We start from the raw sequence: 144,179 nt of genomic DNA on the forward strand, positions 1-144,179 counted from the left end.
GTAACTATGTAATTGTTGCTCTACATAAAGATGGCCTATTCTATAAGAAGATTGCCAAGACCCTGAAACTGAGCTGCAGCATGGTGGCCAAGACCGTACAGCGGTTTAACAGGACAGGTTCCACTCAGAACAGGCCTTGCCATGATAGACCAAAGAAGTTGAGTGCATGTGCTTAGCATCATATCCAGAGGTTGTCTTTGGGAAACAGACGTATGAGTGCTGCCAGTATTGCTGCAGAGGTTGAAGGGGTGGGTGGTCATCCTGTCAGTGCTCAGAAAATACGCTGCACACTACATCAAATTGGTCTGCATGGCTGTTGTCCCAGAAGGAAGCATCTTCTAAAGATGATGCACAAGAAAGCCCACAAACCGTTTGCTGAAAACAAGCAGACTAAGAACATGGATTACTGGAACCATGTACTGTGGTCTGATGAGACAAAGATAAACTTATTTGGTTCAGATGGTGTCAAGCGTGTGTGGCGGCAACCAGGTGAGGAGTACAAAGACAAGTGTGTCTTTCCTACAGTCAAGCATGATGGAGGGAGTGTCATGGTCTGAGGTTGCATGAGTGCTACTGGCACTGGGGAGCTACAGTTCATTGAGGGAACCATGAATGCCAACATGTACTGTGACATACTAAAGCAGAGCATGATCCTGTCCCATCGGAGACTGGGCCTGCAGGGCAGTATTCCAACATGATAACGACCCCAAACACACCTCCAAGATGACTACGGCCTTGCTAAAGAAGCTGAGGGTAAAGGTGATGGACTGGCCAAGCATGTCTCCAGACCTAAACCCTGTGGGGCATCCTCACACTGAAGGTGGAGGAGCGCAAGGTCTCTAACATCCACCAGCCCCGTGATGTCATCAAGGAGGAGTGGAAGAGGACTCCAGTGGCAACCTGTGAGGCTCTGGTGAACCCCATGCCCAAGAGGGTTAAGACAGTGCTAGAAAATAATGGTGGCCACACAAAATATTGACACTTTGGGCCTAATTTGGACATTTTCAGTTAGGGGTTTACTGACTTTTGTTGCCAGCAGTTTAGACATTAATGGTGTGTTGAGTTATTTTGAGGGGACAGTACATTTACACTGTTATACAAGCTGTGCACTTACTACTTTACATTGTAGCAAAGTGTAATTTCTTTAGTGTTGTCACATACAAAGATATTATAAAATATATACAAAAATGTGAGTGGTGTACTCACATGTGTGAGATACTGTATACAGTATGTTGCAATATATGGCTTTTTTGATTTTATCTATTTATGTGCTGTATGTATGTAACTGTATGTGTACTATATACTTTTTAAACCTGTTGTAATAAACATCTATGTTTTTCTTAACTGAATCAATGTTGTAGATCTTTATTGGAGTGCCAGGATAATCCCAACTTTTGTATTTGAATAAAAAAACCTGAAAATTGTTATCAAATACTTACCGTAATTTATCTTTCCTGATGGACTCCATGGCAGCATACGTTTTTGGTTTAGCCCCACCTATATTCCTACCCCATAGGACCCCACTCCCATAAATCTTTGCTCCTGTTCAGCATCCGTATTCTGTAACTAGCCTACTCAGGAACTGTGAGGGGACTCCTACTACCATGGAGTCCATCGGGAAAGGAAAATTACGGTATTTGATAACAATTTTCCGTTTTCCTGACAGACTCCATGGCAGCATAATTTTTGGGAAATAACTCGCTGTACACACCTGGGTGGGCAGATACTGAAAAAAAAGGAATCTGATCCTGGACACTGAGTAAAATCACAAGAGGAAACCAGTGCCTGTTGGGCCAGAATGGAATTATCACCACTATCTCTGCTGCTTACATCCTGAGTCTCTGCAAGAACTGGAGAATCACCGAAACCAGAGGGAAAGTATAGGCTCTGTGGAACTTCCATTGGTCTGTAAGGGCGTCCAACCCAAAAGCTTGGGGATCTCGGAATCTCAAATAATACTTTGGCAGTTTGTTGTTGCAAGGGAACACAAAGAGGTTGACCTCTGGTGAGATCCCCAGGGTCAGAACCCTCTTGAAGACTTTCTTAGTGGAGGGCCCACTCGTTGTTGTCTAGCTGGACTTGAGAAGCCCATCTGTACATTCTGGACTCCAGGAACATAGATAGAGGACAGGTTGGAGAATCACCGAAACCAGAGGGAAAGTATAGGCTCTGTGGAACTTCCATTGGTCTGTAAGGGCGTCCAACCCAAAAGCTTGGGGATCTCGGAATCTCAAATAATACTTTGGCAGTTTGTTGTTGCAAGGGAACACAAAGAGGTTGACCTCTGGTGAGATCCCCAGGGTCAGAACCCTCTTGAAGACTTTCTTAGTGGAGGGCCCACTCGTTGTTGTCTAGCTGGACTTGAGAAGCCCATCTGTACATTCTGGACTCCAGGAACATAGATAGAGGACAGGTTGGACAGGTTCCTCTGCGTCAAGGTCATAATGGGCTCTACTTCTTGCAGCAGATAGAGACTTCAGGTTTCCCCTTGTTTCCTTATGTAGGACACCACCATCATGTTGTCCAACCTGAGCATCACTCAGCGTTGTTAGATGGCGGAAGGCTTTTAGCAACGAAATGCTTCCCTGAGTTCCAGAATGTTCGAGACTATCCCACAAGGGGAAAAGTCCCGCCTGCCCTGTGCTGTTTCTGAAAGACATTGGGCGCCCCAACCTTAAATTGCTGGCATCTGAGGTCATGACGACCTATGCGACAGGGGCTATGGAGTAGCAGTTGAGAAGATTCTCCCGTCAGAGCCACCAGGGAAGACTCCCCTCATGGATGGGGTTAGGAAGATGCATTGGTCCCCATCTTCTCTATTTCACTGCTGAGGAAACCCCTCTGGAAGGGCGGCATTCTCCACAAAGCCCATTTCACCATGGGGGCGGTGGCGACCATGGTCCCGATGACCTTTAGACACTGCAGGGCACAGAGATGAGAGGAAGAGAGAGTGAGAAGTATTCTGTCTCGGATCACCGGAATTTTCTTTTTGGGCAGAGAAATGGTGCCTTTCCCCATTTTGAATTGGGCCCCGAGAAATAGTAGGGACTATGTCGGATCCATGTTTAAGAGCCACCCGAACTCCCGGAGAGTGGTAATGACTTGACCCAGATGTTCCACAAGTTGACCCTTGTCTTGAGACATGAGGAGAAGGTCATCCAAGTAATTATGGAGCCGAATACCTCTGAACAGGGCTACAACTGCCAACAAGACCTTTGAAAATGTCTGAGGCGATGTGGAAAGCCCAAAGGGGAGACAGGTGAAATGTAGGCGAGACTGACCAATGGCAAACTGGAGTTACTGTTGAAAGTTCCTTGCAACAGGAACATGGAATTAGATCTATCGACGCTAGCCAATCACCAGGCTGGACCGCCTGCTGGATCGATAGCAGTGTCTCCATCTTGAATCCCTCCCTCTTAATGAACTGGTTTAAAGGAGTAGGACCTATGAAGGGCCACCAGGAACCTTTCCTTTTCTGTACCATGAAGAGAGGAGAATAGATTCCTTGCCCCCGTTTGTGAATGGCAGCCTTCTGAGATACCAGGGATTCCACGTAGGACAGGAGCATCTTCCCTTTTCCTGCTGAAAGGTGTAGGGAAGTGGGGATGAACCTGAGCCTGGGAATGCTGCTGAAAGCCCAGGAGTGTCCAGGAGAGACTGTTCTGATGGTCCAGGAGTCCCAGATTGAGGTAGCTCAGACATGTTGAAAGCGTAGCAAACGTGCCCCCACCTAACATGTCTGAGCAGGCCCAATCTCAAAAGGTCTTAGGGGGCCTTTCGGCCCCCAGTAGAACCATTTTTAGAGGGTTTCCAAAAAGCAGGCTGTCTTCACTTCCAGCTTCTCCTGAACTCCCTGCCAGGCTTTTAGCTATGTGCCTCCTTAGCACGATTTGGGACCTGCTTCCTTGGTTGAGCCTGTTTCTGATTCAGAAGGCATTGGTCTTGGGGAAGGAACCCCAACCTGCCTTCTGTGGCCTGACTTATGACGCTATCTAACTTATTCCCAAAGAATGAGGAACCCTCAATAGGGATACGACACCACACCTGCTTGGATGCAGGGTCAGCTACCCAAGACCAGGGCCAAAGGGCACATTTGGTGGTGACCGAGGAGATCATAAACCCAGGCCACAAGGTGGATGACGTTGATGGATGCCTCTCCCAAAAAGGTTGAGGCCATCTTCAGGCCCTGAATAGGAGAGCTTCTGGCCATCTCTTCTGAGACGCTCCTAAGGGTCTCATCCACGTTGTCTGCCTATATCTCCATCGCTTTGGACATTGCTGCTAGGGCTAAGGCTGGTTTGCAATCCATGCCGGCTAATAAATATACTCACTTGAGATTGGAGTCAATCTGTCTATCCAGAGGATCTTTGACCGTAACAGTATCCTTCAACAAAAGGGTCATATGCTTGACAAGCCTCATTACAGCCACGTCCATGAGAGACAGAGACTCCAGGTGTTTCACCTCTTCCTCCTTAAAGGGATACAATTTCGCCATCTGCAAGAGCATGGAGTTTTTCCTTTCCACTTTACTCCACTCATCCGAGATGACTTCTCCTAGCTCTCCCAGGAACTGAAAATTAAATTGCTCCTTGTTTAGCTGCTTAAATAATTTTCTTTGTTTAGGGGGAGAGACCACTCGATCCTACCAGTTTAAGGCTTCTCTCACTGCTTTAATCAGGGGAGGCAACCAAGCCAAAATCAAAACCTTCTGCCTCCGAATCGTTGTCGGAGAACATGGCCCAAGGGCGGCTTGGTTGTGAAGATTCCAAGGTGTCTTCGGCCCTGTGCCTCTCTCAACGGAGAGTGTGGAGGATCCAAGGATGGGCGCTGGACATGGCTAACCCCCAACTCGCTTAGAGAATCCTTAAGGACCCGTTTCACCATGGATTCTAGCCTTTGGTCCGAGCTACCTCTTTTGTCCGTCACCTGGGAAAAACAGCGATCAAAAAGAGATACACCATCAGGGACCCGAGAGCTGAATCCCCAGCATCCCCTCCTGTTAAGATGACCAGAGGATCGGGGTAAGGAGGCTGGGTCCCTATTGTGGCACCTGGAGCCAGAAGGAGACCTGCGTCTGGACCTTGAGGAGGAGTGCCGGTGTTGTGATTTTGAATGACCATCTTCTTTGCGTGCGGTGCATTGGGGATCTGACATAGAAGGGCTGAAAAAAAGAAGGAAGAAGAAAAGACACACAGGAAGCAAGGGACACCATACACCAAGCCTCCAGCACCGACTGCAGCGTACCCCGACACACAACCCCACCAGATACCTGCTGCGAGAGGGCTGGCCACAGGAAGGCAGTGAGGCCTTCATCTCTGGACGCTGACCTGCAAGAACTGAGACGGACAACCATATCAGAGAGGAGGGGGGGCAGCCCACACACACATAAGAAAGCAAGTCCAACCTTGCTGCCACCTTCCTGGAGCCTGGGGAAGTCGTCGCCAGGCTCACGATTATTCCTACAGGCTGCCAGAACTGTATCACCTTTTGAATTTTGCGCCCGACTGACTTCATCAAAAGGCGCTGCTTGGCGGTGAACTGTGCATGCACGGCCACGCATCTTGCCATTATCGCATATGTGCAACCGAACCTCATTCCCAAGATGCCGCACATGCGCAGATGGGACACACAGCGGCTGCCCTGGACCGTGGAAGTGGACCAGCTGCCAGAAATACTGAGGAAAGAGGAGAGGAGGGAGAACCAAAAATAAAAAAGCATACACATAAGCTGCTGCCTTGGAAGGTATGGCTTATTATTCCTGCGCTTGAAATCCAGGGTCAGGGCAAATATGGCCACCCTCAGCAGCTGTGCTATTTGGCCAATAGTTAGCCTGCCTGTCCGGACTGTGACCAGGCATCTGGCACTTCTTGCATTGCCCACTCCATACTCTGCTAATAGCAAGAGCCTATCGGAGCAGCTCATCTTCTTCGGCCGCTGGTTGCCTGGCCTTACTCCAATCTTCAGTACTGGGAGGAACTGAGCACCACACAGGTGCTTCCTGAGAGAACAACATGGATGCTGAACAGGAGTAAAGATTTATGGGAGTGGGGTCCTATAGGGTAGGAATGGAGGTGGGGCCAAACCCAAAACGTATGCTGCCATGAAGTCTGTCAGGAATTGAGTGTTTTTTTTTTTTCAGTTTTCAGGGTGCAATGGACTTAAAAGAGTACCATGGAAGCTCCTTTTAGCTATCCTGCACCTGTTCTTGAGACAAAAGCACATTTAAAAAAAATAAATAATAATAATAATAATAATATATACACACACACTAAATGGTATAAACTACACTAAATACACTCTTCCCAGATCCCACACCCTCTAATTGAGAAAAAAAAAAAATGTATATTGTTTTGCAAGCAATTTTTGCTTAAAAGAGAAGTATGGGTTTAGAAAAAATAATTATACTTAGCTAGATGGCTGCAGCACAGATCCTAGCTGCAGCTGCCCCTTGCCTGCTCTAAAACGGAGATGGAAGCAACCAAATATCGCTGATTGCTAAGCTCTCAGCCTTCAGACGGTCGGTGTATGTCAATCGACGGCTTTCTGCTCTGTCCCTTCAGTGCTCACTGGAGCGCTGGGCTGTGTAGGGTACGGAGTGGCTGGCCCAGGCTCTAAGCAGCTTAATGACAGGCTGAGCCATCTGCAGGTCCAGGCTTCTGGGTGGATCCTGACCAAATGGATGGGATCTTTTAAGAACCTGGACCGGGTCTGTGATGTCAGCTGTTAGCTGGGCTGACAAATGGGTCACAGCGGTGCAGAGCTCATTGCACTCCTGTGATCCATTGAAGAAGTATAGCTAAAAAAGTTTTGCCATACTTCTCCTATAAAGCGGAACCAAACCCATCGATTTAACAGTTTCAAACAACAGTTACATTCCTGGCATATGCCATGAAGGCTAACTGTCACATTTGCTTGTGCTCTCAACCTCAAATGGCTGGTTTCATAACTGATCACATGTGAAGCATCATGGCTGTTGAAGATCAAGCAGAGGCTAACATGGCAACTTCCTTGGCTGAAAAGCATAGGAGGGTTTAGTTCCGCTTTAAAGAACAAAGTTTCTTAATCTTAGCAAAATCAGTAAATTCACAGCAAAATCTATTTTGCCAAAAAAAAAAAAAAACTCGGCTTATGCCCAATTACTACTTACCGTTTATATGCGAGTATAAGCCAAGTTTTTCAGCATGTTTTTTTGGGCTGAAAAAGCCCCCCTCGGCTTCAGTGGCGTCACTAGGGGGGGGCCAGAGGGGGCCATGGCCCCACCAAAATTAGTCTGTGCCCCCCCATTTATGTGCACAACAAAAGTCATGGATTCTCATTCTGCGTCTCTGCGGATTGATGGGAAGCCAGGCAGCTGCAAGGAGAGAGAGTAGAGCTGTCAAAATGTAGCTCTGATGTCGGGGATGGGCGGAACTGATATGCTGGACCCGCCCTCTTTGTCAGACAGCCCATGCACAGAGACAAACAGCGGAGGTTACATTGCTGGGGAGGAAGGAGATGGGGAGGGACTGATTGTAACTGCTGTATGTGGACAAAGCAGTGTATAATTCAGGTTTATTATACATGCTGTGGGTACACATACAGTAGTTATAATCAGTCCCTCCCCGTCTCCTTCCTCCCCAGCCAGCAGGGATGGGAGGAGAGGTGGGCAGTGAAGACACCTTGGACGCAGTGGCGTACCAACGGGAGCGGGCCGGGTGCACTAGGCGGTGTCAGCCGGTGTCCTGCCCAGCCAGCAGACAGGCATCGGCGGTAATAAGGGGGCGGGGCCTCGGCGGGAAGAAGGGGGCGGAGTCTCGGCGAGAAGAAGGGGGCAGAGCCTCGGCGGGAAGAAGGGGGCGGAGTCTCGGCGGCACGGAGCCTCGCCTGGGAGAAGGTGAGTGCCCAAGTACAAGTGTAAAGTGAATAGGGAGGTAATTGGCGCTGCCAGATGTAATTACACAGTTAAGTAAAGTGTAGGTGTCAGTGTGGGGGTGTCAGTGTAGGAGGGGTCAGTGTGGGGGTGTCAGTGTAGGAGGGGTCAGTGTGGGGGTGTCAGTGTAGGAGGGGTCAGTGGGGTCAGTGTAGGTGTCAGTGTGGGGGTGTCAGTGTAGGAGGGGTCAGTGTGGGGGTGTCAGTGTAGGAGGGGTCAGTGTAGGTGTCAGTGTGGGGGTGTCAGTGTAGGAGGTGTCAGTGTGGGGGTGTCAGTGTAGGAGGGGTCAGTGTGGGGGTGTCAGTGTAGGAGGGGTCAGTGTGGGGGTGTCAGTGTAGGAGGGGTCAGTGTAGGAGGGGTCAGTGTAGGTGTCAGTGTGGGGGTGTCAGTGTAGGAGGGGTCAGTGTGGGGGTGTCAGTGTAGGAGGGGTCAGTGTAGGTGTCAGTGTGGGGGTGTCAGTGTAGGAGGGGGGTCAGTGTAGAAGTCAGTGTAGGGGGCTCAGTGTAGGTGTCAGTGTGGAGGGGTCAGAGTACGTGTCAGTGTGGGGGTGTCAGTGTGGCGGGGGTCAGTGTAGGAGGGGTCAGTGTAGGTGTCAGTCAAGGGGGGTCAGTGTAGGTGTCAGTGTAGGAGGGGGGTCAGTGTAGGAGTCAATGAAGGGGGTCAGTGTAGGTGTCAGTGAAGGGGTCAGTGAAGGGGTCAGTGTAGGTGTCAGTGAAGGGGTCAATGAAGGGGGTCAGTGTAGGTGTCAACGAAGGGGGGTCAGTGTAGGTGTCAGTGTAGGTGTCAATGAAGGGGGTCAGTGTAGGTGTCAGTGTAGGTGTCAATGAAGGGGGTCAGTGTAGGTGTCAATGAAGGGGGTCAGTGTAGGTGTCAATGAAGGGGGTCAGTGTAGGTGTCAGTGTAGGAGGGGGGTCAGTGTAGGAGTCAATGAAGGGGGTCAGTGTAGGTGTCAGTGAAGGGGTCAGTGAAGGGGTCAGTGAAGGGGTCAGTGTAGGTGTCAATGAAGGGGGTCAGTGTAGGAGTCAGTGTAGGAGGGGGGTCAGTGTAGGAGTCAATGAAGGGGGTCAGTGTAGGTGTCAGTGAAGGGGTCAGTGAAGGGGTCAGTGTAGGTGTCAATGAAGGGGGTCAGTGTAGGAGTCAGTGTAGGAGGGGGGTCAGTGTAGGAGTCAATGAAGGGGGTCAGTGTAGGTGTCAGTGAAGGGGTCAGTGAAGGGGTCAGTGAAGGGGTCAGTGTAGGTGTCAATGAAGGGGGTCAGTGTAGGAGTCAGTGTAGGAGGGGGGTCAGTGTAGGTGTCAATGAAGGGGGTCAGTGAAGGGGTCAGTGAAGGGGTCAGTGAAGGGGTCAGTGTAGGTGTCAATGAAGGGGGTCAGTGTAGGTGTCAATGAAGGGGGGTCAGTGTAGGTGTCAGTGAAGGGGGTCAGTGTAGGTGTCAATGAAGGGGGGTCAGTGTAGGTGTCAATGAAGGGGGTCAGTGTAGGTGTCAATGAAGGGGGTCAGTGTAGGTGTCAGTGAAGGGGTCAGTGTAGGTGTCAATGAAGGGGGACAGTGTAGGTGTCAATGAAGGGGGGTCAGTGTAGGTGTCAATGAAGGGGGGTCAGTGTAGGTGTCAATGAAGGGGGTCAGTGTAGGTGTCAATGAAGGGGGTCAGTGTAGGTGTCAGTGTAGGTGTCAATGAAGGGGGTCAGTGTAGGTGTCAATGAAGGGGGTCAGTGTAGGAGTCAGTGTAGGAGGGGGGTCAGTGTAGGTGTCAATGAAGGGGGTCAGTGAAGGGGTCAGTGAAGGGGTCAGTGTAGGTGTCAATGAAGGGGGTCAGTTTAGGAGTCAGTGTAGGAGGGGGGTCAGTGTAGGTGTCAATGAAGGGGGTCAGTGAAGGGGTCAGTGTAGGTGTCAGTGAAGGGGTCAGTGTAGGTGTCAATGAAGGGGGTCAGTGTAGGTGTCAATGAAGGGGGGTCAGTGTAGGTGTCAATGAAGGGGGTCAGTGTAGGTGTCAATGAAGGGGGGTCAGTGTAGGTGTCAGTGAAGGGGTCAGTGTAGGTGTCAATGAAGGGGGACAGTGTAGGTGTCAATGAAGGGGGGTCAGTGTAGGTGTCAGTGAAGGGGTCAATGAAGGGGGTCAGTGTAGGTGTCAATGAAGGGGGGTCAGTGTAGGTGTCAATGAAGGGGGGTCAGTGTAGGTGTCAGTGAAGGGGTCAGTGTAGGTGTCAATGAAGGGGGTCAGTGTAGGTGTCAGTGTAGGGTAGGGAGGTTAGTGTAGGAAAGGTCAGTGTAGGAGGGTTAGTGTAGGAGGGGTCAGTGTAGGTGTCAGTGAAGGGGGGGTCAGTGTAGGTGTCAGTGAAGGGGGGTCAGTGTAGGTGTCAATGTGGGGGGGAGGGGTCAGTGTAGGTGTCAGTGAAGGGGTCAGTGTAGGTGTCAATGTGGGGGGGGGGGTCAGTGAAGGGGTCAATGCAGGGGGGTCAGTGTAGGGGGGTCATTTTAGGAGTCAATGTGTAGGGGGGGGGTCAGTGTGAGTGTTAGTGTAGGGGGGGTCAGTGTAGAGGTCAGTGAAGGTGTCGGTGCAGGGGTCAGTGTAGGTGTCAGTGAAGGGGTCAGTGTAGGGGGGGTCAGTGTAGTTGTCAGTGAATTGGGTTCAGATCCCCATAGACAGGTCCCATCCTTCTACTTATTTCTTTTCCTACCTTTTTATCAAGCACCTTTTTTTGCTTTTATGGGTCAAACTGGGAGGAGTATGTGCTTCATTGGTGTACCACCCCATGTATGACTTCCCTCTCCTCTCCTCTCGACCCCCTGTTCTCCTCTCCTCCTCTTCTCTCCTCCTGACCACCTGTTCTCCTCTTCTCTCCTCCTGACCCCCTGTTCTCCTCTTCTCTCCTCCTGACTCCCTGTGCTCCTCTTCTCTCCTCCTGACTCCCTGTTCTCCTCTTCTCTCCTCCTGACCCCCTGTTCTCCTCTTCTCTCCTCCTGACCCCCTGTTCTCCTCTTCTCTCCTCCTGACTCCCTGTTCTCCTCTTCTCTCCTCCTGACTCCCTGTTCTCCTCTTCTCTCCTCCTGACTCCCTGTGCTCCTCTTCTCTCCTCCTGACTCTCTGTTCTCCTCTTCTCTCCTCCTGACCCCCTGTTCTCCTCTTCTCTCCTCCTGACTCCCTGTGCTCCTCTTCTCTCCTCCTGACTCCCTGTTCTCCTCTTCTCTCCTCCTGACTCCCTGTGCTCCTCTTCTCTCCTCCTGACTCCCTGTTCTCCTCTTCTCTCCTCCTGACCCCCTGTTCTCCTCTTCTCTCCTCCTGACCCCCTGTTCTCCTCTTCTCTCCTCCTGACTCCCTGTTCTCCTCTTCTCTCCTCCTGACTCCCTGTTCTCCTCTTCTCTCCTCCTGACTCCCTGTGCTCCTCTTCTCTCCTCCTGACTCCCTGTTCTCCTCTTCTCTCCTCCTGACCCCCTGTTCTCCTCTTCTCTCCTCCTGACCCCCTGTTCTCCTCTTCTCTCCTCCTGACCCCCTGTTCGCCTCTTCTCTCCTCCTGACCCCCTGTTCTCCTCTTCTCTCCTCCTGACCCCCTGTTCTCCTCTTCTCTCCTCCTGACCCCCTGTTCTCCTCTTCTCTCCTCCTGACCCCCTGTTCTCCTCTTCTCTCCTCCTGACCCCCTGTTCTCCTCTTCTCTCCTCCTGACTCCCTGTGCTCCTCTTCTCTCCTCCTGACTCCCTGTGCTCCTCTTCTCTCCTCTTGTCTCCCTGTTCTCCTCTTCTCTCCTCCTGACCCCCTGTTCTCCTCTTCTCTCCTCCTGACTCCCTGTTCTCCTCTTCTCTCCTCCTGACTCCCTTTTCACCTCTTCTCTCCTCTCCTCTCCTGACCCCCTGTACCATGCTCCATAGCACCCCATGTCTGATCTTTGACTGAGGGGGGCATTGGGTGGAGTATGGGCGGTACTTTTTAAATGTGGGAGGAGCTTAAGCTGGACTTTAAAATGTGGGAGGGGTTATCAAATTTACCTTCGGGCTGAAGCCCCTGGTCTTTTTCCCACCTAGCAACGCCCCTGCTAGCAACACAACAGACAGGCCGGCGGGTGTATGTATGTATATATATATATATATATATATATATATATAAAAATTGCGTTTTATAATTGGCCCCCCTACTTTTGATCCCGTCCCCCCATGTGCCCCCCTAAATATAAAAGCTGGAGACGCCACTGCTCGGCTTATACTCAAGTCACGGTCTCACTTACCTTTTAAAAATGGTGCCACGCAGCGCTAACACGTCACCGCACATGAGCCGTCTGCCTGGAAATAGCCGAACGTGTACGGGCTTTCCCGAGCATCGGTGGTGCATGCGCGGTGATGTGTTGGCACCGGGTGGCACCATTTTTAAATGTAAGGGACCTCACCAACAGGTAAGTGAGACTCCTCTGCAGCCCCTGCATTTCCTCATGCAGTGCTGCGGGCATGGTACAGGACATTCTACTGTACCATGCCCGCAGCACTGCATCTCCTGTACCATGCCTGTACCATCAACTGTGCCATCTTCTGTACCATCACCTGTGCCATCTCCTGTACCATCACCTGTGCCATGCCTGTACCATCACTTGTGCCATGCATGAACCATCTCCTGTGCCATGCCTGTACCATCAACTGTGCCATCTTCTGTACCATCACCTGTACCATCTCCTGTACCATCACCTGTGCCATGCCTGTACCATCACTTGTGCCATGCCCAAACCATCTCCTGTGCCATGCCTGTACCATCTCCTGTGCCATGCCTGTACCATCTTCTGTGCCATGCCTGAACCATCTCCTGTACCATGCCTACAGCCCTGCATCTCCTGTACCATGCCCGCAGACACTGTTTTGTGTCTTGTGGTGGTCCAGTTGGGTCCAGTAGCTGCTGCATTTCCCACCCTAGGCTTATACCTTTTAAAAATGGCTTATACTCGAGTCAATAAGTTTTCCCACTTTTTTGTGGTAAAATTAGGTGCCTCGGCTTACATTCGGGTCGGCTTATACTCTAGTATATACGGTATCCTCTCCAGCACCTTCATATAATTATAGTGCCTTGGTGGCAAAACAAGTACATCTACTATCTTTTAACATGCTCACCAGGGAGCTCAGAGAAGCTGGCCCCCCTACAATCGGCACAAATTAAAACGCATGTTTTCTTTAGTGCTAGGTTTGTGCTGTTTTGTGCCATACAAATTTACATATGTGCTTCTTTTATTTTTAAGATATTAGCAATTGTTTTTTTTTCTAGACTATGACATCATCCAGCCCTTGCACAACAGCATAAAGACACAAAACCGGGCTGGTTGGTTAGTGTTTCATTTGTGCTGGTTTGTGCTGCTAACATTTGTATTTAGCTATAGGGAGAAGGGAAATTTACAATGGGGCTAATGTGTCGCAACTGCATTTGGCTATTTGGCTGGAGGTTCTGGTGTGGCTCTATTGACTTGACAAGTTTGAATAGTGGTGCTGCCTGTCTACTTGACAGGTCACACTGAATTTGCCACAGCTGCAAATTTGCCCCCCCCCCCCAGCTGTACTGTGGACTTTACGTGGTTGAACAAACAAAACTTTATCATGGGACTTTTTAGGTACCAAAAAATATGCAAAAAAATTTAAGAGGATTACAGTTTATTGATTTACATAAAATCAGAACCACAACATTAAAATCTTGCAACATAGTAGTATTCCTTTTGATTAATTTTACCTTTCAAGTAGATACTCCAACATGTTTCGCCTCCTATGGCTTCTTCAGGGAAGTTTGTTGGTGACATAAATCGTATATATTACACCAGTTTTCAACACCATGTAGTCTGTGTATATAAACACATCGGAATATCTACTTCAAAGCTAAAATTAATCAAAAGGACTACCACTATGTTGCAAGATTTTATTGTTGTGATTCTGATTTTATGTATTCAATAAATTGTTATTTTTTTAACTTTATTTGCACATTTTTTTGGTCCCTGAAATGTCCCATGATAAAATTTTGTTTGTTTATAAAATAACTATGGTGTGGAAGATAGTCCCTGGCGTGGTTCAATTGCTTTTATATGGACTTTAGGTGGATTGTCAGGGAGGTGAAAAAAAAAAAACACTCAGTTCAACCCCCTGTTTATACCAGCCCCTCGCATGAAATAATCCATAGTCAGGAGACCTTCTACAGTTCAAAACACATGGAACCATCCCATCTTTTTTGTTAGTTTGAAAATATAAAGCAAACAAAATTCTACCCCCTAAAAGCCCATCAAACATACGTTTTTATTAAGAAAATCACACGACACAAGAGGCGGAGCTTGTACAAAAGGGACCCATTTTTCAGGTGTGCCTGTGGCAGCCTGATGTCTAAATATGGCCCCAATTTTATCACATGTTTTTGTGAAGAGGACTGGAAATGTGACATACAGTATTACTAAGCTCAGTTTCATTATCATTCATTAATTGTGGAGGTTCCACAAGGTCTCAGGTAACAATGAAATATAATGAGACGTTTGTGTATATGATGATTAACATACATTTGTCAATGATTTTAATTTTAATAAAAGAGAGACAATGAATCACCGCCACCCATCAACCATATGACTACCACCAGTTGTTAATTTGCTTTTGAATGATTTGTGCTGGCGGCATTTGCATTCCAAGTACTCGTAGAGACAAGAAATGAGCTGCTTACAGCTTTCTCTGCACTGCATCTCCTGGGTGAGCAACAGGCTCCATTCACCTCTATGATTAGGAGCGCCATCTACAGGCACAGAATGCAAAAGCACAGGCTCAGTCATTGGCAGTTATACATGCAAAGGGAATGCATGCAGTTTTCACCTACACTTTGTTCTATTCATCCACAGCATTACAATTGTCCTAAAGTCAATACTTGCACTCAGTTTACAAGCTGAACTACTACTGAGAAACAGCTAAATACATAGATCACATACATTTATAAGGGACGTTTTACCTGTCATATGATTTGCATTTCTGTCTATGCCTTAATGACCAGGCCATTTTTTGCGATTCAGCACTGTGTTAATTTAATGGACAATTGCCTGGTTGTGCCACGCTGTACCCAAATAAAAATCATATTTTTCCCCACAAATAGAGCTTTCTTTTGGTGGTATTTGATCACCTGTGCAATTTTTATTTTTTTGCGCTATAAAAAAAAAAATGCGACAATTCTGAAAAGAAAAAACAATATTTTTCACATTCTGCTATATAACATTCCCAAAACAAAAAAAAGTAAAAAACTAATTTTTTTCATCCTTTTAGGCCAATTTGTTTTCTGCTACGTGTTTTTGGTAAAAAAAAAAAAAAAAAAATAACAATAAGTGTAATTTGATTGGTTTTGGACAAAAGTTATTGCGTCTACAAATTAGGAGAAAGGTTTATGTAATTTTTATTTATTTATTTATTTTACTAGTAATGGCAGCGATCTGCAATTTTTAGTTGGGCTGCGACATTGCGGCAAACTGATCGGACCCCTAACTGACATTTTTTACAATTTTGAGGGGGACCAGGGACATTACTACAGTAATCAGTGCTAAAAATATACACTGTTACTGTAATAATGTCATTGGCAGGGAAAGGGTTAACCCAGGGGTGATCAAAGGGCTTAGTGTGAAACCTAGGGGAGTGTTTTCTAACTGTATGGGCTTGTGAAATGATCATAGAGACCTGTGTTCCTATATAGAAGGATCACAAGCGCTCTCTGATCATTTCAGAGAGAACAATGGTCTGCTGTGTTGACAACAGCAGACCGTTGTTCTCTCTTAGTAGGGAGCCTACGCAGGTGCCCTGTGGCAATCGCTGCCGCTGGCCCCACGAATCGGCATCCCCAGGAGCGCTCCCATGAACCGACGTGCCCATACGTCGATTTGCGTAGCTGAGCCAGCTTACCGCAGTTTATATGCAGCGGGCGGTCGGCAAGTGGTTCAGCTCTGTCCCACTGAACAATCCAGTCTTGCAGGAGAAGGGCCCGATTTTCTCTACTGAAGCTTCACTTTCACAGCCCCTCCTCACTCCCACCCTGTGACTAAACAGTGAAAAGAGAAGCAGCACACTGATGAGTTCATCTCTCTGTCACTCTGTTCTCTACCATGCTATCAGCATGGTTCTTTCCAATGCAGCTCACCTGACTGCCACTTTGTGCTGCTTCTCCCTCTCCAATTTTGAGCTCTGCTGTACAGCTCTGTGCTCTGCTATACTTCAAAAGGCTGATTAATTTACATACACAGCTTGCACTTTAAGGATGTAATAATGATTCCAGAGATGTTTAATTTGTGTTTTTTATATCTGTTTGGAGTTTAGCTTTGAGTTTGTGAAGGAAACGACTGCCTGGGGTTTAGCTTTACATTTTTGAAGGGAAAGGAGGTATACTCCATGCTATGTGACCTGCCCCACAAAGCCTTTTCTTTAAGGTGCTCTGGCTGGCAGTCATAAGCTGATGTCATTACACACAATGTAGGTCCAATAGTCCTGCATTGCACACGAGGAGGTTGGGGGCCACCAACAACCAGAAGCATGGGGAAGTAGAGGAGCAAGGAATAAAGTACTGTATTTTCTGGCGTATAAGACTACTTTTGAACCTCAAAAAAATCGCCCAAAAATGGGGAGTCGTCTTATACGCCGAGTATAATATCTCCAAGGTAACCTAAGTATAAGTATTACTGGTAGATGAAAATTAGGGGGGTCGTCTTATACACCGGAAAATACGGTAAGTATTACAGCCTTTTCCCCTAGCCTAAGTTCTAAGTATTACAGCCTTTTCCCCTAGATGTCGCTGCAAGGGTATTTATTTTGAAATTCTCAGAGTTCAACTTTAGGATTCAGCAATTTATTATTACTCTGATCTTAAATATTCGTACTTTGTCCAGCGGATATCCATTTTTACCTAGAATGGCAATGCTTGGTGATTTCAGTTGGGCAAACGCTTTAATGTGTTACAAATAGAGATGCAGGTCACAATTACAAAATAAGGTGGTTCTGTTCTATATACAATCTAAGTTTCAAAAAACCTATGATTCTAGATGAAGAATATGCAATAAAGGATTCTTGAGATGCATCTCTCCTTCACATTAACAATTATGCTATATTGTTGATGAGATAATTAGATTTTGTCAGTTAAATGAGCCTACTCTACATTCATAGCATGCTTCTCCATTGTACCATAATGTGACCTCACCTTACAAAGTGGTTCAGCAGGGAGAAATGTTTTTGCCAGTACATGTGCTTTTTAAAACATACATAGGAACAGTAGAACTATTAAAGGTTGCTGTGTTTATTAAAGGAGTTGTAAAGTCTCAAGGTTTTTTACCTTTCTGCATTCTATGCATTAAGGTAAAAAACCCATACCCAATTCATTCGGGATCAACGTAAATAACGATTCTACATAGATTCCGACTAGTAGCACCTGTCCTGTGAATTGAAGCTTGGAGATTTTGTTCAAAACATCCCCAGTATCCCTGACATAGGAGGGCAATTCAATAACCAAATCTTTAATAAAGGAATCAAGGTATTTGCCAAGCCTTTCTAGTGGCCCGCTAATGGCCAAAACAATTGGCCTCCTTGGGGGATTTTTTTGATCCTTATGGGTTTTTGGTATAATGTTCAAAGTTGGAACATTGTATTCTTTCACCATAAGATATCTCTGTTCCTTCTTTGTAATCAAATCAGCTTCAAACGCAAACGTTAATTTCTCATTGACAGTAACTACCAAACTGGGGAATGGGTTATGGTCTAGTTTCCTGTAAGTACAGCTGTCTGAGAGTAGGCGAGTCACCTCTTTTATATACTCATCTCCAGACAACAGTACCACATTTCCTCCCTTGTCGCTTTTTCTTATGACAATTCCCTCAGCTTGCTTGAGTTCATAAAGAGCCCTACATTTGTCTGGGGTAAGGTTATCAGGGGAGGAAGAATTTCAATTTAACTTTTTAAGATCTTCCTCGACCAAAGGTATTCAACCACTTATTATTACGAAATTGCGGCATCGCCGTTGATTTGATGGTAATATTAGATTTTCTTCTTGAACCATCAAAGCTGGGGTATTCTTCCTCCTCTGAACCATCAAAGCTGGGGTATTCTTCCTCCTCTGATTCCACTTCTCCCTCTTCCAATAATTTTTTTTTTAAAGGTTTTTATTGAACAAACAAAACACAGTACACCAAACAACAACAAAATAAAAAGGGCAGTACAGTAGAAATGAGAGGATGCACATAACATACAAGGCATCCTCTTAAATCAGATGGCAAAACAAAGCATCAGTACTGAGAATATACAGTAGTCATGTAAAAGGAGCATAGCGAAGAACCCCCAAGAGGGGAACACAGTAACACATGTAACATATAGCAAAACAGTCAGAGTAAAGGAAGGCACTTTAAACATCTCCTAAGTAGAGTCAGACACCGAGGAAGCAGTAAGGTCAGAGTCCACCCAGAAGGACCAGATCTTCCGGAACTTTTTCGGACAGCCCCTGGCCTCATACGTCATTTTATACAAGGGCAGAGCCTGGTTAACAATAGAGATCCAAAATGGAACGTCAGGGGGTGTGGAAGATTTCCACCGGAGAGCAATAGCTTTCCTAGCATAGAAAAAAAGCAAACGTAAAAATAGTTTTGTGCGAGCAGGGGCATCCTCATCATCCACATACCCTAGTAGACAACGAAGGGGGTTACAAACATTGGATAACTGAGATATATTAGCGATAAAGGCCGTCACCCCCGACCAAAAGGTGCGGACAGGTGGGCAATCCCAAAACATATGAAAAAAGGAACCCTCATCAGCAGAACACTTAGAACAAAGGGGAGAGGATAATTTACCGATTTTATGAAGGAACTGGGGAGTGTAATAAGCCCTATATAGGAATTTGAACTGTATGACCCTATCCCTGGAGGAGATAACAACCGGGATTTGTTCAGGAAGGACGTCATGCCACACCTCCTCCGTCAAGTCCGGGACGTTTTCACGCCACTGGGACTCAACCACCGCCAAGCGCTTAGACTTAGAATGCAAAAGCCTACAGTAGTATGTAGAGACCAGCCTCTCATGTGAAGAGTCAGAAAGGAGATATTCCAAGGGGGATGGCTCCAGCGAGACAACAGGCTCCTTGGCTGCTGAGGACGTATCATTACGAAACCGGTACAGCGTGTCGCATTACTTCCGGTTCCCAAAATGAGGCTTGGACCGCACAGCGTTCCGGACGCTCGGATTCACTGCCTTTATATGATCTATCGTTTACCCCCGGAGCGGATATCCTTGAACCCCACCAGATTTTCATAGTACATAGCCGGTATCTTTTAACCCTTGGACCACCAGGGACCTTTCCAGAAGTCCCTACCTAGACCTGGAGAAGGAGGCAGGATCCATCAGTCCTACATCTTAACATACCCACCTTGTACCCCTGTGTGGGGTGGGTATCTCTGGTGAGTGTGCTACCTACCGTAGGGGTCACTGTGCACCTCACCACCCACCACGGGGTTATTCAGTATTGTGTACGGGATACACAAAGAATTTTATCAACACCCCTTTAGGACGATCACTTATCACTGTTTAGCTTGAAATAGACTATTATTGATATTTATTTTTTGGAAATTGGACACATCACTCTGGTGTTTCAGCATTTGTCACTTTATAGTTATTATTGCCTCACTATATTGCCCCCCCCTTTTTTCTGGTTCACCTATTAGTCACGCCACTTTCTGCAACACATATTTTGTGAAGTAGAGATCTACCACCTAGATTCATATATATTATTCAGCATATGTCACTTTAACATTGGGGCTGTCACTCGTGTCACTTTATGCACGGTTGTACTTATATTTATCTACGTTTATTAATTTGTGCTAATCATTTTTTATATATTAATTTTTTATATATCAATTGTTGAGTATATATTATCTCACCTGCATTTGTCTGGACTATCAAATTTAGTATATTGGTACCGTTTACCAATACTTCCAACTTCACTAGCATTGTAGCACATGTCACCTTACAGGGACGCATATGCCCATGTCACTTTGATTTACTGTCCACATTTTATGAGGAGGATTTGTTATCATCTAGTTTATATATTATTTAGCATATGTCACTTTATATTGGGGCTGTCACTTGTATCACTTTATGCACTGCTGCACTTATATTTATTTGTGTTTATCCATTGATTATATCACCTTTCATATCAACCGCATAGTGCATATATACTGTTAGACATATATTGCTAATTTATTCTAACACCACTAATTTTACCTACATAGCACACGTCACCTTTACGGTGAAGTATATGCACATGTCACTTTGATGCACTGTTTATCAAACTATTTCCAATACCACAATTTATGTATCGGTTTTATTAATTTATTTACATTTCTTACCACATGTTGATAGTATTTCCAAACTTGGCACTTTATTATCTTTCCTAGCCAACAGACAGCGCCATCCCCTACCCCCCCTCCTTTTTCACAAAAGACTTACTAGCTGTGCACAAATAGTCCCAGCACATGGACAATGTCATACCAGAAGTATTGCAATTGGAAAAGTTGCCCTAAAACATTTTTTGTTTTTTTACAGCAAAAAAAAATGTTTTTCTTCATAAATTAGCCAGAACTGACAGCAGCCGGTAAATACATGTCAAATTCATATAGGGTCCATTCACACATCTGTAATATGGGTCGGCATCCATTCCACAATTTGGCAGAACCTTTAAAGACCCATTGATTTTCAATTCCAGTCTGAAAAATTAGGCATTCACAGGATAAAGAAGTGTTGGCCATTCCAGGCCCCAAAAAATTAGTCCACATGCATTTACCTGACAGCTAAGAACGTTGTATTCTGTGGTTGAAGGTACATTAGGAATTCACAGGATACAGAAGTAAGTGTCGGCCAGTATTGGCCCCAAAAATTAGCCCACATGGGTTTACCTGACACCTAAGAACGTAGTATTTGTTGGCTGGAGGTACATTAGGAATTCACAGGATACAGAAGTAAGTGTCGGCCAGTATAGGCCCCAAAAATTAGACCACATGGGTTTACCTGACAGCTAAGAACGTAGTTGTCACGTACCTGGGAGGAGTCTGAGTTGACGAGGTCGGCCTCTCTTTTATCTCCTGCCCAGACCCCACTGAAGGTGAGACAGAGGGTGTCAAGGGCCAGGAGGGACACGAGTGCCTGTGGTTGTTGATGGATCAGGATAGGCTGCTTGTCCGGATCCCGGAAAATGGAACATGCAATGATGTATGGAACAGGTGCAGCAGATAGCCAGGCAAGCACTCGGGTAGCTCTGAGAGACAAGGTTTGAGACAGAGTCAGAGTAGTAGGAAAGCCAGGGTCATCAACAGGTGGTGCAGCAGGATACCAAATCGTAAGCAGAGCCAAAGTCAGGGACGAAGCCGGGTCAGGTTTAGCAGAGAGGAAGAAGCAGAATCCAAGTCCAAGTCCAGAACACGAATGGTCAGCAACAGGGAAGCATACAGGTATCATCAGGTCACAGGGAACAGCTGAAGATCAGTCAGCAAAGGAAACAGGTTTGAACTCCCTTTAAATAGCCCGTCTGGCACCATGCCCATTAGCCATTCTTCTGGGAATAGCCTGCACATGCGCACAGCCATGCCCCAGACGTCTCACAGGGATTCCCTGACATTGCCCCCCCTTAAGGGCAGCCTCTGGATGCCCAACATAGACCGTTTTTCAGGGTGTTGTAGAAGGTAGACTCGTACCAATCGAGGAGCATGGATGTTTGAAGCAGGTTCCCAGGAATTATCCTCAGGGCCATAGCCCTTCCACTTGATAAGAAGCTGTGTCCGACCACTGCCTCTTCTATAGTCCAGAATAGACTCCACCTCAAATTCTTCATTACCTTCGATCAAAAGGGAAGCAGGAACTTCAGATCGACAATCTGGGAAGGGGTTGGGGACTGCTGACTTCAGTAGAGAAACGTGGAACACGGGATGGATCTTCAGATTACCTGGTAAGAATAATTCGTATGCCACAGAATTGATTTTCTTCCTGATAGAAAATGGACCTAGGTATCTTGGGCCAAGCTTTTTTGAGGGACACTTCAATCTCAGGTTTGCTGTAGATAGCCAGACCTTATCCCCCGGTTTTAAATTCAAGTTCCCTCTTCTTCTTCTATCAAAATATTTTTTTATTAACAGCCTGTGCCTTAAAGATGGTTTCCCGCAAAAGCTGACTGTTGGCATTAAGAAAATTTAGTCTTTCTTGTACAGCTGGTACAGCAGATTCAAAAGGTAACTCAGGTAGGAAGGAGGGGTGATATCCATAATTGGCATAGAAAGGAGACTGCTTGGTGGTGGAATGGATGCTGTTATTATAAGCAAATTCCGCTAAAGGGAGGAGTAACACCCAGTCGACTTGAGAAAAAGAAGAGAAGCACCTTAAATATTGTTCAAGAGTTTGGTTTGTCCTCTCGGTCTGTCCATTTGTTTGTGGGTGGTAGGCAGAAGACAAAAAAAGTTCAATGTTTAATGCTTCACATAAAGCTTTCCAAAACTTGGAAGTGAACTGCACCCCACGATCAGAGACAATGCTGGCTGGAATGCCATGCAATCTCACCACTTCTTTGATAAACGTGGAGGCAGTTTCGGAGGCAGAGGGAGTTCCTTTCAGAGGTATAAAGTGTGCCATCTTGGAAAGACGATCAACTACGATAAAAGATAGTGGTAAACCCTTCAGATGGGGGAAGTTCCACAATAAAGTCCATAGAGATCATACTCCATTGTTTTTCAGGTACTGGGAGGGATTCCAACAGGCCCCAGGTTTTGGCCCGATCAGACTTGTTTCTGAGACACACAGAGCAGGATCTGACATAGTTTTTACAGTCCTTTAACCAATCTGGCCACCAAAAGGAACGGGAGACCAAATCAGAGGTTTTATGGATACCAAAGTGTCCAGCCAGAAGATGATCATGACACTTCTTAAAAATGGTGACCCTCAGTTGTTCAGGAATAAAAATTTGTTCCTTGTGGAAATAAAGCCCATCCCTCTGCTGGAGATGCAAGTTCAGAGGAGGTGGGGAGTTTGCAACTGTCCCCTTGATCTGTGACATCAAGTCTGTTTGCAAGAGTAGGAAATTCTTAGCTGGCAAGATAGTGTCAGGTTCAGGAGGTGGAGCTGGTTCAGGAAACATGCGAGAAAGGGCATCAGGTTTGCAATTCTTAGACCCCATACGAAAAGTTATATGGAACACAAATCGAGAGAAGAAAAGTGCCCATCTTGCCTGTCGAGGTCTTAATCGTTTTGCGGTTCTTAAATATTCTAAGTTCTTATGGTCCGTAAAAATAAGGATAGGGTGTGCAGCCCCCTCCAGTAGGTAGCACCATTCCTCCAGGGCAGCCTTTATGGCTAACAGTTCCCGATCTCCTATGTCATAGTTCCTCTCAGAGGAGCTTAATTTTCTGGAGAAAAAGGCAATAGGGTAGAGTAGGGACTTGGCTCCTTGTCGTTGGGATAGTATAGCCCCGACCGCATTTTCAGAGACATCCACTTCAAGTACATAGGTTAAAGCGGGATCTGGGTTTCAAAATGGGAGCGGAAGTAAACAGAGTCTTTAATAGTTCAAAGGCGGCTTGAGCCTCTGGAGTCCATTTGAATGGGGTAAACTGTTTGGTCAGCTGTGTGATGGGAGCTATGATGCCAGAAAAGTTCTTTATAAACTTCCTGTAAAAATTGGCGAAGCCCACAAAGCGCTGTACTGCTTTCTTGTCCTCGGGCCCACAAAGCGCTGTACTGCTTTCTTGTCCTCGGGGGCAGGCCATTCCAGTATGGCAGATACCTTTTGCGGGTCCATAGCAATGCCATCTGCAGAGATAATGAGTCCCAGAAATTGGATTATCTGTTTTTCGAACTCACATTTCTCCACCTTTGCGTAAAGTCTGTCCAGTACCTTCTTTACATGGTTTCTGTGTAGGTCGAGAGAACTGGAAAATACAAGGATATCATCCAAGTATACGATGATAAACAAATCAAGATAGTCCCGAAATATATCATTAACAAGATGTTGGAATGTGGCTGGGGCATTACAAAGACCAAATGGCATGACCTGATATTCGAAGTGCCCAAGGCGAGTTCGAAATGCAGTTTTCCATTCGTCTCCTTCACGAATTCTGACTAGGTTGTAGGCACCCCTCAAATCAAGTTTGGAGAACACCTGTGCCCCTCGTAACCTCTGGAAAAGTTTGGGAATTAGGGGAGGAGGATAACAATTCTTGACAGTTATATTATTGAGATTGCGGTAATCCACACAGGGCCTAAGGGTATGGTCCTTTTTCTCAACAAAGAATATGCCCGCTCCTGCGGGTGAAATGAAGGGTCGGATGAATCCTTTCTCCAGGCTTTCGTTAATGTAGTTACGGAGAGTCTCTAATTCGAGCTCAGAGAGAGGGTAGATCTGGCCAAAAGGTATTTCAGCCCTTGGCAACAGTTCAATGGGGCAATCGTATGTACGATGGGAAGGAAGAGAATCGGCTTTCTTTTTATTGAAAACATCCAGGTATTCGTGGTAAACTGTGGGTACCAGTTTCAAGACTTCGGGGTCTGGATGAATACCAAGGAGAGAGGTAACAGTAAGAGACTCCTCAGGAACACAGTGTGCCCGGCAGTAGGGAGAAGAGAAGGAAATCTCACCCGTAAGCCAATTGATGCTAGGGTTATGGGCCTTCAGCCAGGGTATACCAAGAATGACAGGAAACATGGGTGATGTTATAACGTCCAGGCAAAGGAACTCTTGATGACCAGAGGAGGAAAAGCACAAAATTGGAGCAGTCTCTTGTGTCACTGGACCAGACTTGATACCAGAGCCATCAGCCAGGTGAACAACAAACCCTTGTTTCTTGGTACAGAGAGGTAGATTGTGTTGGGCTGCAAATGTCACATCCACAAAGCAGCTTCAGGCCCCAGAGTCTATAATAGCAGGAACAGAGATAGTCTTTTCAGGAAGTTTCAGATGGCAAAGCAAGGTGAGATGTGTTTGATTAGTCCCGGGTGGATGCATCGTAGAAATCCAGTTAGAGGGGGTTCTGCAAGGCCTCACAGGACAAGTCTGAATGTGGTGACCGGCATCGCCACAGTAGAGGCAGAGATTGGAGCGATACCGTCAAAGATGTTCCAATGTGGGCAGAGGGGACCTCCGGAAACTCTTTCGTGAAGAGTGGTGAGGTACCTCTGGGGGGTTAACGGTAATGAGAGGAGTATCAGCCCCAAACTCCAGGCGGACCAAAGGACCCTTGTTAGTTCTTTCGGATTGCCTCTCACGTAGGTCTTCTAAGGCCGTTGGTACCCCCACCCTGGCAAGTTCATCCTTTAGGGCATCAGACAAACAAAGACGGAACTGATGATGGATGGCCGAATGGTTCCACAGAGTATCGGCACTCCATACACGGAAATCTGTCACATAATCCTCCACAGGCCTTAGGCCTTGCTGTAACTTGCTAAGCTTTGATTCAGCAGTCAGATGACAAAAAGGATCTGCGTATAGCTGAGACATGGCAGAAAAAAAAGAGTCCATGGTTGTCATGGCTGGATCGTGTTGTTCCCGAATGATGGAAAGCCCAGGATTGAGGCTATCCTGAAGGAGCGAGATAATGAACCCCACCTTGGTATCTTGTGAAGAGAAGGTTCGAGGCAACAGGGAAAAGTATAGTTCACAAGAATTACGAAAAGTCCAAAATTTTCTTCGATTTCCAGAAAAACGATCAGGAATGGGAACCCAAGGTTCTGGGTGGAAATCCGCCGCACAGGATGTGCTGGGCTCTGTCAGAGAAGAGTAATTTTTGCGGGCCGATAATTGATCTTCGATGCAATCCAATTTTCTTTGCAGGCTTTGTACAATGTGGGATAGTGCAGAGATCGATCGGCAAACGTTCTCCAGTGGAGAGACCTCCCTTTCAGACTCCATAGTTGGCTGACTGATACTGTCACGTACCTGGGAGGAGTCTGAGTTGACGAGGTCGGCCTCTCTTATATCTCCTGCCCAGACCCCACTGAAGGTGAGACAGAGGGTGTCAAGGGCCAGGAGAGACACGAGTGCCTGTGTTTGTTGATGGATCAGGATAGGCTGCTTGTCCGGATCCCGGAAACTGGAACATGCAATGATGTATGGAACAGGTGCAGCAGATAGCCAGGCAAGCACTCGGGTAGCTCTGAGAGACAAGGTTTGAGACAGAGTCAGAGTAGTAAGAAAGCCAGGGTCATCAACAGGTGGTGCAGCAGGGTACCAAATCGTAAGCAGAGCCAAAGTCAGGGACGGAGCCGGGTCAGGTTTAACAGAGAGGCAGAAGCAGAATCCAAGTCCAAGTCCAGAACACGCCAGGTCAGCAACAGGGAAGCATACAGGTATCATCAGGTCACAGGGAACAGCTGAAGATCAGTCAGAAAAGGAAACAGGATTGAACTCACTTTAAATAGCCTGTCTGGCGCCACGCCCATTAGCCATTCTTCTGGGAATAGCCTGCACATGCGCACGGCCATGCCCCAGACGTCTCACAGGGATTCCCTGACAGTAGTATTTGGTGGCTGGAGGTACATTAGGCATTCACAGGATACAAAAGTAAGTGTCGGCCAGTATAGGTCCCAAAAATTAGCCCACATGGAGTTACCTGACAGCAAAGAATGTAGTATTTGGTGGCTGGAGGTACATTAGGCATTCACAGGATAAAGAAGTAAGTGTCAGCAAGTATAGGCCTCAAAAATAGCCCACATGGGTTTACCTGACAGCTAAGAACGTAGTATTTGGTGGCTGGAGGTACATTAGGCATTCACAGGATACAGAAGTAAGTGTCGGCCAGTATAGGCCCCAAAAATTAGCCCACATGGGTTTACCTGACAGCAAAGAACGTAGTATTTGGTGGCTTGAGGTACATTAGGCATTCACAGGATAAAGAAGTAAGTGTCCACAAGTATAGGCCCCAAAAATTAGCCCACATGGGTTTACCTGACAGCTAAGAACCTAGTATTTGGTGGCTGGAGGTACATTAGGCATTCACAGGATACAGAAGTAAGTGTTGGCCAGTATAGGCCCCAAAAACTAGCCCACAGGACTTACCTGACAGCAAAGAACGTAATGCAAATTTGAAATTGCATGTACTACACAGGTGGCAAAAATTGGGCCTTTGCTGCTGGTGGTGCCTGAACACCATAACCAAGCCCTCGCAATTACTCTTGCTGGGTGCAGGAACGGGAGCTGCTGGTAAGAATTCAATACAAATTTGAAATTGCATGTGCTACACAGGTGCCAAAAATTGGGGCTTTGCTGTAGGTGGTGCCTGAACACCGTAACCAAGCCCTCGCAGTTACTCTTGCTGGGTGCAGGAGCAGGACCTGCTGGTAAGAATTCCATGCAAATTTGAAATTGCATGTACTACACAGGTACCGAAAATTGGGCCTTTGCTGTAGGTGGTGCCTGAACACCGTAACCAAGATCTCGCAGTTACTCTTGCTGGGTGCAGGAACAGGACCTGCTGGTAAGAATTCTGTGCAAATTTGAAATTGCATGTGCTATACAGGTGCCAAAAATTGGGCCTTTGCTGTTGGTGGTGCTTGAACACCATAACCAAGCCCTCGTAGACACTCTTGCTGGGTGCAGGAACAGGACCTGCTGGTAAGAATTCCATGCAAATTTGAAATTGCATGTACTACACAGGTGCCAAAAATTGGGCCTTTGCTGTAGTTGGTGCCTGAACACTGTAACCAAGCCCTCTCAGTTACTCTTGCTGGGTGCAGGAACAGGACCTGCTGGTAAGAATTCCATACAAATTTGAAATCGCATGTGCTATACAGGTGCCAAAAATTGGGCCTTTGCTGTTGGTGGTGCCTGAACACCGTAACCAAGCCCTCACAATTACTATTGCTGGGTGCAGGAACAGGACCTGCTGGTAAGAATGCCACACAAATTTGAAATTGCATGTGCTATACAGGTGCCAAAAATTGGGCCTTTGCTGTTGGTGGTGCCTGAACACCGTAACCAAGCCCTCGTAGACACTCTTGCTGGGTGCAGGAACGGGACCTGCTGGTAAGAATTCCATGCAAATTTGAAATTGCATGTACTACACAGGTGCCAAAAATAGGGACTTTGCTGTAGGCGGTGCCTGAACACCGTAACCAAGCCCTCGCAGATACTCTTGCTGGGTGCAGGAACGGGACCTGCTGGTAAGAGTTCCATGCAAATTTGAAATTGCATGTACTACACAGGTGCCAAAAATTGGGCCTTTGCTGTAGTTGGTGCCTGAACACTGTAACCAAGCCCTCTCAGTTACTCTTGCTGGGTGCAGGAACAGGACCTGCTGGTAAGAATTCCATACAAATTTGAAATCGCATGTGCTATACAGGTGCCAAAAATTGGGCCTTTACTGTTGGTGGTGCCTGAACACCGTAACCAAGCCCTCACATTTACTATTGCTGGGTGCAGGAACAGGACCTGCTAGTAAGAATGCCACACAAATTTGAAATTGCATGTATGACACAGGTGCCAAAAATTGGGCCTTTGTTGTTGGTGGTTCCTGAACACCATAACCAAGCCCTCACAGTTACTCTTGCTGGGTGCAGGAACGGAACCTGCTGGTAAGAATTCCATACAAATTTGAAATTGCATGTGCTACACAGGTGCCAAAAATTGGGCCTTTGCTGTAGGTGGTGCCTGATCACCGTTACCACTCACAGTTAGCAGGGCACATGGACAGGGCCCGCTGTTAAAAATGACATACGACATTTAAATTGTATGCACCTGTCATACAAGTGCAGAAAAATTAAGCCTTGGGGGTTGGTAGTGACCTAAACCAAAAACGTTGTTGGAAGCTAGCAGAATCAAGGTAGAGGAATAGGATAGGCAGCATATGCAGTCTTCAAAGCATGGTAGACCCCTAGCAAATTCAATCAGTTACATCAGAATCAGGGGCTTGATAGCTCTTGTTGATCTCGGACTGGTTCATTTTGATAAAAGTCAGCTGGTCAACAGAGTCTGTGGACAGACGCACTCTTTTGTCTGTCACAAAACCTCCAGCAGCACTGAATTTCTGCACGCTGGAAGCAGGACAGGCCTGTAGCTCCATGGCATATTGAGCAAGTTCTGGCCAGTGGTCCATACGCAAGACCCAGTAAGCCAGTGGATGCTCAGCTGGAAAGGTCTCCAAGTCTGCTCTTGCGCCTAGATAATCATGCACCATATGATGAAGATGCTGCCGATGGTTGCTTAAACCTAACAGCCCTGGGTGCTGCTGAGTAGAGATGGCCTTGCGGTTCGCCCGGCGGTCAGTTTGCGGCGAATTTTGCTTATTCGCTACCCGCCAATTTTGCGAACACATGGCGTTGTTCGCGGCGGCCATATTAGTTTACATTGGGGAGAACTTTGACCCATGACACAGCCATCAGGTGGAACGGGAAAGCCAATTGAAACATTTCAGCACATGGACATGCCCCCTACCTTATAAATAGACTAGAGCAGGCGGCCATTTCACATTCTGCTTTTTGTCAGCGTAGGGAGAGGTCTGCTGTATGCATCAGGAAGAGATTGCCAGACACAAATAGCTCTGTTAAGATCCACAAAAGTCCTTTTCAGGGCTGGTATTTCGGTATAGGTCTACTACAGTCTCTTTTCAGTTTAGGGACAGGTATCCAGTCTGTGCTCCAGGGACAGTTAGAGATCGGCAGTGACACAAATAACTCTGTTAATGTCCACAAAAGTAATTTAAAGCGCTGCACTTTTTTTGGTATTGGTGTGCAGTTTCTGTTCAGTTAAGGGACAGGTATCTAGTGTGCTCTAAGGACAGATCTGCAGTGACACAAATCGCTCTGTTAATGTCCACAAAAGTCATTTAAAGGGCTGGAATTTTTTTGGTATTGGTGTGCATTGCACTATATAGGGGTGTAATTCACGGTATAATATACTTTGTAATATAGAAAGCATATTATAGTGGATTTGTATTGTGCACTGTGCAGCATTGTGATTGGTGTGGTGACTGAGCGTTGCTGCAGCAATACTAAAAACAGTGACAAAAGCAATTTTAATGTATTGTAACTAGTGTGATAGACCAGTGGCCTCCCAATACCACATATTGAAGTGGGGTGTTATCTGAGTATACTTTTACAAGTGATTTTGTGTCTTGCAATAACATTGCCACTTTTTCTGTGTTAACTCTGCTACACACAGTGCCAAACTCACTGGCCAATTATTTGAACAACTGGTGTGATAGACCAGTGGCCCCCCAATACCACATATTGAAGTGGGATGTTATTTAACAGTATACTTTTCTAAAAGTGTCTTTTAGTCCTGCAAAAATGTGGCCTTTTTTGCTGTGTTAACTCTGCTACACACAGTGACAACAGTTACTGGCCAATTATTTGTAGAACTGGTGTAATAAACCTGTGGCCCCCCAATACCACAGATTGAAGTGGGGTGTTATCTGAGTATACTTTTACAAGTGTATTTGTGTCCTGCAACAATATTGCCTCTTTTGCTGCGTCAAGTCTGATACACACAGTGCCAAACTCCATGGCCAATTTTTTGAACAACTGGTATGATAGACCAGTGGCCCCCCAATACCACATATTGAAGTGGGGTGTTATCTGAGTATACTTTTACAAGTGTATTTGTGTCCTGCAACAATACTGCCTCTTTTGCTGTGTTAACTCTGATACACACAGTGCCAAACTCCCTGGCCAATTTTTTGAACAACTGGTGTGAAAAAAACAGTGGCCCCCTAATACCACATATTGAAGTGGGGTGTCATCTGAGTATACTTTCATAAGTGTATTTGTGTCCTGCAACAATATTGCCTCTTTTGCTGTGTTAACTCTGATACACACAGTGCCAAACCAAACTCCCTGGCTAATTTTTTGAACAACTGGTGTGATAAACCAGTGGCCCCATAATACCACATATTGAAGTGGGGTGTTATCTGAGTATACTTTCATAAGTGTATTTATGTCCTGCAACAATATTGCCTCTTTTGCTGAGTTAAGTCTGATGAACACAGTGCCAAACTGACTGGCCAATTTTTTGAACAACTGGTGTGATAAACCAGTGGCCCCCCAATACCACATATTGAAGTGGGGTGTTATTTAACAGTATACTTTTCTAAGATTGTATTTTAGCCCTGCAAAAATGTGGCCTCTTTTGCTGTGTTAACTGTGCTACACACAGTGACAACAGTTACTGGCCAATTATTTGTAGAACTGGTGTGATAAACCTGTGGCCCCCCAATACCACGATTGAAGCGGGATGTTATATACCTTTTTCCATATATACTGCAATTCTCTAGAGACTCTTGTCACAGGGTAATTTAAAAATACATGACAGGCAGAGGAAGAAGCAGACACTTACGCAGGGGTGGTCGGGGTAGGGCAGGAGCAGTAGGCCGGAGCCAAAGTTTGAAGTTTCAGAAGGTGCGTTCGATTACGTCAAAGGACGCACCAGACTTGGTTGAGTGGCTCACTCACCCTCCTCATCCTCTCTATATGCACCCTCTTCACTCTCTGTTCTGTGCACCCCCAAAGAAACCACCACATACCCTCCGTTTGAGTCACTGGAATTATTTTCCGATCCATCCCAAGATATTTGAGATGCATAGCCATTGTTGGCACGGATCAGGAAGAGGAGGTAGCAACAGCCACCACTTAGCAGTCTGACGACAGTACCCAGATCAGCCCAAGGAGGTTGATCCCCGCTTTTGCTGCCTACTCCGAGATCTCGAATGTTAGTGGTGGGGAAGGTGACGTGGATGATGACGTGTCTATGGACGTCATGTGGGTGGCCACAAGAGAGGAAGAGGAGGGGAGTTCAGAGGAAGAGACGGACCGGCAGATAGGGAGGAGAGGCAGGCAGAACTTGCATTGCACAAGAGGTACAAAGCAGACTGCAAATGTATCAGGAGCGAGCCATCAACCATGTACAGTCACATCTGGCGCTACCCAGGACGCCGAAACATGGCTCCGCAGTGTGGGCTTTTTTTAATGTGTCCGCTGCTGACAACAGTGTTGCCATCTGCAGCCTTCACAGATAAACGCATAAGTCGCGCTAAGCCCAACACTCACCTAGGGACCACCGCCTTAAGAAGGCACCCGAACTCCCATCACTGAGCCCAGTGGGAGCAACACCGTCAGAACCCACAAAACCACACTCCAGGCTCTCACCGTCCAGCCTCTTTTTCTTCTCCTCTCTCCTCACATTTGTCCTCCACTCCACCTTCCATGATGCCGTCGTCACGTTGTTCTCGAAAAAGGCAGGCTTTCGTGGCCCAAATGTTGGAGCGTAAAAAAAGGATGACGCTGGATAACCCTCTTTCCCAACGTTTGACTGCTGGCTTGTCGGAACTGATAGCCTGCCAACTACTGCCATATCAACTGGTGGACTCGGAGGCCTTTCGGAAATTTGTGGCCATTGGAGCACCACAATGGAAGGTCCCAGGCAGGAAATATTTCTCGCAGAAGGACATTCCAGAGCTGTATGGCCATGTTCAGCGGCAAGTGAATATATCTTTGGCACACAGTGTTGGTGCCAAGATACATCTGACCACAGCCACATGGTATAGCAAACACGGGCAGGGAAGGTATATCACTTTTACTGCCCACTGGGTGAACCTTCTGACGGCCGTCAAGCATGTAACCCATGCACCCGTGTAGATTTGGTTGTACCACCATGGATTGCATGCAGGCCTGTCTCTTCTTCTCCTTCCCCTCCATCCTCCCTCTCCTCCTTGGCTGACTCCTCCTTTTCCCATGCTACCGCCTCTTCCGCTGCGCCGCCCAAGATCCCCAGAACCTATTCCACATGCCACATGTCAGGTGAAACGTTGCCATTCTGTGCTGTGTCTGTTGTGCCTGGAAGCCAAGAGAGACACTGGTCCTGCACTCCTTTCAGCTTTGCGTTCAAAGGCAGATCAGTGGCTGACACCGCTGAATTTGACAGTTGGTAAAGTGGTGTGCGGCAACGGTGCCAATCTGCTGAGCGTGCTGAAACAGGGCAAAATAATACACGTGCCATGCATTGCACACGCCCTGAACATGGACGTGCAGCGATTCGTTGCCAAATACCCTGGGGTCCAGGACGTCTTGCGGCAGGCCAGGAAAATCTCGGGCCATGTTAAAAGATCTTACACAGCCATGGCTCGCCTTGCTAACATTCAGCGGCGACACAACCTGCCCGTCAGGCATCTTATTTGTGACTGCCCGACGCGATGGAACTCAACGTTGCATATGCTTGATAGGCTGCTCCAGCAGAAACGCGCAGTACCTGTACGAACTCTGCAGCAGGACAGGTTCTGGGGAGCTTAGGTTTTTTTCACCTCGCCAGTGGCAGAGTTCTGCGGCCATTCGATGAGATCACCAAACTGGTCAGTCACAGCCAGGGTGCCATCAGTGACATCGTACCTTATGCCTTCTTTCCTTTTGCGTCATGTCATTGATCAAGCCATCGAGGAGCAGGAAGATAAGGAAGTCGCAATGTTGGATGAATTCCCAGTGGGTGCTACTCCATCTGAGACAAGTCAACAGCAGGAGTCTGAAGAGGAGTCAGAGGAGGATGGTGCCGGGGGGGATGAGGAGGAGCAAGAAGAGCATGCTTTAAACCTTTCTGGGATCCCTGGTATTATCCGTGGATGGGGGGAGGAGAACGAGGACGACATTATCCTGGATGATGAGCTGGAAGCAGGCCACTACACTGCTTCCAGTTTATTGGGAATGGGGGCCTTCATACTCCAGTGTTTTAAGGGGGACCCCCGTATAAAAAGCATAAAGGCCAAGGACCAGTACTGGGTGGCAACGTACTTAGACCCCAGGTACAAACAAAAAATGGCAGAAATGTTACCACAATCACAGAGGGTGGTCAGAATTCAGCACTTCCAGGCCTTGCATTCGGCTTTTGCATGCATTTTGCGTGCGCTGGCAGAGGAATTTCCAGTCACAGAGAGACAGTTGTGGGTAGCAATCCAACAGCGCCTGCAAGAAGAGGGTGGTTTGAAGATGTCTTGGTGACTTCAGATATGAGATCCTTCTTTCAGCCGAACCATCGACAGCTGTAATCCGGATCCAGCATCAGGGAATGCCTAGACGGACAGGTGTCCGACTACATCGGGTTAACGGCCGATGTGGACGTTCTGAGGAGTGATGAACCCCTGGACTACTGGGTGGGCAGGCTTGACCTCTGGCCAGAGCTTGTACAATTTGCAATGGAAATGTTGGCTTGCCCCCGTCCAGTGTCCGGTCCGAAAGGACGTTCAGCGCAGCAGGGGGGATCGTGACCGATAAGCGCACTCGCCTAGCTCATGACAGTGCAGACTACCTCACATTTATAAAAATGAATGAGGCATGGATCTCTGAGGAATTCAACACATGTGACCAGTAGACCATGTTTCATTGAAATTCCTCATGCCAGGCCACAAATATCCACCAGACCGCCATCCACCCACAACAATTCCTGGTCCTTGTCTTTGCTAAATACAGCAGCATAAAAGGCATTTCATGTCCATTGAATGCCCAATTTTTGGGGCCTTTCAGGGCGGACAATTATTTTTTCTGTGAATGCCTAATGTACCTCCAGCCACAGAATACAACTTTCTTTGCTGTCAGGTAAACCCATGTGGGCTAATTTTTGGGGCCTATACGGGCCGGCACTTACTTCTGTATCCTGCAAATGCCTAATGTACCTTCAGCCACAGAATACAACGTTCTTAGCTGTCAGGTAAACCCATGTGGTCTAATTTTTGGGGTCTATACTGGCCGACACTTACTTCTTTATCCTGTGAATGCCTAATGTACCTCAAGCCACCAAATACTACGTTCTTTGCTGTCAGGTAAACCCATGTGGGCTAATTTTTGGGGCCAATACTGGCCGACACTTACTTCTGTATCCTGGGAATGCCTAATGTACCTTCAGCCACAGAATACAACATTCTTAGCTGTCAGGTAAACCCATGTGGTCTAATTTTTGAGGCCTATACTGGCTGACACTTACTTCTTTATCCTGTGAATGCCTAATGTACCTCCAGCCACCAAATACTTCGTTCTTAGCTGTCAGGTAAACCCATGTGGGCTAATTTTTGGGGCCTATACTGGCCGACACTTACTTCTGTATCCTGTGAATGCCTAATGTACCTCCCTCCAGCCACCAAATACTACGTTCTTTACTGTCAGGTAAACCCATGTGGGCTCATTTCTGGGGCCAATACTGGCCGACACTTACTTCTGTATCCTGTGAATGCCTAATGTACCTTCAGCCACGGAATACAACGTTCTTAGCGAACGAACGAACGACTGATGTTCGAGACGAAGTTATCTTCGACTCGAACTCAAAGCTCATCCCTAACTAAGACGTACGCTGATATTCTTCAAGAGGAATTTAAGATATAAGGTACATTTTTCAAGGTACTGCTTAGGCACATATCATTTTTCTAGATGTGCACTGTAACATACTGTACATTTTAAGACTTAACACTTTTCAAGTTTATGTCCACTTTAAGGTGGGGGGGAAGGATGACCAGTTTATATCAGAGGTCCATATCATGAAATCAGTGGAGAATTGACATCTAAGGATCATTGCAAAAGACGCAGGGGCATTTTTTTGGTGGGTAAAAAGGTTGAACCGTTACATATCAAAAGGACTCTTTACTGTAAGAGCTGTGAAAATGTGGAAAATTTCTTTGAAAAAAGACGGAATGTCTTTCTAAGTGAACAAATATAAACAGCTGCTTTAAATTGGAAGGATTAAAACTGTACAGTGTTGATCTAGGGAGTATGAAATTGCTTTTTGGTGTCAGAAAGTATTTTTTTCCCTATTGAAGAAAATTGGGCCATACTTCATACGTGCATTTCTTCTTTCTGTGGACCAACAGTGGGTTTAGTTTTTTTGTACTTTTTTTCAACCTATCACTATAAAAACTGGAAAATTGGTGAAAAAAGTAAAGCTGGCCATGCGCCATTAGGACAAATAAAAGAAATCCTCCTTCCCCGCTATTTAACATGGTTAGATTGGTTATTTGGAATGAATATTTGGCCAACAATTTTCCAACTGGCTCCTTTGATTTTTTTAAAGAGGGGGCTGACAGAACCACCCATTAAGAGAATTTTGGCTGGTTCATCAGGAAAAAAAATTCAAACAATGAATGGTCAGCCTAAATCTGGAAAACATATGGGAAATGAAACACATCTAAATAAAAAGTTCACATTAACATATGATAAATACATTTTTTTGTGGTGAGCCAACACTTCGGGGAAAACCTTAGCTTACAGAACATAAGACATGAACCTTACTGAGTTTTATAAAACTGCCGAAAGAATCTATGATCATTAGTCATGCCAATTGAAATTGCCATGTCAGAACACTTACAAGTATCTGGGTGAGCCTGCTGAGCAACTATTACTGTTCTATATACCTAAAAAGCAATATTGGAGCATCGCTGCATTCATTCAAAGACTGGACATCACAAGCAGCTTTTACATGCGGGTTGTAACGTACTGTGTCAATCCGGTGAGTATTACATTTTTAAGTATTTGTAACAAAGGTTACTTTCATTACAGGGAAAAAATCATATTAGCCCATGGCTATTTTGTGGCTACCTTTACAATAGAACAGGAAATGTATTTACATGACCTATAACATGTTAGATATTTGTGGATATCCACATTTAAACATTCAATATTTTGGGGGTGAGTTTTATTTTGGTTTTGATTTTTAGGTGTATATATTATGTTCCCAATATATATATATATATATATATATATATATATATACACACACACACACACATACATATACACACACACAACACACACACACATATTTACAGAGGGACAGATCAACTGGTGTTGGCAGTGGTAAATCATTGCACAAGAGAGGGACACCAAGGAACAGTCTGAGCAAGTTTATCCTACGCTTTTATGCAGCAAGAAATAAAACACAGTTAGTGCAGGAGGTCTTTGCACAACATGTTCATAGCATAAAACCTTCCTCTGTCCTTTAAAGCCCCAAGGTTCCAGAGCACAGAAGATCTGAGAAACAAAAATGTTGTTTTCTTCATATCAGTCACAGCCCCCGGAGCCCCTCAACATGTGAGAGCGGGAAACTTAGGTGACACATAAACACGGTCCACAATCCTGCCAGCCAGTATGCTCCACCATTGCTCAGACATGTGGGCAGGAGTACATTTTGCCAACGTACAGTGAACGCATACCAGACCATCAGCATTGTCTTACTCAACCCTTAGCTTTTGTTCTACACAAAATGTAATGTCTAGCAGAAGCAGAAATCATTGTGTGACCATAGCATTGTTCCCTTTGTTTCTAAGCCATCCACTGCGGTGGAAAATGTTCTGTAATCACACAAAACTGTCTGCCCCAAAATGTAATATCTCAATGACTCTGGTGCACTCCTTCTGGCCAGACACTCACTTTTCACTGTTGATTATTTTCACTCCCAAGTGGTTAGTTTATGGCTGAGATATGCTACTAGATGTTCTTCCCTGTTAAGTTCCTAAAACAGGACTGCTCCCAAACCAACATCAGAGGCATCTGTTTGTACATGGATTCTTGACTGAAGTTTGGGAAAGTTAACACTGATCCCATACACAATAATGGCATAAGCTCTTGAATAGCTTTCTTTGCCTCTTCATTCCATTTCACCTTGGTGGACTTTGCTGAGATCATTTAGTGGAGCTGATGGAGTCAATCTCTAATTGCTTCAGTATTGTCCATTATAGGCTTTTCTGTACTTCCTCTAAAATGTTTTTTTCTCTGAGGTTTAGATATTCAATAAGGTTTTAACTTTACTCTGGCATCAGGCTCAGTCACAATGTTATGGTAAATTACATCCTAAATCTCTTGTATATCTTTCACTGCTAATGCTTTAGGGCTGGTTTGTGCAGGAAGAGCCACCTGACCCTTCCAAGATTGTATTAGGTTAACATGGTATATTTCAAGGGGCTTTCTCTTTGCAGGCTAGTATATCTGTAAGCAGACATTGCTGACCCTCGCTCTGATCTCATAGGGGATCTGGCACTTTGCCAGAAATCTGTCTTCCACAATAAAACTTTGTTTTCTGGGGTAAAACTTCTAGATTTGCAGAGCAGTTGCAAACTCCTACTTCCCCCTTTTGTCTTGTATATGTTCCCAAACTATGGACATGACTGCCACTATCCCGCATTTGCCAGAGAATTGATCCTAGTGTGGGCAACTCAGCTATGCTCATGTATATGAGGTTGTAACGCTCCTGCGTTTTTATTGTAAGCTGGATTTGCAGCTGCAGAATCTCCACTCAGTAGTCATGTAGAGATGTGTTGGAATACCAGATCCAACTCTCCAGACTCATCACTGTGGGCCTGTCTGCTTCAGCATACAGATATACACATACTCAATAAGATGTTCCTGGAGTGATAGGATGTATATGATAGTATGGAGGTGATGTGCTGAAGGGACAGGTGTGAGCAGTGACAGTAATGGTAAGCACTTGATAGTAATGTTCAGGAGAGTAGTAGATGGTAATAGGTAGAATGCAGATAGGTTAGTAATCATGTATGGTACAGGTGGTAAGGACAGCAGATGACATAGACAGGATAGACTAACCCAGTGCAAGGATAGATGGTAGTAGACTCAAGAGCTAGTAATCTATGTAACAGTGCAGATGGTAGAATTAGTATGGATAGATAGTAACAGTCCTTAATGTGCAGAAGATGATAGTGTAAGTAAGTTATGGAGGATTCCCCTGTGGGGTACTTATCACTAGTAAGGTTTAGTAGGTAGAGGGGTCCAGTAGTGAGGGAGTGATCAGGTAGCGAGATACGGAATCAGTTGTGAGGTTCCGGTCTGTTCCAGGTAAAGGCAAATAGCTGGAGGTTCCGACAGCAAGACAAGGCTTGTGAGCATGTAGACACACATTGAACGAACAACGTGAGAGAGAACGCTGGCGATTGAAGTAGCCGCTCAGTGGCGCTCAGCGATGACGTCATCCGTCTTAAAGGTGTATGCGTTCCACCTAACTAGAAAGGTGGGACGCAATGTTTTGAAAGGAAAATGGTAATTAAGGGTACCAAAGGTACCAGAATCTTACAGTACCCCCCCCTTAAGGCCGGCTCCGGAAGGTCTATAGCACTGGTTTCTCAGGGTATTTCGAGTGAAACCTTCGTATAAGCCTAGGTGCGTGAACATCAGAGGTATCCAACCAGGTGTCGTCTTGGGGTCCATAGTTCTTCCATCTTATGAGATATTGGAGTCTTCCTCTGTGGATACGAGAATCCAAAATCTCCTTAATCTCATATTCTTCTCCGCCTTCAACTTGTACTGGAGGTGGAGGCAAGATGGTAGGCCTTATTCCTTGGTTAGGAACATGTGGCTTCAGTAGCGACACATGAAAGATGGGATGTATTTTGAGATCTGCCGGTAAGGTGAGTTGCACTGCAGCTTTTCCAATGAGTTTCTTAATTGGGAAGGGTCCCAGAAATAAAGGTCCAAGCTTTTTGCTAGGGATCTTTAATCTTAAATTTTTTGTCGATAGCCAAACGAGGTCCCCAATAGCATATTGCGGAGAAGGTTTTCTACGAAGGTCGTAGTACCTTTTTTGTTGACTATGAGCGTGTGTGATGGTGGTATTAAGTAAACCCAGAGAGTCTTTTATTTGGGTAAGATAATCCGAGGCTACTGGGTTACTTGATGGTAGAATGCGTGGTGGAAGAAGTGTGGGATGAAACCCATAGTTCAAGTAGAACGGACTTTGCTTAGTAGTACTGTGGGTTGCGTTGTTATAAGCAAATTCCGCCAGAGGGAGGAGGTCCACCCAATCATCCTGTAGGTATGATGTGTAGCAACGCAGATATTGTTCTATACACTGGTTGACTCTTTCAGTCTGTCCGTTGGTCTGAGGGTGGTAGGGAGAAGTGAGCTTTCGCTCAATCCGTAGTATTTGACATAGAGCTTGCCAAAATTTGGAGATGAACTGTGAACCACGGTCGGATAAAAGAGTCTTTGGAATTCCATGTAATTTGAACACATGTTTCATTAGTAGTTCCGCTGTTTGTTTAGATGAAGGTAGTCTGCGAATAGCAATGAAATGTGCCATCTTTGTCAGATGGTCCACTGACACTAGAATGGTATTAAATCCTTTGGAAGGTGGTAGTTCTACTATAAAGTCTAAGGACACAACTTCCCATGGGACCTGGGGTATTGGTAGACTGCAGAGTAGACCAGATGGTTTTGTAGTGTCAATTTTGGACCTTGCACAGATGTCACATGAAGAAACAAATTTTTGTACAGACGTCTTCATATCAGGCCACCAAAACTGCCTGGTAAGCAAATTAAGGGTTTTCGTCATACCCATATGTCCTGCCATGGGCACATCATGTGATAATTCCAAGATCTTGGTGCGCATAGTAGGGGGTATGTAGAGTTTGTCGTTGTAATAGAGGAAGCCTTCTGCATCAGTACTTAGTTGTGGTGGAGGTGAATCCAGTCCTATACTGTGCAAAATCTCTTCCTTCAGGGAACGAACAACACCAATAATACGTTCATAGGGTATTATAGGAATAGAAGGGATTTCGGCGCAGTTATCTTCGGTTAATCGTGATAGCGCATCCGCTTTTTTATTTTTGTCTGCAGGCGTGTAGGTCACTAAGAAGTTGAATCTTAGGAAGAATAATGACCATCGTACCTGCCGGTGGGAAAGAGTTTTGTTAGTCTGAAGGTATTGAAGGTTTTTATGATCTGTATATATGAGTATTGGTAATTGGGTGCCTTCAAGTAGATGTCGCCAATTCTCCAGTGCCAGTTTTATGGCAAGCAACTCCTTTTCACCCACTGGGTAATTCACCTCTGGGCTGCTTAGTGATTTTGAGAAGAAAGCAACTGGGTGGAGTGGTGAAGTATTTGTTGGTCTTTGGGAGAGAACTGCTCCTACTGCCATATTTGACGCATCTACCTCCAGAATATATTGGAGGGATGGGTCTGGATGGCGTAGTATGGGAGCAGAAGTAAAGCTTGATTTTAACAAGCGGAAAGCTCCATTTGCTTCTTCTGACCATTTGAATGGTTTCTTTATACTTGTAAGTTGTGTGAGAGGTCTCACAATAGCAGAGAAGTTCTTGATGAACTTCCTATAGAAGTTTGAAAATCCAAGGAATCGCTGTAATGCCTTACGAGTTGTTGGTATAGGCCAATCCAGAATACAGGATATCTTGCTTATATCCATCTTGATTCCGGTTTTGGATATGATGTATCCTAAGAATAATATTTCTTCCTTATGGAATAGACATTTTTTTAATTTCACGTATAGATTGTGTGCGAGTAATCTGGATAACACAAGTCTTACATGTTTTATATGTTCAGACAGAGATCGAGAATAGATAAGTATATCGTCCAGATATACCACAACACAGACATCAAGTAAGTCTCTAAAGATGTCGTTTATGAACCTTTGAAAAGCTGCGGGAGCATTACACAACCCGAATGGCATCACAAGATATTCGAATAATCCGTATCTGGTTCTGAATGCTGTTTTCCACTCATCTCCGTCACGGATTTGGATTAGGTTGTATGCCCCTTTTAGGTCCAATTTAGAGAAGTAAGTAGCCCCACGTACTTGTTCAATGAGTTCAGGGATGAGTGGTAAAGGATAGCGATCCTTTATTGTAATGGTATTTAATTGCCTATAATCGATAATAGGCCTAAGACTTAAATCCTTATTGCGGACAAAGAAAAGTCCTGCAGCTGTGGAAGAAGTAGAGGGTCTGATGAACCCTTTTGTCAAATTCTCATCCAAGTATTCCTTGAGATGAGAGAGTTCATCCTGTGAAAGAGGATAAACATGACCGAAAGGCAATTTGCTGTTAGGGAGTAGATCGATAGTGCAATCATAATCCCTATGGGGAGGCAACACTTGAGCATTTTTCTCAAGGAATACTTCGGACAGATCCTGATAGCATAGTGGTGCAATCTCGTCTGACACCACAGACAGGATCTTTCCATAAGATGGGAGGTTACACGTAATCTCACAATAGTGAGAAGGGAAAGTTAAAGTCCGTCTTTTCCAATCTATGATTCGTTGATGTGTGTGTAACCAGGGGAGTCCCAAAATAATGGGAAAATGGGGTGAAGATAGTATATCAAAGGAGGTGGTCTCCATATGAGACTCGTTAGCAGTGACAAGGAGTGCTTGTGTCTGATTGGTGATTGGACCAGAAGATAGCGGGATACCGTTAATGAAACTAACAGAAACAGGTTTAGGTTTTGAAATAATAGGTATTTTATTTAAGGTAACAAAACGTGTATCGATATAGTTCCCACAAGATCCTGTGTCGATCATAGCCTTGGTAATAATCCTAGTCTGGTCCCACTGTAATGTTAAATGAACAAAGAGATAAGGTTTAGAAAAGGAAGTCGTTAATCCCCCTAGCAAGACATGTGAACACTTACCCTCTTTTTTGAGGACAAGGGGACAGACGCTTATCGAATGATCCGGGGATGCGCAGTACATGCAGAGATTACTGGATCTTCTCCTGGCTCGTTCAGTAGTTGATAAAGGTGGGCGTATGGTTCCTACCTCCATAGGAGTAGGGTCAACGGCCGAAATCCGTGAAGGACTAGACAATGGCATTCCCATTTTCTCAGCCTTTCTTTCTCGCAGTCGCCTGTCAATGTTGATACTGAGTTGTATTAAGGCATCCAAAGTGCCAGGTAAATCCGCTCGGGCGAGCTCTTCTTTAACGGCTTCTGACAACCCGAGTCTGAACTGAGTTCGCAGAGATGTATCATTCCACCCTGAATCAAGGGTCCATCTTTTGAACTCTGCTACAAAGTCTTCTACAGGTCTCCTTCCTTGTTTTAAAGCCCTCAATTGGATATCAGCAGTACTCTGCCTATTGGGGTCATCATATAAACTAGCGAGTTCCGCTAGGAATAAAGGATAGGAGTTGAGAAGCTGATCATTTTTCTCAAAGAGAGAGTCTGCCCAGGCCCGTGGATCACCCGTTAAGTATGAAATGACGGTACAGACTTTAATTTGATCAGTGGGGTAAGTACGAGGTTTTAGCAAAAAAAGCAATTGACATGCGTTTTTGAATTCACTAAATTTTTTCCGATCACCTGTAAACACTAGAAGAGGGTTTATTTGGGTTCAGGGGGCTGAGCAGCAGTAAGCTGGGAAAGACGGGTTACCTGCTGTCTCAGAGTCTGATTGTCTTCTTTTACTTCAGTAAGAGCAAGTATTAATGCATTTACTTGTTGTGTTAATTGTGTCACTTGAGTGGGTAATTCTGCTGAATCCATTTTTTATGGTTCGTTCAATCTGTAACGCTCCTGCGTTTTTATTGTAAGCTGGATTTGCAGCTGCAGAATCTCCACTCAGTAGTCATGTAGAGATGTGTTGGAATACCAGATCCAACTCTCCAGACTCATCACTGTGGGCCTGTCTGCTTCAGCATACAGATATACACACACTCAATAAGATGTTCCTGGAGTGATAGGATGTATATGATAGTATGGAGGTGATGTGCTGAAGGGACAGGTGTGAGCAGTGACAGTAATGGTAAGCACTTGATAGTAATATTCAGGAGAGTAGTAGATGGTAATATCATACATTCAGCGTGATATAACGAACTGAGACGCACAGATTGGGCTATTATTATACATTTGATTTTGCAAGTTTTACGTTTACAGTGGCAGCTAGTGCATTAAAAGGATGCACAGAGTGACATGTTTTACATGATTTTATTTACATGATTTTATTTACTATTTATTCATGATTTGAGTAGATATATTTATTTCTTTATACCTTACACTGATTTATATATATATTTTAGCGCCGGTCGGGTGGTTGACGTTTTTTAGCATCAGTTACCTTTTACAGTAGATGGTAATAGGTAGAATGCAGATAGGTTAGTAATCATGTATGGTACAGGTGGTAAGGACAGCAGATGACATAGACAGGATAGACTAACCCAGTGCAAGGATAGATGGTAGTAGACTCAAGAGCTAGCAATCTATGTAACAGTGCAGATGGTAGAATTAGTATGCATAGATAGTAACAGTCCTTAATGTGCAGAAGATGATAGTGTAAGTAAGTTATGGAGGATTCCCCTGTGGGGTACTTATCACTAGTAAGGTTTAGTAAGTAGAGGGGTCCAGTAGTGAGGGAGTGATCCGGTAGCGAGATACGGGATCAGTTGTGAGGTTCCGGTCTGTTCCAGGTAAAGGCAAATAGCTGGAGGTTCCGACAGCAAGACAAGGCTTGTGAGCATGTAGACACACATTGAACGAACAACGTGAGAGAGAACGCTGGCGATTGAAATAGCCGCTCAGCGGCGCTCAGCGATGACGTCATCCGTCTTAAAGGTGTATGCGTTCCACCTAACTAGAAAGGTGGGACGCATTGTTTTGAAAGGAAAATGGTAATTAAGGGTACCAAAGGTACCAGAATCTTACAGAGGTTACCTATAGGCCCTGAAATGTCTGGGATCACTCTCCACTGGTAACGTGGCTCCAGGTGTCACCATCTACCACCCTGTCTAAAGCTCCCTGGAAATTTAACATCTTCTGGCTACAACTCTTCCCGTCTCATGAGGAAGTGGAGCAAAACATGACTGAATTCCTCACACATCAGGACCCTTCTGGTTCCCCTCTCATACAATGGGGAATTTGACTTTGGTGAAGTGTTTATCTTTTGGATACGCCTATTGTATAGCCATCCACAGGCAGCCATTAGGGAATCTGATAGATTGTCCAATGTTTTTACCCTGGGGAGAAGTACCAGACAGGGGTGTCCCCTTTCGCCCCCTAAATTTGCTCTGGCTATTGGCTGCTGTGATTTGATTTACTGATTTCTGCTATGGCGATGTGCAAGAGAATGTAATGATTTTTGCAGATGACACTCTGCTTCTACTTGGTGACACCGATTCCTCCCTGCAGGAGGCCATGACCACTCTTACGGAATTTGGAAAATGTTCAGGTCTTACTATAAACCCATAAAATAAACAATTATTTCAAGAAAAGGTTTATGTCCACTCCTGGCCATCCTGACAGGGTTTTCCATCCCCTTAAAGTATAACCAAAGGCAAAACTTTTTTTTTTTTAGTTTTGGATAGAGTGTAGAGGGATTAGAACACCTGTCAGTTTTTATTGTGATCTCCTCCCCCATTAAAGATATTCACCCTCTCTATTGGTCCTGTTTACCATTGTCATTTAAAGTGAAAGTAAGAGAAATTACCCAAATTTTCGGTTATCCCCAGAAAAGTAATAGTGAGGAAATCTTCAAATGGGTACTCTAGTTCTGGTATAAACAATAACTCACCCTAGCTCCACCGCACTGTGGGAAGATAAAGAGCTAAGTGTCGGTGCTCAGGCTGAAGGTCCAAACCAAATGTTATATGAATAAAGCCGACACACAAAAAGGCTTCTTCCAAGTAAAATTCTTTATTCCAACATGGATAGCGGTGACAACATGACAAAATCTGCGTTTCGGCTTTACGCCTTCCTCATAGCATGTACATGTACAATAAAAAAAAACTTATATAATGTGAAAACTGCTTCTAAAACTAGGGGCGGTACATACTTAATTGCACTTAACATCAATCCATAACACCAGGGGAGAAGTGGTGTGTTCAAGTTGGTAAAGAATCAAGGAAGGTGTCCCATAGGAAAACAAACATTAAGTGTCGGTCTACACTTATGCGATGACAGACACCGCATGCGAGTCGGAGTGCACTGCTCCTAAAATCACACACAATGTCTGTGCGACGCAAACTCGGCGACACCAATTGCATGGGTGAATCCATATCTGAATCGCACCAAACAAATTAATTTAGGTCTGCAGCAGAATCGGATCGCATGGTGGTTCACACCAGTGCGATCTGACTCATGTGTGAACTGTCAGCTCGCACCGTGACACGCAAGCCGCCCCAGGGGCGTTGTAGACTAAGTACTGACACCCCCAGTGATTCGCATATGGCAGTGCGAATCGCCATGCAAGTTCAATGCGACGCAGGAACCCGCAGTAGATTCGCAGGGCTCCCGCATCGCACAAGTGTGAACCAGCACCAACCCTTAATAATCTTCACAATTATTCCAAGAAAAAGGTTTAAGTCCATCCTATTCATTCCACTAGGTGCTCTTGTATTTAGCTTATTACCTCACGCTGTAGTAAAGTGTGGTGTATATCACCTCCTCTAACTGGTCTTCCAACCTGTTCTAAACCAAAAAAGGAAAAAGAACTAAGGTTACCTCCATGGATTTCTCTGAAAATATTTTTGGCATTAATGTTTGATGCATCATTGAAATGTTCAGATATTCTTACTCTTAAATTCCGAATGGTGCATCCAACATACTGTAATTGACAAACACTTCATTCTATGATATAAATTACCATTTTAGAATTGCAGTTTATATAATGTCTAGGTGAATAAGACTCTCCTGTAGAAAAGGAGATAACGTTTTTACTTTTTTTATGTCTTGCACATTGTTTGCATGTGAGAAAGCCACATGGATATGATCCCACAGTCTTCAACCAAGAATGAGATGTTCGAGGACTGTGGGAACAAAAAAGGGAAGGTGGCTGAACTCCTGGGGCATGGCTAGCCCGCAAGATGGCCGGCTGCATGTGATCGGAACTCTGCAGGCCTCCACTCAAACTCCATGCGGAGCATCTTGATACCCATCTTGATCCGGACCTTCATGCGAGTATTGCGGCAGCTTGCGATACATACCGGGCAATATGAGTAAGGAGACAAGTAGGGAACGTCCCGCTATGGCAACAGAACGTTTGAAGGAGTTTGTGACGACCGAGCAGGAAGTAGGTCGGTGCCCACCAAACACAAGGAGTGGAGGAAGCAGCAATACACAGAGCAACATGCCGGCAGAGAAACCAGCAAAACTCTGACTTGAACAGGTACATTCTCAACTTATGGCTGCTATAACTGCAAGTAATACTGGTAAAATGGAGGAAATTAGAATGGATATTGGTTTAATACACCATGATCTGCAGGCTGTGAGAGAGCGGATGGCAGAGGCTGAAAAAAAGGATATCCTCATTAGATGATAATTACACTCCAGTGCCAAATCGTATATTAGCAGCTGAAAAGCAAGTAACATACCTTAATCAAAAAGTTGATGACCTAGAAAACAGATTTATGCGCAATAATATCAGATTTGTGGGCTTACCGAAGAGGGCTGAGGGGAAGAATCCTGGAGACATGGATTAAAACCCTATTTCCTGATACTACTTTCTCTACAGCATTTGCAGTAGAAAGAGCCCATAGAATTCCTGCAAAATCACCAGCCCCTGGAGCCCCTGCAAGACCTTTACTTGCAGGATTTTTGAATTGTAAAGATCAGGATCTTATACTACGGAAAGCAAGACAAAAGGGCATCATTCAATATGAAAACGCACAAGTGTTTTTTTTTTTTCCTGATTTTTCAATAGATCTACAAAAATTGAGAGCTACCTTCTTTGAAGTTAAAAAAAAATTAAGAGAACGACACATTATCTACTCCATGGCATACCCTGCGAGGATGAGGGTGGAGGAAGATGGGAAAATATATTTCTTCAATACTCCAGAGAGTGTACAAGAATGGCTTTGCTCGAAAGGAAGTATAAAGTGAAAGGAAAGAAGAATCTTGCCATTTTCCTTTGTTTTTCCTTGTAATGAAAACTCTTTTTTCTTTCCTGGTGAAGGATACAAGAAAAAAGAAAAGAAAAGAAGCATGTAGATGATGGAATGACGAGGGGGGGGGGGGGGGGGGACTGGGAGTCAAGGAACTATGGTTGTTTTTTTTTTGTTTTGCGTTTTTTTTTTTCATTTTTTTTTGTGTGCGTTTTTTTTTTTTTTTGCGGGGTTCCTCTCCCCCTCCCTCCCTCCTCCCACCACTGTTAATTCTTTGAGCCATTTCTTTTATTTTATTTTATTTTATTTTTTGATGGCTTAGCAAAGATATTTTTATAATATTCCTTAGAAAAAACGTAAAATTTTTCTGAGAATAAGGTGGGAGCTTGAGTGGAGGCCGCTATATTGTCCTTGCATGCAAATGATTGTATGCTCGGGCAATGTCCCATTGTTTTTTGGGAGTAAGGCCTATTGGTCAAAATTTTGCTATATGTGCATGATGATTTTTCTTTTTAAAAAAATTATTTGTTTTGGTAATTTTTTTTGTAATCTTTTTTTCTTTTTTTTTCTTTTCATATTTTTTCTTGTTACTTTTGAAGATTGCTGTGTCCTGGTGTGCCCAACTAACCTCAATAATTATATTGGTATAAAATATAAGGAGTACATTGCTAAGGGGTATTATTATGATTAATGTCATAGATAGACGGTTAGATATATGGGATCTCTTTTGGGAAGTGAACCTACAGCTATATATAGAAAAAAACCTCTAAGATGACTACACAATGTAAGTTCCTATCATGGAATGTTAGGGGTCTAGGGACTCCCCAGAAGAGATCCCAGGTAATTACAAATATATTACAAACTAAAGCACTAATTATATGCCTGCAAGAGACACATATGATTCCATATACAACAAACCAATTGTGTAAACCCTGGATCCAATGGTCAATACACTCGAGCTATTCAACATATGCAAGGGGGGTGTCACTGCTTGTCCATAGGTCGGTACCATGGAAGTGCTTTCAAAAAAAGGTAGATCCTGAAGGGCAATATGTATTTGTACGATCTCAAGTGTATGATATACCTTTTGTTATTTTAGGTATATATAATCCACCATCTGCTACATTAAGTGTAATTAAAGAAGCTATGCTATTTGCAAGTTTATACCCAGAGGCATTAGTGCTATGCCTGGGAGACTTTAATCTTCTGTGGGACCCGCTGGTTGACAGGCATGGACCCCCCCCCCTAAAAAGAACTCGAAAACCACTTATGTTTTGTGAGTTGGGGGAAGAATTTGGATGGAGAGATTTGTGGCGAATGCTTAACCCCCGGACCAGGGGTTATTCCTGGGCCATCCCAGGAAGGGGATGTCTTTCAAGAATAGATCTGGCGCTGGGAAATTATAAAATTATGTCTCTGTTGAATATTTGATTAGAGGAGTGTCTGATCACTCACCACTCCTGGTAAATATAGCAACAGGAATTGAGGGAATGAAGCAAAACTGGAAATTTCAGCCATATTGGTTATCACAGATTGGAATGCATGATCGTATACCTGAACAATTGCAGATATTTTTAGAAACACGTGGATCCCAAAGAGATTTGATCTTTTGGGATACCTTGAAAGCATATCTAGGGGGGGCACTTAGATCAACAATATTATATATTAAAAGAGCCAGGAAACGGAAGATCTAGAAGAGCAATGTAGAGATACAGAAGCTGCGTTTTTGAAAACACTAACTGAAATAAATAGGGAAAAATGGGAAATTACAGTAAGAAAATATACTACACATATAGCAGCAATAGCTAAATACAAACAATTTGAATATCAACAGAAGTACTTTGAACAAGGGAATACTTCAAGTCATCTTTTAGCACATATGGCTAAGCAACAAAGTACAAGTTTAGTTATAACTAATATACAGCGCCCTGACGGGGAATGCGTAAGGGATGTGGCTGGTATTATGTCATGCTTTCACTCGTTTTATACTGATATGTATGCCACCTCTCTTACGTATAATGCAGATGAAATTTCAACTTATCTGAGTGAAATACACTTTCCAACCTTAACGACCGAGCAGGTTAAATTATTAGAGGAAAATACAAGCGAGGAAGAAGTAAGAAGAGCAATATCAAGTTTAGCAATAGGAAAGGCTTCAGGACTGGATGGACTTCCGTTAGAAGTATATAGTAAATACGTGGATATTCTTGCCCCAGTGCTAGTTCAAGTATTCGATGCAGCTTTCAGGGAAAAAAGACTTCCTGAATCCATGTATTTAGCTACAGTAGTACTAATTCCAAAACCAGATAAAAACTTAACAGATTGTGCTTCATACCGACCCATATCATTATTAAATACAGACTACAAAATTCTTGCAAAAATTTTGGCCCATAGATTAAATAATGTAATACTTAATAGTATACATCCAGATCAAACTGGATTAATGCCAGGAAAATCCACATCTATAAATCTTCGAAGAACACAACTTATAGCTCAGCTTAGAGATCAACTACCAGACTCAAGTGTCTTGGTCTCTCTTGATACAGCAAAGGCTTTTGATGCTATTGAATGGCCCATTTTACAGGCAGTGCTTAGGACATTTGGATTTGGGGAGAAATTCTGTACTTGGGTGGAAATAATGTATCTAAACCCAACCTCTCAGCTGTTGGTAAATGGCTTTTTAACCAAGGCCATACAATTGTATAGAGGCACCCGGCAGGGATGCCCTCTATCACACCTCTTATTTTCAATAGCCATTGAATCTTTGGCACTTCGACTTCGGCAAACCTCTTCTGTAAGGGGCATTACATTGGCAGAAAGGATAGATATAGTAGGATTATATGCTGATGATCTTGTTTTATATTCAAATGATGCACTTGGATCATTGGAAGCAGCTATGCATATAATAGAACTATTTGGTTCTTATTCAGGCCTTAAAATTAACTGGCAAAAATCCTCCCTTATGCCATTGCAACCACAACTACTCACACTGAGCAAGGATTCAAGTTTATTAAAGGTAGTGTCTTCTTTCAAATACCTGGGAATAAATATTACAAGATTACCACAAGCAGCTCTACAGGCTAACCATAAACCACTCATGACAACAATTAAAACTAAATCAGCTACTTGGGCTAAATTACCACTTTCAGTTGCAGGGAGAATACATTTAAACAAGATGGTCCTATTGCCGAAATGTTTATACATTTTTTCACATATGTCGGTTATAGTCCCTAAAACTATTTTAGATGCCCTATTTACCATATTTATTTGGGGAAAGAGTAGACATAGAATAAAGTTAATCACCCTTCAGAGAGCCAAAACAGAAGCAGGTATGGCACTTCCTAATATATACAGATACTATCTCGCTGGACAACTTAAACATGTTATAGGATGGATAGTACCAGTAACACCACAGATGGTAAAATCACACCTGGCTCATGTTTTACAAATCGATATTTACTTATAGCCCTAGAAGCACCTTTGAATAAATTAAAATATAAGCAAATACCAATGTTAACATTAGCTCGTACAATATGGAGAGAGGCAAAACGTATAGAGGGAAACACACAAATAAACATGGATCTCCCATTATGGCGAAACCCAATGTTTAATCAACTGAAACAATTGGTAGAGTATCAGTTTTGGGAACAAAAAGGGATATCAGTCCTTGCAGACGTATATGATATAACACATATATACTCTTTTTCAGACATACAAATGAAATATGATATACCACATACCTCATTATATAGATACTTACAGTTGCGACATGCGTTACAAGCGCAATTTGGAGTCTTAGGACCTGAGATCTCTAGATATCCAATGATTGGTATTCTTAGGTCCCAGGGCCCTAAAGGATTAATCTCTAAAATATATGCACATTTAACCAGGGTCAATTCAGGAATGAATCCCTTGGCAATAAGAACAAAATGGCAGGAAATAATTCCCAATTTAACTGACGAAGTTGGGGAAGAAGCTTGCTTTTCCCATTTATATGTATCGCCAGCAGCAAACAATAGGTTATTATTACAATTATATATGCTACATCAATCATATCTCTCTCCAAGTAGACTTTATGCAATGCATAGCATTGCATCTCCTAAATGCTTGAGATGCAGTGCTAAGCGGGCAGACTTTATACATATTATGTGGTTTTGTCCAGTGATATCAAGATTCTGGCAGGAAATAATTCAAATATTATCCTCTGTCCTGAATTTGCCTGTACCTTTGACCCCAGAAACCTGTTTGCTGAGTATACTAGACGAAATAACATGGTCTAGATATCATAAGATAATGCTTAGAGAAAGGCTGTTTATGGCAAGGAAAACAATCACCGTTAAGTGGATTCAAGTGAAGCCCCCTGCTGTTAAGAACTGGATAAGAGCGGTAAATCAGATTTTACCATTTGAAAAAGTATTGTATATGCATAGAGGATGCTCAAGGAAATATTATAACATTTGGGATAATTGGTGTCAATCAACATTAACCAATGGTTGAATATAAGGAGATAACCAAGAGGATATAGAGGGATGCACATAGTATGATGAGGTAACAAATTTATGATTGCAATGGAGGAAGGGGTCGGGGCACACCAGGACAACGGCGATCAATTAAGTTAAATGGATATACATTAGCATAAAGAGATTTATGGTATTTAGAGTATCAAATATTGCATAATCAACATATGAATTAATATGAATATGTGAAATCCCAACTGGTGGGAATATTTTTGTAAAATTTTCTCTTTTTATATGCAAATAAAAATAAAGTAAAAAAAGGATAAAGAGATTATGAATATTAAGTAAACAGATAATTATTTGGATATTGTATAATTTTTATTATTTAATATTGTTTTGTCCTTTTGTTGAAAGGACGTTTGGAATGTTCGTTTTTATGCACATATTGAAATAAAAAGAATTAAAAAAAAAAAAAGTGAAGGTGATAACATAGTTCCTAAAGTGGGAGCTCTCCTACTGGAAAAATGACAACCTTCATGTAAAATGTTGTACAGTGCGTTATCTGTATACAAAATGGGAAGGCAACATTTGACAATTTTCACAATCTGATCAAATTGTGCTGAAAATGATGTTACAAAATGTATGCCTTTTTTGATTCTGCGAGAATGTTTTCTATCTTCAAAGACCGGGTTAATTAACATATTACGTTCTTTCTCGTTGGCTAATCGATTACCTCTATTTATCAACTCTCCACTATAATTATGTTCTTTTAATCTATCTGATATAATTCCTGCATTCTTGTAGGTAATCTTTGTCCTGGGAACAATTTCTTTTAGCCCTGGTGAACTCTCCTATGGGCAATGCCCGCACTGTGTGTGGAGGATGGCAGCTATTGGCCAGCAACAACGAGTTCCCAGCACTTTCTTTTCTGAACGTTTTGGTATTTACTGTGCCGTCCTCCTTGTTACCTGTCAAAAGAACATCCAAATAGGCAATTTGGACGGGATGAAAGTTATGTGTGAATTCTAAATTCAGATGGAGTTTAAGTAGCTCATAAACAAATCAATCATATTGATTGGGCCCCTCCACACTAGTTCTGGTGACCTGGGGGTCCCCAAAGAATTCCCTTGATTTACAGGGATTTCCTCTCACTTCCTGTTTGGCTATGAGACAGGAAGTGAAGGGAAAGCTCCACAATGGGAGACAGATGACGAAAAAAAAATCTAACAGGTGTTATAACCCTTCCTTGCTCTATCCAAAATGAAAAAAAAAAAAATGTTGGCTATAGTTTCACTTTAAGCTTCCTCCCTCTCTAGAGAGTTCCATATTACTTCCAGCCCCCTGGACCTGCTAGCTGCCTCAACCTTTTAAGCCACCCAGACCTGCTTATGTGTTCTAACTTTCCCAGTCCGTGGGCAAGGAATCCCCCTCACAAGGGATGCAGTCTCTCCAACAGGAACTCTCAGTTCTGCTGACAGGGCCCTGTCTCCACACAACAGTAGCTGCCCTGAACTATGCTCAGATCTGGCTTATAATGATCATGTACACCTATGCACTCACACAAGTTGCAGACATCTAGCAAAGCCTAGACACAGGACTGGAGGTTCCGTCCCACCCAAGACTTGTTGGAACCTCCAAGCTCCAGGTCCCAATCTGGAACTACCAAATCCAAGCTCACAAAACAACTGCTGGAGCTTCTCAAACGGAAACTTTGAGAGTCCTGTTTTCCCTCCATATCCATCTCCCAATCTGACCGACAGAGCGACAGGGCCTCACACTGTCACACCTGTTAGTGAATTGCACCTGGCCATGAGCAGAGTGGTTGATACAAATTACAGATTTCACCATTGGTCTAAATTTCATCAAAGCAGAAACTCTGTTTTATTAAATGAGCTGCTTAGGGAAAGATCTTCATTTTTTTTAATTATTTATTTACAGGGTACGATGTTTTTTTTTTTTTTAGGGTAGTTTAGTTAGACCTCTTTCACACGGCCATTCCGTATGCCCGTATATCACCCCATCCGCTTGCGGGTGATATACGGACATAATGCATGTCAATGGGATTGCGGGTTGTCAGCCTGATGTTCAATGTAATTGGCATGGCCTGCACTGTCTTATATTGTGTACACTGCTAAGCAGGCTGCTGGCCTGGCTGGCACTATATATTTATTAATAGTAAATGGCACACAGCGGCCTGGTATAAGATGATTCCCAAGTTGGGTTAAGTCACGCAATTTTTTCTGCGTTTTTTGCCGCAAATTTTTCTTTTTGCGCCCCCCCCCCAAAAATTTGGAGCACCAGCCGCCACTGATTTTGACACTGAGCTTTTAGGAGTAGCTCCACTTTTGTTGGGGAAAAAAAAAACATTCTCCTCTGGGTGATCAATGTACACTGCAGGGATTTTAACATTTGTCTTATATTGTGTACACTCACTGCTAAGCAGGCTGCTGGCCTGGCACTATATATTTATTAATAGTAAATGGCACACAGCGGCCTGGTATAAGATGGTATAAAACTCATTAAAATTATTAAAACAAGAAGTTAATATTCTGAAGAGGAGTAACTGTCGTATGAAAAGCAATGCCATTTAAAAAGTAAAATAATTTAGAGCCTGCACACTGAATTCTCATAAATTAGTAAAGGTCTGCACATGAAGTAACTCCAACACAGATATATACTGTACACAGGCTGGTAATATTTATAGACCACAGATACCCTGTGTATGTAGGCCTTAGACATGACCAGCGTGCCGTGCCCCCATCAATGCAGTGACCAGCTTGCATGCCCCCATCAATGCAGTGACCAGCTTGCCGTGCCCCCATCGATGCAGTGACCAGCTTGCATGCCCCCATCAATGCAGTGACCAGCTTGCATGCCCCCATCAATGCAGTGACCAGCTTGCCGTGCCCCCATCGATGCAGTGACCAGCTTGCATGCCCCCATCAATGCAGTGACCAGCTTGCATGCGCCCATCAATGCAGTGATCAGCATGCCGTGCCCCCATCAATGCAGTGACCAGCGTGCCATGCCCCCATCAATGCAGAGACCAGCGTGCGTGCCCCCTTCAAAGCAGTGTGTGGGCCCCCCCTGAGGCATCACTTCACTTACCTCACACTGGTGCCGTCACAGTGCCTGGCGAGCTGCTGCTGCTGCTGACGGGAGTCGGGACTACTGACTCAGACGAGACGACCTCTTCTGTCTTCTTCCTCGATCACGCGCCGGCCCTCCTCTCTGGTCTGACGGCGGGCGGGAAGGTGATGACGTGACGCCGGGACGGTGAGTGACTGACGCATGCACCGCCCCCACGCGTCACGTCACCCGGGATGTCCTTCTGTATGATTGGTCTAGGCTGGAGTCTGGACCAATCACAGCCAGGACAGCACTAAAGTGGGGCGTGTCGGGGCACATTGCTCTGCGCCCCGATGACCCCCAGAAGGCCGCCAATCAGTGCCTCTGCCTGGCGCACGTGGGGTGCAAAACCCCACCCCCCTTCCATAGACCATAGTAGGTCCGTCGCCCCTAGTGGGCTGAAAATGGTAATTTTTTTTTATTTATTTATTTATTTTTTACACAGATTTTTTTGGGGGGGGGGTTGGTGCCCCTGTGCCCCCTATAGACCGGCCGCCACTGGTCAAAATAGCAGAATTTCACCTAAATCTCCCAATTTGAGCAAACATTTCAGGGAAAAGAAAACTCTCAATTTCACTTATCTCTAACTGCACCATTTACCAGATCTCTGTTCTTGGACACAGGAACCCTTTAATCACTTCCCCCTTAATGAACAGGCCAAATTTTGTGATTCGGCACTGTGTTAATTTAATAGACAATAGCACGTCGTGCGACGCTGTACCCAAATAAAATTGATGTCCCTTTTTTCCCCACAAATAGAGCTTTCTTTTGGTGGTATTTGATCATCTCTGTGATTTTTATTTTTTGCGCTATAAACAAAAAAAGAGTGACAATTCTGAAAAAAAAAAAAAACAATATTTTTCACATTCTGCTATATAACATTCTCAAAAAAAATGTAAAAATCTAATTTTTTTAACATTTCAGGCCAATTTGTTTTCTGCTACATATTTTTGGTAAAAAAAGAAAAAAAAATTGCAATAAGCGTATTTTGATTGGTTTGCACAGTTTATTGCGTCTACTAACTACGGGAAAGATTTGCGTAATTTTTATTGTTTTTTTTTACTAGTAATGGCGGCGATCTGCGCTTTTTAGCGGGACTGCGACATTGCAGAGGACAGATCGGGCCCCTAACTGACATTTGACACTTTTGGGGGGACCAGTGACATTACTACAGTAATCAGTGCTAAAATTATGCACTGTTACTGTAATGACACTGCTAGGGAAGGGGTTAACATTGTGGGTGATCAAGGGGTTAAATGTGAGCCTAGGGGAGTGATTCTAACTGTGTGGGGGCGTGGCTTGTGAAATGATTATAGAGACCTGTGATCCTATATAGAAGGATTATAGGGGCTCTGTGATCATTCCAGGGAGAAGAACGGTCAGCTGTGTTTACAACAGCTGACCGTTCTACTCTCTCAGCGGGGAGCGATCGCGGGTGTCAGACGGCAATCGGAGCCGCCTGCCTCGTGCATCGGAGTCCCTGCTGCCGAGTGGGGGGCGGGAGTGCACCGCCCTCTAGCTGCCTGCGCGTGACCGACGTAGGTCTACGTCGGTTCGCGCAGGAGGGCCACACTGCCACAGTAAGGGCTCTTTCACACGGCCGCTCCGCTTGTCCGCAAATCATCCTATTTTTTTGCGGATGATTTGCGGACATAATGTAAGTCAATGGCATTGCGGATGTCAGTGGATGACCATCCGCTGACATCCGATTTTCTTCCTTTCAGTTCTGTTCCGTTTTTTGGAACGGAACAGAACCCTATTTTTTCATTAGTTCAAAAAACGGAAAGGAAGGAAAATCGGATGTCAGCGGTGTCATCCGCTGACATCCGCAATGCCATAGACTTACATTATGTCCGCATATCATCCGCAAACGGATGGGATGATATGCGGGCATACGGAGCGGTGCTTTCACACGGAGCGGCCGTGTGAAAGAGCCCTATAAGAGCGGCGGTCTGGAAGCGGTGAATTAGATCAATTCTTAGAATGAATGAAAATGGGCACACTGACCAAAAACATAATAATAATAACATAATAATATAATAAAACAATTCAAGTTATTTACAAATAATATCTTTCTTTCTTTTCAAGGCTCGGAGATGCCGAGAAGATTGCAATGAAGAAGCTCGCCCACCCGCTGTAATGATACTATGCTTATTTCAGTAATCTGTTTATTCAATGTTGTGTTAAAGAGCAGTTTTAGCAAGTATAGAAAATATTTTTTTATTTTTTCAGAAATTTCTGTTGTGTCACTTCCTGTGAGCTGAACTGAAATCACAAAAAAAAATGTCTTCCTTCTGTAAACTTCTAATTCTCCCCTCCCCCCTCTTTCATGTATTGGAGATGAACAAAGGCAGGCATGCTTGAAGTCCAGCCTATTGCTCCTTCCATTAATACAGTGGAAGAGTTGTCACTAAGGATGAACTAAGGTTCAGCAGGCCACTGTCCCAATCAGCTGCGGCCCTGGAACCCCAACCCCCCAACACTCTCTCTCTTAAGAAGAGGAGATTAAGTGGGATGTGATCAACATGTATAACAACATAAGTGGTCCATATAGTGAACTTATTTGCAATGATTTGTAGAGGTAAGGTATTGAAATGTATAGGTCAGCCCTGTCCATTGGAAATTGAATTGCAAACTGGCTATGACTATGTCTCTCATAGTCCATGAGGGGTATCAGCGTTGTTTTCTGCGCTAAAAGGCCAGAGTGGTGCCTATATTTTAAAAGGGATCAAAGTCTTTATTAAGTAATTACAAACCGGTTCACGCATTTTTTTTAAATCTTTTTAATTGTTTTTTTGTTAAAAACATAAAACAGTACACTTACACCTCAAATAAGTCTGTCAAGAGCATGTAAAGCCCACACAGGGGCATAAAAAACGAACAATACAACATGACCAGATAAATTTGAAGGTGTGAGGTCATAAGGAGCTTTAGGACCACGGAATGACAAACATCTAAGAGCTTCATCTAAGACAAACATCTAAGAGCTTCTACTGACCCTACCACTGCAGCCTCCAGGACAGCAGAGGGGTTGAACAAATCTGGTCTTAGCCACCAGGAGACAGTAACCAATTGAGCCGCTACGTAAAATTTGTGGCAGACCGGAAGCGCTAACCCACCTTGGGAGGTGGGGCACATCAGTGTGGACATCTTGCACCAAGGAGGATGAGGACCCCACAGAAAAGATGAGAAAGACTATTCAGCTGCAAGAAGAAGGCCTTAGGTATCCACTGTGAGGAATTTCAAAACAAGTAGTTGAATTCAGGAAAAATTCCCATTTTAATTAGATTAATCCACCCCAGGAGGGACTCAGGGAGGTTCTCCCATGCTTTTAGTTTAGCTCTAACCTGCCTAACCACTGGAGAAAAATTCTGTGAGGCGTAGTCGTTTATCTCTCTAGAGATCAGTACCCCAAGATATGTGAAGGTATCTACCCATTTCAATGGCAGGTCAGGCATTACGCTATCCTTAACCTCTGGGTCAATAGCAAATAACAGGGACTTTGACCGGTTCACCTTGAGGCCCATCACTACAGAGAATGAGTTTAGAATCCGCAATGCACCCTGCAAAGAAGGGCCTGCATCAGTGAGAAATAGCAGGAGGTGGTCCGCGTACAGAGCTATCCTCTCCTCCAGCCACTCCGGCCTAAGGCCCCTAATATGGGGAGATATACGAAGAACTTCAGCTACTGGCTCCATGGCAATGGCAAAGAGAGGCAGGGAGAGAGGACAGCCCTGCCGGGGTATCTCGGTGTAACCGAAATGGGGGCGATAAAAGACCTCCTAGCCTAATGACCTCTGCCGGGGAGCAGTATATCACCTTTAGCCATTGAATAAAAACTAAGGGGAACCCCATTCTCCGAAGGGTCTCCCACAGGAAAGGCCACTCCATGGTATAAAATTCCTTCTCTATATTCAGGAAAGCAATGACCCTAGAGCTCCGATTGCCATGTTTGGCATGAATATTTGTAAATAGCCTGCGTAAGTTGATATCTGTAGATTCATGAGCCATAAACCCAGTTTGATCTGAATCAATTACGAAAGGTAGAACGTGAGCAAGTCTAGACGCAAGGAGTTTAGTTAAGTTATTAAGGACTGCAATAGGTCTATATGAGGCGCATTGTTTGGAATCTTTAAGGGATTTATAAATGAGAATAACATGCACCTCCGACATCAAAGGAGGGAGGGTGCCCTCCGCTAGGCAGAGTGAATAAAAAGAAGCAAGTAACAGAGCACTGTGTGCTTTATAAAACTCAGTGGGAAGACCATCAGGGCCCAGGGATTTACACACTGAGAGGATTGGATTACTGATAAAACCTCATCCGAAGTGATCGGATGCACTAAGCGTGACCGTTCCTGATCCGAAAGCCAATCCAGAGCTACCTGATCCAGCAGTGAGGCTAAAAAGTCAGATGGCAGCGTGGAATTATTGAGACATTGGTAGAAATTTCGAAACTCACTAAGGATATCCGTGGGAGAAGTAATGGCCTCCCCTGTGGGAGAGATAACCTCAGAGACCAATGTGAGGGGGGCATCATGATGTGACAACATGACCAACAATTTCCCATTTTTGTCCCCTTGTTCGAAAGTTCGTTGTTTGGAATTATATAATTCTAAACGGGTAGCCTCTGATATATGTAGATGCAATGCCCTCTTAATAGTCTGCAGTAAATCAAAATTAACAATTGAAGGGTCTGAGGAATATCTATCAGACATATTCTGAATTTCTGCTTGTAAGGAAGGTGTGACTGTTTGGTTATTCAGCTTGATCACCTTGATAAGTGAGATATAATGACCTTTAGTGATTGCCCTAAAAGTGTCCCAGACTTATTCTGGGGAGGAGGACCCCACATTTATGTCCCAATATTCTTTCAAGGCTGGCGGAGATTGATCAGCTATGTTGGGGTGGGAGATCCAGTGAGTGCCAAGACGCCACATGGAGCCACCACTCACCGAATGGAATCTGAGAGTCAAGGCAAAAGGACTATGGTCCGACAGTCCACTGGGTAAGTATTCCGCAGACACAATGTAAGCCAGCATAGGGGGGTTAGCAAATGCCAGGTCAATTCTAGATGAGGTCTTATATGAGGTAGAAAAACAGTAGTATGGCCTAGTAGTAGGGTGTTTCCAGTTCCAGATCTCCGTCAGATCCGCTGACAAGGGCCATCTGGAGGAATCACCAGTGGATGACTTTCTGGGATTGGGTCTATCTAGGTCTGGTGAGAGAACCATTAGAAGTCACCGTTTAGAAGTCACTCATTAGACGTATATTGGCGGGACAGTAGGGGGGGCGATACTCTCCAGAATCAAGTACAACAAAGCTGGTTGAAATGGCGGAGGAATGTAAATACCAACATAACGCTGATGACATAATTGTACAAGTAATATTACGTATTCCCCCTGTGAGTCTGTGTGAACTGCTTTAATTACACAAGCCAATGATTTGTTCACAAGTATAGATACATCCCTAGCATAAGTGGAATATGAAGCATGAAATGCCTTTTGAACCTACGGCCTTTTGAGAGTCATCAACTTACTGCCCATCAAGTGCGTCTCCTGTATGATAAGTATGTGGGGGTTAAATGTTTTGGCATGTTGAAAGAGCAGTGCTCTCTTGAATGTGGAATTGAGGCCTCTCACGTTCCAGGAGAGAACCGAGATCGTCTCAGCATCACGGGGTGCCATAGATATCCAGTTTTGTCATTAACCAAGAGTAGAGAAGTATCTCCCAGGGTAACACAAAGTGGGCAGCATGATGCCACAGGTCTTTAAAGAGGTGTTGGGCAACTAAACACAACACAAACAACATAAAACAAATAATTAAACCAAAAGTTTTGTTAAATTATACGTGCTAAAAATCTAAATAATTATAACAAAAATTGCCCTGAGGAAGGCACGGAGTCCTGGTGCCATCACGCGCGTAGGGGAGGGGCTTAGCAACTGTTGGTGAACGGAGAGACAGCTCTGATATATGCAGGAGAGGCAGCAGATTTTCCTATTAAGTGTTAGTGCCTCTTTGGATAAATCGTCTGCATAGACTGGTGCACGTGGTATCACGTGAGTGAATTTTTAACTTTTGTCATAAAATACCCCTTTTTATACGTTATTGCACTATGGATCTGCTTTATTTTGTCCCCCACATGGATGGCTGAGTAATTGAACGATCCATCGGAAATTTATCCCTCTGGGCAATTACCATTGAGGAGTGAATGGTGGAAATCCAGGAGAGAATCACATAAATCTAAACGCAATTATCCCCGTGAGGTAAGCACATACCCTTAGGGGGAGTTACTAAAAGAAGGAACATCCATAATTGCTCATCCACATTCCTATACCAGCTGAACACCTACCGAAGTATTAATCTAACAAGGGTGATTAATCATCACCACAGACTCTACACAGAACTGTGAACATGCACATTGCAGCAGTGTTTCTACATTCAAAAAGGCACAGTCTTTGCAACATTGTTTACATCACTTTAGTGGATACACTTGTATATTCATAGGGTTTATGACACACATATTTTTTTTCAGCAAGTGCCATTTGGTTTTATTATTGGTTTATATTTATCACTGATTTTTAATTAAGCACATTCAGGAAATTGTTTGCACTTATATGGTTCACATCAACAATTAGATTATACACTATTCACAAATACTGAAGGAATATTAGTTATTTATTTATAAAACATTTATTTGTTATAATTATTTTGATTTTTAGCACGTATAATTTTATGCGCAGCACTTTAACAAAACTTTTGATTATTAGCACCTACTTAAAGGGAAGTGATCAGTGCCTGCAGCAAAAATCATCATTACATAGCTGCTCACAGGATTTGCTTATTTTATATTTATTTATTTATTTATTTATTTTAAGTTTTAAAAATTAAACCAACCCAGCATATTGTGCTTTCCCTGCCGGTATCTGGAACCCCTAAAATGGACGGGGAGTCCAGATAATGGCCTATATGAAAAACTAACAGGTGTCCAAACCAACTGGATCTACAGGACTACTGTGTCCAGTAACTGAGTTCAATGCTTATGGGGCAGATCAGCATGTATCCACCACTAGTAGAAACTCCAGTTTATGGTGGGGTGGGGGGGGGGGTGAGGGAATCAGCAGAGGGAGCCACCAGTGGCGGTCAACCTAGGTCGAGAGGTAACGTCCATAACCAAGGAAAATGAAGGTTAAAAGAGAAAAAAAAATGTAGTAGCAATAATCAGTTGGAGAATCAGATCTGTTTGGCAGCTTCACTCCAGAAATCAGACTCCATCTTGAAACTGCATGACGATCAGGCCCCTATGGGTGTCTTTCACAGGATAAATAGCCCTTTTACAGGATATGACATTAATGGGCACTACAGATAAAGCAAGTCGCACTGTTGCCTCTTACATGGGAAACCACTTGTTAGGAGATCATGTGGGAATTCCGTTTCAACAACCATCCAGCCAGGACACTGCTGCTGCAGGGGATTCAAAGAATCTGGCGTTATCACCGTCAACCACATGGAGCTTGCTAGGATACAGGAGGCTGTATTTGAGGACTTGTTCCCGGAGTCGCTTGCGAACTTCTGTGAAGGAGCGGCGTCTCTGTTGGATTTCAGGCGAATAGTTGGGAAAGAGAAGGATCTTTGCATTCTTGTAACGGAGATCTTGTTTTGCACAAGCCGCAGCCAGGATACAATCCCTGTCCCAATAGTTAAGTAGTTGGAGCGGGAAGGATGTTGCTGGTGCCCCAGGAATTGGAGGAGCCAGGGTAACTCTATGGGCTCTTTCCACCACAAAAGTGGATGGTATGGCCTGGAGATCCAGTAACTTGATTAGGAATGACCCCACAAACTCGGCAGGCCTGAGGCCCTCCGCCTTTTCTGTCAGGCCCAGAATACAAGTATTGTTCCATCTAAGCCTATTTCCAGTATCTAGGGCATGAAGCTCCCGGGAGTCTGATCTGGTGGAAACTTCCAGCTGGGATATGAGCTCCTCAACTTCAGAGACCATGGATCTGAATTTGTCCATATCATGGCAAATCAGACTGATATCGGTCACGGTCACCAGGTAGTCAATCTTGGTAGTGAGGGTGTCCTTACAGGCTTTGATAGCCTCTAGGATGTCAGCTGAGGTAGAACCAGTCTGTATCTTGGGCTCTGGGGTAGGCTGTGTGCTCACCGACATTGCTGGGCACCGCCGCCTCGTGTCCAAGATGCCCACAGCAGGATGAGAAGAGCGAGGGACACTTGGGAATGATCGGAGCCAGCCAGGTGATTGTGGGGACACCCGCGATGAGTCTGACACCTTCCTGGAGCCCAGGGTGATGATTGGTGCCGCTGTGAAGGAGAGATGGGTCTCAGGATTACAGTAGAATTACCGGCAGGATCGGAGCTCTGCCGCCACGTGTCATCTAAGGCTCACATCCCAGCCACGCCCCCTAAGTGTAAAACAAATCTTAATGCCTAAGCCCAATTTTGCAACAATGACATGTGTTAGTATATCTGTACATGTCATCTCTGCTTTGTGCATCCACGTGAATTATACCTTGTTTTTTTTTCAGAAGAAATTGGGCTTCCATTTGATGGTTAATGGTTATGGATATTTCCTGCTTTTTTTTTTATTATTATCAAAGGAAAACAGGCCCAAAATAGTAAAATGTAATATATTTTTTTAATTTAGCTGTATATTTCTTGCTACTGTCATAATCTACCACCACATAACAACCCAAAATAAATTCTCCTGCTCCTGACTATTGCAGCAATATCACAAAAAAAAAAAACACAAAAAGCGCTGAATGGCCTTACTGATGTGAATTGGGGATGGCAACTATGTGCAGAGTAGTGAATGACACCAGCGTAAATGATGAACCAAAATGAAAAGTTTATTGGGAACAAACCTATAGGTAAACTATGTGTCAATGTTAAAAAGTACAATGGTAAAAAGTGCAGAGCTCCCCTGAACCAAACTAGTGAACCAATACAAGGCAAAGACTCACAGGATGGAGTACCATACAATGGTTGAAAGGAAGTGAATATCTGCAATACAAAAGAAGGTCAAATGTATCCAAACTGAACAAAAAAACTAGGAGCTAAAGGATACTGTGCACCTCCAACTCCTCGTTCAACCCATCTTTGCCTTGTATTGGTCCACCAGTTTGGTTGAGGGGAGCTCTGCTTTTTTTACCATTGTACTTTTTATTATTGAAACATCGTTTACATATGGGTTTGTCCCAATAAACTTTTCATTGTTTTATCATTTACATTGACCTTTGACCCTGACCTGAACTCCTAACCCTAGCACTGACCTAGATCAAACCTTGATCTAGGTTTTTTTTTAAATTTATTATTTTTTATTATTATTATTATAATTATGATTATTATTAGCTACACACAATTTGCTTCCTCTCTCTCTCTCTGCAAGGACAGAGAAAGATACAATGTATCTCTCTCATCCATTCACAGATACAGAAAACACAGGGGCGGGCATCCCAGTGACTCCTCACTGTGATAGCCAATCAGAGGCTATCACAGCGACCAGGTGACCCAGAATCGGACGCTCCGGGTCACAAATGTTAGAATAGGGCCTGGGGCTCTCAGCGAGACCCCTCGGTCTTTGTGCTGGGATTGTGTCGTCCAGCACAAAGGGACATACGCAAATATACGCCCCCCCCAAAAAAAGAGCCCAGTCCAGTGGGGCTGCATATTTGTGTTACATCGGCACCAAGGGGTAACTTCTAAAGTGGTCCATATAGTGAACTTGGTGTGGAGTTATTCACTTTAAGGTCATTACAAAGGATAAGGAGGCACTCTTTACATCTGGAGGAAAAGAGATTTAACCGTCACAAATAGAAAGGCTTCTTCACAGTAAGAGCTGTGAAAATGTGGAAAAGACTCCCTCCGGAATTAGTTTTGGTCAGCTTAGTAGATTGTTTTAAAAAAGAGCTGGATGCATTCCTAATGCACAAGATATAGCTGGATATTAACATAGAGGTTTTCTATTTATTTCATTTTTTTTTTTTTTTTTTAATTTTCCATTGGTTGAACTAAATGGACTTGTGTCTTTTTTCAACCTGAATAACTAAGCAACTATATAACATATACGAAAATATATAAGTAGGTGGCTGGGAAAGGCATACATTAAATAGTTTGGGGTCTAGAGCAGCAGGGTTCTTGTCCAGGAGGGGAAAATTAAACAGGGGGAATCTGCGCCACACAGGGTGATTATGGTGTGCCCAAGCACACCTGACACACGCTGTGCGCACACCTGGCAGTTACATAAAAAATACTTGCTGAACCTGCCACCAACCCAGTGGGAATTCAAGTACTACTTGTTTCAGCAGCTCATGGTCTGTGAACTAGAGAACACCTCACTAAGATATAGGGAGTAGGGGAGAGGGTGGTGTCCTGAAGTCACACTCTCTGTCCTAGGATGACAGTATTGCTGCTACATCAATACGGTACAGTGAGTGAGTGAGACCCTGGGACAAGAATATATTACTGGCAGAATCACCAGGTAAAAAAAGTCTGAAAAGAAAGAACACTAATGCAGCCACCACATCTAAGGACTGATAAGTTACAGTAAAGACATTTTGGTTCTTGGATTTAGATACACTTTATTGATTTTTTGACAAAACACATTAGTTGATCGGCCAGGGCAGAACATTTTCAATGGGTTTGCATCAGTCAGCACTGAGATACTTTATTCATGAATATGATCGTATTTTGATTATGGGATTACCATGATGGAAACAGAGAGGCAATCCATAATGTATGTTAATAACTTACAATCATATCTTAACTATTGATCTAATCCACTTCCTCGTGTGTGGCATATGAATTGAATGGATTGTCAACCATAGATCAGTTATTCCTATCGGACGAGAATTGTAAAGAAATTGATCAAATATTGAAGTGTGTATGGCTATATGGATCTCCTTATTAATGTTTTCACTCAAGGTACTCAAGTTTCATCCAAGATTTACCCATGTTCTACATAAAATTCCATTGAAAAAAATGTTACAAACAAATTTAAAAAAAAAATGTGTGAATCTTATAGTGAAAACACTGATAAATAGAATCCAGGAAGGTAATAAAAAGATAGTTGGGTACTTAAAGCGGAGTTCCACACATTTTTTGAAGGTCCAATTACTCTTATGCCCATCCAAAATTCTGTAAAACGTGACAATTATTTTTTTATTTTTTTATTTGTACATTATATACCTTTTTTAACTTTTCTTCTGCAGCACTTCCGGCTGTGGCCGCCTAGGCGATTCCTTCACTAGGCAATTTTCAAGGGCTTCTGGGATAGCGACGTCATGTTTCCCAGGAGTCCTTGCGAATCGCCTATTGATGTTATTTCCAGACTGTAAATTACATGAACAGGAGGATCGGGATGTCATGATTGACAGGTTGCTATAGTAATGGGGTGGGAATGCCATGGTTATGGCAACCTGTCAGGAAGACAGAGAGCCGCTCAGTGTGCAGGCGCAAGATTGGGAGGTGCGCGCTGGGTAGCCAGCTGCACCAAATCCTGGAAATCAAGAGAAGAGGGCTTCAGATGCCCACAGATGACATGGAACCTGCCTGCTTTGGAGATCTGGTTAGTCTTCAAATATTTTAACACAAACTACAGGAACTACACATAGGACATATGATATATTTTGCTAGATATGTTTAAACAATTACGGAGGAGTGTTGAATAAAAAAATGTATTTGGGGGACTGGAACGTGAATATTTTAGGTAAATCTGAAAATAGAATCTATTACTTTTTATTTACTAATTCATAGCTAGAGTAAAGGGTGATCTTTAATATACCGGTGCATCTCATAAAATTAGATTGATCCTTGATTTGTCCACTGTGTTTTATCAAGTCCAAAGTCAGCGCAGCCCTCTACCAGGAAATTCTAGAGCACTTCATGCTTCCTCTGCAGACCAGCTTTATGGAGATGCTGATTTCATTTTCCAGCAGGACTTGGCACTGCTCACACTGCCAAAACTACCAATACCTAGTTTAAAGAATAAGTCCACCCTAACACTAAAATCCCTGCATCTATAGATCTCCATGATCTAACACTAACCTATCTAGCCCTGCCCTGTAAAGAAGAAATCAGTATACATACCTTTTTTGAAGCCAATCTGACCTGATCCCAAGCTGAGCTGTCAGCCGTGGCTTAGCTGTGTAGGCGGGTGCAGAAGACACAGCCAACAACGGAAGCCCCATAGTAAGTCTATGGGTGACTTCACATCCCATTCATTTCACAACCGTTGTTGGCCGTGTCCTCCGCAGAGCTTCATCTGCTTTACATTGAGTAGGATCAGCGTCAAAAAAAGGTATGTATACTGTTTTCTTCTTTACAGGACTAGATAGGTTAGTCTTAGATTGTGGAGATCTATAGATGCAGGGATTTTAGTTTTAGGGTGGCCTTATCCTTTATTGATCATGTTATCACTGTGCTTGATTGGTCAGCAAACTTGCCTGACCTAAACCCAATAAAGAATCAGTGGGGTGTTGTAAAGAGTAAGTTTAGAAACACCAGACCCAACAATGCAAACAAGCTGAAGGCCGCTATCAAAGCAACCTGGGCTTCCATAACACCTCAGCAGTGCCACAGGCTGATCGCCTCCATGCCACGCTGTATGATGCAGTAATTCATGCAAAAGGAGCCCCGATCAAGTATTGAGTGCATACTATACTGTACATGGACATGATTTTCAGTAAGCCAACATTTCTGTATTAAAAACCCTTTTATTGGTCTTATGTAATATTCTAGTTTTCTGAGATCAAAAAATAGACAAGAAAGGATATGGGGCAAGGGTCGGGATTTTAAAGGTACCGTCAATGACCAATAATAGATGTATTCTAGAAAAAACTAGTATAGTATATTTTGTATAAAAACATATATTTTATTTGACAATAACAACAAGGGAAAGACAAAAGAAAAAATCAACATACAAGAACATTAAGGACAAGTATTAGTCCAAGTAAAAAAACAGGTCAATAAAGCTGTAACCTCATACACTTGTTGGATTGTGTTTGAACCATAAGGAAGTGCCAGAAGACCAAGATAGCCTGGTAAGTTCTAGAATAACTTCCTCAGGGTAATTACTACCACTACCTAACATGTTTCAGGGGGTATTCCGCTTCTTCAGGGGTGCAGGGGTACACAATAGTATTCAGAGGGACAACTGCAGGGTAATTGAAACAAGAATTAATATGCAGATATTTACAACAATTTTATTTTGATATTTGTATAAAATTTATTGCCATTATAAGTACATTCAAGAAGGAGGAAGTTCCTCTAAGAAATTAGATAAGGCATGCAAATATACAGAGAAGTGTATCATATGGGTATGAAAATCAAAGCGACATGAATGTTCCCACCTGTAGGGCTGCTTGTGGATAGGCTGGCTGATGGAACCGACTAGTGGCAAACCAAGTCCCCCAGGCGGGCATGGACGGCCCAAATTATATCTGAATGTAGGGGTAGGTGGAAGGTCCCTAATAGTATATAAAAAAAAAAAGAAAAAGGGGGGGGAAAAAGAGAAATATATCTCTATATATATCCATAAAGGATATTAGTATCTCCATATTAACAATTGGCATAAATAATATTATAATATTACTTGTGTCTTATTTAGTTTAAAAAAACAACAAAAAATAATAACAGTAAGGGGACCTACCGATCATCAAGGCCTTAAAAACAAAAAGTCAGACGGTGGGGTGGATTGGAAGATAGAATCCAATTTTTACAATCCAACAAGATAGGATATGTATCAAATATCCAGAAAAATCAGAGTGGAAAAGGTCTCTCTCTCTCTCTCTCTCTATATATATATATATATATATATATATATATATATGAGGAAAAAATGTCCAATCAGTTCATACATACATTCAAAGAATGTGTATAGTTGGATAACATATGAGTATATAGTATATAATTGGGTTTACCCCAATATTATGTAAACATATGGGTATCAAAGAAGACCCGCATGAAAAGATATATCAAACAGGTACATTCCCTGGGTCCTGAAGAAGCGTGCGTCACGCATACGAAACTTACGAAACGCTTAGACGTCACACGGCACGTTCCACCCAGCCAGTGAACCCAGCCCATGTCTATTTCCTTACAGTGGAGCATCACTTCGGCAGTTGGGAGTACACTTCCGGGTTGTGCGGGAAGTGAGGCTGCACCACGGGAGAATGTTTGAAGTGATGGTGCGGTATGCACCTGATCCAAAGTACCGAGTCGCGTTGAGGGACTTCCACGTCTATATGAATTATTCCAGGAAATAGAGGATTACCAACAGGTCACCGCTGACATCTGCCGCTCCATAGGGGTGAATGGAGGGTCTGATCAGGTCCGCCTAACAAATGGACAGGAGGACCTGATCGAACAGCCTGTGTGAAAGGGCCCTTAGGCAAATTTAGTTTTTGGTTCCTCTGTAAGCAGTGAAACAGCTGTGGCTGTTTTGGATCTCACAGGCTGCAAGTTTGATTGCTCTACTCTTCTTTCTAGAGGCTTCTGGAACATAGAAGGCTGGGCAAGGCAAATGGGCAGCTTGAATATTTATCATGCTTCAGCCAATCCCTGGGGAGGTGGGCCCAGTAGGTTGCTGGAGAGCACATAAATAGTCTGAGGCTTGGAGCAGCCTGGCTTGTCCTGCTGGAGGAGTTCCCAGCCTTAGGGGCTCTGCCCCTCCGGGCAGACTGCTGGAGCGTGCTGCATGTTTATTGAGGTCCCAGCTGTGGCATAGCTGGGGGGCTACTTATAAAATTCTGAAGCTATTTCTGGAAATTTTGCCAAAGGACCTGGCCTGGAGAGCTCACTGAAGAGTGCCCAGTGAAAGTTGAAATGGGTCTAACTGTCCTGTGGCATTGTGAGGCTCAAACTCTCTCTCTGAAGAGTGTCCGGTAGATACTGGAAGGAGGCATCCGCTGATCCTGTGATATTGTGAGTACTGACCTGAGCTCAGGGTCCTAGCGACTGCGCTGTGTTCCTTTGGGTGAAAGAGCCAGTGCTAGTTCTGTCCAGATAGCTTCTAAAAAGGAACTCAGTTCTACCATCTTTATTTGCTCCATTTCAGAGACTGTTCAGGGAGGCTTAGCAAAGTGGAGTGTCCTCCTGAGCATATTCAGTAAATCTGCAGTATCTCATAACATTCTATACCCCATCCAAGTTCTTTAGCAATAAAAATACTAAAAGGAAATTCCCTAGACTGATTATTGAGCCAAGAGTAAATTGGACTGTTGCCATGTGCTTGGCTGCCTCTGCATCAATCTTGGAAGAGAACTGGTTCAATTACAGTGGCTCATTTGGGGGTAGTACTACACTGCCACATTCCGAGCAGGCATTATTTCTACATACTGCATATGACCCTTAAAATGAGAATGAAAATATTTAGTTATTTCATTTACAGACTAGCCTTCGTAGCTTCGAGTGAACACTGCCTTTATGAATTCTCTTTATTACTCTTCTAGTGTTGTCAATCCCTGGAACCATGGAAAATCTTTCTCATTTGTGGTTTGATGTGCGCCATCGCCACTGCCGTTGGAGTCATGACCACTGTGTTTGTTTTAATGGACCGTTTTCCAACAAACACCAATGGAAATACTGAAGATCCCAGTGATCCGAAAAGTTGCTTGGAATATGTTTTTTCCCTCTCAAAAATAAAGGTAGGGCAAAATCACTTTATTCCTGGGGAGTAACTGCCTTATTACACCGTTTATTATTTTTGTGATTTTTATCTGGCAATGACTGCATGTATGTAAATGTAGAGTAAATTGGTTATAGGAACCCAAATGAAAACTGAAAATGTTTTTTATTGACTTTGCTAGACAGCAACATTATTTTTTAAGTGCTGCACATGCAAAATAAACTCAGAATAAACATGCTGTATATACAAGTGGAATCACCTCTTGAACAGCTTCAAGCAAATTATGAAGTCACGGGCGATTCGTGGGAACCTGCCGACCCGCCTCCATACAACCACGGCGGCTGGTCAGCAAGTGGTTAAAGAATTAAACAAAAAAATGATTAGTTAAACCGGCTTTTGGAACAGTACAAATGCGGCAATTTAGGAATTGGATGAAAGGTTTAGCACTGGGAAACACTTTTTGAAAGATAAAAAGTGCATTTTATATACAATTATATAGATCAGACTAAAATGAGGGACAAATGAGGAGGAAAGAGGGACAGAGGGACTTTGTTTCAAATCAGGGACAGTCCCTTGAAATTAGGGACAGTTGGGAACTATGAAAGTATACCCAGCACATATCAACATATTTAAATAAATGAAATAACTATAATGCAATTATGAAATTTAAAGTAAAAAACACCTCTTTTTGTCGAGTTTAAGTTGCTGTAAACCCATATATACAACAAGTGACTGGTCTTAGGTGATACACAGAGATGAAACAAATCCTCTTACATAAGTTGTACCTGTTTAGCTGCAGTCTTCTCTTCTCTACATCCATTTAAAAGTCCAGAATTTTGGGGAGCGTGGTTTCCGCATGGCGCCGAGCGGTCGCTTCTGAACAGAGCTTCGTCCACGCCACGACTACAGATGCTGAGTAATGCCGTCTAAATCTACAGGTCTCCGCTCCAACACCGGTAAATGTTCGGGGAGACGGTCGGCAGTGAAACCGGGGCCCTCTGGATCGATCAAAAAGTTCCTCGCCACGGATCCGGATCCCGCCGGTAAGAGCGGCCCTGCTCACGTGCCTAGGCCTCTCTGCTCTGCTCTCTCTACTCTGAACTGATGGATGACCCTGGCTCTCCCACAGGCTCAGATATGCCCTATCTCATAAGGGATCTTAAACTAGAGATAGCAGGGATGTTTCATGGACTGGAAAAGTCTATAAAAAAAGGACTTGGGAACAATAAGGTATGACCTATCCCACCTTTTGGTCAGAGTGGAGGACTCTGAGAAGAGGCATGATTCCCAGGAAGAGGCCATTAAAGAACTGCAGCAAACTGTCACCAAACTGGCCATGGCCCACAGAGCCACCCTCTATAAGTTAGAGGATCTTGAAAATAGGAATATACGCAACAACCTCCGCATTCGGGGGTTGCCAGAGGCAACCAGGGATGAGGACCTTGCTGCTACAGTCCAAGGCATCTTTAACACTATTTTGGGTAAGCAGGTCACAGAACCACTCCAGTTTGACAGGATTCACCGTGCCCTGCGGCCGCACAATTTAGCCTCTGAAATTCCCAGGGATGTGATATGCCGTTTGTATTAAAATGCCATCATGACTTAATTGCGGGGCTCTGCACCCATAGATTTTGATAGTGCCGTCCTCAATATCTACCCAGACCTCTCTAAAGAAACTTTGGAGCGCCGCAGGGCCCTCAAACCACTCTTGGAAGAACTGCGGGTAGACAGTGCCACCTATAAATGGGGCTTCTCGTCCTGTCTCATTGCCACAAAAAATGGCAAATCTGCTACCTTCAGAATCCCTGAAGATCTTAAAGCCTTCTGTCAAGATCTCCAACTGCCGTTAGTGGAATTACCAGGTTGGCATGACTCAATACCCTCCTTTCAAGCACAGTTTGAGACCCAATGGTGCAAGACACCCTCTATGAAGAAACGTTCTTCTTTGCCGGGCTCTGCTCAGAAAAATGGCTGAGTACCTTTACAGGTTTACCCTTCTCATATCTCTCCACCTGACATGTCTGGTTGCTGACCTCTGCATATTTGTTTACTGGTTTCCACCCCTATCTTGAACCAGTTGCCCTTGGCATTGCTCGCTCATTTTCTTGTTTCATGTTATGTTTGTTGTAGTCATGTGCTAAGCAGGGCCCTGTTTATGGTTATTGTTTAAGCTACATGTTATGGCTCCTCGCCCCCCTCCTTGTGGGGTCAGCCAGGCTGGTCTGCCTACCCCTTCTTTTTACCAGCTCTGTTTTGCAGATCTGGTTGGCGGCCTGGCTTGGTCTTCCCTGCTGGGAACACGGCATGTACTGGTATATGCGTGATTTTTTGTACTCTCCCACCATTTATTGTACTTTTATTACTGCTCTGAAAAGTTGACCCCTCTTTCTCTTTTCTCCCCCCCCCTCTTCTTTCTTTCCTCTACTCTTTCTCTCTTCTATAATGCCGAGGTTGGCTTTAATAATCTGTGTGCGATGCATGATCTGTTGATCCAATGGCGTCCCTGAAGATCCTTTCATATAACATCAGGGGGTTAAATTTTGCTACCAAAAGACACCTGGTTATGGGGGAACTTAAAATATTGCATTGTTCTGTAGCCTTTCTACAGGAGACGCATCTTACGCATTATACTGCAGTTAAACTTTACTCTCCCACCTTTCCCACATGGTACTATGGTCTTTCAGAAACGAATAAGGCCAAATGGGTCGCTATCGGCTTCAACAGACATGTACCCTTTCAACTTGACGAAATGTTGGCTGATGACTGTGGCAGGTATTTTTTTTTTACGAGGCTCCATCGGCACCTCCATCTGCACCTTTGCGAATATCTTTTGCCCGAACGTACACCAATCCTCCTTCATGTCCCAAATACTGTCTAAACTAGCAGATTTCGCGAAGGGTGTTGTAATCCTGGCAGGTGACATTAATATGTCCCTTGACCCGCTTTTAGACACCTCCCAGGGTCGCACGACTGTCCCCTTCAAGAGACTAGCCTTCATTAAGAATTGATTCCATGAACTCCAGCTTATTGAAATCTGGCGACTGTTACACCCCAAAACAAGGGATTATTCCTATTTTTCTAAGACACACAATTCATAATCACGGATAGATGCTATTTTCATTAATCACCATTATCTCCCCTGGGTACGCTCGGCCTCTATCGGGCACATGTCCATATTGGATCATGCCCCGGTCCTGGTCTTGTTAGTCCTATCCTCTCTTTCTCCCCACCCCTCTCACTGGTGACTGAATGACTCACTAATAGCGAATCCTGTAAATGTGGCTTCGTTATCTTCTGTCCTAACACAATACTTCACTGATAATGCCACTTCTGTTACGGCACCTTCGCTACTCTGGGAGGCCCATAAAGCCACCTTATGCTCTTCTTTCCCTTTCCGATGGCAAGAACATAGCTTACAATACCTGGGTATCCATCTCACGCCCAAGCTCCATATCCTCTTTCGTTTTATCTATATCCCATTACTTAATAGCATTAAATCCCTTGTACACCAATGGTCCTCCATCCCTCATTCTTGGCTAGGGAAAGTGAATGTAATCAAGATGACCATTCTCCCCCGCCTCTTGTTCCTGTTCCAAATGTTGCCCATGGGGGTGCTGGTGGGGTTCTTCTTTGTGCTACAAAGAATGATTTCCAGATTCATCTGGAAAGGGAGACACCCTAGAGTAGTCAGGACAGTACTATACCGCCCCAAACCTTTAGGTGGGTTAACCCTCCGGCATATGAAACTGTATTACCTTGCTGTAGCTTTATCTAGGATTTCAGATTGAAAATGTGCGAGTAATGCCAAAGTATTGGTACAACTGGGACAGCACTTCAGTGGCACTGACCTGTCGTGGATACCCTGGATTCCCCACCAATAACTAATCCCTCTCACCTTTATGTTCTCCCCTAACCATTTCTACGTTGGACATTTGGGATTCATTACACAAAAAATTCTCTTGGAACTATAACTCACCTCTTATGCCTCTCCTGGACCAAGGCTTTTTCCTTCCTGGCTCTATGGATCATGGATTCAAACTGTGGAAAACTGACTCTGCCCTACTGCTCCACCATGTCCTTAAAGGCGAACAACTTAAACCTTTACAAGACATCCTGAGCCCACGACAGCCTACCCCCTTGGATTGGTGGAGACATCATCAGCTGTCTGGATTCTTGCGATCGCTTCCTCGACCTCTACACAGCCTAGCGGATCTCAACCCAGTGGAATCCATCCTCCATCTCAAGCATCCCATTTCGCATGCAATCTCTTTATTTTACAAGGCACTTAAGGAACTTACACTATCCCGATTGCCCGGCGTTTATGCTCAAATGGGAACAAAACCTGGACTTACCCCTCACTGAATCCCAAACGTCTGTAATCCTACAACTAGCGTTAACATCCTCCATATCCACTAGAACTGTGGAAGTTAACTACAAACTTTTGACCAGATGGCATCATACTCCATCTAAACTACATGCGATGTTCCTGACGAACTCCCTCCTATGCTGGAGAAATTGTGGTCTTACAGCTACCCCCTTATACAGCAGTTTTGGAAAGATATCCTCAATCATATCACCCGGATCACAGGGATCACAATCAGTGATGTATTTAGGTTTTGTGCTGCCCTAGGCCTCACTAAACTTTGTTCACCCCTAATTTAAATATGACCCACCCCTTCCTGTAAATGACACACCCTTTCCTGTTTATGACCCGCCTTGTAATCTGTAAACCACAGACCACAACCACAGTCTATCAGTGCCTATCAGTGCAGCCTCATCAGTTCCCATAAGTTCAGCTTCATCAGTGTCCATCAGTGCAGCCTTATCAATGCTCATCAGTGCAGCCTCATTACTGCCCATCAGTGCAGCCTCATCAGTGCAGCATATCAGTGCAGCCTCATGAGTGGCCATCAGTACAGCCCCATCAGTGGCCACCAGTGCAGCCTATCAGTGCATCATATCAGTGCAGCCCTATCAGTGCAGCTTATAAGTCCCGCCTCATCAGTGGCCATCAGTGCAGTCTATTAGTGCCCATCAGTGCAACATATCAGTGCCCATCAGGGCAGCATATCAGTGCGGCCCCATCAGGTTTTTTGCTGCCCCCCTGCAAAGTGCTGCCCTAGGCCTGGGCCTTGTTGGCCTAGGCCAAGATACAGCACTGATCACAATCCCCTTCGACCCATAGTCAGTCCTATTTCACTGCATGCTTGAACCAATAAGCTCCTATAAACTATCTATTATTCCGCACCTTCTAAACGCTGCCAAAGCCCTGATCCCTGCTTTCTGGGGCCGCCTAGAACTTCCTCCTATGCGACAATGGCTACAAAAGGTAGATTTGACTGCCTTACTAGAGGAACTGACTTACATCTTGAGAGGAAAAATGGATCAAAGCTACAAAATCTGGGCCACTAGGGTGCAGTTCAAAGGCTCACCACAATACGCCCAGTTTCTTGGACCCCCTATATGAGCACCTGTTTTACATGATTTTTTAATGTGCTCATGCATTATTGTACCGTTTGACACCTATTGTGTACCTTAGAATGAAGTTGCCAACCCTCAATGTCTTCTTCTCTCTTCGTTGTATCCTCTTTCTCTCCCCTCTCTTCCTTTTTCCTCAATCTCTCTAATTTTCTCCTTTCCACTCTTTTCTTCCTCCCAAACTTACTTTTATCTGTCATCTTTTCCTCTTCCCCCTTTCTCCCTTTCACTCATAAAACACCCTACTTACTCTTTGATTTTTACTACCAATTGGTTTTGATTACCTCAGGCTTACATGTTTTCTCTACTGGGACTGTTGCTTTCTACTAGTTTATTCAGTTGTTATTTTGTTTTTGGATTCCCGTGTCTTCTAACTTTTAACGTATTTTCTGGGTATGTAAATGTAATTTTTATGACTGTTCTTCTCAATAATAATATATTAAACAACAAAAAAAAGTCCAGAATTTATAAAGCTTGTATGAGCTTTCGGAAAGCAGGGAGTAGGGAGTTGAAGTTACACACTGCAGAGCTCAGTGAGGAGATTGGAGCTCAGTGATTGGAGGGTACATAACCCCCTTCACAAAGCACACAGGAACAGAGCTAAGGCTGTCAATCACAGGCTGTGTGCTGGAGATCCTTTCCCTGTCACCTTTTTATCTCTTGGTGTCAGGAAAACTTGTCAGAAGTGATTTATGCTGATAGCAGAGGAATAAAGCAGAAGACAGAAATGACACTTAGTACTCTTAATTGAGACAAGTACACACTAGAGGAATATGCTTTGTTCATATTTCATGTCTGAGGTTTACAACCACTTTAACAGCCTGCTGCTCACAAGTTCATGTGACCTAAAGCCAAGGCAAAAGATCACAGGCTCTTATGCTACCATTAGTACACTGCACAGACACTGAAGTTGTTTAGTCAGACATTATCAAAAGGAGTTAGCCAACCAGAAAAATGTAAACGCAGCTGGACTGCCCACACAAGAAAGAAACTAGCAATGTTCCCTCAGACTTGTATAAAGTACTCGAAATTTCTACTTGAGTAAAAGTACAAGTGCTCGATCAAAAAATTACTTGAGTAGAAGTGGAAGTGCTCGCAGAAAAAGTTACTTAAGTAGAAGTACTAAAGTATTCAACATTTTTTTTACTTAAGTATTGCAAGTAGTTTTTTCAAAAAATTTGCTACTTAAGTACTAAAAGTAAAAAGTACCAGTAGTTTTGAAAAAAAATTTCTACTCAAGTACTGAAAGTAGAAGTACAAGTACTGTGTTATGTAGTTATTAAAGAAAGAAGTCAAAAGTATGAACATCATATTGTTTTTATTATTTCAAATGATTTATTCAAATGATTAACCTGTGTTTGTTAGTAGTTTCTTGATGCACTTTAAGCGCTGTAGCACCATTTATTTGTTTGTTTCATATTTTCTTTTTATTGGAAAGATTTGGTATAGCAGCTTTTATTATACACAGCCTTTATTTTCGTATGCGCTGATTTACAAATGACATTATACACATTTTTTTGAGCTTTATGCAACCTGCCATCTACTGTTCTGGCAGTGGTAATTTTTTTAAAAGTAACGAGTAACTATGCAGCACAAAAAAAAAATACTTGAGTAGAAGTATCGAAATCATCGAAAAAATGTAGTGAAGTAAAAGTAGAAGTAGGAGAAAAAAATTCTACTCTAGGAAAGTACAGATACCGCATTTCGGTACTTAAGTACAGTACTTAAGTAGTTCTACTTCGTTACTATACATCTCTGTGTTCCCTATACTGTTGGGCTTGTCTCCAAAAACTTTCCTGTTTCTGCAGATTCCTGCAAGCAATATAACAATATTCACTATATGTGACGAATGCCCATTCGTGTGTGTGGAGTGTGGAGGCCAGCCTCCTGCCCACGGACTATGGGCCCTGGCTTGTAGGGCAGTGCACCTCTGTGTGGGGGTATATGCTGGGGGACATTGGGAGTAGTGTTGCTTTGGACTCAAATCCATGTCACCCCAAGATACAGACATAGACTGGGATCAATGTTACAGGCCTAAAGGTGCCTGTTGCAGCAGAGGACTTCTCCACACATTGAGGTCTAAAGAGATGCTAATGACGTCTACTGTGGGGATGTGTATTGACAGTTATAATAAGGTGTCTTGAAGGTGGAGACGTGCAGTCTGGGAGCCTATATCTTCTGCTTTCATCTGTTTAGAGGTGAGGTGTGTTCAAGCTTCTAGGAATGTGTATTCGGCTATGTTTTGGGCTAGTTGTTTGTTGAATTAATTATGAAAATGTTGCAATGTCATTCACTTGTGTCTGTCCAGATATGTTAATTATGTTCTGTATACCATACATTTGCATGATGTAATCAAGCTCCTAAAACTGTATATATTGCAAGTGAGTTGGTGAATAAAGTGTAATTTGTTTTACCCTTCATCAAGCTGGAGGCTGATGTTTGGGGGGAATTGAGGGGCCAGGACTGCATCACTTGAGATTCTGGGGACCTAAGACAGAAATACTTGGTCCAAGTATTGGGGGTCTGTTACACTATACATTTCTATTCAATGGTGATGTGTACTCTGCCCCACTTTTATGTCTCCTGTTTAATGCTAGTAAGTTTAGTCCTAGCTAGACCCTACCCAGTTCTTCCATGTTCCCTCAATCAGTGTTAGTATTTTGCAGAGACAGAGCCTAGGAAAGTCATTGCCTTCTTTCACTTGAAAAGACTGGAAAAACATCCTCTGTTCTGCAATTAGCTGAAGTAAAATTTTTTGGAATCAACTTCTGTGTCTTACTGAAGTGTTAAGCTGCCTGTGGATGGTGACATTTCAGCAGATGATCATACTGTCTGGACAGACTGGGTCAAAGGGGGTATGTCAATGTATAAAGAGGCATTTGAAAAAAACAATGCGCAATCCAATATTACAGAGGTTGGAGGTGATTTTTAGTCTGATGTGAGGTCTTCATTAACAGTGTAAAAAATGTTTAATTATATTATTTAGTATATTTACATTGTTTTTTTACTTTCCATAGAATGAGTCATTTGAGGGAGGAGGGATCCAATGTGCGAAGTACAGAGAGAACCAGTCGAATTATACAAGTTTAGAAGAGCTCATTTTCGGAACATCCATCCATAACCATCAATCCGGAATATCCTTATGTGTTTTATATCTAAAACCCGGAGGGCTACGTGTCCCCCACTGGAATCTGCAGGCCAATGTTCACGGGTTTGTCATTCAGGTAACTACAGAAATATATGGCTGAACAACTGTAAATAGATGTTATTTTAATCAAAATGTAGGAAAATAGGCATGGCACAAATGTAGATTTTCTATATGCAATGTACAATCCTCTTCTTGTCTGTGTTAATAGAAATCTGTATTTACTGCTCTATCTGTAATACATATATCTGTCATAACACGCAGGAGACTCAATTTACTAAACTAGTGGTCTCCAAACTGCGGCCCGGGGGCCAAACGTGACCCTTTGCTTGCCTTTATCTGGCCTTCCACTTCCTTCCACTGAAAAAGGCACTATTCCTCCCACTGACACCAACAAAAGGACAAAAATTCCTGCACTGATACCAACAATAGGGCACTATTCCTCCCACTGACACCAACAATGGGACAATAATTCATGCACTGACATCAACAATAGGGCACTATTCCTCCCACTGACACCAACAAAAGGACAATAAATGTAAAGTAATGCACTTGGGTGCCAGAAACCAGAAAGCAAGCTACTCATTAGGGGGGAAACCTCTGGGTAAGTCTAGGATGGAAAAGGACCTACCAGTAGGTCGACAACAGGCTTGGCAGTGACATGCAATAACAAGCCGCTGCAAGCAAAGCCAACAGAATACTGGCATGTATAAAAAAGGGGATTCGCTCCAGAAATAAAGAGATTATTCTCCCACTCTACAAGACTCTGGTCCGGCCACATCTGGAGTACGCTGTCCAGTTCTGGGCACCGGTCCTCAGAAAGGATGTGCTGGAACTGCAGAGAGTCCAGAGAAGGGCAACAAAAATAATTAGGGGAATGGAGGACATCAGCTATGAGGAAAGACTACAAGCACTGAACTTATTCTCTATGGAGAAGAGACAATTGAGAGGGGGGGTATGATATCAATGTACAAATACTGTACTGGCGACTCTAGCATAAGAAATAAACTATTCAGAGAAAGGGAATACAATAAGACATGTGGCCACTCACTAAAACTAGAGGAAAAACGGTTTAACCTTAAAATACGTAGGGGGTTCTTCACTGTAAGAGCAGTAAGGATGTGGAATTCTCTTCCACAAGCAGTTTCAAAAAACTATTAGATGGGCACCTTAAAGACCACAACATACAATGTACGGTTAACAGCAACACACACGCACATCATAGGTTGAACTGGATGGACGGATGTCTTTTTTCAACCTCACTAACTATGTAAAAATAATTCCTGCACTGACATCAACAATATGGCACTATTCCTCCCACTGACACTAGCAATAGGACAATAATTCCTGCACTGACATCAACAATGGGACACTATTCCTCCCACTGACTGCAATGATGGGACACTATTCCTCCCACTGACACCAACAATGGGGCAGTATTCTTTCCACTGACATCAATGATGGGGTACTACTCCTCCCACTGACACTAACGATAGGGCACTATTACTCCCACTGATACCAATTATGGGGCATTATACCTCCCACTGACACCAATGATGGGGCACTATACCTCCCACTGATACCAATTATGGGGCATTATACCTCCCACTGACACCAATGGTGGGGCAGTGGTAGTCCCACTGACACCAACAATGAAGAATTGTTTACTTCCACTGAAGTTGGGACATTTTCTACTCCCATTGGCCACGATCCAGCCTCCCTAAGGTTTAAAGAACAGTAAACTGGCCCATTGTTTAGAAAGTTTCCCCCCAAAAATCTATGACAGACCCTTATCCAAACATGCAGTCTGGCAGGCCAGGATGGGTGGGGGGGGGGGGATGAGCGAGTGCCCCCTCCACTCCTGAACCATACCCGACCACATGCCCTCAACACGGGAGGGGATGCTTTGGGGGCAGGGGGGCCTCTGCATCACAACCAGGGGATGTGTTTGTGGGGGTCTGTGGGCAGGGGGCTTATCAGAATCTGGAAGCCCCCTTTAAGAAGGGGGCCCTAAGATCCTGCCCCCCCATGTGAATGAGTATGGAGTGCACAGTACCCCTACCCATTTACCAAAATAAACCCAGTGTAGTGTAAGAAAAACAGGAGGCAATTTTTGATAAACCCTTTATTAAAAATTAATAATGTCCCCTGTGATAGCTCCAATGTCAATCACGTTGGCCGTCCCCGCCGCCGCCACCCTGTAAAAAAAAAAAAACACTCTCCCCACACCGAAGGCTCCCGCTGTTCTGGCTGCAGTGTCTGACATTTCTTATATAATTATGGGACATGGAAATGCAGTGACGTCACCCGGAGACCCTGCCCCAGGGACGGGTTCTTTGGGTGATGTCACCGTATGGCCACTAACCATAGTTTATAAGAACCGTCAGACACCAGAGTTGCCAGAACAGTGGGAGCCTTCATCAGGTCTATGGCGGGAGACATTTTGATTAATGTTGGAGCTACAACGGGGGACATTATTAATTTTTAATAAAGGACCTGTCAAAAATTGCCTCCTGTTTTTCTTAAACTACACTTTTTTGTTTTTTTTGAGTGAATGGGTAGGGGTACTATGTACCCCATAATTCACATAAGAAGGGGCAGGATCTGGGGGCCCCCTTTCTTAAAGGAGGCTTCCAGATTCCAATAGGCTCCCTGCACGCAGACCACCAGAACTACAGCCCAGGATTGTGGGGAAGAGGCCCTTGTCCCCATCAACATGGGGACAAGGTGCTTTAGGGTGGGGGGGAGGGCAGAGCTCCCCTGCCTCAAAGCATCCCCCCCCCGTGTTTAGGGCATGTGGCATGGTATGGTTCTGGAGGGGGGGAGCTCACTCGCTCGCCCCCCATTTTCCTGGCCTCATGTGCTCCAATTGCACCCAGGTCAGACTAAAGTAGCGCCGGAACCTTTTCAAAAGTCAGAGCGACACAAGTCGGATCAGTTAGGATGGCTTTCATAGGGAAACATTGTCTTTGAAATGTCATGCGACATGTGCTCTCAAAGTTGGAGCTTCATTGAAACTTTTCAAAAGTCGGAGCACATGTCACACCAATGTGAACTAAGCTTCATAGGGTTCAATATTGAATTGGCCCACCCTTTGCAGCTAAAACAGCTTCAACTCCTCTGGGAAGGCTGTCTACAAGGTTTAGGGGTGTGTCTATGAGAATGTTTGACCATTCTTCCAAAAGCGCATTTGTTAGGTCAGACACTGATGTGGAGGAGAAGGCCTGGCTTGCAGTTTCCACTCTAATTCATCCTAAAGGTGTTCTATCGGCTTGAGGTCAGGACTCTGTGCAGGCCAGTCAAGTTCCTCCACCCCAAACTTGCTCATCCATGTCTTTATGGATCTTGCTTTGCCAGCAATCTCTGCTCCTCTTCTCTGAGTGTGACCAAGCAACCCATAGCAAAAAGCTGCGTGCTGTGCGGTCATGCTCCCGATCTGAGTTGTGTGCGTCCATAGACACACACAGTGCAGCTCGGCCCCACCCACTGCTCCCTCCTCACAGGAATTGATTGACAGCAGCAGGAGGCATTGACTCCTGTTGCTGACTCTGTGTTTTGCGAGAAGAGGGAAAGAAACAGTAATGCAGCCAGGAACAACGCTCGAGAGAAGCGTCAGGTATTGGGGGAAGTAGCAAGTAGTAAGAATTTTTTTTACTTAAAAGTAGGGAATGCATTAAGGTAAAAAAACATGTCTTGCCTTCGAATCACTTTAATTGAAATAAATGATGACTAAGATGAGAAGAATTACTCCCTAGTTTCGCTGCTCTACAAAGGCAACAAGACTGACAGATCTCATCCAATTTTTGAGACTGTATTGTACATAAAGGTTATACAATAGTTTTCTTCTTTTGTTTTCAAGGGAACAGTGTGGATCGGTATAATAGAAGGAGGAACGCAATCAAATATAAGTGGCAATGTTGTGACGTTCACCGTTACATGCGGTCAGGTGTTCTTTGTGCCCAGGCTCAGCATACACTGGATAAAGAATATTGGGGACACAAAGGCCACCGTGGCTCTTTATTTTTCAACTTCTGAGGAATTTTTCACCACCGAGCTGGACGTGTTGTTTTCTGAAATCGATGAGGATATACTGACGAGCACACTTAGGGTAAGTCATCCTTTGCCACTGAGTATCCTGCTCTAGATTTGTCAACTGTCAAACCTTGCAGTAGCAAAAAGGTAAGGTTACCAGTTCCTACAGGATTCAGGTTTTCATACTTTCAGAGCTACATAGAGACCTATTTCCTTTAGGTACCTGCTAAGGAGTAGAGACAAATACATAGATTAGAATACAAAATAAACAGTGTAAATCTTGTAAGTGACCCTAGGGAAGTTCGTTTTGGTAGAGAAAATGCACATATCAGCTAGGAGCAGGTAACCCAATGGAGTCCCATTGGAGACAGGTAGGTTTTGTCCACAAACAGAAGGGGTTGCACTCAGTCGGGGATTCTTTGTGGAAGATAAGGTGTGTGACAATGGTCACCAGGACAAACAGAGAGGGTATGCAACCTATCAACAATTGTACAACTATAATAGTTGGCTTTCCCACTGTATATATATATATTTATGCTATTTACACAGAAACGAGGTTTCTAAAAAAAAGCACGCATTATTCAGAATATTTAATGTCTTATGTGTATCTAAACACTATTCTGTCAAGACCCTTTGACATCTTTGCATAAAACCAGTAAACCATATGTGGAAAACATACCAGCTGTGCATCCAATGCAGCTGCACAAGGATTCTTTGGGACTCAGGAGTCCATTTTTATTATATGTGGATCAGATGGGTGCTGTAGGAGCTAGCTATGGCTCATGTCTGTCTAGCTGTCAATAAACATAGAGTGAATAGGTATGAATAGGTATTTTTACTTGGCCAGAATTTGTAAAAAGTAGACTTGTGCACAGGAGCCCTTTGGTGAATCTGTCCAGCAATAAAATAGCATGCAGTATAAAGAAAACACACAATCAACAAAATGTAGAAGCAAATGGAAGGGTGTTCAGGAAACTCATCTTCCACACTGTGGGCTAAAGCTGTTCCTTAGGAAGGAAAACATGTGTCAGGGTCATATCCAGGACAAGGTTCTAATTGCTCCAGTTGGTGTGATGGCTTCAGGGTCAACTTCTTGTGTTTGAGGACCCAGTCAAAGTTCTGCAGGACTTGCACTGTCTGCTGTACATTATCACTGAGGCTAATGTTTTAAGTTCTTATAAAGCACCTCTGTGAGAGTGCTCATTGTGGGCCCTCAAAATGGCCTTGAGAGAGAGACATTTAAGAGACCTGGTCATCCCCTTCAAAAGATTTGTCTGTCTCAAAGGAGTCTGCTCCCTTGAACCCTGCCTCCTTCATTTCCTCCTCATCCAACCCAAGAAAGGGTGGTAGGGAAAATCACAAGTTAGCTCCTTTGGAGAGGGAGACCTAGGCCTCTTATAACCATCTCCCTGCAAATCCCTATGGATATATGCCAGCTGTTCCAACACAGTGGAAAAGGTGGATGAGAATTCCTCCTTGGACATAAAGGTACCGATTACAGAGACCCTGAAACAGTTAGTTAGAAACCAGATTTTGCCTGACAGTCAGTCAGTTTTATGCTCCTTAGATTAACTTGTGTAGAGAAGTCCCCCTAGTCCCAATCCCCATAGTGGCAGGCCTACAATGGTGCACAATTATTAAACTCTATAGCTCTAGCTCCATGAAGGGGATGAAGATTATACCTGCAGTGTCTCACAACCTGGAGGCTTTGGGATCCCCGGTCACAAAGTGGCCTGTGCTGTATAGGAGCTCAGCAAAATTGTGTTGTGTTTAGCTATGTTTTCCCAATGGAAAGACAGATGGCCTTCACTAAACATCCAAGGAAGAAAGCAATGTGCTCAATGAGTGTCCTGTACTAATATATGCCCACAGTGCTTCCTAGTGGCACTAGCCACCTCCCTCCGCTCCTCAGTCTCTCTAGTGCCCCAAAAAGCAAAGAGACAGCACCATGGGTCCCCCCACAATAGGGAAACTAACACATATGGGGAGCCGAGCTGGAAAACTGTCTCAGTCTTCACCTTATCCAGGAGGCATATCCATTAGAGTCTTCAAGGAGAAGACCACAGCCCTAGACTTGTAAAGCACCCCACAAGCTAATTCACAGATTCAACCGCCTGTCAAAGTGAGCACCACATATACAATCCAGTGCCAAATCAGTTTACAGGCAGTCTATGTTTTTTCACTGGGGCCTAGGTACTCTTCCTCTGGAATTTAAGCATCAATAAGGACTAATCTGGAAAATTGCCACTGCTATAGAGCACTGAGGCTGAGCAGAGGAAGACAGTTCAAGTAGAAATTCATACATTAAGGAAAAAAAGTCTTTCTCAGTAAAAAGAGAAAGGTCCATCAGCTGCTATAAACACTAGCAATAAACGGAGGCAATTTCAAGAGTAGGGGGCAGTGTCAAGCTTTGCTATTTGCCAGTGTCCAAACACCTGTGTCATGTGATATATGATTAAAGTGGTTCTAAAGCCTAAAGGTTTTTAACCTTAATGCACTCTATGCATTAAGGTAAAAAAAAAATTCTGTGTCACAGAATCCCCCATCGACCCCCCTATACTTACCTGAGCCCGATTTCGATCCATCGGTGTGCATGAGAGCAGCATCTATCTCTGCTCTCTCCCTCCTCACTGAGCAGATTGATAGCCATTGGCTTCTATTGCTGTCAATCAAATTCTGTGAAGATGAGGGGTTGGGGGGCCCAGACACCCTGTCTGTGTCAATAGATACAAACATGATGGCTCAGGAACGAGTCCGTTAGAGTGCCCGCATAGAGAACAGCTTTCCATGGGGGCACTTGGTGGGTGAGGAGGATCCAGAAGTGCTGGGAGAGGGGGCAGAAGAGGAGGATTGTGGCTGCTCTGTGCAAAACCATTGCACAGAGCAGGAAAGTATAACATCTTTGTTATTTTATTAACAGCATCAGAAAATTCACCAGCAATAATCAGTATAAACAGATAAGAAAACCAGTAAGCATTAGGCAGTATAAAAATATAAAAAAAAGCAAGCATCAATCAGTATAACAATACCAGCAAAATGTTCCAAAAATCTAAATAAAATGGGATTCCTTTTCTAATACAAAGAGAATAGAGTAGGCAGCATAAGCCAATATCTACCTTCTCTGCATATCTCTGATATCTTAAATTGCCTCTGGAGACCAAGGAAAATTCTATGTGTAACACTGCCCCCTTGAGTACTGCTGGATTCCACACCTTCGGGTCCCCTTGGGTTACCATTAGCAATTACAGCATGCACTGATTAACACTTTACTTCTTGGCTCAGTGAATGATCAGTCCAGGGGTATGTAGTTGTTTTTGGTGTTTTATTTAAATTAGGGATGGGAGAAGGGAATAGTGGGATACTCCAAGTTAACTATTCACAATGCGGAGGACTCCTATTTCTGACGATGCAGCAAGGCTGCTGTTTCTCCCTGTGACTAGGTAAATTTAGAATAAGTCTCTATCCAGAAGACTTGATGGACTAGATTATCTTCAGGATACTCTCCTAGTGTCCTCTTTCACTTGACACACTGACACCCGTCCTCTGACTATTCTACACCGAGGTGGCCCCCCTCAGGTCAGGCCCATAGACACAACCCCCTGTACTCACGATACTGTTTTTCTAGGGTCTCCAATGTCTCTCCCCCTTTAGTCAGCTCTCCTGGACCTCTGGGTTCAGTTCTGTTCCTCTGGTCCCCAGGCCGACTGCCTGTGACCATGTGCCATAACTACAGAGGAGGAGGCAGCAGCCCCCCTCCCTCCGGGACTCTGTTCACCAGCCAAAGACCCCATAGCACATGTGCTCCTGGCTTTTATACAGTATCCCAGAATGCACCGAGACAACCTGTCTCTACCAATCACCAGGACTGTATCAAAGCCTATGTGTCCATTGGTTAGGTTTCCTCCCACTGTCCAATATGCCTCTTTATTGGACCAGTGTGAAACACCCCCTAGACCCAATGAATCACACACTGAACACACTGAGCAGACCTAACTCACAGATCCTGCTCTCTGATAGGCAGAAAGTAGAGATGGACGAACATCGGCCGGGGCGGTTCGCGAATGTCAGCCGCAAACTTTCTCAAAAGTCTGCGAAAAGCAAGTTCGTGGCGGGCCCCATTGACTTTAATGGGAGGCGAACTTTAAAAACCTTTAGGTCATATTTGCAGCCACAAAAGACATACTATCTGTGCACAAATAGTCCCAGCACATGGACAATGTCATAACAGAAGTATTGCAATTGGAAAAGTTGACCTAAATTTTTTTTTTTTTTCACCGCAAAAAATTATTTTTTTTTTTTTCATAAATCAGTCAGAACTGACCGCAGCCGGTAAATACATGTCTAATACATATAGGATCCATTCCCACATCTGTAAAATGGGTCCGCATCCATTCCACAATTTGGCGGAACCTTTACAGACCCATTGATTTTTAATTCCATTCTGAAAAATTAGGCATTCACAGGATAAAGAAGTAAGTGTTGGCCATTCCAGGCCACAAAAATTAGCCCACATGCGTTTACCTGACAGCTAAAAGCATGCATTCTGTTGCTGAAGGTACATTAGGCATTCACAGGATACAGAAGTACGTGTCGGCCAGTATTGGCCCCAAAAATTAGCCCACATGGGTTTACCTGACAGCTAAGAACGTAGAATTCTGTGGCTGAAGGTACATTAGTCATTCACAGGATACAGAAGTAAGTGTCGGCCAGTATTGGCCCCACAAATTAGCCCACATGGGTTTAACTGACAGCTAAGAACGTAGTATTTGATGGCTGGAGGTAAATTAGGCATTCACAGGATAAAGAAGTAAGTGTCGGCCAGTATAGGCCCCAAAAATTAGCCCACATGGGTTTAACTGACAGCTAAGAACGTAGTATTTGATGGCTGAAGGTACATTAGGCATTCACAGGATAAAGAAGTAAGTGCCGGCCAGTATAGGCCCCAAAAATTAGCCCACATGGGTTTAACTGACAGCTAAAAACGTAGTATTTAATGGCTGGAGGTACATTAGGCATTCACAGGATACAGAAGTAAGTGTCGGCCAGTATAGGCCCCAAAAATTAGACCACGTGGGTTTACCTGAGAGTTAAGAATGTTGTATTCTGTAGCTGAAGGTACATTAGGCATTCACAGGATACAGAAGTGTGGGCCAGTATAGGCCTAAAAAATTAGCCCACATGGGTTTAAATGACAGCTAAGAACGTAGTATTTGGTGGCTGGAGGTACATTTGGCATTCACAGGATAAAGAAGTAAGTGTCAGCCAGTATAGGCCCCAAAAATTAGCCCACATGGGTTTAACTGACAGCTAAGAATGTAGTATTTGATGGCTGGAGGAACATTAGGCATTCACAGGATACAGAAGTAAGTGTCGGCCAGTATTGGCCCCAAAACTTAGCCCACATGGGTTTAACTGACAGCTAAGAACGTAGTATTTGATGGCTGGAGGTACATTAGGCATTCACAGGATAAAGAAGTAAGTGTCGGCCAGTATAGGCCCCAAAAATTAGCCCACATGGGTTTAACTGACAGCTAAGAACGTAGTATTTGATGGCTGGAGGTACATTAGGCATTCACAGGATAAAGAAGTAAGTGCCGGCCAGTATAGGCCCCAAAAATTAGCCCACATGGGTTTAACTGACAGCTAAAAACGTAGTATTTAATGGCTGGAGGTACATTAGGCATTCACAGGATACAGAAGTAAGTGTCGGCCAGTATAGGCCCCAAAAATTAGACCACGAGGGTTTACCTGAGAGTTAAGAATGTTGTATTCTGTAGCTGAAGGTACATTAGGCATTCACAGGATACAGAAGTGTGGGCCAGTATAGGCCTAAAAAATTAGCCCACATGGGTTTAAATGACAGCTAAGAACGTAGTATTTGGTGGCTGGAGGTACATTTGGCATTCACAGGATAAAGAAGTAAGTGTCAGCCAGTATAGGCCCCAAAAATTAGCCCACATGGGTTTAACTGACAGCTAAGAATGTAGTATTTGATGGCTGGAGGAACATTAGGCATTCACAGGATACAGAAGTAAGTGTCGGCCAGTATTGGCCCCAAAACTTAGCCCACATGGGTTTAACTGACAGCTAAGAACGTAGTATTTGATGGCTGGAGGTACATTAGGCATTCACAGGATAAAGAAGTAAGTGTCGGCCAGTATAGGCCCCAAAAATTAGCCCACATGGGTTTAACTGACAGCTAAGAACGTAGTATTTGATGGCTGGAGGTACATTAGGCATTCACAGGATACAGAAGTAAGTATCGGCCAGTATAGGCCCCAAAAATTAGACCACGTGGGTTTACCTGACATCTAAGAATGTTGTATTCTGTGGCTGAAGGTACATTAGGCATTCACAGGATACAGAAGTGTCGGCCCTTATAGGCCTCAAAAATTAGCCCACATGGGTTTAACGGACAGCTAAGAACGTAGTATTTGGTGGCTGGAGGTACATTAGGCATTCACAGGATAAAGAAGTAAGTTTCAGCCAGTATAGGCCCCAAAATTTAGCCCACATGGGTTTAACTGACAGCTAAGAACTTAGTATTTGATGGCTGGAGGTACATTAGGCATTCACAGGATACAGAAGTAAGTGTCAGCCAGTATAGACCTCAAAAATTAGACCACGTGGGTTTACCTGACAGCTAAGAACGTTGTATTCTGTGGCTGAAGGTACATTAGGCATACACAGGATAAAGAAGTAAGTGTCGGCCAGTATAAGCCCCAACAATTAGCCCACATGGGTTTAAATGACAGCTAAGAACGTAGTATTTGGTGGCTGAAGGTACATTTGGCATTCACAGGATAAAGAAGTAAGTGTCAGCCAGTATAGGCCCCAAAAATTAGCCCACATGGGTGTAACTGACAGCTAAGAACGTAGTATTTGATGGCTGGAGGAACATTAGGCATTCACAGGATATAGAAGTAAGTGTCGGCCAGTATTGGCCCCAAAACTTAGCCCACATGGGTTTAACTGACAGCTAAGAACGTAGTATTTGATGGCTGGAGGTACATTAGGCATTCACAGGATAAAGAAGTAAGTGTCGTCCAGTATAGGCCCCAAAAATTAGCCCACATGGGTTTAACTGACAGCTAAGAACGTAGTATTTGATGGCTGGAGGTACATTAGGCATTCACAGGATACAGAAGTAAGTGTCGGCCAGTATAGGCCCCAAAAATTAGACCACGTGGGTTTACCTGACAGCTAAGAATGTTGTATTCTGTGGCTGAAGGTACATTAGGCATTCACAGGATACAGAAGTGTCGGCCCGTATAGGCCTAAAAAATTAGCCTACATGGGTTTAACTGACAGCTAAGAACGTAGTATTTGGTGGCTGGAGGTACATTAGGCATTCACAGGATAAAGAAGTAAGTGTCAGCCAGTATAGGCCCCAAGAATTAGCCCACATGGGTTTAACTGACAGCTAAGAACTTAGTATTTGATGGCTGGAGGTACATTAGGCATTCACAGGATACAGAAGTAAGTGTCAGCCAGTATAGACCCCAAAAATTAGACCACGTGGGTTTACCTGACAGCTAAGAACGTTGTATTCTGTGGCTGAAGGTACATTAGGCATTCACAGGATAAAGAAGTAAGTCTCGGCCAGTATAAGCCCCAAAAATTAGCCCACATGGGTTTAACTGACAGCTAAGAACGTAGTATTTGGTGGCTGGAGGCACATTAGCTATTCTCAGGATAAAGAAGTAAGTGTCGGCCAGTATAGGCCCCAAAACTTAGCCCACATGGGTTTAACTGACAGCTAAGAATGTAGTATTTGATGGCTGGAGGTACATTTGGCATTCACAGGATACAGAAGTAAGTGTCGGCCAGGAAAGGGGCCCCAAAAATTAGACCACGTGGGTTTACCTGACAGCTAAGAATGTTGTATTCTGTGGCTGAAGGTACATTAGGCATTCACAGGATACACAAGTAAGTGTCGGCCATTCCAGGCCCCAAAAATTAGCCCACATGGGTTTAACTGACAGCTAAGAACGTAGTATTTGGTGGCTGGAGGTACATTAGGCATTCACAGGATAAAAAAGTAAGTGTCGGCCAGTATAGGCCCCAAAAATTAGCCCACATGGGTTTATCTGACAGCTAAGAGAGTAGTATTTGGTGGCTGGAGGTACATTAGGCATTTACAGGATACAGAAGTAAGTTTTGGCCTGTATAGGCCCCAAAACTTAGCCCACATGGGTTTACCTGACAGCTAAGAACGTAGTATTTGGTGGCTGGAGGTACATTAGGCATTCACAGGATATAGAAGTAAGTGCCGGCCTGTATAGGCCCCAAAAATTTGCCCACATGGGTTTAACTGACAGCTAAGAAAGTTTAATTCTGTGGCTGGAGGTACATTAGGCATTCACAGAAAAAATAATTGTCAGACCTGAAAGGCCCCAAAAATGTTCCATTCAATGGACATGAAATGCCATTTATGCTGCTGTATGTAGCGAAGCCAAGGTCCAGGAATTGCTGTGAGTGGATGGCGGTCTGGCGGATATTTGTGGCCTGGCATGAGGAATTTTAATGAAACATGGTCTATTGGTCACATGTGTTGAATTCCTCAGAGATCCATGCCTCATTCATTTTTATAAGTGCTTATCAGCCACGTTCCCCCCTGCTACGCTGAACGTCCTTTCAGACAGGACACTGGACGGGGGCAAGCCAACATTTTCATTGCAAATTGTGCAAGCTCTGGCCAGAGGTCAAGCCTGCCCACCCAGTAGTCCAGGGGTTCATCACTCCTCAGAGCGTCCACATCGGCCATTAACCCAATGTAGTCGGACACCTGTCGGTCTAAGCGTTCCCTGATGCTGGATCCGGAGTACAGCTGTCGATGGTTCGGCTGAAAGAAGGATCTCATATCTGAAGTGACCAAGACATCTTCCAACCGCCCTCTTCTTGCAGGCGCTGTTGGATTGCTACCCGCAACTGTCTCTCTGTGACTGGAAATTCCTCTGCCAGCGCAAGCAAAAGCAAAATGCAGCATTTCATGCAGCAAGGCCTGGAAGTGCTGAATTCTGACCGCCCTCTGTGATTGTGGTAACATTTCCGCCATTTTTTGTTTGTATTGGGGGTCTAAGTACGTTGCCACCCAGTACTGGTCCTTGGCCTTTATGCTTTTTATACGGGGGTCCTCCTTAAAACACTGGAGCATGAAGGCCCCCATTCGCACTAGACTGGAAGCGGTGTAGTGGCCTTCTTCCAGCTCATCATCCAGGATAATGTCGTCCTCGTTCTCCTCCCCCCATCCACGGATAACACCAGGGATCCCAGAAAGGTTTAAAGCATGCTCTTCTTGCTCCTCCTCAACCCCCCCAGCACCATCCTCCTCTGACTCCTCTTCAGACTCCTGCTGTTGACTTGTCTCAGATGGAGTAGCACCCACTGAAAATTCATCCAAAATTGCGACTTCCTCATCTTCCTGCTCCTAATCCTCGATGGCTTGATCAATGACACAACGCAATGCATGCTCCAGAAAGAAGGCGTAAGGTACGATGTCACTGATGGCACCCTGGCCGTGACTGACCAGTTTGGTGATCTCATCGAATGGCCGCAGAAGTCTGCATGCGTCCCGCATTAACAGTCACTGGTGAGGTGAAAAATACCCAAGCTCCCCAGAACCTGTCCTGCCGCAGAGTTCGTACAGGTAGTCGTTAACTGCACGTTTCCGCTGGAGCAGCCTATCAAGCATATGCAACGTTGAGTTCCATCGCGTCAGGCAGTCACAAATAAGACGCCTGACGGGCAGGTTGTGTCACCGCTTAAAGTCAGCAAGGCGAGCCATGCCTGTGTAAGATCTTCTGAAATGGCCCTAGATTTTCCTGGCCTGCGGCAAGACGTCCTGGACCCCAGGGTATTTGGCAACAAATCGCTGCACCACCAAGTTCAGGACGTGTGCCATGCATGGCACGTGTGTTATTTTGCCCTTTTTCAGCGCGCTCAGCAGATTGGCACCGTTGTCGCACACCACTTTACCAACTGTCAAATTCACTGTCAGCCACTGATCTGCCTGTGAACGCAAAGCTGAAAGGAGTGCAGGACCAGCGTGGCTCTTGGCTTCCAGGCACAACAGACACAGCACAGCATGGCAACGTCTCACCTGGCATGTGGAATAGGTTTTGGGGATCTTGGGCAACGCAGGGGAAGAGATGGTAGCAGCGGAAAAGGAGGAGTCAGCCGAGGAGGAGAGGGAGGATGGAGGAGGAGGAGGGGGAGAAGAAGAGGCAGGCCTGCATGCAATCCGTGGCAGTACAGCTAAATCTACACGGGTGCCACGGCCGTCAGATGGTTCACCCAGTGGGCAGTAAAAGTGATATACTTTCGCTGTCCGTGTTTGCTAGACCATGTGTCTGTGGTCAGATGTATCTTGGCACCAACAAGGTGTGCCAGAGATATATTCACTTGCCGCTGAACATGGCCATACAGCTCTGGAATGCCCTTCTGCGAGAAATATTTCCTGCCTGGGACCTTCCATTGTGGTGCTCCAATGGCCACAAATTTACGAAAGGCCTCCGAGTCCACTAGTTGATATGGCAGTAGTTGGCGGGCTATCAGTTCCGACAAGCCAGCAGTCAAACGTTGGGCAAGAGGGTTATCCGGCGTCAACATTTTTTTACGCTCCAACATTTGGGCCACAGAAGCCTGCCTTTTTCCAGAACAACGTGACGACGGCATCATGGAAGGTGGAGTGGAGGACAAATGTGAGGAGAGAGGAGAAGGAAAATAGGCTGGACGGTGAGAGCCTGGAGTGTGGCTTTGTGGGTTCTGACAGTGTTGCTCACACTGGGCTCGGTGATGGGAGTTCAGGTGCCTTCTTAAGGCGGTTGTCCCTAGGTGAGTGTTGGGCTTACCGCGACTTATGCGTTGACTGCAAAGGCTGCAGTTGGCAACGCTGTTGTCAGCAATTGGCACATTAAAAAAAACCCACACTGCGGAGCCATGTGCCGGTGTCCTGGGAGCACCAGGCGTGACTGTACATGGTTGATGGCTCGCTCCTGATACATTTGCAGTCTGCTTTGTACCTCTTGTGCAATGCAAGTTCTGCCTGCCTCTCCTCCCTATCTGCAAGTCCGTCTCTCCCTCTGAACTCTCCTCCTGTTCCTCTCTTGTGGCCACCCACGTGATGTCCATAGACACGTCATCATCCACGTCACCTTCCCCACCTTCCCCTCCCCAAGATCTCAGAGTAGGCAGCAACAGCTGGGACCAACCTCCTTGGGCTGATCTGGGTACTGTCGTCAGACTGCTGAGTGGTGGCTGTTGCTACCTCCTCTTCCTGATCCGATGCCAAGAATGGCTGCGCATCGCAAATGTCTTGTTATGGATCGGAAAATATTTCCAGTGGCTCAAGCGGAGGGTATGTAGTGGTGGTGGTGTTTGTGGTGGTGTCTTTTGGGGTGTACACAGCAGAGAGTGAAGAGGGTGCAGATAGAGAGGATGAGGAGGGTGCAGAAGAAGAAGGCTGAGTGAGCCACTCAACCAAGTCTGGTGCGTCCTTTGACATAATTGCACGTGGCTTTTGAAACTTCACACTTTGGCTCCGGCTACTGCTCCTGCCCTACTATTACCACCCCTGCGTAAGTGTCTGCCTCATCCTCTGCCTGTCATGTTTTTAAATTACCCTGAGACAAAAGTCTCTAGAGAATTGCAGTATATCTGGAAAAAGGTATATAACACCCCGCTTCAATCTGTGGAATTGGGGGGCCACAGTTTTATCACACTAGTTCTACAAATAATTGGCCAGTAACTGTTGTCACTGTGTGTAGCACAGTTAACACAGCAAAAGAGGTCACATTTTTGCGGGACTAAAATACACTCTTAGAAAAGTATACTGTTAAATAACACCCACTTCAATATGTGGTATTGGGGGGCCACTGGTCTATCACACCAGTTATAAAATTGGCCAAGGAGTTAGGCACTGTGTGTATCAGAGTTAACGCAGCAAAAGAGGCAACATTGTTGCAGGACACAAATACACTTGTAAAAGTATACTCAGATAACACCCCACTTCAATATGTGGTATTGGGGGGCCACTGGTCTATCACACCAGTTGTTAAAAAAAAAAAATTGGCCAGGGAGTTTGGCACTGTGTGTATCAGAGTTAACGCTGCAAAAGAGGCAATATTGTTGCAGGACACAAATACACTTATGAAAGTATACTCAGATAACACCCCGCTTCAATCTGTGGTATTGGGGGGGGGGGCACCGGTTTATTACACTAGTTCTACAAATAATTGGCCAGTAACTGTTGTCACTGTGTGTAGCACAGTTAACACAGCAAGAGAGGCCAAATTTTTGCAGGACTAAAATACACTCTTAGAAAAGTATACTGTTAAATAACACCCCACTTCAATATGTGGTATTGGGGGGTCACTGGCCTATCACACCAGTTGTTCAAAAAATTGGCCAGTGAGTTTAGCACTGTTTGTATCAGACTTAACACAGCAAAAGAGGCAATATTGTTGCAGGACACAAATACACTTGTAAAAGTATACTCAGATAACACGCCACATCAATATGTGGTATTGGGGGGCCATTGGTCTATCACACCAGTTATAATACATTAAAAGTGCTTTTGTCACTGTTTGCAGTATGCAACACTCAACACACCAGTCACAATGCTGCACAGTGCACAATACAAATCCACTATAATATGCTTTTTATATTACAAAGTATAATTTTCGTGGATTACACCCCTATATAGTGCACTGCACACCTATACCAAATAGCAGCCCTTAAAATGACTTTTGTGGACCTTAACAGAGTGATTTGTGTCACTAATGATCTGTCCCTGGTGCACACAGCATACCAGTCCCTACACTGAAAAGAGACTGCAGACCTATACCAAATACCAGCCCTTAAAAGGACTTTTGTGGATCTTAACAGAGCGATTTGTGTCACTGACGATCTGTCCCTGATGAACACAGCATACCTGTCCCTACACTGAAAAGAGACTGTAGACCTATTCCAAATACCAGCCCTGAAAAGGACGTTTGTGGATCTTAACAGAGCTATTTGTGTCACTGGCAATCTGTCCCTGATGCACCCGTCAATCTCTCCCTACGCTGACAAAAAGCAGAATGTGAAATGGCCGCCAGCTCTGGTCTATTTATAAGGTATGGGGCATGTCCATGTGCTGAAATGTTTCAATTGGCTGTCCCATTCCACCTTACGGCTGTGTCATGGGTCAAAATTCTCCCCAATGTAAACTAATATGGCCACCGCGAACAACGCCATGTGTTCGCAAAATTGGCGGGCTGCGAACAAGCAAAATTCACCGCGAACTGACTGCCGGGCGAACCGCAAGGCCATCCCTAGTCAGTGGGCATCATAATTGACAAGGATGTACATCAGTGGATGATATGATTGATGTTGGATGTGCATTGTGGGACATATTTTTTTCATTCTAAACTTGTTAAAAACGGTGTTTATGTTTTTATTTACACTTTGCAATTTGTTTTCACCCCTATGTACCCCTTACTCATTACAATGGGGGGGGTGATATCTGGGAGCCCCCCCGAATTGTTAAACAGGACTTTCCGATTCTGATAACCCCCCTGTACACAGACACCCCACAACCACTAGGCCAGGGTTGTGGTGAAGAGGTCCTTGTCCTTATCAAAAATCCAAGGTGGATTGTTTGGGAGGGACCCCAAGTTAAAAATGCATACTAGACTTGAAAGGTCTGGTATAGATGAGGGGAAACCCTGGCCATTTTATTTACAACAGAATTAAACTTCCGGGAGTTGTCATTTTGCCAGCAATTTAATCACATTTTGCTCTTTGGAAATGTAAGTTTTGCTGTTGTAGGTTGAATACATCACAAAAGATGTTCCACTTCACTGATTGGTTCAGGGCAAACCCCAAGCAGAAATTTTACATCGCTGTTCCGTGCCATCCCTGAATACAATTTATGCTATTTATTCTGAGTTGCTTTAAGCAGTCTCTCAGCAATTATATTTTTCTGATGGACATGTAGGTTGTCCCACACTCATTCTTTTGCCAGGACCTGCAGTAATATAGAACTATCCAGGGACCAGCTTCTTGCGACCGCAATCACCCCAATGCACATGTAAACCTGTATCATCCACAGGACTCCAGCTAACCAATATATGAGGGTGTTAAAAGGTAATTTCTTGTAAGGAGGGCCTACACTAAGAGGATAGGTTATCCCCTTCCTACAGGCAGTGCAGCCCAATGTCAAAATAGAAAAAAAATAGAAATAAAAAAAAATACAAAAAACTTTACTGTTTTTATAATATAGCATTTTGTTCATTTGTGTCTTTATAGCCCCTGTCTGGATTGGATTTCATTCAAACTTTGAAAAGTAACGTTTCTCAACCTCAAATAATTACTCTGGGTTCCGTCCAAGGAGCATACCCCCAGTCTCCACCCAACATAGTCTGGAAGTATTTTTTGGACATGGAAGGTAAGACGGGATAGTACTAAACTGTTGTAATTACTGAATGACCCAGTATACAGGAAAAGAGAAGTGGGTCTGTGCAGGGTCCATACATACAGAATAGGAACAGATACTGAGAATTACACCCAGCATACAGGACAAGAGAAGTTCTACTGTGCAACATCCATAGATACAGAATAAGATAGATATTCAAAGCAGTAATAAACCCAACAACAAAAATGTAATATATTGCAGCGCCCCAATTCTTAATGTAGCGGCTGCATTCTTTTTCTTTTTTAGGCCTTTTTCCTTTATTTTCACCTGGTACTTTGGCCACTAACACAGGGGTCTTAGGGTGTCTCTATTCTGGATGGAGGGACAACAGAGACAGGTTTGGACAGCAGCATTGTCTATGTGGAAAGAGGGTCATTTTAGATGCACTTTTCCTTTTGGGATAAACGTTTTACATAAATTAATACATGATGACCATTGTAAGCACCCTTGTCAGGGGTAAATGGTTATTCTCAACCTTCTAACTGCCAATTTTGCTGGGCAGCTGTTATCTGTTAAAAAAAATCAGACTTACTGACTGGATCAAAAAGTGAAAATAAAGGGAAAAAAAGCCTAAAAAATGAATGCAGCCACCACATCTAAGAATTGGTAAGCCACAATATATTCCATTCTTGTTTTTTTTTTTTTATTTCAACGTATTTCTTCTAGATAAGATACTTATAGAATAGGTACTTTATATATTTATTTATTTCAGGTACTTACAGTATATAGTGCTGTCAATTTACGCAGCGCTTTACATATACACTATAACAGCCCTCAAATTTTCCGCTCGCATTTTGCGAGTGGAAAATGATTGAAGGCGAGAGAGGAGAGGAAGAGACAGAACACTGTCGGTATGTGCAAGGGTGGGCAGTGTCCATATCTGTGATGAGGGGGGTCGGGGGGCACTAGGAGCTTCTGCCTTCACCTGCCTGACAGAAGTGAATGGCATTCTCCCTCCTGTTATTGCACAATGCATGATTTCTGTACTCCTCAGTCCCAGCCACTTATCTCTCCTGCAGCCCTTAATCACTTCTCTTCTTCCAAGCTCCCCTCCCCCTGTTGGTTTGTTCTCCTTCCCCTCACTTTGTCTGTCTCCTCTCTCCTGTTCACATTAACCCTTCATCTACTTCTATCTTTCAGCTGTCCCCTCCATAAATCTGTACTGTATGTCCTGCAGCCTCTGGTCCCAGCTCTGAGCATTCCAAGCAGCCATTTAGCTGACCCTGTCCTGTCCCAAAATACAGCCTTAGCACTTTCTCTACAGCCCTTCACTCTGCTCTTCATTAACATATATTATTACAACCCAGACCCCCCCCCCCCCCTTCACTCTCTTATCCCTAATAACTGGTGAACTGTGGTTTGGCCAGTGTGATTGTATGTGCGTTTTACCTGGATTTTAGGTGCATTTCTATTGAATTTCTATTACAAAGTGCGTTTTCATGAAAGCGCTTTAAAATCCTGCATGCCACATCTTTGATGCGGCTTCAGAAAATGCACTGTGTAATAGAATTCAATAGAAGTGCACCTAAAATCCAGGTAAAACAAACATACAATCACACTGTTGTTATTAATATTTATTTGTGCAACTTCTGCATTCATGCAAAAACATTTAACAGTGTCATTTTATAAAATAATTTTTTGAGGGCGCATTTAGGAGCGGGGCAGGGTAGGGGTTAGGTGGTGCAACTGGTGGCGAGTAACCCTTAAGGCCTGGCTAGTAGCTCAGGACTTGAAATTTTGAGCCCTGCACTATAATACCAAAAGTATTGGGACACCTGCCTTTACACGCACATGAACTTTAATGGCATCCCAGTCTTAAGCCTCGTACACACGCAACGAATTTCCGCCGACCGGTCATCTGTCTTTTGTCCAGAGTGGTGTCTGTTGGTTGGAATGTGCTCTAGACTGCACACAAATTTTCCCGCACGACAGAATTCTAGTTCAGAAGTGATGTCATGTGTTGGATTGCTTTCTTTGTGTTCTTTCATCTCTGAGCATGCCTAGTCTTGCTCATAAGATTTTTCGCCATCGAAATCTATACTAATGAGACGAAAATCGGACGTGTTTTGACGGTCGACAAAAATGATATAGCCTGCACACCAGCATTTTTTCGGCCAAAAAGTCGGAGTCGGTTGTCGGAAGCACCATACTAACAAGCCGAAAATCGGCAGATCGGTCGTCGGACGAAATTTCCCGGCCGAATTTCTACTCGTGCGTACGGGGCTTTAGTCTCTAGGGTTCAATATTGAGTTGGCCCACCCTTTGCAGCTATAACAGCTTCAACTCTTCTGGGAAGGCTGTCCACAAGGTTTAGGAGTGTGTCTTTGGGAATGTTTTACCATTCTTCGAGAAGTGCATTTGTAAGGTCAGGCACTGATGTGAACGAGAAGGCCTGGCTCACAGTCTCCCCTCTAATTCATCCAAAAGGTGTTCTGTCGGGTTAAGGTCAGGACTCTAAGCAGGCCAGTTAAGTTCCTCCACCCCAAACTCGCTCATCAATGTCTTTATTGATCTTGCTTTGTGCACTGGTCCAAATTATTTGGTGGAGGGGGGATTATGGTGTGGGGTTGTTTTTCAGGGGTTGGGCTTAGCCCCTTAGTTCCAGTGAAGGGAACTCTTAAGCCATCAGCATACCAAGACATTTTGGACTATTTCATGCTCCAAACTTTGTGGGAACAGTTTGGGGATGGCCCTTTCCTGTTCCAACATGACTGCGCACCAGTGCACAAAGCAGGGTTCATAAAGACGTGGATGAGAGAGTTGGGGTGGAGGAACTTGACTGGCCTGCACCCGATAGAACACCTTTGGATGCATTAGAGCAGAGACAGTGAGCCAGGCCTTCTCTTCCATATCAGTGTCTGACCTAACAAATGCGCTTCTGGAAGAATGGTAAAACATTCCCATAGACCAACTCCTAAACCTTGTGGACAGCCTTACCAGAAGAGTTGAAGCTGTTTAGCTGCAAAGGGTGGGCCAACTCAATATTGAACCCTACAGACTAAGACTGGGATGCCATTAAAGTTCCAGAACTTTTGGCAATATAGTGTATATTGTGCATTCACATCAGTCCCTGCCCTCAAACAGCTTTAATTTAAAGGTCCCTAACTTATATTCATACATACAGTGCTAACCACTTAGCCACTGTGCTGCCCAATATATAAAAGATACTTATAAGATACTTATAGAATAAGTAATTATTATTTTAGATAACATACTTATAGAATAGTGACCTTTAGAATCATTAGTTAAAGGATAACTCGACTTTCTTGAAAAATAAATAAATAAAAAAATAATATTGCATATACAATTGCTACACTAGTTATATTGTAATTGAATGTAATTAAAAATTACCTTTCATTTTTTATCTGCAGCTCTGTAATTTTCTGTAAAATGCAATTCAATGGTAACCTGGTGGTGTACAGAATGCAGATTACAGATATGTAAATTCCCACTTTTGTGAATGGCTCACTGATTTTCTCAGAAGTCTGCACTAAGATACCAGGCAGCAGCAACAAATTAAGTTTTTAGTGAGATACTCCAAAAGGGAAATCATATGTGAAGGGATGCAAACCCTGACACATTCCTAATTAAAACCCTTCAAGTGCAGCTGCTCATTGATCATTTCAAAAAGCACTGCCATTAATTTAATTTTGCACATGGACACAGACAAACAAACATGCTTCTTCAGAATAACGAAAGGTAGGAATCTACAAAGTTTGTTAAAATCCCTGCAATGTACATATATCAGCCAGAGGGGAATTTGTTTTTATCAACAAAAGCTCTTTAATTCTTATAGATGAGTTACTTATAGAGTAGAAACTCATAGAATAGGTACCTAACAATTCTCATAAATAAGATGCTTATGGAGTAGAGACCGACCTATTATCGGCAACACCAATATATCGGGGGCCCGATATGCATTTTCCCCGATATATATCGGAATCGGCCTTTTGATTTGCAGATATTGCCAATATTTTCGTGACATCATAGCGTATGTTGCGCCACGTGCCTACGCGCACTGGACAGCTCTTGGACCGCCTCCCTCTGCCTCCTTATGGTGTCTTTTACCCACCGCTGCCACACTGAAGTCTGCATGTGGCACAGGCAGTCGGTCGGGAGAGTCGGGACCGAAATCTTCTACATCTAGTGAGTGCAGTGACCAACAGTCTGACACACGTTCTGTATTCTGTTCTGTGATAATTGATAACAGTGACCAACAAAAAACACTCTCTCCGACACACATTCTGTATCTGTCCTGTTCTGTAACACAGCCGCCGCGGCCACCACCCACAGCTGCCCGGTGCCAGCCAGCAACCCAGTCCCACACAGTCCACAGTATAGTGTACCAGCCAGCCAGTCACATGCCCTGCCTGAGTCCTCCTCCTGACTGTACCAGCTCTCCAGCCACAGGCCCTGGGCCTGTACGTGCCAGGCCAGCCACCACACAGGGTGCCAGCCAGCCAGCCATAAAAGGGTGCCTGCCAGCCAGCCAGCCACAAAAGGGTTCAAGCCAGCCTCCAAAGCTTGATGACAGCCAGCCACCCATTTGGTGCCAGCCAGCCAGCCATGAAAGGGTGCCAGCCAGACACCCACCCACCACAGGGTGCAAGCCAGCCAGCCACCCACCACAGGGTGCAAGCCAGCCAACCACCCACCACACAGGGTGCCAGCCAGCCACCCACCACAGGGTGCCAGCCAGACAGCCACTACAGGGTGCCAGACAGACAGCCACCCACCACAGGGTGCAAGCCAGCCACCCACCCACCACACAGGGTGCCAGCCAGCCACCCACCACAGGGTGCCAGCCAGACAGCCACCCACCACAGGGTGCCAGCCAGACAGCCACCCACCACAGGTTGCCAGCCAGAGAGCCACCCACCACACGGTGCCTGCCAGCCAGACAGCCACCCACAACAGGGTGCCAGCCGCCACCAAAGGGTGCCAGGCAGCCAGCCAGCCACCACAGGGTGCCAGCCAGCCATTTTGTGTAAGCCTAAATTAGTTTCTGACTCTTTCTTGTTTCAATGGAGATGGATGGAGATAGAAAAATGAAAAGTGTGGCCTGGGAGTATTTTTCTCCATCGCCAGGAAAATCAGTAGCACTGTGCAACACATGCAAAAACAATGTGAGCATGGGATCAATAACTGCAAAAATCAAAAATACGTCTAATCTTTGGGCCCATCTAAGAGTTCATCATCTTGAATTATTGTTTAAAAGAAGGGTAGTGTCGCGCTCAAACATAAAAGTGCTTGTGCAGATAATTAAACCTTAATTCAAAAATTAAAAATTCATGATAGGTGACAATCTAAAAAAATCAATCAATCTGTGCTCAACATTGTAAAGTGCAAACAGTCCATATGCAGCATCAAACAGTCCACATCTCTTTGGTGTCACACAAATTAGCAGAGACTTGATGTTAGTGCAGATTAACCTTCACCTCCACACTTCACCCAGTGATCTAGTAAGGTACTCCTTACCGGAAATATATGACCCCTTAATTATAGGGTTTCACATAGGCAATATCTCCACTCAGTACACACGATCCTCAGCTCCTCTGTTACACAGTGGGTAATCCAGCATCAAGCCCTTATAGTGTAGCTCGGATCAGGTGACAAACATGGGTGGGACAAAAAGGAGACTCTCATGGTGCAGTACATCTAAACATATCGCTTTATTTAAAAAGTATTGCACTTACTCGAATCACCATAAAACAATCGCCTTTCTCATAAAAACATCCAGCGAGGGTTGTGAGCCTTCATCATCTTGAATTGTATAATGTAGCACAGAAAAAACAAAATGAATCACAAGGTGAATCATTCCTATCCCAGGCAACAATAACAGATATGTTTCAGAAAAAAAACAGGTGGCAAAAATAAGATGGAAGATCCCAACTGCTGGACAGAGTAATCACAGAGATGATGGTCACTGATAACCAGCCATTTACAATAGTGTCTGACTCTGGATTTAAGCGGTTGATGTCCATAGTTGAGCCAAGGTACACACTGAAGAGTGATAAGTTTTATCGAACTGAAATGCTGCAAAAGATTTACCAAAAGGTCGTTGACAAAGTTAAGACTATGCTGCAACCAGAGAATGCTGGCAACTCACTCTCATTCACGACGGACTGCTGGTCAGGACAAACAGAATCACTAATGAGTCTTACATGCCACTACATTGACAGCGGATGGACAAGAAGGCATTTGGTGTTGAATACAAAAGTGATGCAAGGATCCCACGCTGGGGAGTACATTAAAGAAAAGTTTCTAGGTATGCTAGAAGAATGGGGAATCAGCAAAGATCAAGTGATGCTTGTGCTGCGAGACAGTGGAGCGAACATGGTTAAAGGTATGGGACTTGTGGTAAATGATGGTCACCAGAAAGCTTTGCTGGACATTATTACCATGCTGAAGAAGTGCGCAGGCCATTTCCACCATTCTGTTTTTGCCCAGCAGCGACTGAGGTGCATTCAGGAAGACCTTGGCCTACCCAAAAACAACCTGATACAGGCTGTTCCAACACGATGGAACTCAACGCTAAATATGTTACAGAGGATGCTGGAGCAGAAGCGAGCTCTCACTAAATATTCTGGTGAATATGGACTTGGAGGACATTCTTGCCCTACTGCAGATCAGTGGGACATAGTAGCCAACATTATAGAGACGCTCGTACCCATTGAGGAAGTGACACTGTAGGTGAGTCATTACGACTCATCTGTTTCCTCTGTGATCCCATGTGTGAGAGTCCTGAAGATGCTTCTTCAACAGAATGAAGGACCCAACACACGTGGCATCAAAGCATGTAGGCAGGCCATGAGGGACAGCCTTGCCAAAAGTTTTGAGAAGCATGAGGAGAATAAAACTGTTGTGCTTGCATGTCTTTTGGATCCCCGATACAAGAACCATCCTTTCTCTTCTGATGATGTATTGGCCAAGGCAAAGCAATGGCTGACAGAAGATATTCAACAGCAGGTGCAGGAGGTTCCTCCTCGCGAAAATGAAAGTCAAGGACAAGAAGAGAAGGTTTCTGATATGGAAGAGCAGGGTGCAGGAAAAAAAATGTCCCAAAAGACAACAGACAGAAAGAGAAAATTCATTGTGGTCAAATAGATGCAATGTTCAGCTTTTTATTGGAGCCTTAATGCAGAGGATTCATCAGAATCGGCAATAATGAGCCTGGATGATGAACTTTATCTCTATTTGAAGGAACCAGTAGTTAAAAGAAGAAGTGATCCTCTTCAGTGGTGGAAAGAAAATGAGGCATGTTACAAAATACTTGCTTCTCATGCTAGAAGATACATTTCTGCTCCTCCTTCCTCAGTTTCAAGTGAGCGTGTTTTTAGTGAAGTGGCAGCAATTTATGAAAAGAAAAGAAGCCGTTTAACTGGTGAACATGCTGAAATGTTATGCTTTCTGCACTATAATATTGTTCTACTTAACTGGGAGTATTGATTTGAAAGTGTAGTTAGTCTATAGTAGTGTCTGCCCACTAGTCCACTGAGTCTGTCCAATCAACTGTCTAGCTGGTGTCTATCTATTTTTTTCTAACAGTTTTGCACTGACTGCGCTGCACTGAAGTCAGTGCAAAAGTGATAGAAAAAAAAATAGACATAGAAGGTGGATTGGTGTCAGTGGACTACTGCTGCAGTAGAACGCCACTCACTGCTGCAATCATTTTAAATCACTACTGCAGTAGTGCAGTAGTGATTTAAAATTATTCCAGTGAGTGAGTGCCCTACTGCAGCGGTAGTAGACACAGTCCAATCCACTGTGTAGCTGTTGCCTTGCTTTTCTTCTAGCAGTATTGCACTGACTGCAGTAGTTGCAGTGAGTGCCATACTGCTGTGCAGATAGTCCTCCACTGACTCCAGTCCAATCTACTGTGACATCTGTAGCTGTTGCCTACTTGCCTTGCTTTTCTTCTAGCAGCACTGACTGCACTGCAGTAGTTGCAGTGAGTGCCATACTGCACACAGAGGTAGTCCTCCACTCACTCAGAGTCCAGTCCAGTCCAATCCACTGTGACATGTGTAGCTGTTGCCTTGCTCTTTTTATAGCAGTTGTGCAATGTGTGTATTTTATTGTGTAGCTGTTGTTTTTGCCTCGTTTTTTTCCTAGCAGTTTTGCGCTGACTGCACTGCAGTAGTGAATTAAAATTTTTATATTGCAGTGAGTGAGTCCACTACTGCAGCACTTTATTATACATTAATGCACAATCAGATGATGTGAAATGCTAATGTCCAACTCCTTGCAATTGAAGTTTTCCTATCAGTTTTTATGTAGTTAAGGTGTGAAGAACGAGCACTTAATATTAAAAATGTAAATAAATAAAGATTAGCATGTTTGTTAAGAGATTTGTGTCGAAATTTGTGTTTTTTTGGGAAAATTTTACATGTGTGAAAATATCGGGCAATATCGGCCGATACCGATATGCGATCGGCAAAATATTGGTATCGGCAATGAAAAAACGATATCGGTCGATCACTATAATGGAGTAGATACTTACAAAATAGGTACATAATTCTTATACTGTATATAAGATACTTATAAAGTAGAAACCTATAGAATATACTTTTTTTATAAATAGGATATTTATAGAGTGAATACTTTATACCATAGGTACCTAATTCTTATATATAAGATACTTATAAAATAGATGTTTATAGATTATATACAAAGCTCACTTGTACGGTAACTGTACTTCACAGAAAGCAACGGGCGATCACATTTCTCTATATTAAAGGATATGCTGACTTGACACCTCTGTGCTGAGCTGGATACAATGGGGATTCTGCATTTATTGACTTCTCAGGGGACTATAGGGCCGGGTCTCTATTCCTACCCTATACAATACTTCCTTCTACCACACATCTTCAAAAAAAAAAAAAGTACATCTACCTTTTATGCAGATCACTTTCAAATATTTCCTTGCTATAACATTTACAATAGTTGCATTATTTGTTTCATTTTAGGTGAAAAGAAATTAGTGTTTAACAATATAATAATAACCAGCGCTCGCTACTATGATAACACTACAGGACTGACCCAAAATACCATCACCTATGGCAGTTCCATATTCTCGGTAAGGCACAATTTTTTTTTTCAATTTCCAAATAGGTTGACATACATGCATTTTAGTTTATTCAGTGGTAGTTTCACATTTTAATCAATGGTAAAAAAAAAAAAAAACTATTGCATATTTTCAGGTAATACACATTATGGATCAGGCCAGTCTGGGACATTTGTATATTTAGGATGGTATACATTTTTTCTTGGTTGGGTGCAGAGGACAAATGTATATGAACTGAACTCAAGGCAAACTGAATACACTGTTAATATTTATAGAAACTAAGGGCCAGTTCACACCAAATGCAGTCCAGTGCGTTTTTTTTTTCCTGCATCAAAAATGCATGGATAGCAGGTTATTTGGTTTTTAACCACTCCTGGACTGGAAGGTTTTGCCCCCTTAATGACCAGGCAATTTTTTGCGATTCGGCACTGCGATACTTATTTTTTGCGCTATGAACAAAAAAAGAGCGACAATTCTGAAAAAAAGAAAAATATATATTTTTCACTTTCTACTATATAACATCCCCCCCCCCCCTAAAAAAAATTTAAAGATCAACTTTTTTCATCGTTCTTGGCCAATTTGTATTCTGCTACATAATTTTGGTAAAAAAAAACCCATAAGCGTATTTTGATTGGTTTGCACAATCATCGGGGTCTACAAACTATGAGAAAGATTTATGTCATTATTATTTATTTAGTTTTTTTTTACTAGTAATGGCGGCAATCTGCGATTTTTAGTGGGAGTGCGTCATTGGCGGCGGACAGATCGGATCCCTAACTGACATTTTTGACACTTTTGGGGGCAGCAGTGACATTACTACAGTAATCAGTGCTAAAAATATGCACTGTTACTGTAATAATGACACTGGCAGGGAATGAGTTTACCCAGGGGTAATCAAAGGGTTAAGTGTGAGACTAGGGGAGTGTTTTCTAACTGTGGGGGAAGAACTTGTGGAATCAACACAGAGACCTGTGATCCTATATACTGTAGAAGGATCACATCACAGGCTCTCTGTATTCATTCCAGAGAGAACAACAGTCTGCTGTATTCACAACAGCTGACTGTCCTCTCTCAGCAGGGAGTGATCTAGGGTGCCTGGCAGGAATCGCGGCCGCTGGCCCCTTGGATAGGCTTCCTCGAATCCTAATCGGGGAGGGGGGGGCACACGCCACCGGCGGCGCAGGGGGGGCCCCAAAGAACACTTTGCACAGCCGAGCCAGCCTGCCGCAGTATATCTACGGTGAGCAGTCAGCAAGCAGTTAATGGCAAAGTTTACACCAGTGTGATAAGTTCAAGTGCGTTCCAGTTGGAGAAAAAAAAAAAGTAGCACATGCTGCATTTTTTCTGCAACGAAATGTACTGGAACTTGGTAAAATTCATCAAAAACGCACTGGAACACAAATGTCCTTTTTAAAGGTGAAGTGAAAAGAGGTGGAAAAAAAGTACCGAACCTCATCAAAAACACACAAGAAATGTGCCACAAACCCATTAAAAACGCACATGCAGAAAAGCATGCTGAAAGAATCTGGATTGCGTCTCCATGGTGTGAACTGGCGCTTACCGTTTTGCCTGCCAGAAGATTTGTAATTCTTTTCAATCTTGAGCAGCATGCACCCCTGCTAGACAGAACAGCTCAGTGCTACATTCCCAGAGACTTCTCTGCAGACTAGAGATGGGCTCTGGCGTGTTCGGAATCAAACGCTGGATCCTGCCAGGAAGCCAACACTGCACACTGCCAATCACAGGCGGTGAGACATTTCCTGCTCCTCCGCTGCCCAGACCGGGAAATGTCTCACTGCCTGTGATTGGCGGTGTGCTGTGTTGGCTTCCTGGTGGGATTGGCCAGGTGGGTTTGGGACAAGGATCCCGAACATGCCAGAGCCCATCTCTACTACAAACTACTCTGCAGTTTAGCAATACAGCCTAGTCGAGGACACACTGTGGCCTGTGATTGGACAATGAATGAGCAGCTACACACTGATAAGGTCATTACTCTGCTCTCTCCTCCTCACGGGAAGCTCACATTGTTAGAAGTACAGCAGTCTGCAGCGTAGTAGAGCCGAAGTGACTTGTAGTCCTGCCTCTCCATTCTCCCAGAATGCAGTTGTGCAGAGAATTATAAGAGGCTGCTATCAGATGACAGATTCAGGTACCACTTGTACCACATATGTATTATGCAATTTTTTAAAATCAAATAGTGATTGCAGGGCGGACAATTAAAAAAGGCAGCCTGTAAAGATGATATAACACGTGGGCAGCCCATGTGTTGAAGCTCTGCCGCATTGCTGACCCCCGGCCAATGCAAGTGTCCAACACTTCCAGGTGAGTTGAATATCTGCTCCCACATCACATGCAGTGGTTCCTCCCGACAGCTCATACATCTTATATACATATATAACATATTATACATAACCTAACATAATATACATATTATAACACAGCAGCTTGCAGGAGGGACTAAAGAGTACAGCGGGGGAAATGTCATTGGAAACACACTCCTGTGCAATTGCTATGTTGTAAATTACACTGATAGGAAGCGGACTGAAACAGAGAATGAATTTTTCGTGTATATATTTTTTTTATAATAAAAAATTAAATGAATATAAAACTCAATTAAAATGCAAATTCAGAAAACAACTAAAAATCAATTTTTATTGCTGATGGTTAGAAAGTCCACTTGATTCACAGCATGTAGATTTAATCTTACTGTTATAAGTCTTCAACATGTTTCTCAAAAAAATGAGCATCTTGTTACATAATTCTGTGCTATGCAACCTTGTATCATGCTTGAGGAAATTAAACTGATGCAACTTGAATTTCTTTTTTCAGTATCCAAATACACTTAGCTTGGGAGTGGTGATCCTAAAGCCATTTGGCCTCTTGGGACCATATTATAATCTCAATGCACATGAAATGGCCTATGTACTCAAAGGTTGTGGAAAGGTATGTAAACACAGTGGATAAAAAAAGCTTGGGTAGTTTTCTTGGTAGCCAAATCTAATAATATTATATGGCCAGTAACATACAGGTGTTGATTTACTAAAACTGGTGCAACATCTGGTGCAGCTCTGCATAGAAACCAATCAGCTTTCAGGCTTTTTTGGTCAATGCCTAATTGAACAAGCTGAAGTTAGAAGCTGATTGGCTACCGTACACAGATGCACCAGATTTTGCACTCTCCAGTTTTAGTAATTCAACCCCGGAGTAGCTTACAGCTGTATAGTAAAAAGGCTGAGCCTCTGCTCATTTTACTTTTTGTGATGTATTTCTATGGCAATACCTTTATTCAGTTGCACCTTGTAAGTTCATGGTGGATTCTAAAGGCAATCTAAACCCAAAATATACTATATTGCAGCTTATCCGTCTTTTTTTTTTTTTTTTCCGAAAAAGTTTATTGAATAAACATGGCGTAACAATAACAGAACATTACAGTGTGATCATTGTAGTAAGTCTAGTAAACATAGATCATTGAAAGTACAGAAAGTAATATATCTCAAAGGTTGACAATAACAAGGATGCAAATTATTGAATCCATGAAGAGATAAAGTAAGGTGGGGGGGGAGTAATAATACACCCCTGTTACCAGCACAAGGAGGGGAAGAGGGGGGAGGAGAGGGGGGGGGGCAATCCAAAAGCTGACATTTCTTATATGAAATATATCAGTTAATAGGAAGTGGAAAAAGATATACAGCATATAGAACCTTTGTTAATGAAAAGTTGTTTGGCGGAAATCCACTCAATGTATTGGGACATTAATCAGTTTTTGAAAATCAGATGAATTACGAAAAGAGATCTAGTTTTTCCAAATATCAGAATAACGGGTAGGATTATCATGTGCGGTAGCGATCAGTTCTTCCGTTTCTGAAATCCGCTCAATTTGGAGTAACCAGGTTTGTAAAGAAGGTATTTTGGAAGTACCCCTAATCTGGGGATACATAACTTAGCCGCATTAATCATTATCATGGGTAATGATCTAAAATATCTAGATGGCGGACCAGAAAAGTGATGCAAGAGGAAATGAGCAGGTAATAATTCTATGGAATGGTTCGTTATTTTTGTAATATGTTGACGGACCATGTTCCAGAATGGTCTGATGGACGGACACGTCCACCAAATGTGAAGCATATCCATAGAATGCATTTTACAATGCCAGCAAAGGTCAGATATTTTGTGATCAAATTTTTTTAGTAAATATGGAGTACGGTACCATTTTGTGAGGATTTTGTAAATATTTTCCTGTATGGAAACATTTATTGAGCCTCTGAGCATATTCCTATAGATTTTTTCCCAATGATGTTCTTGAATCTCTGTATTTAGAGCTTCATTCCAATCATCACTCAGTTTGCCAAGGTGTGTGGGACATGTGTCCCAGAGAAGAGTAAGAATTTTGGAAAGCAAGTGTTGTTGTGGAGAAGATGCAATACATAATTGTTCAAACTTCATGAAGATTGATTGATGGGAATTGGATTTTTTAATTATAGGGGAGATGAAGTGGTGTAGTTGAGCATATTCCCAGAACGATAAAGAATTGTTTTGGAGCTTTTCTTTTAACTCAGGGTGTGATAATAATTTCCCATTATGTAATAAATGGAATATTCTTAGACCCATTTCACAAGGAGTTTTGTGTAGAGAATAACGTGTTTGGCCTGGAGGAAATAGAGGGTTAGGTAGGATCAGGGTTAAGGGACCAAGATGTCTTGCCAGAGAGTGATTGGGGTTGGAAGAGTGAAAACAGCGTATGGTAGGACCAATGAGAGGATGAAGTTTTAACGAGTTTGTTAATTCTGAGTATGGTAACCACGGAGTACATTGGATCGGGAGCTTAGTGAAGGTGTTTTCCAATTCCACCCAATCTTTTTTCTGTGTTTGAGTATGCCAATCAATAATTCGAAGGAGGTGTGATGCTTGTAATAGAGTAGGATATCTGGGATTCCCATTCCTCCTTTCGCTTTGGGTCTAGTTAGAGTGGAAAATTTTATGCGTGGGGATTTATGTTGCCAAATGAAGGTTCTAATTGCTTTCTTGATGGAGGAGAAGAAACTAGATGGAAGTTGGATAGGGATTGTTTGAAAAAGATATAGTATGCGGGGTAGCACATTCATTTTTACTATAGCAGTGTTATGTAACGGTATCAGCCAAATGATCAGACCAGTGGTGATGTGCAATTTCTACTTTACTTAACAATGTAGAACGTAGATTACACAGGAGATCATGTGCACAGGGGTTTGCAGTACAAAACAGCAATACGAGGAAGGGAGAAACATTCATAAAACATGTGAAAAAAATTCTATTGCAGTTCTAGTAATGGCCACTAGATGGCAGCAGAGTGTCCTGAGTTCAGTTTACTGATAGGATAAAGAACTGAAGATTCTCACGTGTTCCAATAGATTGATCGTTCATTCAGCAGACTGTGAGCTGAGGGATTTCCTGCTGGCACAGACTTCACACTGGCACTGCTGATGCTGACTTTGGTCAGGAGGCTCTGGGGGGCCATAGATAGGACCACCCCACTGCTTGGACAGCTTCTCCACATGGACTGTAACAGAGCCCTCTCCAGTGACTGGGGCTTGGATAGATGCTGCGTGCTCTTGTGCTCACTGCTGGTGGCCCACACACCAGACTGATCGATTGATGACCCAGCACCTGGGGACAGCTCACTTGCCCAGTCACTGCTGTCCCATCAGGCAGGATCTCTCTGAGCACAGGAAGCTGGGCGGAGCTGGCATTTATACTCCCTGGGCATGTCCTGGAACTCAGGGGATGCTGGGATCCCAGAGGATTGTGGGAAATTGAGTTAAAGGGACTTGCACCTGCATCTGGATAAAGGGGCACACCACTACAGCAGCTCTACCAAACCACGTAAAATGTGCTTGATGCCACTTTTTGAGGTCTTGGAAAATTGTTTGCAATTTGACTGTGTGATTCATTTTATATAAGTTTTGTAGTTTGTGTGGGATTTATATTCCCAGATAGGTGATGGAATCAGCTTTCCATGTGAAAGGGAATTATTTTTTGCACTGCTTAACTTGAGAATCAGAGAGAGAAATATTAAGTGCTTCACATTTAGACTTGTTTATCTTGAAGTTTGTAATATACTGGAATATTTGAAGTGCTTTTTGCAGGTTTGGGAGGGATATAACCGGGTTGGAAAGGAATGCTAAAATGTCATAAGCATATGCTGCCACCTTGTAGTGATGTGAAGAGGTTTTGATGCCAGAGATGTCGGGGTTTTTCCTAATGCAATTTAAGAGTGGTTCGAGTGTGAGGATAAACAATAGGGGTGAAAGCTGGCATACTTACTTGACGAGTTCCATTACAGAAGTAATTGGAAAGTAAATTTTACTTTACTAGCTTCTTATGATCAGACCACTATATTTCTGTTATGCACTGTATCATAATGTGCAATTTTGTTTTGGATCGAATGTAAATTTGGACAAATGTTTGGTTATTCAGAGACTCGGATGTGTCCATTAATAAACTAGTAACAAATTTGGTGGAAATTCGTTGAAATTTCTTTTGTTTATTTGTTTTCCAATGAGCTACAAAATTTTGGAACAATTTGAGTTTTGGACTGTGCTTGTGGGGGTTTGCAGGCGAGGGGCTTATTGGAATCTGGAAGCTCCCCTTTAACAAGGGGCCCCCAGATCACCCTCCCCTTCCCTATGTGAATGAGTATGGGGTACATAACCCCTACCCATTAACCAAAAAAAGACACAACAGGAGTTTTTGGCAATTCCTTTTTTAAAAAAATGAAAAATAAAAACCAAGTTCCCCCCGGTGTGGACCCATCATCAATCATGACGCCCCCCACCACCGCTGACCCGAAAAACCAAGAAAAAAACTCCGGCCTCATCGATAGTTCCCGCTGACTTCCTGCTCCTCCATCTGACATTTCTTAAATACCTTCTTTGGTGAATGGGTAGGGGGTACACATTCACATAGGGGGGGGGGCTGGCATCTGGGGGCCACCTTGTTAAAGGGGGCTTCCAGATTATGATAAGCCCCCTGCCTGCAGACCTCCACAACCACCACTTGTTGCCATAAGTTTGGAAGTACATGACTGACTAACAGTACCTTTCATTTGTACCCAGTAATTTGGAGGGGTGTCCAAACCATTTGACATAACCAGAAGGAACCCAATGCCTTGTGACATAGAATCTATAAGACTTTTATCTGATCTACTACTTTTTGTTTATCGTTCGCTGCAAAGCTTTAGGGTATCAACTATAAGTTCAGTTGTCTTTTACCCAAAATTTGTAACTAGAGAGTGTTTATGACAATAAAACATGCATAAGATTGTATGATCCTCGGGGCATGGGATGACTTTTTATCCAGCGAGATTCATAGTTATATTTTGCTTTTAGGAAGTCCTCTATAATGTATACCTCTCTCTAATTATAGATTATATACAAATTTTAACTGTTTACTTTAATTAAACATATATATATATATTGTTTTCACCAGGTAGCTATCTCCGGCACAGAATGTGATGTTGGTGAAGGGGATGTGATCTATTTTCCTATCGGGATTCCTCATTATATAAAAAGTACCTGTGATGAAGACTTCATATTGATTAGAGCTTTCAGCATACCTGGAGAGGTAAATATAATGTACACCTTTCATAGAGTATTTTTTTATACACAGCATATTTATAAAGAAGTGAATGTGATACTCACCGGAAATTCACTGCAGGTGAATCAATTTCTGTCATTTAAAACTCTCGCAACTGAAAGATACACCTACTTTGGTGAAAGTCACATTCACTGATTTATAAATATACTGTATCTCTATGTGTGTACATAGCAAACTATTATGACTCTGAAAGGCAAAGCTGATATTGGGGGTGTTCTTCTACCTTACTAGTGCTACGTATATCCCGTACATTTAATCTGCCTATATCTCTGATGGTGCACCATGGAACCCAAATCTGGTTAACCCCTTTTTTATCTGGGTATTTCTTGAAACAGTGGATACTGACTCTATATTTATCCAGTGCAATTTACATACAGAGACACTGTACTAAGCCAATCCATGGGGTTGGGTACCATGTGATCACTGTGATTGGCCGTCAAAGCAATCACATGGTATTGTTTACCACTTAGAGGACAATAGGGGACAGAGGGAGATCCATTTCTTGTGAATGGGGAAAAAAATCAATGAATTAGCAGCCTCAGCTGCATCTTCATTCATTTTATTTCAGTGACACAGGGACCATTTTTTAAAATCCTTTCTTGCCCCCCTCTTCTACAACACATACTATCTTCAAGATGTCTCCATGTGACCTGCATATTAACCCCTTTCACCTCCCTCTTTGCACCCATCGAAAAGGTTAACCCCTTAATTTCTAGTCTTCCACTGTTTGTGATCAGTACTACATTAGACCCTTCTTTTCCTCCCTCCTCTGTGTGTGTGAGCTGTACAATAAAGTGATTGTAAGTGAAGTGGATTTAGGTTAAATACACATGAAACAAAAGCTGCTACATAAGTCGTACCTGTTTATCTGCAGCCCTGCCTCCACTACAGCCATTCAAAGTTCAGAATTGATGAAGCTTTTACAAGCTGTCAGAACAGAGCTGACATTACACACTGCAGAGCTCAGTGAGGAGCGCTCTGAGAGCTAAGTAGAGGGAAGGGACATACCCACTTCACACAGCACACATGGATTGGGTTCAAGCCTGTCAATCACAGGCTGTGTGCTGGAGCTCCCTCCCCTGTCACCATTGTTCTCTTGGTGTCAGGAAAACTTGTCAGAAGTCATTCATGCAGATAGCAGAGGATTGGGGCAGCAAGCAGAAATGACACAGTCAGTTTGATTTACTAAAGACAAATATACTGTGCACTAGAAGTGCAAATGCAAGTGCATTTGTTCTAGATCTGAGGGGAAGCTCTGCTGATTTCTATCATCCAATTATGTGCAAGCAAAAATGATGTTTTATTTTCAATTTTTTTCTTGCATGTTACCCCCAGAACCAGAGCAACTGCACTTGCAGTGCACAGACTATTTATCTTTAGTAAATCAACCCCATAGTGCTCTGGATTAAAAACTATAAAGGGATATGCTTTGTTCATATTTCATGTCTGAGGTTTACCACTACTTAATGTATCAAGTGCACCATTACTCCCCTCACTACCAGCATATTTCTTTATTTCTATAAAATTGTGACAAACAATATCATCTCGGGGTGTCTACTTTCATAAAAGGTGTTATATGGGGGAAGGGGTGTACTAACCTGACTTTTTATTTAAGCAGAATGTAAGGGACAGAGTTTGTTTTCTCAAAATGTAAGGTCTTTATTTTTCCTTTTTAAAGTGAACAATAAAAAAACTCAGCAGCTATTAAATAACACCAAAGGAAGCTGTGTCTGGCTCAAAAAAATTATATAAAATTAATTTGGGTACAGTGTTGAATGTCTGAGTAAATGTCAATCAAACTATCACAGCACTGAAACTGAAAATGGATTAAACTCTCTGAAGACCCCTAGACAGATGAAACCTTGGGGGGGGGGGGGGTCCCCGTTGCAGGTTTCTGGAGGTTTCTCATGGGTGCCCTCTAGTGGGACAACATTGAACTAAGCAGTTAGTGTGCCCGTCAGCCACTTGGAGATGACCCTTATTATTGCACATTACATGTATGTAGGTTCCACCAACATTTTTTACAAACTGACAGCTGAAAGAAGATGAGCTTTTAAGAGACAAACTGTAATGTGAACCTGATGGGTATGGTATATGTACTGTAGGTTGTTCTTGGGTACATTACATCATACAGTATTTTCTCTATGGAGTCTTTAATGTAAAGTTTTTGTTTCTTTGAGTTGATTCATTTTTTTTCTATCTTTTGTAAGCAATTTAAGAAAGCTTCAGTGTAATTTTCTTTCAAGATCAAATCAATATTTTTTTGCTCCATTGTCGCAGGGCCCTTAACCCCTTCCGGACCACCCACCGTGTATTTACGTCGCTTTGACGTTAAATGCTGGGGTTATGGCAGCAGATAGCTGCCATAACCACGGTATTTTTTATACACGCCGGGCGGTCCAATTTAACATAAAAGTGGTCCCTGCGGTGGATTCGCCACAGGATAACTTTTATGGGCAATGGGAGAGGTTTAACCTTATTACTGTTATCAGGAAACCAGTCCTGAAGTATGCTTTGTAGCTGAAGCTGAAGTGACTATAGACAGGATGTGGCTGAGACAAGGTACAGGGGTCAGCAGCACTGAGATAGGATGAAGAAAGGTTACAAAAAATGGCAACTGTTTATGATGTACAGCATTGTATCAAATTAAATTTCGTCATTTTAGGTCTGCTTTAACCACTTTACCACCGGAGGATTTTGCTGTCTTACATCCAGGCCACTTTTTGCAATTCGGGACTGTGCAACTTTAACTGACAACTGCGCGGTCATACAACGCCGTACCCAAACTAAATTTATGTCCTTTTTTGCCCACACACAGTGCTTTCTTTTGGTGGCATTTGATCACCTCTGCGCCTTTTATTTTTTGCGATATTAATAAAAAAATGCAAATTTTTAAAAAAAAAAAACAATATTTATTGTTATTTACAATATTTTTGACAGTTAAAAAATATCCAATATATTCAATTTTTGTCATATATTTAGGCCAAAATGTATTTAGCTACATGTCTTTGACAAAAAAAATTCTCAATGAGCGTATTTTTAACCGCTTTATGACCGAAAGGTTTTACTCCATTCCTGACCATTTTTTATATGAAATTGCCCCCCAAAAAAATGTAAAAATCAAAATGTTTTACATTTTTGGCCAATTTGTTTTCTGCTACCTATGTTTGGTAAAAAAAAATCACAATAAGCGTATTTTGATTGGTTTGCGCAAAAGTTATTGCGTTTACTAACTAAGAGAAAGATTTCTGTAATTTTTGGTGTTTTTTTTTAATGAGTAATGGCGGCGATCTGCAATTTTTTTTTTGTGGGACTGCGACATTGCGGCGGACAGATCGGACCCTTGACTGACATTTTTGACACTTTTGGGGGTACCAGTGACATTACTACAGTAATCAGTGCTATAAATATGCACTGTTACTGTAAAAATTACACTGGCAGGGAAGGGGTTAATTTTATTGGAGAGGGAGGGGTTAATGTATGCCTGGTGCTTACTAACGTGTGTGGGGGGAGGTGACTGAGTGACACAGGGACAGATCGCAGGTTCAGCTATGCTGAACCCTGCAATCTGTTACTGTCTATCACTTAGGAGATCCGCCCGCTTTGTTTACACAAGCAAGCGGATCTCCAAACTCGATTCCCCGACGATCGGGGAAGAGCAGCGGCGATCGCCGCTGCTTCTCCCCTGGCCCGACTCCCGCTGTGACTGAATACAGCGGAAGCGAGCCTCCGGCAGCGCGTGAGCGCCGCCCACAAGGGGAGGAGTCCAGCGACATAGGTCTACGTCGATGGACGGGAACGAGCCACTGTGCCGCAGTAGAGGCACAGTGAGCAGGGGTAAAGAGGTTAAATGAATAGGTCCCAGGGCACATGATGGGCATGCAGAGACTTTCTGAAGACATCCTCAAAGTTGCATAAGTAACATCTTATTTTAATTTATTTTTTTTAGGTAGAAACGTTGTTTATGGATTATTATTTTCTAACCATACCAGTAAACATCATGGCTGAGCTCTTCCATCAAAAAGAAAGTATTTTTGGACAAATTCCTGCTATCAGATATAATGTTACCTACTTGTTGTACTATGGAAATATTTGCATTGTGCAACCTGGAACTCCAAAGACAACATCAGCCACTCTACCAATGGAAACAACCACAACAACACCCGTCATAATCACAACAATTCCCTCAACAACACAGACGACTACAGTACCATCAACTACCACAACAGTCCCCACCACAGCTACAACACCAAGTGTTACCACCACAACAATCCCCTCAACAACACAGACTACTACGGTAACACCAACTACTACAACTACCCCTACAACAACACCCATCATAACCACAACAATCCCCTCAACAACACAGACTACTACGGTAACACCAACTACTACAACTGCCCCTACAACAACACCCATCATAACCACAACAATCCCCTCAACAACACAGACTACTACGGTAACACCAACTACTACAACTGCCCCTACAACAACACCCATCATAACCACAACAATCCCCTCAACAACACAGACTACTACGGTAACACCAACTACTACAACTGCCCCTACAACAACACCCATCATAACCACAACAATTCCCTCAACAACACAGACTACTACAGTACCGTCAACTACCACAACAGTACCCACCACAGCTACAACACCTGTTACCACCACAACATCCCCAACAACTTCTGAGGGTATAGTAACAGATGTAATTGCCACTGTTGATGATGGTGGTGGTGGTGGTTATTATTATTATTATGGTTAGTAACTTCATGACTTCTAAACTACTTAGCCCTGCAGTTCTAAGACTCTTTCACACATGTGGACCGTTCATTTCATCAGTTCAATCACGTCAAAATGGATGAAATATTCATCAGTTTTTCATCAGTGCTCATACATTTTTCATCTGTTTTTTTTTACATCTACTACCAACGCAGAAACGGATAAAAAACTGACCATTTGTCAGTTTACATCCGTTTTTCGTCCAATCCGTTTTTTTAACAGAATAAAAATAGAGCTTTGATCAGTTTAAAAAAACGGATGATGACAGATGTGGATGTAAACCGATGTAAATTGATGATCATCCATTTCCATCCGTTTTTACATAGAGATGCATTGATGTCAGTTTTTCATCCATCAATGGATAGATGTAAAACAGACAAACGGACAGCATGTGTGAAAAGGGCCTAAAACTGAAAATAAGGGGAAGACTATCCTCAACAAATATATTCTACAGAAGCTGGTCATTTACATCACTCACTATACCTGCAATATTACCTGGTGAATTCAGTAGCAAATTTGAGCTCAAAAGAGACTTTTTGCAATATAATTGCATTTTTTAAGTAAAGCAAGGAGGATTCAAATTTATTTTTTGCTGCCTGTTTCCCACTGGGAAGTGTCTGACATGCATGGTCAACAGGACAGGGAATAAGGGGCAATCTCTCTAGTGAAGTTACACGCTGCACCCAGAAAAATGGCAGAGGTCCTAAAGCTTCCCCACTCTATTTAAAGCTTAAAAGCAATTTGCACATTAGATTTAATCGCAGTTTTTATTTTATTTTATTAATATTTAAAGATATTTTTTTTTATCTCCTTTCCGCATTATGTATATAACTGACGTTCTGTATTTTATGCATGTATTTTATATGCAGATATGTAGGTCTGCCCTCTAATGGCTAGCTGTGTTATAGACATTGCATTTACTACATTTGTTGAACAACTGAAATAAAATGAATAAGCCACAAAGAAAGTGTATTTCTTTAGTCAGTCTAAGCAGAATTTTACAGAGTGAAAATTAACATCAGCAATGTTACTAAACATGCTGCATATATCATGAGTAAATATGATAGGGATATGGTAGCGAATAGTTAAAATCCAACTCTGGAAGAAAAAAGGCTTGCAGTGGGGCCCACTGCACTGCAAGGTTTAAATGCTTGTTATGTCTAGGGGGAGATGAGAAGGCTGCATTACTTACTCAGGGCCGGTACAAGGGGTGGGCGGGAGGGACGGCTGCCCTGGGTGTCTTTAGCATGGGAGGTGGAGGGGGCGCTGCCAGGAGTGTTTCTGTGACTATTAGTTGACAGGAGAGTGCGGGATGTGCTCTCTCTCTCTTCTCGCCAGGCTTCACACTGACTCCTATCACTGTAGCAGTCGTCAGATCGTGACTTCTCCTTCGGCTTCTCTTTACCTTAAAATGTCAGAGCGGAGGAGGAGCGGAGGAGGAGCCTAGGAGAAGGCATTTCCTAAAGCTTCGTATGGACAGCTGGCGGGAGAAATGCGGCTGCAGAAGGGGAAGAACTTAGATTGCGGCTCAGGAAGGACACTGGATGTCAGATCGGGACTATACAGAGTTTGTTACCAGCCCTCTTTCCACATTGTTTGCTGGGAGGAGAGGGGGTAACAAACTCTGTATAGTCCCAATCTGACATCCAGTGTCATTCCTGAGCCGCAATCTTCTCCCCTTCTGCAGCCGCATCTCCCCCACCAGCTGTCCATGCAAAGCTTTAGGAATCAGCTTCTCTTGGGCTCCTCCTCCGCTACTGCTCCGCTCCTCCTCCGCTCTGACATGTGAAGAGGAGGAGGAGCCTCAGAAGAGGAGGATCACAGATCGATGTATCTGAGGTCTGCCTGCTTGAGGAAAGGGAGAACTGCACTGGGGGCACAAATCTTATCCTGTCACCTCTGAAATTCCCCATCTCAGCACAATCCCCTCCCATATTGATCCCACCTAGAAGTAATCATCTTCTCCCCACCCCTCCTAGTACAAATTCTCTTATTCCCCCCCCCCCCCAAGGACAATCCCCCAAAAAGTATTTGTACTAGCGGAGGGGTGGGGAGAAGATGATTACTTCTAGGTGGGATCGATATGGGGGTGGGGGGGGTATGCTGGGATGGGGAATTTGAGAGGTGACAGGATAAGATTTCTTCTAGCAGGGGAATTGGGGAGAGGGTGCTAGGAGGGGTGATTTGTGCTGGGGGGGGGGGATTTGTGCCAGGAGGGGGGATTTGGGGATTGTCCTTGAAGAGATTATTTGGAAAGTAGACATCCTAAGGAATGTAGGGAGAGGCATGCTGAGCTCATTGAATATTTAATTTTTTTGTCACAGGTGTTTGAAAAATGACTAAAAATTGTCATTGAAATTATATATTGCTCACGCATGCCATGGGCATATGTGTAAATACACCCCAAAATATATTCTGCTGCTTCTCCTGAGTACAGGGATACCACATGTGTGAGACTTTTTGGGAGCCTAGCTGTGTACGGGACCCATCTTCAGAATTTCAAAGGGCGTAAATTTCTCATTGCACTTTCTCACTGCCTATCACGGTTTAGGAGGCCCTGAAATGTCAAGATAGCACAAACACCCCCCCCCCCCCAAATGACCCCATTTTGCAAAGTAGACACTCCAAACTATTTGCTGAGAGGCATGGTGAGTCCATGGAATATTTTATATTTTGCCACAAGTTCCGGGAAAATTATTATTATTATTATTTTTTTTACACAAAGTTGTCACTAAATGATATATTGCTCACACATGCCATGGGTATATGTGAAATGACACCCTAAAATACATTCTGCTGCTTCTCCTGAGTATGGGGATACCCCGGGTGTGAGACTTTTTTGCAGTCTAGCCGAGTACAGGACCCCGAAAACCAATCGCCACCTTCAGGCGTTCCAAATGCGTAAATTGTTGATTTCACTACTTACTACCTATCACAGTTTTGAAGGCCATGAAATACCAAGATAGCACAAACCCCCCCAAATGACCCCATTTTGTAAAGTAGACACTCCAAGCTATTTGCGGAGAGGCGTGTTGAGTGTTTTGCAGATCTCACTTTTTGTCACAAAGTTTTGGAAATTGAAAAAAGAGGGAAAAAAAAGCATTTTCCTTTTTTTTCCTTCATTTTCCAAAATAAATGAGAGCTGCAAAATACTTGCGATGCATCTTAGAAAATACCGTGGGGTGTCTACTTTGCAAAATGGGGTCATTTGGGGGGGGGGGGGTTTGTGCTATCTTGGCATTTCATGGCCTTCAAAACTGTAATAGGTGGTAAGGAGTGAAATCAACAATTTACGCCCTTAGAAAGTCTGAAGGTGGCGATTGGTTTTCGGGGTCCCGTACACAGCTAGGCTCCCAAAAAGTCTCACACATGTGGTATCCCTGTACTCAGGAGAAGCAGCAGAATGCATTTTGGCATGTCATTTCACATATACTCATGGCATGTGTGAGCAATATATCATTTAGTGACTACTTTGTGTAAAAAAAAAAATATTAATTTTCCCAAAACTTGTGGCAAAATATAAAATATTCCATGGACTCACCATGCCTCTCAGCAAATAGCTTGGAGTGTCTACTTTGCAAAATGGGGTCATTTTGGGGGTTGTTGTGCTATCTTGAAATTTTAGGGCCTCTGAAACTGTGACAGGTAGTGCGGAGGTAAAATAAGCAATTTACGCCATTAGAAAACCTGAAGGTGGGGATTGGTTTTGGGGTCCCGTACACAGCTAGGCTCCCAAAAAGTCTCACACATGTGGTATTCTTGTACTCAGGAGAAGGAGCAGAATGTATTTTGGGGTGTCATTTCACATATACCCATGGCATGCGTGAGCAATATATCATTTAGTGACAACTTTGTGTAAAAAAAACCCCCCAAAAAAACCAAATTATCACCTTCCCGAAACGTAGCGCAAAATATAAAATACTCCATGGACTCAATATGCCTCTCAGCAAATAGCTTTGGGAGTCTACTTTCCAAAAAGGGGTCATTTGGGGGTGTTGGAACTGTCCTGGCATTTTATGCTCGATCTTAGCCACACATCACCCACTCTTCTAACCACTTGAAGATCAAGCCTTTTCTGTGACTTTTTGTTTACATGAAAAAATATATTTTTTTTACAAGAAAATTACTTTGAACCCCCAAACATTATATATTTTTTTAAAGCAGAGGCCCTTCAGAACAAAATGGTGGATGTTGCAATTTTTTTCGTCACACGGTATTTACGCACAGATTTTCCAAACACAATTTTTGCAGAAAAAAAACACTTTTTTTATATTTAATGAAGAAATACTCTATATAATTCCTAATTGTTTGGTAAAATGTAAAAGATGATGTTATGCCGAGTACATAGACACCAAAAATGACATGCTTTAAAAATTGCGCACGCCCGTGCAGTGGCAACAAACTACGTACAGTTTTGAAAGCCTTTAAAAGTCTTTACAGGTTACCACTTTGGACTTACAGAGGAGGTCTACTGCAAGAATTACTGCCCTCGACCTGGCGTTCGAGGCGATACCTGCACTTGTGGTTTACATATGACACTAGACCAACGCTTGCGTGCGCCTTTGCGTGCAAGCACGGGGGACAGGGGGCTTGATTTTTTTTTTTTTTAATTATTTTGCTTTTTTATGTTATTTTGACACCTTTACTTACATTTTTTTTTTTTATCATTTTTATTGTTATCACAGTGAATTTAAATATCCCCTATGATAGCAATCTTTAGTGACAGGTACTCTTTTTTTAAAAAAATTGGAGTCTTTTAGACTCTAGATCTCTCCTCTGTCCTTAACGCATCTGAACACACCAAAATTGGCGTGATAGAATGCTTTCCCAATTTCCCAATGGCGCTGATTATTTCTGGCGAAACAAAATTCATGAAATGCTCGTAGCTTCCGGTATCTTAGGCCGTAGAGATGATTGGAGCCATTCTCATCAGCTCTATGGTTAGATAATTGAACCACCGGCTGCACTCTCGGGCTAACCAGTGGGACAGGAGAGCCCGAGAAAAAACGCGGAAGGTGGCGGGAGGGGAGTCCCCTCCCACTGCTTGCAAAAGCAGCCAATTATCCGCTAGGATTGCTTTTACATGTAAGCCGACCACTGGCTGTAAAAATAGATACCAAGATGATGCCTAAATCTGCAGGCATCATCCTGGTATAACCACTCAAAGTCCAGCAACGTACCAGTACATTGCTGGTCCTTGTTTGGCATATAGTGTAGGTTTTTTTTTTTTCATGCAGCCTGTGCGCTGAACGAAAAAAAGAGAACCTAACAGAAATCTTCGCAGGAAAATTGTGTAGTATACGCACCATTAACCGCCCAAACATCCAAACCCACTTATTCAATGGCGGGTATACATGACAAGCAGGCTCTCTCCCCCGGACTCAGTGGGGCATTTACTAGCCATTGGGGGAAGCCCCGGTGATTAGATCGCACGATGCCACTTTGTAATTGAAAGAGGTGTCTATAAAGTGGCACACTCAAATAAAAATTGTCCACGTACAAGTGGTACCCCTTTCCGAATAAGCGTGACACCAAGTCCCAAGCTAGCTTACCGCTGCTCCCTATGTAGTCTGGGCAGTCGGGGGGCTCCACAGTGCTATCTTTTCCCTCATAGACACAGAAACTAAATGTATAGCCTGTGGCCCTGTCACAGAGCTTATACAGTTTGACCCCGTATCTGGCACGCTTGCTGGGGAGATACTGTTTGATAGCTAGGAGGCCAGTAAACTTTATCAGGGACTCGTCAACGCAGACATCTTGTTCAGGGGTAAACAAGGCTGCAAACCGCTGATTGAAGTGGTCTACGAGGGGCCGAATTTGTGGAGCCGGTCATATTCAGGGTCTCCCTGAGGAATACAGAGTTAGTTCATTGCGTGGAAATGCATTAACCAAAATATTTGTTCGTATCGAGCCCTGGACATAGCAGCAGAGAACAAGCGCATTTGGTGAATTGGGTCAGTAGACCAATATAACCGCAATTCACTCTTTTTTTTAATGCCCATGTTAAAGGATAGGCCCAGAAATGTCTTAAATTCGGGAACCGTTATAGGATTCCAGACAAATTCTCTGGCAAGGGGCGAATTTGGATTGGCGGTAATAAATTGACTAGCATACAAATTACTTTGATCCACAATAGATCTGTAAAGATCTTCAGTGAAAAACAGCTCAAAAAATTTAGGGGATTAAAACCAGCTGTTTCCACTCGAATTCCGGGTTGGGCAGGGAATGGGGGAAGTACAGGTGCTGTAGAATCTGTGAGTTGTCAATTAGGATATGCCAGCGCTTCAGGAAGGGCACTATGGGCTCTACGGACCTGTCTTCGAATACGCAGTGGCTGCGGGCCACTACTGGTGCTAGCCTCCGCACTAGCTTCAACTGCACTTATGGGACTCGTCACGTCACCAAGTGTTACTGCACTGCTGGTTGTACTAGGTCCAGGGTGTACTAGGCCGCTCGTGCTTGCCAGATCACGAGAAGTGTGAGCGGCACTAGTAATGGCACTCTGCTGCATACGAGAAACATCCGGTTCTTGCATCTCAGAAACTCCAGAATGGGGTCGGGTACGCCTGATCTTAGCAGGGACCCATCCGTCGTCGGAGCTATACATCAGGGAGCCGCTGTTCTCTAAAGGTTCGTAAAGTGACCCTGATTCTGCCAGTGAGGATTCCCCATCACTCTCATCTGACATGGTCAGTATATTGTAAGCCTCTGCACTACTGTACCACCGTTTGGACATTTTATCAACTAAATTGAAACAGTAGTGTGACTCACAGGTAAAAAATCACCTGGTTGTCAAGAACTATTTGGTCGCTACAAAAAAAACTGCTAGTTCTAGCAGAGATCAGGCCTGACTCTGCTAACGCAGCGGTTTTGTGTGATGTGTTTTTTTCTATTGATTACTGCACTTGCCTGTGTAGGGTGGGCTGGGCGGAGGGGCTAAACGCAGGTGCCTGCTCTAACAAAGGGGTATTTATAAATATGGGGGACCCTCACCCTGTCTTAGGCCTGCTCTAAAGGGGGATCTAGGGGGCTCTAAAGGGGTATTTATAAATATGGGGGACCCTCATCCTGTCCTAAGCCTGCTCTAATTGGGGATTTAGGGGGTTGCCTGCTCTAAAGGGGTATTTAAAAATATGGGGGACCCTCACCCTGGCCTAGGCCTGCTCTAAAGGGGGATCTAGGGGGTCCCCCCTAGATCCCCCTTTAGAGCAGGCCTAGGCCAGGGTGAGGGTCCCCCATATTTATAAATACCCCTTTAGAACCCCCTAGATCCCCCTTTAGAGCAGGCCTAGGACAGGGTGAGGGTCCCCCATATTTATAAATACCCCTTTAGAGCAGGCAATGGCAGGCAGGTCAGCCATCCCAGGTCACCCCTAGATCCCCCTTTAGAGCAGGCCAGGGTGAGGGTCCTCCATATTTATACATACCCCTTTAGAGTAGGCAAGGGACTCCTATGGGGGACCTGCCTGCACTAAAGGGGGATCTATGGGGGATGGTTGACCTGCCTGCCCTTGTCTGTTCTAAAAGGGGATCTATGGGGGACCTGCCTGCCCTTGCCTGCTCTAAAGGGTGATGTATAATTATGGGGCACCCTCGCCCTGGCCTGCTCTAAAGGGGGATCTATGGGGGACCTGCCTCCCTTGCCTGCTCTAAAGGGGATGCATAAATATGGGGGACCCTCACCCTGGTCAGGCCTGCTCTAAAGGGGGATCTATGGGGCACCTACCTGCATTACAGCGGGATCTATGGGGACCTGCCTGCTCTAAAGGGGGATCTACGGGAGACCTGCCCTGGCCTGCACTAAATGGGGATCTATGGGGGACCTGCCCTGGCCTGCACTAAAGGGGATCTACGGGAGACCTGCCCTGGCCTGCACTGAAGGGGGATCTATGGGGGACCTTACTTTTGCCAGACTGGCAAAATATATATAAAACAACCAGTGGCAGTTACTTACAAAACGATATAGTCCAGGAGACTCCACCACCACCACAGGGCACTGGGCAGCAGGAAGTCCACCACCACCAGTCCACCAATGGTCCAATGCACACAGCCAGCCCAGAAGAGGAGAGAGGCACAGACAGGCAGGCCTGAGGCCTGCAGGAGGACGGAGCCAGAGGGACCCGGACAACAGTGTGCCTGCCAGGCCAGAGGCCACACCACCACCAGCAGGCCCAGCACAGCAGGTACCAAAAAAAAAAAAACTCAGTCAGTCACAGACAGTCAGGATTCAGGTCTCAGACCCCCACCAGCCACCACCCACCGGCCACCACACCACCACCAGCAGCGTGCCACACCACCAGTGTGCCACACCGCCACCACCACCAGTGTTCCACACCGCCACCACCACCAGTGTTCAACACCGCCACCACCACCAGTGTTCCACACCGCCACCACCACCAGTGTGTCACACTGCCACGACCAGTGTGCCACACTGCCACCACTCGTGTGCCACACCACCAACAGCCAGCCACTCCAGGCCGCAGGTACCAAAAAACAAAACAAAATATAGTTACTCACAGTCAGGAGGACTCAGGACTCAGACCCCCACAGTGTGCCACCACTATTAAAGATCTCATAGAACGTAATTGCTTTATAGAATATTAAAAAAAAGTCAGTTACTTTGCTGAGTAACTAATTACTTTTTTAATGTGGTAACTGAGTCAGTAACTCAATTACTTTTTGGGAAAAGTAATTTGTAACTGTAACTAATTACTTTTTTAAAGTAAGATGACCAACACTGGTTCTGATCAGATCAGATATTGATCTGTTCAAACACTATACTAGTAATGGAGGTGTATGTATGTGTGTGTGTGTGTGTGTGTGTGTGTGTGTGTGTGTGTGTGTGTTAGTGTAATTGACTCTAACTGACGCTAAATAACGGTGGTGTGGTGGGACCCTGACGCTAAGTAGCCTAACTAGCGTCACCCGTGACACGAATACAGTGATCGGTAATCACTGTATATAGTGAACACTGTGACAGGGCAGTAAAGGGGTTAACTGGGGAGATCAAGGGGTTAAACCTTTTTAGGGGATAGATGGTGGGTGGCCTAAACCTATTTGGGCCTAGTGCAAGTGCGATTTAGGGTCGCAAGTGACACTAAATACAGTGATCAGTAAAAGATCTGTATACCACTGTATATAGTGTACATTGTGAGGGGTTTGGAGGTGATCAGGGGTGATCAAGGGGTTAAATGTGTACCTATGTGTGTTAGTGTCAGTGTAGTGTTGGTGGAACTCCCATTTTAGATGTCTCTCCTTCTCCTGGAACCGAAAGCGCTCCAGGAGGGAAAATTACATCACTTCCCCTGCCTGTGTTTACATTACACAGCAAGCATGTAAGGAGAAAGAGAACCGCTCCGGTGAGGGGGCAATCCCAAGCACATCCAGCACAGGTGCAGGCAAGGATCCGCAATCCCGAACAGCAACAATAGGAGGAAACAAGGAGCCGCACAACTGGTTGAAAGTGCAAATGGTAAAAGTCCAAATTTTATTGAAATCCAAAAATTAAAAACACATCCAATGTGTGACCACAGCAGTCGGAGACATGAGAAAAAAGCACGGCGGTTGACGCGTTTCACGGAGTCTTCCGCTTAGTCGTAACCATGCGTGAACAATACAAAACACTGCTTTAAATAGAAACATTTCATTTCATGTGCACCTCCTAGATCTCACCTGGTTAAGCACACACAGCTGCAGATAATAATCCTCAATTAAGGGCACACAGCCAGCCCAGCAGGAATTGTTTGTTTGTTTTAGATAGAAATCCTGTATCAGATGCATAGCAGAAAATATACATCAAATAAAGTAAAAACATATATGGTGAATGTGGTGGATATAGAAAACACACACACACACTTGGTGCAGAGATAAAACCCAAAGCAAAAAGAAGAAAATTGAAAATAGGTACAGAGATAGAATTACATTACACAGGCAGGGGACACGATGCCTTTGGCCAGAACCAATCACCAGATCCAAACCAAAAATCATTGGTCTGCATCTGGTGACTGATCGGTTCTGAGCCGAATCAGACCAGGATCGGCTCGCAGGGCGCGTGAGCCGTGAATGCGCCCGACGTAGGTCTACATTCCTGGACCTAGCGGTTAACGGACAATTGCGCGGTCATGCGACGCTGTACCCAAATTAAATTTACTTCCTTTTTTTCCCCCACAAATAGAGCTTTCTTTTGGTGGTATTTGATCACCTGTGCAATTTTAAATTTTTGAAAAAAAGCGACAATTTTGAAAAAAACAATATTTTTCACATTCTGATATAACATTCCCCAAAAAAATTTAGAAATCAAAATTTTTTAACATTTTAGGCCAATTTATTTTCTGCTACATATTTTTGGTAAAAAAAAATCACAATAAGCCTATTTTGATTGGTTTGAGCAAAAGTTATCATGTTCACTAACTACGGGAAAGATTTATGTCATTTTTATTGTTTATTTTTTTTTTTTACTAGTAATGGCGGCGATCTGCGATTTTTTTTGCGGGACTGCGACATTGCAGCGGACAGATCGGACCCCTAACTGACATGTTTGACACTTTTGGGGGGACCAGTGACATTACTACAGTAAACAGTGCTATAAATATGCACTGTTACTGTAATAATGACACTGGGGTTAACACTGTTGGTGATCGAGGGGTTAAATGTGTGCCTCATGCTTACTGACGTGTGTGGGGGGAAGGGATTGTGTGACACAGACACAGATCGCAGGTTCAGCTATGCTGAATCTTGTGATCTGTCCCTGCTGTCACAGAGGAGATCCGCCCGCTTTGTTTACACAAGCGGGCGGATTTCCTCACTCTTTCCCGACGATCGGGGAAGAGCGGCGGTGATCACCGCCTCTCCTCCCCTGGCCCAACTCCCGCTGTGTCCGAATACAGAGCGAGCCTCCAGCGGCGCACGCGCGGCGCTGAAAGGGGGCGGGGTCCAGCGATGTAGGTCTACGGCACTGGACCCAGGTGAGCCCCTTTGCCGCAGTACGCTCAGGGCCGGCCCTACCATGGGTCCCGGTGGGACCATGGGACCCAGGCGGCACTTAGAGAGGGGCGGCCCCAGGCCGCCTCTTCTCTTCTTTGGCTTTTCCAAAAAAAAAGGTCCGCGGCCGGCCTGACAGGCACACTGCGCAAGTGTGCATGCCCTGCCGCCGCCGCCGCTCGGAAAAGCAAACGTTTGGCTATTTCCGGGAATAGTCGAACATGTGATCGGTACAGAATGGTGCAGACTCGTGTCCGAACCGCAGACTCGGGTCCGAACCGTCACCCGGAGCCACAAGCTGAAAGAGCTGCTGAGGACCCCGGAGAGACCCACGGAGACCGGAAACCCCTCCCCCCCATCACCCCGGGGACCGAGCGGGAAGAAGAGGAGCCGCCCGGAGATTCCCCCGACCCGACCGGAGTGCCAGGAAGAGGCTCCGCCTACCGGGGGCAAAGAGGAGGTACCGACCACTACTCCCATCATACCTCCCACAACTACTCCCATCATACCTCCCCACCACTACTGTCATCATACCCCCCACTACTACTCCCATCCTACCCCCCACTACTACTCCCATCATACCCCCGTTCGGTTAGACCGGAACATTGGGTGTTCGAGGTTCGGCCGAATTTAGAACTTTTTGCCCAAAAAAATCGGAATTCGGCAACCAGAACCGACCAAAATGCAATGGTTCAGGAAATGGGCTTTAAAAGCCCGTGATTGGACCAGAACCATTAGCAAAAGCCATTTGAGGGGGCAGAAGAATGCTAGGAATGTGATTGGAGTGACTAGGGGTAGTGATGTCGCGAACATAAAACATTGCGAACCGCCATAGACTTTAATAGGCAGGCGAATTTTAAAACCCACATGGACTCTTTCTGGCCACAATAGTAATGGAAAAGTTGTTTCAAGGGGACAAACACCTGGACTGTGGCATGCTGGAGGGGGATCCATGGCAAAACTCCCATGGAAAATTACGTAGTTGACGCAGAGTTGGGTTTTATTCCATAAAGGGCATAAATCACCTAACATTCCTAAATTGTTTGGAATAACGTGCTTTAAATCATCCAGTGTGTGTATACGATCAGGTATGATGTTGTATCGATCAGGTAGTGTAAGGGTTACGCCCGCTTCACAGTGACAGACCAAACTCCCCGTTTAACGCACCTCAAACAACCGCAAACAGACCAGAACCGACCAAAATGGGACAGGAACTGGGCTTTAAGGGTTAGGGTTAGGTTTAGTGTTAGGGGCTAGGGTTAGGGTTACGGTGAGATACTTAGGGTTAGAGTTAATAACCCTACCCCTACGCCTCTAACCCTAACCGTCTAATCCTAAGCACTAAAAATAACCCTAACCCTAGCCCTAACCCTAACCCTAGCCCTAACCCTAATTCTAATTTTTTTTCTGGTTCTGGACATGCTACAGAGCTGAAACTTTACAGGTACACGTTTTAGACCCCCAGACACTGAATCACACAAAAAAAAGTTCTTAAAAACTGTAATTTTTTGATAGAGAGCCAATTATTGGAAAAATTTAAAAAAAAATAAAAAAAATAAAAAAATTCTTTGGATTTAGCATCTGGGGGGTCTAAAAAGTGTACCTGTGAAGTTTCAGCTCTGTAGCATGTCCGGAACCAGAAAAAAATACGAATTAGGGTTAGGGCTAGGGTTAGGCTTAGGGCTAGGGTTAGGGCTAGGGTTAGGGTTAGGGTTAGGGTTATTTTTATGACTAGGCTTAGAGGGTTAGGGTTAGAGGGTTAGGGTTATGGTTAGAGGGTTAGGGTTAGGTTTAGTGTTCGGGGCTAAGGTTAGGGTTACGGTGAGATACTTAGGGTTAGAGTTAGTAGCCCTACCCCTCTAACTCTAACCGTCTAACCCTAAGCACTAAAAATAACCCTAACCTTAGCCCTGACCCTAACCCTAGCCCTAACCCTAATTCTATTTTTTTTTCTGGTTCTGGACATGCTACAGAGCTGAAACTTCACAGGTACACGTTTTAGACCCCCCAGACAATAAATCCAAAGACATTTTTTTTTTTAAGTTTTTTTTTTTTTTTTTTAATTTTTCCAATAATTGGCTCTCTATCAAAAATGACAATTTTTAAGAACTTTTTTGTGTGATTTAGTGTCTAGGGGGTCTAAAAAGTGTACCTGTGAAGATTCAGCTCTGTAGCATGTCCAGAACCAGAAAAAAAGATAATTTTTCAGTAGAGCAGGGATGGTGGGAACCCCTTTTACACCTATATGATCTTTTTTTTCTGGTTCTGGACATGCTACAGAACTGAAACTTCACAGGTACGCTTTTTAGACCCCCCCCGACACTAATCCAAAAAAAGTCATGCCTGCCACCGTATATATCAGTGGTGGGTGGGCAGTGGCACTGCAGTGGGCACAGTACACTCTGTGGACCTGACAGTCACTGGCAGCCCAGGCAACTGCAATAATAAAAAATATTTTTTTTTTTTCAATTTGCAACAAGATGCTGTGCCACCGTATATATATCAGTGGTGGGCAGTGCACTGCAGTGGGCACAGTACACTCTGTGGACCTGACACAGCACTCACTGCAATTATGACAGAGGAAAATAAAAAATATTTTTTAAAATACAAGGTACTGTGCCTGTGCCACCCGAAATGAGTGCGGTGTGCACACAGTACAGTCTGTGGTGGGTCTGTGACCTCTCACACACAGCGGGCAGGTAACTGCAGTGCACAATAGATATATATATATATATATATAAAAAATACTCAAATACCAGCCCTCAAAAGGGCTTTTGGGGACAATAATAGATATATATATATATATATATATATATATATATATATCACAGAACAAAAAAAATTACACAAATACCAGCCCTCAAAAGGGCTTTTTGGGGACAATAGATATATATATATATATATATATCCCAAAAAAAACTCAAATACCAGCCCTAGGAAGGGCTTTTTGGGGTGCTGTCCTTACAGCAGGAGTGTACCAAGAACACTGGCTAACAAGACCGGGAACACTGACTAACTGTCCCTAGCTATAACAGCAGCAGCAGTAGCACTTTCCCTGCTCTCAGTAACACAGAAATGATCTAAGATGGATGCTGCCCTTGCTTATTTATAGGAGGTGGGAGGGTGTGGGAGGGAGGTATGCTGATTGGCCTGGAATGTGTCTGCTGACTGTGAGATTCAGGGTCAAAGTTTGCCTCAATGATGATGTATAGGAGGCGGACCGAACATCGCATATGTTCGCCCGCAGCGGCGAACGCGAATGTTCAAAGTTTGCCGGGAACCGTTCGCCGGCGAACCGTTCGGTACATCACTTACTGGGGGGTCCATAGTCCAATCATTAGTGAATACGCCCCCCAGTATATAAGTTAGCCCCCGCCAAATTCCTAGCATTGTTATACTGGGACATAGAAGAGAGTGGAAGCAGTTCTGTTAATTTTATTCTAAAAGTGTCATTTAGCATTTATTAGTGTGAGGAAAGGGATATCTAGTGTAGTTAGAGTGCTCTTTTACACTTTAGTTAGCTTCAAAAATTTAGTTTCTGTAGGGAAAGTGTTAAGTGTCAGGGGACTGTAATGTAGTGTAGGGTGAACTGACAGTGACTGCTATGGCAGGGTGACCAAACCCTTCCATATCAGGGTGACCGCTATAGAGAAAAGATAGTTTCTCTTAAGTCACTTTCGTTGCAGTAATATGGCTTCTCCCCCGTCAGCTTGCTTTTTGGCTGCAGGCGTCTATAGGGATTTTTTGAGCACGTGTTTGGAGGCAGGCATGACATCTGAACATGTGTATAGGGGGTATATATACACACCCATGTATGTATATATACACCTGCACATATATAGGTGTGAAAGGAGCAGAAAAAACTACTTGCGCTAATGAAATAATTAAGACCAATATAGTTACGTTCCTATCACACCTATATATGTCTAAGTGTATATATACATATAAGTATGTGTGTATATATATACCCATATACACAAGTTCAGATGTTTTGCCTGCCTCCAAAGAACTCCAAAAAATGCCCAAAAAAACGCTAGAGTCAAAAAAAAAAAACCGCCCAGGTGTGTTGTTGCAGGCATTTTTTTAGGGTTTTTGGAGGCAGGCAAAACATCTGAACTTGTGTATAGTGGTATATACACACACATACTTATATGTATTTTACATTAGACATATATAGGTGTTATAGGAGCAGAACCATAATAGTGTAAATGATTTCATTAGTGCAAGCATATATTTCTGCTACTATCACACCTATATATGTCTAGGTGTGTTATACATATAAGTATGTGTGTGTATATACCACTATACACAAGTTCAGATGTTTTGCCTGCCTCCAAAAACCCCCAAAAAATGTCTGCAACAACACACCTGGGCGATTTTTTTTTTTTGATGCTAGCTTTTTTTGGGCATTTTTTTGGGTTCTTTGGAGGCAGGCAAAACATCTGAACTTGTGTATAGTGGTATATATACCACTATACACAAGTTCAGATGTTTTTCCTGCCTCCAAAGAACCCAAAAAATGCCCAAAAAAACGCTTGCTACTAAACCGGCAAGGTGTGAAAAGCGAGAAGCCACTAACCTGTTCTATAAGTGACAAAATACAAACAATCTTTTTTTTTATGGTTCTGGACATGCTACAGAGGTACACTTTTTAGACCCCCCAGATACTAAATCCAAAGAAATGTTTTTTTTTTTTTCAATAATTGGCTCTCTATCAAAAATGACAATTTTTAAGAACTTTTTTTGTGTGATTAATAGTCCCTGGGGTATGACCCAGAACCCTAGGCACTTTTTAGGGGCATTTATTGGGTTTTAGGGCTTCAAAATGGTGTTTTTTGATTACCGAAGTTTGATCATCCCTACCAACTATTTACACGTGATTTTTTTTTACTGAGCGTTCTTCTTTATAACATCTCAGGTATGATAAAGTTTGAAACACAAAATCATAAATTATAATATAATAAATAACTATACATAAGTTAAAGTATGTGTATATATATATATATATATATATATATATATATATATATACACACACAACATTTTATATGTATATATATATATATGTACATATATCTCTATATATATATATACTGTATATATATATATATATATATACGTATATATATATATATATATATATCTATATATATATATATATATATAGATATATATATATATCTATATATATATATCTATATATATATATATATAAATAGTACAGTAAAACTGCAGGAAAGGGCACTGGGGGGCAAATTAATGTCAATTTATTTTATTTTGTAATGTAATCCAATAGGATTACAATATATCAGTTTGTTTTACTTTTCAAATTTGCCGCTGGTTCCACCCCCCTGCGAGCGTCACGTCGCAGGAGACGGAAGCCGGGGCTCACCGCATCGGGCAAAAGATTCGGCCGCTGTTTGCTGCAGGGACACATCGCGGGATCCTGGGGACAAGGTAAGTAACCTCTACCAGGATCCAGCAATGCTCCCTGGCGGTACCCCAAGTGTGGCTCGGGGTTACCGCTAATGGCACTAAAATTCCACCCCGAGCCACACTCGGTAATACCGCCAGGGAGGTTAATGCCAGCTTAAATCCTGCTGTTTATAATAATCTCCCAACTTCTTCACCACTTGTGCTTAACATAAAGGTGTGCGCTCACCAGAAGTGAATGCCCCTTTTTTGCAGGTTGGTCAAATAGCGTTTATTCAGCTCTCAAAGGGTTCTTTGCACTTTAACCACTTGCCGACTGGCCAGCGCAGTTATACGGTGGCAAGTCGGCAGGTTCCTGCGAATTGCCATACCTATACGGTGGTCCGAGGGAGAGGTCTTGGAGGCACACCCACTCGCCAGCGGGGAAGCCGGTCCACAGGGAAACACAGCAAACCGTTGTTCTCTCTGGAATCAATGCCCGTAGACCGTTTTCACCGCTGGCGAGTGGGTGCGTGTGCACCCCCCAGGATCACTTCCTCGGACCGCTCCTGTGTTCCTCGTATTTAGGAACACAGGTCTCTGTATTGATTTTACAAGTCCAGCCCCCCCCCCCAGTTAGAAATTGCCCCCTAGGCTCACACTTAACCCCTTGATCGCCCCTGGGTTAACCTCTTCCATGCCAGTGTCATTATTACAGTCACAGTGCATATTTTCAGCACTGATTACTAGTGATGTCGCGAACATAAAATTTAATGTTCGCGAACGGCGAACCCGAACATCGGCAAATGTTCGCGAACCGGCGAACATTGCGAACCGCCATAGACTTCAATAGGCCAATTGGTGTGCTCATGGGAGATCACTCCAAATAGTGCCACATCCCAAATATATACAACAAAAATGGAAGTTCCCCTTGGGGTGGGACTTTTAAGGCACGAAAATGGATACAAAAAATATAATAATGATAAATTTTATTGAAAAATAATGATAACATATACAAATACAAATTTAAACGGTTGAAAACAATTGGCAAGCTTGGTATAATCCATACAGTCAAATGGACAGAAGGGTACCGCTCTATTGAGGTATGTGCCCAGGGCACATACCTCAATATAGCGGTACCCTTCTGTCCATTTGACTGTATGGATTATACCAAGCTTGCCAATTGTTTTTAACCGTTTAAATTTGTATTTGTATATGTTATCATTATTTTTCAATAAAATTTATCATTATTATATTTTTTGTATCCATTTTCGTGCCTTAAAAGTCCCACCCCAAGGGGAACTTCCATTTTTGTTGTAGACTTCAATAGGCAGGCGAATTTTAAAACCCACAGGGACTCTTTATGGCCACAATAGTGATGGAAAAGTTGTTTCAAGGGGACTAACGCCTGGACTGTGGCATGCCGGAGGGGGATCCATGGCAAAACTCCCATGGAAAATTACGTAGTTGACGCAGAGTCGGGTTTTAATCCATAAAGGGCATAAATCACCTAACATTCCTAAATTGTTTGGAATAACGTGCTTTAAAACATCCAGTGTGTGTATACGATCAGGTATGATGTTGTATCGATCAGATAGTGTAAGGGTTACGCCCGCTTCACAGTGACAGACCAAACTCCCCGTTTATCGCACCGCAAACATCCGCAAAAGGACCACAACCGACCAAAATGGGACAGGAACTGGGCTTTAAGGGTTAGGGCTAGGTTTACTGTTAGGGGATAGGGTTAGGGTTATGTTGAGATACTTAGGGTTAGAGTTAGTAACCCTACCCCTATGCCTCTAACCCTAACCCTCTAACCCTAAGCACTAAAAATAACCCTAACCCTAACCCTAGCCCTAACCCTAATTCTATTTTTTTTTCTGGTTCTGGACATGCTACAGAGCCTATACTTCACAGGTACACTTTTTAGACCCCCCAGACACCAAATCACACAAAAAAGTTCTTAAAAAATTGTCATTTTTGATAGAGAGCCAATTATTTGAAAAATTAAAAAAAAAATAAAAAAGCATGCCCAGAACCATAAAAAAATTACAAATTTAGGGTTAGGGCTAGGGTTAGGGTTAGGGCTAGGGTTAGGGGTTTAAGTTTAAGGTTAGAGGGTTAGGGTTAGGATTAGGGTTAGGGCTAGGGTTAGGTTTAGGGTTATTTTTATGGCTAGGCTTAGAGGGTTAGGGTTAAGGTTAAAGGGTTAGGGTTATGGTTAGAGGGTTAGGGTTAGGTTTAGTGTTAGGGGATAGGGTTAGGGTTACGGTGCGATACTTAGGGTTAGAGTTAGTAACCCTACCCCTCTAACCCTAACCCTCTAACACTAAGCACTAAAAATAACCCTAACCTTAGCCCTGACCCTAACTCTAGCCCTAACCCTAACCCCAGCCCTAACCCTAATTCTATTTTTTTTTTTTCTTGTTCTGGACATGCTACAGAGCTGAAACTTCACAGGTACACTTTTTAGACCCCCCAGACAATAAATCCAAAGAGACTTCCGGTTCCGGCGCCCATGGAGAAGGAGTGATCTCCTCGGCTCCCGCTGCACCCGCCGCTAATCCGCATATAAATACACGGCCGGAGGCCGTTTAGAGGGCGCCCACTCACTGTGACCCCCACTACTGATCCGGGGCCCGGAATGGATCGATTCATTGAGCGCCAGCGCTCCCAGCCAGGAACGGTCACAGAGCGGCCGGAGTCCGCCACCTCCCACATAGCAGCAGACATGGCTGCGGCTGCACGCGCGGGAAGAGAGGAGGGGGGGGATCTCTCCCTCCCTCTCTCGCTTCCACCTGCTCCCCTTCAGCCTTCCGCCGCTCCTGGAGGTGATTCAATGGACCCAGCCTATCTTAAAATGGCTGAGGCAGTGGCAGCAATTCTCTCGCCCACCATTAAAGCTACTATTGAAGCAGCAATGCACCAGGGATTAACACAGTTGCAAAAGGAGCTTTCAGCTCACAAGCACCAGATCCAGGAAGCTGAGCAGCGGATTTCATCCTTGGAGGAAGAAACCCTGATGAACAGCAGGGATTTAAACCACCATGACAAGGCTCTTCAAGCAATGCAAGATAAGATAGAGGATTTGGAGAACCGTTCTAGGAGGAACAATCTCCGTATTGTAGGAGTACCTGAGACTGTTCAAGGGGAGGCGATCCATCTATTATGCGCTGAAACTATCCCGCAGGCTCTGGGCATGCCATCCCCATGTGTAGTTGAAAGGGCACACAGGGTTGGAGCACCGAATGAATCTCGGAAGAACCCATGACCCATCATTGCCAGGTTCTTGAACTATGCGGACAAGAACGCTATATTGCTAAAATTCAGACGGCAACGGCCCTTGCAACTGAATGGTTACTCCATACTACTTTTTGCGGATTACTCCGCCGAGGTCTCAAAGCAACGCAAAGCTTTCTCCCAGGTGTGTTCTTCCCTCTTCGCCCAACAAATCAAATTCACCCTGGCGTACCCAGCAGTGCTTCATGTCACCTCCCCTGATGGAGAACGCCTGACATTCCACTCTCCTTCTGATGCAGAACATTTCCTCTCATCCCTCCCGTCACCGATGGATGATGCCTCCACCATTGCCAGAAAAGCCTCGCTCTCCCGCAAAGCGCAACTGTCACCCACTAAAGGATCCTCTAAAAAAGGATGCTTTGGAGCCACATCCTCCCAAAGAGCCTTCACTTGAATTGAGGACAACCTGCCTCCTTGAGGGTCTTTATCCTCCTTCCCGGATCTCAAGTTTCCCTCTGCTCGCTAGAGCGTGAGTATAGCCGGGAACTGCACGAGAATTCTGACTGAATAAACTGCTACACCCCCCCTTGAGTAGCCATATCCGCCTGCTTACGGGCAAACAGGTTTGCTTCTGGATTCAGTTTACTGTTATGATGGTTCACAATTCTTCATTGTTGATGGTTACATGTCTATTCTCTAGTTTGTAAATACATGGCCTCCATGCACTACCGGGTAGTGCGTGGACTCCCAGCCCTCTAACATGCCCCCGTGCCTTCGTCAAGCAGTTACTTAGGCAACAGGGTTGTGGGGCCACTCTTGTTCACTCCCTTCCACATGGTGAAAAAAGTGAAGTCCTCACTGCGCACTCCCCCACGGGGATCCCGAGTCCCCTACTCCCCTGTTATTCACCTCACTGTCCCTCTGCACTGGCATCCCCCCGTCCCTTCCTTTCCTCTCTCACCACACCAAAAACCTACTCTATATCTTGACATATACGCCATGAGACTACCAATAAGCTCCCATTTCCTTGGCTACCGATCTCTACCCACACGGCTGCTATGGCCACCCTAAAAATCATATCCTGGAATGTCAAAGGCCTTCTCTCCCCTAACAAGCGGATGATGATCCTCCGCCATCTTAAGAGACTAGGGGCGGACGTTGCACTCCTGCAGGAGACACATCTTGCGGAGGGCGACCTGCGCTTTTTAAAGAAGCTCTGGGTTGGCGAGGCAGTTGGCTCTCCGGCGGTGGGCCGCAAAGCCGGAGTAGCCATACTGATACACAAAAACCTCCCCTGTGAAATATTATCCACGATACGTGATGACATAGGCCGCAGAGTGTCAGTCTCGCTCAAATTGCCATCACGCACTGTGCAAATCTCCAACATTTACACCCCTACACCTCCTTCAGCCGAATTCAACAGGGACACCTCCACCTGGCTTCTCCAAACTCCTACACCCTTTCATGTCATTGGGGGTGACTTCAATGACGTTATGAACGTGCAGGAGGACCGTAAGCAACGCAGATCGAGACCCCCCACACATGCTCAAACACGGCCCATGAGCGAAACCGCACTTAACTCTATGACAGCTGCCCTTCACCTGGTGGACTCTTGGCGCGTTAGCCACCCCACTGACAGGGAATTTTCATTCTATTCTCCCCCGCAAGACTCCATGGCAAGGCTAGACTACCTTTTTGTCACTCCTGAATTGGTAAAGTCCATTCATCACACTGATATTCATAGTATTGCCATCTCCGATCACTCTCCCGTATCATTGACCTTACTAGTAGCCCCCTCTGCTGCCCCCTCTACTAATTCTTGGAGACTCCCTGGGTTCCTCTTGGACAATGAAGACTTCCAACACCATGTTCGCAAGTCCTGGGAAGACTATGCTTCACTGAACCAGGGCCACTTAGACGACCCTGTCCTCTTCTGGGAAGCAGGTAAAGCGGTCCTCCGGGGTGCCATCATAGCGTACACGGCCTCTTATCGCAAGTCCCTCATGCAACACTACCGCAAAGCCAGTAATCATCTCCGCAAAGCCCAAATAGCGCTCACTGTCTCCGACTCCCCCGAACACATTGCTGATTGGCACTCCGCCAAGCGGCAATTTGACCATTGGGCTGAGCAAATAGAGAGCACTAAACGCACGCGACTCGCAGCAACACTTTTTCGATTCGGCAACAAGCCTGGCAAATTACTCTCCAGATTGATTAAGGGCCCCCACCGTCCGACGCACATCTTGGCTCTTAAAGATAGCTCTGGGACCCTGACTCACGCCCCTCAAGAGATTAGCGACATCTTGGAAAATTATTACACAGCACTTTACCGCAGTGACCCCATATGCCACGAATCTGCCCAAACCTTCCTAAATGCCTTATCCCTCCCCTCCCTATCTGACACACAATTAGAACAGATTAACGCCCAATTACTTCAGAAGAAATTAGCAAAACCATTTCCAATATGGCATCTCACAAAGCTCCAGGGCCCGATGGATACCCACCGGAATTTTATAAAATGTTTAAAGACACCTTCTTACCCACGCTCACTTTGCTCTACAGCGTTATGTGGCAGGAGGCCACGTATTTGCCATCGGGCGCCCAGGCATACATAAAGCTGTTAGCCAAGAAGGGCAAGGACCCTACCCTTCCTGGATCATATCGCCCAATATCCTTATTGAACATTGACGCAAAAATCTTATCCAAAATCATAGCGTCCAGGATAGCGCAGGTTCTCCCTACACTCATCCACCCTTCACAGGCAGGCTTTGTCAGGGGCAGGTCAGCAACGGCAAACATTCGCAAAGTCATAGCGGTCCTGGAACATGCCAAAGCCAATCCCTCTGCCCAGCTCGCTATAGTTACACTAGATGCCGAGAAGGCTTTCGATAACATCAATTTCGACTGGCTGTTCCTGTCCCTGACAAAGTTGGGCTTCTCCGGTAGAATATTGAGCTTTTTGAAAGCCCTATATGCATCCCCCTCAGCACGCATCATCACTTCTTTAGGCATGACGAACCCCATCTCACTTCACAAAGGGACGCGTCAAGGTTGCCCTCTGTCCCCTGTATTGTTCAACATGGCCATGGAACCCCTTTCCAGATATTTAATCTCTTCGGCCCCCATTCATGGGATAATTTGGGGGGAGGAGGAGTTGAAGACCGCCCTCTTCGCGGACGATCTTTTACTCTTTACGTCGCAGCCCAGCGGCGATCTCCCTATACTTTGCTCTCTACTAGAAAAATTTAGGGTCATGACAGGTCTAAAAGTCAACTTTGATAAAAGCGAAGTTCTCCCTCTAACACAATCAGTAATTGACCAATGGGACCCCTCTCTCCCCTTTCCGCTCACTCTCAACCACATCACTTACTTGGGCATTAAAATTGGCAGGCTCCCCTCATCATTGTATCAACTCAATTATGTTCCACTTATAGAAAAGATTGTCAGGGAACTTGAAATATGGATGACTCTTCCCCTGTCGTTCTTCGGAAGGTGCCACCTGGTCAAAATGGTTAGCTTTCCACGCTTGCTATACCCTCTTCAAACGATCCCCATTCTCCTTAAACATAAGGATGTCCGCACACTAAACAGAGCCATAGCCTCATTTCTTTGGAACAAGAAAAGACCTTGCATCTCCATCGCCAAACTGCACCTTCCGAGGAACGAGGGGGGAGCTGGCCTACCCAACATCAGACTTTACAATTTAGCATGCCTTCTACGCTATGGCCTGGACTGGATTACTGAGTCCTCCACCTTTTCCAACTATGTGCTTGAAGCTAACGTAGCTCGACCGTTAAACCTTTCTGGCATACTCCATAGTAAACTGCAATCTCTCCCCGAATCTCTCCGGCACCATCTACTCATTCGTGATACCTTAATCGCATGGAGAGAAATAAGGAAACACCTTGGAGTTCCGTACAATATTTCAAAACACCTGCCGCTTCATGGTAATCCATCCTTCCCCCAATCTGGAGATTATGCTCCGTACCAACTGTGGGCACGCAAAGGTCTCACCGTAGTCTACTCTTTTATCCGGGCGTCCGACTGTTCCATCCAATCATTTTCAGAGCTGGCTGCGGAATTCAACCTGCCACAATCTCATCTTTTCTATTACCACCAAACAGTTTCCTTCATTAAATCTTGCTCTCTTAATCTTTCAAAGAGTTTTCAGAAAACACTAGTGGAGGAATTAATCCATCGGAAACAATATTCCATCTCTCTCATCTATGACCAGCTGGTAATACACACAAATAGGATTACGGTGGAAACGTTGTTCGACAAGTGGGGCTCTGACTTTCCTCAAACTGACCTGGTGCAGAACATTTTGAACGGCTACCTAAAATTAAGAAAATATGTACTAGCTGAAACATGGAGAGGAACTCAGTTCAGGCTGATCCACAGGGCTTTCATACCAGCCTTTTACACGACTAACCCGGGTACTAATGCTATTTGCCCCAAGTGCAATGAACACAGGCCGACCTTGGCACACAGATTTTGGCACTGTCAGGTAATCTCAATATTTTGGGACCTTGTGTTAGACTTTATCCATTCCGTCCTGGACATTCGCCTGGAAAAGTCTCCTCATTTTCTGCTTTTCGGTTGTGAAGCTCCGAACCCAACTACAGGATCACATAACAGGTCGACCACACCGACACCTCAGTGGGCTTACCTTTGCGCCCTGGCGGCAAGGAAAGTCATATTAAAAACCTGGATCTCTAACACCCCTCCCACAATCTCTATGGTATGCAACGACTTGAAAGCCCTACTCTATACGGAAAAGACCGACTTGGAGACCAGGAAATTTATCTCCACGGAAAAATTTTTTGCTAGATGGCGATCATTCATTGAGCGAAAACTCCAGGAAGCAGAAAGAAAGACTTTGATGTCTTCATTCCAGTATACCAAATGGTATCTGCAAGCCTCTATTGCAAACACCTTGGGCAGTCTGAAGGTCTAGACATACAAAGATTCTCATCAGTCTCAGGGATCATAATTTAGCCTTTCTCCCCTCACCCCATTCTGAATCTCATGGACGTATTCCAAATCACTCCCCCATGCCCCCCCCCCCTATTTTCCTTCCACCCCCACCCCTCAACACCCCTAACACCGCTACTGTAGCTCATGGTATGATAAGTGGCCAGCACAGAGTCATCCGAATCAGTCTTTTTGATGTTTGATGGTTAATGTTCTCCTCCCGTCCCATGCGAGAATGTTTCAACCTATTTCTCTCCTCGCACTCTTCTTCCCCTAGGTCCTGTAGTCTGTA

The 144,179-nt window shown here is 44.0% G+C and overlaps 1 protein-coding gene across 1 annotated transcript; it reads left to right on the plus strand.

Annotated features, from left to right (window-relative positions):
• Positions 1–36,245: 36,245 nt before the first annotated feature.
• Positions 36,246–119,264, plus strand: LOC309569735 (uncharacterized protein; the record flags this gene model as incomplete). Its single annotated transcript, XM_082275721.1, has 10 exons — positions 36,246–36,345; positions 57,127–57,174; positions 70,506–70,700; positions 79,177–79,383; positions 83,164–83,412; positions 97,629–97,767; positions 106,764–106,873; positions 109,691–109,804; positions 114,326–114,460; positions 118,443–119,264. The coding sequence occupies exons 1-10, from the start codon at positions 36,316–36,318 to the stop codon at positions 119,262–119,264; spliced, it is 2,049 nt and encodes a 682-aa protein (XP_082131847.1). The 5' UTR covers positions 36,246–36,315.
• Between the last annotated feature and the right edge of the window lie 24,915 nt (positions 119,265–144,179).

The sequence above is a fragment of the Pelophylax lessonae genome (assembly GCF_965119305.1).
Source record: "Pelophylax lessonae genome assembly, chromosome: 1".
Lineage (NCBI taxonomy): Eukaryota > Metazoa > Chordata > Amphibia > Anura > Ranidae > Pelophylax > Pelophylax lessonae.